The sequence below is a fragment of the Epinephelus lanceolatus genome, chromosome 10 (assembly GCF_041903045.1).
Source record: "Epinephelus lanceolatus isolate andai-2023 chromosome 10, ASM4190304v1, whole genome shotgun sequence".
NCBI classification, from domain to species: domain Eukaryota; kingdom Metazoa; phylum Chordata; class Actinopteri; order Perciformes; family Serranidae; genus Epinephelus; species Epinephelus lanceolatus.
In genome coordinates, this window is record NC_135743.1 from 5,590,028 (window position 1) to 5,722,650 (window position 132,623).

At 41.9% G+C, this 132,623-nt stretch overlaps 5 protein-coding genes and 2 long non-coding RNA genes across 14 annotated transcripts; 4 read left to right on the forward strand and 3 right to left on the reverse strand.

The window, feature by feature from the left end:
- The first annotated feature begins 1,200 nt into the window (after window positions 1–1,200).
- Window positions 1,201–9,775, forward strand: LOC144458263 (acidic leucine-rich nuclear phosphoprotein 32 family member E-like). 2 transcript variants are annotated; one of them, XM_033640606.2, is made up of 7 exons: window positions 1,201–1,418; window positions 3,244–3,393; window positions 3,575–3,697; window positions 4,452–4,611; window positions 7,277–7,410; window positions 7,496–7,562; window positions 7,946–9,775. In XM_033640606.2, exons 1-7 carry the CDS (start codon window positions 1,365–1,367, stop codon window positions 8,017–8,019), a joined length of 762 nt encoding a protein of 253 aa, XP_033496497.1. In that variant the 5' UTR covers window positions 1,201–1,364; the 3' UTR covers window positions 8,020–9,775. The 2 variants fall into 2 exon arrangements, with proteins under 2 accessions (XP_033496497.1, XP_078027494.1); XM_078171368.1 differs by having other exon boundaries at window positions 1,202–1,418; window positions 4,455–4,611.
- Window positions 9,776–16,461: 6,686 nt separating this feature from the next.
- Window positions 16,462–37,432, reverse strand: LOC117266345 (pleckstrin homology domain-containing family O member 1). The gene is made up of 6 exons (XM_033641488.2): window positions 37,134–37,432; window positions 33,885–34,031; window positions 25,722–25,862; window positions 23,675–23,779; window positions 21,267–21,365; window positions 16,462–20,518 (listed from the first exon to the last, which is right to left on the reverse strand). Exons 1-6 carry the CDS (start codon window positions 37,158–37,160, stop codon window positions 19,835–19,837), a joined length of 1,203 nt encoding a protein of 400 aa, XP_033497379.1. The 5' UTR covers window positions 37,161–37,432; the 3' UTR covers window positions 16,462–19,834.
- LOC144464463 (uncharacterized) lies at window positions 33,951–50,226 on the forward strand. Its single transcript, XR_013492157.1, has 3 exons — window positions 33,951–34,083; window positions 35,194–35,303; window positions 50,121–50,226. It is a non-coding gene; the product is annotated as an uncharacterized LOC144464463 (long non-coding RNA).
- crdhl (cone RDH-like) lies at window positions 47,185–61,238 on the reverse strand. Of its 4 annotated transcripts, XM_033641398.2 has the most exons (9): window positions 61,109–61,213; window positions 58,213–58,278; window positions 57,294–57,454; window positions 53,851–53,985; window positions 51,242–51,433; window positions 50,992–51,153; window positions 50,790–50,909; window positions 50,135–50,339; window positions 47,185–48,390 (listed from the first exon to the last, which is right to left on the reverse strand). In XM_033641398.2, the coding sequence occupies exons 3-9, from the start codon at window positions 57,433–57,435 to the stop codon at window positions 48,285–48,287; spliced, it is 1,062 nt and encodes a 353-aa protein (XP_033497289.1). In that variant the 5' UTR covers window positions 57,436–57,454; window positions 58,213–58,278; window positions 61,109–61,213; the 3' UTR covers window positions 47,185–48,284. The 4 variants fall into 4 exon arrangements, with proteins under 4 accessions (XP_033497289.1, XP_033497286.1, XP_078027495.1 ...); XM_033641395.2 differs by lacking the exon at window positions 58,213–58,278 and having other exon boundaries at window positions 61,109–61,238; XM_078171369.1 differs by having other exon boundaries at window positions 57,294–58,278.
- pogzb (pogo transposable element derived with ZNF domain b) lies at window positions 59,171–98,251 on the forward strand. 4 transcript variants are annotated; one of them, XM_033641393.2, is made up of 20 exons: window positions 59,171–59,302; window positions 61,897–62,015; window positions 62,193–62,270; window positions 64,679–64,920; window positions 66,947–67,031; window positions 67,134–67,316; window positions 67,392–67,502; window positions 68,095–68,308; window positions 68,429–68,583; window positions 68,674–68,774; window positions 68,851–68,997; window positions 70,594–70,728; window positions 70,821–71,011; window positions 71,274–71,423; window positions 71,717–71,776; window positions 73,888–74,000; window positions 79,208–80,854; window positions 80,962–80,998; window positions 86,511–87,860; window positions 87,976–90,963. In XM_033641393.2, the coding sequence occupies exons 2-20, from the start codon at window positions 61,901–61,903 to the stop codon at window positions 88,397–88,399; spliced, it is 5,538 nt and encodes a 1,845-aa protein (XP_033497284.2). In that variant the 5' UTR covers window positions 59,171–59,302; window positions 61,897–61,900; the 3' UTR covers window positions 88,400–90,963. The 4 variants fall into 4 exon arrangements, with proteins under 4 accessions (XP_033497284.2, XP_033497285.2, XP_033497282.2 ...); XM_033641394.2 differs by having other exon boundaries at window positions 86,514–87,860; XM_033641391.2 differs by lacking the exons at window positions 86,511–87,860; window positions 87,976–90,963 and adding an exon at window positions 92,254–98,251.
- Window positions 72,867–78,380, reverse strand: LOC144464462 (uncharacterized). The gene is made up of 3 exons (XR_013492156.1): window positions 78,157–78,380; window positions 73,867–74,006; window positions 72,867–73,438 (listed from the first exon to the last, which is right to left on the reverse strand). It is a non-coding gene; the product is annotated as an uncharacterized LOC144464462 (long non-coding RNA).
- Window positions 98,252–102,684: 4,433 nt separating the features above from the next.
- On the forward strand, window positions 102,685–131,108 carry selenbp1 (selenium binding protein 1). The gene is made up of 12 exons (XM_033640751.2): window positions 102,685–102,835; window positions 115,521–115,574; window positions 115,673–115,785; window positions 117,023–117,208; window positions 119,245–119,365; window positions 119,582–119,764; window positions 121,995–122,176; window positions 123,153–123,231; window positions 123,326–123,447; window positions 127,956–128,048; window positions 128,211–128,329; window positions 129,827–131,108. Exons 1-12 carry the CDS (start codon window positions 102,832–102,834, stop codon window positions 129,987–129,989), a joined length of 1,419 nt encoding a protein of 472 aa, XP_033496642.2. The 5' UTR covers window positions 102,685–102,831; the 3' UTR covers window positions 129,990–131,108.
- Window positions 131,109–132,623: the final 1,515 nt, after the last annotated feature.

Below are 132,623 nucleotides of genomic sequence, written 5' to 3' on the forward strand. Positions count from 1 at the left end.
ACATGTTGTGGAAATGTTGTATAAATGTTTGAGTATGTAGCCTATGTTTAGGTTTCTATAGGTGGCATTCCTTCATGTGTTGGTTTAGCTAACATTTTTATATATATATATAAATAATAACATATAAATTTGAATTACTACTTGTACTTCAAGATGTTAACTTGCTATGGAATATTACATTAGCTATGTTTCCATCCAAAAGTGATTCGAATCATTGGGAAATGTGTATTAAAAGAAATACGAATCCTGTGTGTTTCCATTAAATATACGGACTTTGGTGAAAACTACGAGCTCTCGCGAGTTTTCCGCAGAACCGGAAACAAAACAAGTCTCACATTCTTCTTCTTCTACGTTTTCTGGCGGTTGGCAACCAGCTTGTAAATGCATTACGGCCTTCCCAACCTGGAGTGTGGATATCACCATGCTAAAGTGAACTTATTTTAGTTTGTGCGAATCAGGGGATTTTAATTTTAATTTTGGCGTTTCCATCACAATTTTCCGACTGCGATACTTCTAGATGCACATCTAAACAGGCTGATGGAAACATGGCTACTGTCCTCTTTTATTTTACACTGTAGTATTTGTACTACAGTGACTTCAGTAGTCATGTTTCCATCAGCCTGTTTAGATGCACATCTAGAAGTATTAGTATTTCTGTTTATACTTTAGTAAGACTTTTACTTGACCGAATAGCAGTAGGTCAACATGCTACAAAAAAGGTATGGAGATAAATATATATTATGAAATAAATGTTATGAGTTATGAAATAAAAATCCCCTGAGATCACTAAAACTATTTTTCAAAAAAAAAAAACTATTTACTGAACCATAGTAACTCATTTATACATTTATATTTACATTAATTTATATTTTTTGCATCGTTTATTTATGCCAGGACTTATTTCATAGTCTTATTACCAATGTGTGTATTTATTTATTGATTATTTATTTATTTATTAAACATTCCATAAACTTGAAGGTTTCAGTAAAATATGGCGCCATTAAAGACAAAGAGTGGGTGTATGTAAAGTTTAAATGTTTCAGGTTCGCCGCCTCATTGGTTACTATGAAGTAACGCCTTTGCAATTCCAACCAATCGGAGAGAAGAGTTTGGTATAATGAGCTGCTGGGGGAGGGGCTCAGTGAGTGTATCATGATCTGACCAATAGGAGGCCACCATCTAACATATACATTCATATTCATTGTGATGGGGGCGTGGTCTAACTGTGGAGGTCGGGCGCGAGCGAACATGGAGGTTTAGTTATCGGCTGATAGTGAAGGAAGGCGCCGCAGTGACCAAACCGTGTTTTATTTTCAGTTTTCCTTTGTTACATTAGTTTTTGTGGTCTGTGTTCGGCCTCCAGCATGGAGATGAAGAAGAGGGTCATTCTGGAGCTGAGGAAAAGAAACCCAGCGGAGGTGTGTAACTACAACACTTTAATTTATTTATTTTTCCAGAAGGAACCGGTGGAGGAGGCAGACGGGATCCAAATGACGACGCTGAAAACGTTCAGCGGGAGCGGGCGTCGAGTTTTCTCCCGACATTTTGACCCAGAAAAACAACTTCACCGCAGTTCCAACATGGATGAAACTCCCTCAGCTCCTCCAGCAGCAGCCAGGGGAGTTTCATCCATGTTGGAGGGCAGCTAACACACGAGCTAACAGGCTAACCTGACGGAGCGCCCAGCCCTCGCTATAGAGCGGTGGTCGGGATGAGTTGGCGGCGGAGGGTCGGCGCTTATTCTGGGTAGTAAGGAAAAAAAAATACGCCTTTTGCATGTTTATTTGGTTTGCGTTACATTTATTTACACCCTCCTGTTTCACTGCGCGGCCGAGCTGGCTACCATTTTAACCTTCAGTGTTAAATAGGATGCTTGTAATCTGATGGCGCGTCCAACCAAACTCCATTCTGAATTCTCTAAATTATAAGTTTTACTTGGTGGTACGCCACATTTCTCTTCTAACCCAGCATGATTTAAATATTTTAAACGGTCCTTCAGACCCTGTTGATCACTTCGGCTATCACATAATCTAACAACAATCCTCCATTTCGATCAGAGCCTAAACTTTTAGGACTGGTTGTAATACGATGGCGCGTCCAACCAGGCTCCATTCTTAAATCCACAAATCATACATTTAATTAATTATATGCCAAAGTGCTTCTCTGCCCCCGGGTGATTTAAATCTTTTTACACGTCGTCAGGTCCTGTTGGTCATTTCGGCTCACATTTGATCCAACAACAGTTCTTCATTTCACTCAGAAACTAAACTTTCAGGACCTGTTCGCGCTGCTGTTCCCGCCCACTCTGGTGTGTTTTGGTGGTAAAGATCGTAGCTGTGCGTAACGATGCGTGTCTGATATACCTCAACAAATCAGGGATGTAGCGGAAATGATTAAGATCGTGCTAAAAGCTTTTTTTGTCATGAAGGGAGTGTGGCACACTGTTGTGCTCATACATGGTTAAAGTAGAATTCACGTTTTCACTGCAGCAGTTTGGTTAACAAATCGAAACTGATTTTTAGCGTTTCCCACCTTTAACCTAGTTTGCGTGTCTCAAAACGACCGATATTAAACGAGTCTTTTCAGTCGGTGGTCGTAAACCGTGAAGGGTCGTGGTGTCGTAACAGCACATGCTCATCGGTCGGTGGAGAAATAAACGTGCGCACACACACACACACACACACACACACACACGCGCGCGCACAGCAGCTGTGCGTGTGTGTCTCTGTCACTCATCCACGCCTATTGTTCACCAGAGAGTTTTTGTTCGTTGAGATAAATCACTCCATAATGTGCTGGGACGTTGAACCTGCATGTGTGGTGTTATTTCTCCTGGTCATAAAAACGTTTTTAACCCCCAGATATGATCTACATTAACAATCATTCACTAGAATTTTTTTTTTTTACGTGGAGTTATTTAAGTGGATAAAGTCGTCTGGATGAACAAAAATGAAGCCTCTCCTATATTATATCATTATATTTCTATATTATATATTAGTGTTTAACATTTTAATGATAATATTTATAATGCATTTTATTTATAGGCACCTTTCAAAGCACCCGGAGACACTTTACAAGATGCAGTGGGGATTACAAACAACCAGGAATGTGTCCTTAGATCATAAAATCAAATAATAATCAGTAATGCGCAATAAACGCTAATGAAAGTGTCCTGTGAGTGTCTCTGCTAGATGAAGATGAAGACGTGGTCACACGATATCTTGATATTGTTGTGGTAAACAGGTGGTGGAGCTGGTGGTGGATAACTGTCGCTCCAGTGACGGAGAGGTTGAAGGTTTGACAGACGAGTACACGGAGCTGGAGATCCTCAGCATGGTGAACGTCGGCATCTCTTCGCTCTCCAAACTGCCGTCACTGCCCAAACTACGCAAGGTCAGCCTCACACTTCCAGTGCCCACAATGCAACACAGTTTGGTTCAGACTTTTACTAGTGTTTTCTGTCTCAGTGAATGTTTTGCTGTTGTTCCTTCCTCTTGTATGTTTCATTTTATGCTGTATTTTCACATTGCATCATGGTGATATTCATGCAGGTGTGTGTTTCTGTGTGTTTCAGCTGGAGGTGAGCGATAACACCATCTCAGGAGGTCTGGACACACTGGCAGAGAAATGTCCCAATCTGACGTACCTGAACCTGAGTGGGAACAAGATTAAAGAGCTGAGCACCATCGAGACACTGGTGAGTTTCTTCATCGCAATGAGCTGAACCTCAGATAAACCCCCTCAGGTGAGACGCCTGTAGGTAGGGACGGGAATCAAGAGCAGGTCTCAAAGTGTCCCATCCACCAGAGTTACCTCCAGAGCTTATCAGTCCTTTTATCGATCCCGGCATGTTTCTGATGTCAGACTCATGCGGCTACTCTGTTGAAAACTTGCGACAAGAAGGAGTCATGGTGGAGCATATGGAACGGTCTACAGTGTGGCTTCATTTCACAAAGAAAGATGATGACAGTGCTGCTTGTAATATCTGTAAATAAAAATGCAAAAACACACTTGCATACTTTCAAGATCAGGCTCAACCACCAAGCAGTGATATAACTGAAACCTTAAAGCCACACAAAGAAAATGTTGGCAAACCAGAAGGGTGAAAAAAGCAAGTGAGCTCTGTAGTGCATTGTAACGCTTCTCTTCCTCAGTGTAGTGACAGTTACTGTACATGTATGTGTCAAAAGTCCTGTTAGTAGTTTTAAAGTCAGGACTATTTTAGTCACACCTGCCATTGCACAGGATGTCGCCACACAAAGGAGGTGACTGCACACTCTCATGTCTCAAGCCAAAAACTGTTCGCCCTGACGACACTGAAAACAGTTTGTGAAGACCTTCACCTTGGAGGGAGTTTTACAAAAAGTCCTTTTTAAGTAAACATTTCATCCTCCTCTTCCTCTTCATCACATGGTAAGCTGACTCTCTCTGTGCTCTATTGTGTTCTTTAGCAGAATCTAAAGAACCTTAAGAGTCTGGATCTGTACAGCTGTGAAGTGTCCACACTGGACGACTACAGAGATAGCGTCTTCGAGCTGCTGCCTCAGCTCACCTATCTGGACGGATATGACCAGGAGGACAACGAGGTGCCCGACTCAGAGGCCGAAAACGGTGAGACTCAGACCCACGGCACATTCAACTAAATGTCTTCTGTGTGAGGACGCCATCATGTTATAGACTGTCACTGCAGAGTAACATTAATTTTTTTCCCTCTGGATAATTACATTATCATATTAATAGTTCGGCAAATAAATGAAGTGTGGTGTTTATAATTTAAAGTTCTTAGCATGACATCACACCGAACTGAACTGAGCCGTACTGTGGATGAGGCTCAACAGGTCAGGACGCTGGGAAGTGCACAACTTTCAGTCCTGACACAAGCATGCAGCAACAAGAGAAAAATCCAGTTAGTGAAACAAAAAATAAGATGAATCATGGTGCTAGGAGCTGAAGTGAGAGCTGCCAGTGCACCCCAGAAAAGTCCCATAACTGCTTTTTAAATGACAGACCTTTGCAATATCCACCTGTCCTCTGGTGCACTATGGACGGTCGACAAATGTGCAGCTCCTCTGTGCAGCAACTTGCCTCTAAAACAAACAATAACGGCAGCAGGTAAATATGGCGAGTCGGTGTGTTTTGCTATTTTTAGTTTCATTTGTGTGAGATGCAGTAAATCATCAAAATATGAGCCGTATTGCTGTTTGACAAATTACTATAGCTGCAGTCTGATTGCCATGGTAGTGAATTATGTCCAACTAATAACCACACTCCCATCCTCTGAGAAAGAACGTTAGCCGTTAAACAGGAAGTAACACCTGCTGGAGGGTTGTGTTGGATGGAGCAAAAGGAGCTGATCAGTGGGCACAGCTCCAGAGAGAGTAGCTCCATTCTGCTGTGGGACTGTCTGAGTGTACTGCTCTTCATTCTAACATTTATTTTTTAGAAATGCAGCAGCAGATGCTCCAGCACTGCAGACAGAATGTCAACTGTTTCACATGCATACACATGAATACAAAAAAACAGCATTTAACCTCAAACACTACAAATCACAACAGACATTATAAAATGACACATTACTCATTATGTATTTCATTCAGTGTTTGACTCAGGCACACTGAAGACTACTTAGAAGCCACACTCTGATTTAATAAGTTGACAGAGCCCAACCTGTTCAGTCGAGCCTGTGGGACTCTAACTCTTCTGTGTGATGGCAAAAGCTGATATTCTTTAAATAACGTGAGAGGGGTCAGACGTAATGCTACCAGCCAGGGACTGAGTGTGAGTCCGTGGCTGAACCCAAATGTTCGGGCTTCACCACACTTGCAGACTTTTGGGCGTGTTCCAGGGAAGTCTGCACGTGTGTGGGGCTGTCCAAGTCCACAATTCATCCAGTCCACGAGGGGCCTAAAGCAGACATTCTGCAGTCTTCAGCAGACTTCACTGATTTAATTGCCCACAATTTATTGCAGTACAGACATGATGTGGTATTTTTTTTTTTTAATAGACAACTAAAAAGCAAAATTTATGTGTATATAAAACAGTTACCGTAGCCTATTAAAACTTTGCTTGAATTGTGTAGGCCAGAAATAATATTCAACAATATCAAGATACAGAAATTTGTAGAAATATAGGCTATTGTAATGCATTTTATTATTATTATACAGGTGCGCGCTATAACGCAAAATATATGGGCTTGAAAAGTGGCCGAAAAACAACAAAAGAAGATCATGTGATGTAACTAACAGGCCTACCTGATTTAGTCACAGCTCGGTCCTTATGTATAATCATCTCTGTATTTCAATGTGTGCAGCATATGTGTCATACATAAATTACATTTTTTCACTCACAAAAAAGCTGATACATGGGATTTATATCTTATCTGTGGGGACTGATGAGCAGACAGAATATGACAGTAGCAGTCACAGTGTACACGACTGTAGTTATCACGCTGATGTTTCCACGGCAACGAGTTAAACAGACTTAAGGCCTGTCTGTCAGCGGCTCACGGTCTCTGCCCTCTGTGTAAAACTGAAGTCCATGAGGGCTCAGTCCACAAGTCCAGAAAGAGGACGTTAGGATGCAGCCTGTGACTGAATGAACGCTGCCACCTCCTGCTTCAAATTATTGTATCAGCCTTTAAAACCCAGTATCACCTTCTTCTCTGAAGAATATGATTAATGATTTCACAAAACAGTCTCACATAAGGATAAATATATTTATGTATAAATATGACACAAGTTTATATTGATTAAAGGGCTGTTGGCCAGCAGGGGGCGCTACAGTCCGGAGGTGTGGGAGTGTTTATGGCGCTTCAGCAGGTCTGGAAAACTCATTGAGAACTTGTTTGAAAGTGGTAAAATCAGACACATGAAAAATCAAAGCAACCACAGTGTAAAGATTTAAGGTGCAGCAGTTGTCTTAACAGGAAACAGGAAGTTGTTGTGAAACACTTTAAAAGTGATTTCTGTTTTCAGCTAAAAGCTTTAAGAGCTTCTTCTGACTGAAAAGGTGTGAAAACATGAAACGTTGTGACATTAAGGTCAAATATTGAAATTACAAGATTTATTATTTATAGATGAGACAAAGATCTTCTGGACTGATGATTCACTGCCTCAATAAAACTGTGCTGCTGATAGAAAATAATAAAATGTTTCAGTCTGAAGAAAAAAATTAACTGAACTTCATAACTTTATTTCTCTGCAGCAGGTGGAACACACACACACACACTAAATATAAAAAAAAATAAAACAGTGAAAACTCTGACATCTTGTTACAGACGACGACGACGATGAAGCCGGTCCACCTGGAGGCGATGACGATGATGAGGATGAAGATGACGAGGAAGGCTCAGAGGGAGACGACGAAGAGGAGGAGGTGGGCCTGTCATACCTGATGAAAGAGGGAATCCAGGTGAGTCTGTTGTTACGCTCTGTGTCCACTGAGCGGCGCTCTTCACTCACTCAAACACAAACTGACACGTTGATCTTCTCCTCAGGATGAGGAAGATGATGGAGACTATGTTGAAGAAGAGGAGGACGAAGACGAGGAAGAGGAAGATGGAGGTTTGTGTTTAAGTTATACAGGCTTTGCTGCAAATGTAATGTGACTTATGAGGAGACACAGTCAGTGATGTGACACCACAGGTCCATTTAACAGCTGCTTTGGAGCTTTTAGTCAAATTACATGATCTTCCTCAGTAAATGGAGGAAAAACAGAACTTTTAGTATTTTGTGCAGAGGAAGATCATGTGACCTGATCAAAAGCTACTAAATGGACCTCGTGGGGAGTTTCTGTTTGTTTGGCAGATTAGATTATCTTTTTGTACATTTATTTTTCTGTACTATTGAGACCCACAGCATCACAGCTTTATTCTGAAAATCTCAGACTTTAATAATATGAGAGAGGAAGAGTTGCTTTAATGTGAAAATCCTGTTGTGTGTCTCAGATGTGGACGGTGTTCAGGGGGAGAAGAGGAAGAGAGATCCAGAGGATGAAGGTGACGACGATGATGATGAATAGTCGAATCACCTTCGCTCCCCCCCTTGTCCTCCCTCCTCCTCCTCCTCCTCCTCCTCCTCCTCCTCCTCCTCCTCCTCCAGTGACCTCTGACCCTGCCAGGTGTCACCTCAGAGCCGCAGACAGACAGGAAACAGGTTGAGGATCAGTTCTCATTATACAGCGCTGTCATGTGACTGATGATGTCACCTTTCACCTGGTAACCTGATCAGATCACAGATCAGTACTGATGAACAGGAAACTGGACCACAGTCATGTTTTCTCTTTGTCTTTATTTACAACCACTCTGACTAACAGGTTTTCATGGTGGAAAGTAACTCAATACTTTTACTGCAGTTCTGTACAGATACAGTCGGAGATACTCACACTGGTTTTAGTTACTTGTTCATCCGCAGATTTTACTTATAAAACTTTTCATCAACTTCATCATCGTAACTCTCGTGGCCACAAAGATCCAGATTGTTTCAGTTAGTAGGATGTCAATTTGTAAAACATAAAAATACAGTGACGGGCAGTTTGATGTTTTCACGTGACAGTGTGAAAACACGTTGCTAACAGATTTGCTGTTAGATATGCTGATATTAACATGTTTGTGTCTGATCTGAGATCAGTTTCTCACAAACACAAGTCGTTAGTTCATCTGTCAGCTGTGATTGGCTGCAGCCACAAAGAGCACCTTGGGTCAAAGGTCGACCTATTTTAAATTTTATAAACTCTGTTTTGTAAAGACTCGATTTCGTAAAAACTTTACACATCATGCAAAAAAAACTGTAATTAATCCATTAAATTGTATTTAATTAATTTAATGAGGTGTTGTTACACATGACATCACACACACGCACACACACACACACACCAGAGTATAAATACACAACAACATACTGCTCACGTTACGGCATAAGAAATATTATAACATGAATAATGATGATAATAATTAACTGTGGTGTTTGTACTTTTACTTCAGTAAATATTCAGAGTACGTCTCCTCTGGATCTGTTTGATCCTTTAGTTTTATTGATCTGATCAGGAGTTCACACACATAGCTTGACTTTCTGTTTACATCTGTGGTGATGACTGCAGATGATCATCAGTAATTAATAATCACACAGTTTGATTTGGTTTATCCTGAACCAGACCCAGTCTGATCTAAAGACTACAGTACCCATAATCCTCGGCTCTCTGATTGGATGATTGAGACACCAGTGCACTCTGGGATGTTTCTGTCTTTATTTTAATATGACTGTTACTGCATTAACCCCTGACCCCGCCCCCTCACCTGTCACCTCTCCATCTGCCGCTCTCTGCTCCTCCTGGACTCTGTGGGTCTTGACTCTGGTCTCTGTCGGTCCAGAATGAGGACCTCTGTGGGGCCAGACTCTGGACTCTGCGTGACCTGAATTTGGATTCTGTAGGTCCAGACCCTTGACTCTGTGGGTTCAAAGTCTGGACTCTGTGGGCTCAGACTCTGGTCTCTCTGGGTTTTGGACTTTGGTCTCTTTGGGTCCAGGCTCTGGTCTCTGTGGGTCCAGACTGTGGTCCCAGCAGGTGGGTCCAAGCTCTGTTCTCTTAGGGTCCAGACTTTGGTCTCCACAGGTGGGTCCAGTCTCTGGTCTCTGTGGGTCCAGGTCTTTGTGTAAATAGAAGTGAAGTGGTCTCTGTAGGTTTTTTGTCGTCCAGTTTGAATCATTTTATTTTTTTATTCCCGTTTTCTTCTGTGTCGCTGTAATCACCAGAGTTTTTCAATAAAAAACAGAACGGACCAACGTTTCCTCTTTGATACTGTAAATATTACTACAAATATGGGACACATATTACTGTAAATATTACTACAAATATGGGACACATTACTGTAAATATTACTACAAATATGGGACACATTACTGTAAATATTACTACAAATATGGGACACATTACTGTAAATATTACTACAAATATGGGACACATTACTACAAATGTTACTACAAATATGGGACACATTACTGTAAATATTACTACAAATATGGGACACATTACTGTAAATATTACTACAAATATGGGACACATTACTGTAAATATTACTACAAATATGGGACACATTACTGTAAATATTACTACAAATATGGGACACATTACTACAAATGTTACTACAAATATAGGACACATTACTGTAAATATTACTACAAATATGGGACACATTACTACAAATGTTACTACAAATATGGGACACATTACTACAAATGTTACTGTAAATATTACTACAAATATGGGACACATTACTGTAAATATTACTACAAATATGGGACACATATTGCTGTAAATATTACTACAAATATGGGACACATAATACTGTAAATATTACTACAAATATGGGACACATATTACTGTGAATATTACTACAAATATGGGACACATTACTGTAAATATTACTACAAATATGGTACAAATATTACTTTAAATATGGTACACATTACTACAAATATTACTGTAAATATTACTACAAATATGGGACACATTACTGTAATATTACTACAAATATGGTGCACATATTACTGTAAATATTACTACAAATATGGTACAAATATTACTGTAAATATTACTACAAATATGGGACACATTACTGTAAATATTACTACATATATGGTACAAATATTACTTTAAATATGGTACACATTACTACAAATATTTCTGTAAATATGACTACAAATATGGTACACATATTACTGTAAATATTATTATTTTTTCAGAATCTTATTGTTTCTGTTGAAGGGTAAATTTGTTATTACAGGCTGCAAGAGGTCAATTTCTGTTCACTGAAAGTGTTTGTTTTTTCCACTGACAGACTCAGATTGTTGTTCCTAGTGTCTGACATCATTATACAAGGATCCCTACAGAGATAAACCTTTTCTTAAAGAGTAAGATCCTTTTTGTTTAACCAGAAGCAGCCATAACATCACCATCGCCAGTCTCACCAGACTGCATCTAAATAAACTGTAATTTTAACACATATAGAGTCATCACATTTTCACATCTGACTGTGGGAATTCAGGGTTTATTTCAACCAAATCAGAGCTGGTGATTGTTGGAACGGTGGAAAGATGAGCCAAGAATTTTTTTGTGAGTTTTATTTGTTTCTGTCGACTTTGACTAAAGTATGTTTTATGATGATGAAATTACAGTTTGTTTTTTTTAGCCTGGTGTGTCTGGTGATGGTGACTTCAGGGCTGTCTCTGGTGAAACGAAAAGGATTTTATTCTTTAACGAAAAGGTTCATCTCTGTCAGGATCCTTTTATAATGATGTCAGACAAATCTGAGTCTGTCAGTGGCAGAACAAGCACATACAGTGGACATATACTGATGGTGCATAGTTGCCCTGGGTGGTAACGTTGCAGCCTTCTCGCGCAATACTGTCCAATTTAGAAGTCCTCAATAAAACACAAAGATATTCAGTTGATTGAGATGTAAGACAGAGGGAAAATATGGAACAAATTAAGAAATTATTTAATCCTACAAGTAACTAAATTTAGTTTTGATTTCACAGTGAACTGACAAAATTCAAAAGTAATAACTCTTAATGTAAGATTTAAAACAAACATTATAATGACATGTTCATTATTTATCAGTTTGTTTTCACCACATGGTGGCGCCAAAGGTCAACTCAGAAACACAGTCCTCAAGAGTTTTTAATTTTCTACAATTATTCATTATTCATGTTTTCTTTGTCATTAAATGTTTTAGTTCTAAAGTTTTTATAGATATATATATAAATAAATTATTTAAGCATTTAAATGTTTTAAATAACATAATTCTTTATTTTTTCTTTTGTCAATAAATTAAAATGTTTACCTGTAATATAAAGAGAATCTATGTAATATATAAATATATATAACATGTATTCTATATGTCAGTTTGTGTTTTAACTTGTTAAAAGTGATGAGGAGGGGTCTCTGCTGCTCTGACCTCTGACCCCTGATGGTGGTGTTGATGTCACACTGAGCTGCACCACAGGTTGGAGGTCATGTGATGTCATCATGTTACTTTAATTGCAGAACTTACTGATCAGTAATCAGCAGGTTCTGATATGTGTTTATGTCTGGATGAAGCCTCCTGTTTTGCTTCCAGATGTTTATATGCATTTATAAACCTCTACAGACTGAGGCACTGCTGATTATTGATTATTGACATGTTCCTCAGACATTAACATTTATATTTATTTTTCTATATATATTTTTTCTTCATGGTACTGAATGACTGTGTGACTGTAGTTCACACACACAAACACACACACACACACACACACACACACACACACACCCGGTAAGAGTGAAGCAGGTCACTCAATAAGCCAGTCAATGAGATTACATCAAACCCTGAGTGTGTGAGTGTGTGTGGTTTCCATGGCGACCTGTGAGCGCTGTGCTGTACCTGCTGACTCAGCTGACAGGTGAGCAGACAGGAAGTGTTTAAAGGATTAAAATTGAGTTTTTGTGTCTCAGCGGGAGACAAACAGTTTATCTTTTTAAATGCTTTTTGGCGAGGGCCATGATGCTTAAAAAAAGGTATCCACCTATTTAAAGATTTGCCATGAAAGTCAATGGGAAAAAAGTCTCTTTGGGTCACATGGCATCATGTGGCGGCGCAGTTACACAGTTTGGCCACTACAAAAATGAGCTTCAGGGGCCAGTGCACTTCCTCAGGCCTGGTTTAAACCTGATATTTCTGCACAGTTGCAGACAGCACAAGACTCACCTGCTAGGGCTCCATGACGGGAGCCAACAGCAGAGAGTTGACTTGTAGCGTTGGAAATGAGACTTACCTGCACAGGCTCGAAGATTTGGCCTGCTGGGATGGATCGGCCACTAGTAGGCAGATTAGGTAGGGCAGATCAGTTCCCAGGTCCTTATGGTCCACCTGGATGATGTCTCTTGTGTGTGTGTGTGTGTGTGTGTTTCAATAATTTTGCTTTGATTTGTTTGGGTGAGCAGAGCCCTCACCTGACAACCAAATCAGAGAAACACTCACTCATTCATTCACTGCAGCGCTCTGCTCAGTCCTTCAGATGTTGTTGCTCCGCCCCCTTCCACCTGTACACACCTGTCTCACATCAGAGCATTGTCTCGCTGCTCCGTCGCCATGGAAACGTGTTAAATGTAAAGCAGAGAGTTTGCATTATGTTTGCATTATGTTTGCATGAGAAGTGTCACAGTGATCTGATGAAGGTTCAGTTCTTCATACACTCACTGAAACATTAACTCTCTATAAAACTCCTGTGAAGCGGTCTGAACAACGCTGTTAAAAGTGTGGAGATGACAGAGGACTTCAGGACGAGCCCTCCAACACCTCCAACCCCTGTTGTGGAATCCTTCAGGTTTCTGGGATCCACCGTCTGTCACAACCCAGATTGGAAGTCCAGCAACGACACCATCAGGTAAAAGGCCCAGCAGAGGATGGACTTCCTGCGCCAGCTCAGCAAGTTCAACCTGCCTCAGGAGCTGCTGATTCAGTGTTACTCTGCACATCCATCACTGTGTGGACTGCTGAGAAACTCGTCCAGCCTGCAGCCAGCCTGCCCTCCCCCCAGGATTTATACACCTCCAGAGTCAGGAGGAAACAGGCAGGTAACATCACTGCAGACCCTTCACACCCTGAACCTGTAACAACCTCTCTCCTCTGGGAGGCGCTACAGAACACTGTACACCAAAACAACCGGACACAAGAACACTTTGTTTCCACAGGCCATCACGATGATGAACACTTCACACCAGTCACATCCTTTTGGCATCCAAACCCTGTGCAGAAACCCTGTGACACAGAGCGTCCAATTAACCAGTAAGGTATATATTTTATAGTCTAAATACTTCCGCATGTTCATATTATCAATATAAGAGCATCCCTGTGTACATGATGTATACTGTACGTACTGTCATATCCACCGACCTCATGTATATAAAACAACATGTTGCACTAATAATCCTGTATTTATTCCAGCACCCTTTGCACACTGCACCAATGCTCTGCTGTGTCTGTTAACAAATCCGTATCTTATCATATTGTATTGCATCTTATCTTATTTCTTATCGCATCTTACTGCATTTTATCACCTCTTATCTTATATCTTGTCTTGTTATGTTATCTTATTGTATCATATTTTATAGTATCGTATCTTGTCTTATCACATCTTATCGTATCGTATTTTATCGAATTGTATCTTGTCTTATCGCATTTTATCGCCTCTTATCTTATATCTTGTCTTATCTTATTGTAACGTATCTTACCACATCTTATCTTATATCTTATCACATCTTATCATATCGTATTTTATCGTATCGTATCTTGTCTTGTCGCATCGCCTCTTGTCTTATATCATATCTTATGTTATCTTAGTGTAAGGTGTCTTATTGCATCTTATCTTATATTTTAAAATATTGTATCATATCCCATCTTATAGTATCGTATTGTACCTTGTCGCATCGCATCTTGTCGCATCATATCATTACACCGATTACACAATTAGAAATGTGAGAAGGAGCTCAAGGTGTCGACCTGGCCTCCAAATCCCCCTGGTACCTATCTGATCGAGCATACAAGGGATGTACAGGTACACCACCTCCCACCTTGCACTCCGTCTTGTCAGGTCAGAGCTTAGTCGGATGGGGTACCGACACTTCCCACAGATGCTCAATCAGATTGGGATCTGGAGATTTTTGAGGCTAGGTCGACACTTTGAGCTCTTGCATTCCTCCGACCATTCTTTCGCAGTTTTAAGGTGGGACATGGTGGCTACTGCCATCAGGGAGTCTGCAATGGTCTCTGGGCAATTGGAGCATGTCAGGCGGTATCCACAGAGATGTCAGCAGAATGTTGCATTGTGACAACATGATCAATGTTGTTCGCTTTAGTTGTCAGCATTGTAATGTTTTGGCTGAGTTTTGAGTTCGACACATCATGTGGAGATCTCTCAGTCTTCCAAAAAAGGTCTTGTTGGTGCAAACTTCCCCTTTTGTGTTTCCTCTCTGAGCTTCCTGTGTCTAAATCAAGAGGTGACGAAGTGTCAGAAATGTGCCGATGCACAAAACATGTTCAGTTAGAGCTTCGTCAGACTGCTCAGTCATGGGTGTTCAGGTCAGCACTGAACCCAAACAGGGGGTCAGCTGTCTACTGTTGTTTCATGTTACAGCGCCCCCTAGCCACAACACTCAGACTGCAGCTTGCTTTGCCTTAAAATTAGAATTGAGCCAAGTACTGGGATGAAACAAGTATCCAGTACAGATAGAGTACTGAAGAAGCCGGTAACAACAGCAAAATATACTTCCAGAGTCATGCATCTTTGGATGCACAGTTCACACTGTGTCAGCTGAAAGAGTTAAATATTATAAAATACATGTATGGGAGGAAAACACGGAATGGCAATTGTTTGGTCCGTGATGTAATAGGTCAACTGGAAAAAGGTCCAATAGTATCAAGCTAAAAGGGGGCATATCGCCGCCTATTGTGGCAGAGTCAGACATACTTTAGTCACTAAAGAACTTGAAGCTGCAATCAAAAAGAAGGGAGGAGGAAAACACCTCAGCATCCAGACCTCTGACACAGACACAGAGTTCACTGACAGTCTGTTCAGAGAGGCTCAGACAAGGAATATCCAGGTATACAGTAGCCTAGAGAAATCAATGTTTTAGTCAAATCAGATTCTCAGCATTGGTTGATGATTGATTATTCACCTCATAAATCATGACACACCTCTTTCCCCCTTCACTAAAAAAAGCCACTTTTAATGATAAAAGTATTGGTGTCAGTATTGATATCTGTGATTCTGGCCCTGTATCACTTGGTTTCGCATCAAGACCAAATTTCATGGTAGAGCCCACCCCTTCTTCTCATTGCTCGAAGCATCTGTGGTTGTGTGGATCGTAATTCTGCCCTAAAAGCAGCTCTGTGAGGCTGCACTGAGACACAGCAGCGCTTTGAGCCTAATGTGCTAATGTGCTCACAGGGACAGTGCTAACATGCTAAAGTTAAGTAAGCACAGACTGGCTGAAATCACTTCCTGTATGACAAACACTCAGCTGTGTTCACCAACGCAGAGGTCCTCACTGGAGCACAAAATGTGGATTAATCCACCGCTGAAATTAGTCCCAGACAAAGTCAATGTTTCATCTGGTTTGTTTGATTAAAAACTACCGTGAGCAGCTGATTCAGGAAATTGGATTTACATCTTCAGTAGGAACAAACTCGGAGCTGAGAGACACAAACAGGAAGTCAGACAAACTAACAAAAAAAATATATGAAAACAGCAGACTGATCCTTTAACACAAGGCTGCGTCTCTTCTGTCTGCAGGTGTGAAGTTGTGAGGTGTTGTTCAGGACCACCGGTTGCCTAGCAACACACACACAGACACACAGTGTCAGGGGTCTAATTAAGCCCTGCAGGATACCTCGTTAACAGTTTAATGAGACGGCACTGATCCAAGTTCAGTTTGCAGGTTTTTTTTTTATTTTAGCACATGAACTGATCAGGACTCACAGCACCACCACTGCCGGACTACATCTCCCATCATCCCCTCTGGTTTTAAGGCTACAGCAGCTGCTCGGTGCCACAGAGACAAACGGAAGATCAAACAACAGAAACAGGAAGATGTGTTGAACAGCTGAACAGTGACATCATTAAAGGAACAATCCACCATTTTGACCGAAGAGCTGCTCGGTGTGACGTGACAGACAACAAATCAGATTCATTAAAGTAATGACATCATCCAGTCACATTAACAGAGTTTATATCCGTATTAATGAACTGTGTTGAAGCTGCTCTGTGGAGTTTTCTTGTAAACAAACTTTCTGTTTACATTCAGTGTTTTTTATAACTGAACAAACATCGGTCTTAAATTAGAGGTCAGAACCTCCACAGGGAGCCCTGAACTTTAATAGGAGACATGTTGTACATTACAGGCAGTGTAATAAAACCACTGTAATTTAATGTTCTGCAATTTAGAGACTATAAAAACAATTTTCTGGCCAAAATGTTGAAATATTCCTTATTTCTTTTATTGCAAACTTTATTTTTTGTGACTGAGTAGTTGATGTTCGTGGATCCAAATTTATGTAACCAGATGAAGTTTTTAACAAATCTGTTTTGTATCACTTTTTTATTGCTCCCATCACACTTCAACCTCCAACACACACACAACAGAAATCAGCTGAACTTAAGCTGTAACAGTACAAAAGCCTGAATGTTGTCTAAAAAAATAAACTTTTCTCAGTAAAACTGTGATTGTACTTAAGTCTACAGGAGGCTGAGACTCATGTGACCTGTTGAAGCGTCTCTGAGCGGGACACACGTCACTTCACTGGGAGGTAAAATAACAAATCTGGCTTTAATTCCAGTTCCAGTTCATTTTATCCAGGTAAACATTTGTGTATTTTTATGTCTACAGAGAGTTTAATTGTTCCTCTCAACAGAATCAGGACTTGAGGAAGCTGATTTCCACCACAAGAAGAAAAGTATGGATGAAATGTTAGAAATAAAAGTACACATGGTTAGAAGAATGAATCCATAGCAAGGAAAAGTTTACATTTTACCTAAAAACATCTTGAAATAGTTCGTGTAAAACATGTTTTTTTCCAGTTCTTCCCATTTTGCTGTAGCATCAGCCTGTTTGTAATTTTGATGAGTAATTTTATTTTAATTATATCAAGAAAGACATAATCTACCTGATTATGTCCAGCAAACTGTTTAGAAAAGACATTTACATGTTCATTTTTTATCATGTTCAAGCGAGCCCCAGAGTCCATAGAGATTATCGATATCTTTAAACCACACGAGACAAAGTTTTTAGGAGCTCTGTATATTGGTTCATGACTGTTTGCCTTAAGTATCCCTTGACCTCTGGTGTCTGCTAGGTAGCTAGCTGTCCAGCTAAATAAGATCCAGATGTTTTTAATAAAAAAAATAATAAGATAGCGACATTGTAGTGATTAAATATGAGGCCAAATGTAGCAATAAACCATTTTATAATTCATTATACACGAAGACATGATTCACCCTCTCTTTTAAGCTAACACTTCATAGCTAGCTAAACGCAAATTTAGCATTTTCATCACGGCCTTCACCTATGGGCCAAGGGGCGTAAGGGGGCTGATCGGGGACTGGCGTGTAGGTATGGTGGGCGTCATGTAGCTAATCCAGCTGCAGATATACATTCTCAGATAACTGGGATAATTTCATTTGCAGCAGTTAAACTTTTTGGCTTCATGCGCCACTGAGCAAATTTCATAAGAATGAACAGGCCTCTGCCTCCAACGCCATATCCAGGTCTCTTAACACATCCATGATCATAACAGTAAGATCGCATCATCCCTGTTTTCTGTAGCCAGGGAGCTACGTTAGCATCAGATAGCTAATGCCAGCTAATTAATGCTAACTTGCTAGTCTTTAGTTTACTGAACTGACCAGCTAAAGAGGTTCAGGGTGTTGAGAATGACTGAAACAGCTTTGAAGAGTTACGAATTTGTACGTGATGAGTCGGCTAAACTCATCTTTCTCAATCTATTAGCTAACATTAGCATAACTTTCCCCTGATGTTAATGACTGCACAGCTATCATGCTTGTTAGTAATTTTCATTGTTCTTGTCCTAACTTAATATTAGACGGACTTCTACAGATTTTGAATTTCTTGAGTCGTTAGCCTTGTTAGCTTTGTTAGCCGCTTGTTCAGAGTGCAGCTAGTCCTGATCTGCAGAGAAGAATAATCAAAGACTCTGACATCTGGTCTTCTTGGGACTACTCAAGTATGTTTTAGGTGTTCTGAGGAGCGTGGAGATGGATTCAAACATTGTGAAAATCAGTCCTGCTCTTGTCAAACATTGCAACTGCAGTCACTGAGTTTCCAGAGCCTCAGAGAAAATTCACATTCAGAAAAAAAGAGGAAGAAGAGTCTGAGGTCGCTTCGGACGGTTTGGTGCATAGTATCTGTTTGTCCTCATCTGGAGGTCTTCAAGGGTCCTAAAACTTGTACCTAATCCAAAAAGGCTTTTGACTTTACTCAAAGTCAGAGTGGACGTGATCAAAACCTGAACCATCAAAACCTCCCTGAAAAGCAGTGGCTCTCCTGAGTCTACAGAGAAGAGGAAGGAGGACATCTTCAAACAAAGCAGCTCGTACAAATACCAGAATTAATCCTGAAGCTTTGACTTCTGCTCATCTACCGTCACATTCAGTCCTTCACCTCTTCACTTCTGACCTCTCCTTCATACAATATTTACCCTGCATTTGTATTGTCAACTGTTTCACCTAAAACTTTACCTTTAGATTTCCCAAAAGACGTACCAATGTATCTCCAACATAAATATTCATAAAGTGAAATAAAAAGGATCCAGAGTGATGGGTTTTCCTCGTCTCTGATCTCTCGCCTTGGCACATTTTCTTTTACTTTGACGAGAGACGTCAGATAAGTCTTTTTTTAAAGGTACCTCAAGTGTTTGTGCAACCAAAGAGAGACATTAAGGGATTTTCAAAGCTTGGAAAAGTATCTAAGGATACTCCCAAAGGACACAACTTAAGTTAAATTGATGCTACACGTTGTTTTTGTAAGGAAGATATTTTGTGAAGAGGCATTGTGCACCTGAGCACTGAGCTGTATCAGTCAGCAGGCAAGTCCTGGTTCCCCCTGACAGCTGAAAATCAAAACCTGAATTTGTCCAAATAATTTAAAAGTGGTTGATCCAGTTCTCAGCAGCTTCATCTGAAGTCCAACAAAAAGAAGCAGAGGCAACGCTCAGCTTCGTGGCTTTACCTGGATTGGACCGGTCTAATCCGGTCCGTACCAGAATGAGTCCGTACCATGCGGCTCACATCAGGCTTTTGGGGTCTGGGTTTAGTTTGGAGCTGTTCGAGGGGGTGAGGGTGGAAGAGGAGTCCAGTTGTCGGTACAACGCCCTTAGTTCCTTCACCTCCTCCAGCACTTCCCGGGCCTGGCTCCAGGCTACTGACGCCTCCTTCAGGAGTCTCTCTGCCTCAGCTCTCGCTCCTTCAGTTGACTCCTTCCCTTTCATCTTCCCCCTCTCCCCGACCTCCCCATCAGCCTCCCCGCGCACCTCCTTCAGCAGCCGCTCCGTCTTTTCCAGCTTCTGGCTGATCAGCTCCTGCAGCTGGCTGATGGGCGCTGCAGTGCCGTTCATCGTCAAGGCTGGAGAGCGGGTCGCCGCCGCTGTCTTGTTCTTAGCAGCTTTAGTCTCTGAGTGCGTCAGGATCTCGTCCATGGAGGCGCAGCGGTTTTTCTCTGCTGTCGTCAGGCGTTTTCCAGGCTGGGGGGTTTGACCCGTGTGCTCCCACACCACCGCCACCTCACGGGGAAGACTCTGGGATTTCCCAGAAGCCTCTGCCGTCTTGACAGAGAGAGCGCCGTCAGTTTTGGACCTGGGACAGTCCGAGCTGAGGTGGGAGGCACAGCCTTCGGCTCCCTGAGAAGCAGGAGCGTCCTCCTCCTGGATCAGATCCAGAGTTAGCATCCCATCTGAGGAGGAGGTGGAGGCCTAACAGACAGAGAGGAGGCGGGTGAGTCTGTGACAACAACTACAACACAGAGTGATATAAACCTTCAGATTTGTATACACTCTAAGAAGAAACATTTAAAGTCATCGACACAAGTTTTTGTTGTCTAAACAATCTGTACTCAAGGTCCACTTACTCTCTTTGCTTGTTTCGGATGTTCTGACTCTATTACACGGTCATCATCAGCAATTTAAATTTGTTTAGTTGTCATAAATCCCTAGATGTTCAAACTTTTCATTACTTGGAGCAAGTCATCCAGGTTGTCTTGAAAGGACCAGGAGGACTGTGTGATTCAGTCAAAAGCTCCAGAAAAAGTAATCAAGTGGACCTTAAGCTGAGATTGTTCTGTGAGATGCTGTTTTTAGGGTTGAACTTTTGATTTCAACGTAAAAAAAGAAGTCCAAAACGCACTCAGAATAATGTAACAAGCTAACACCAGTTAGGATGTCTTTCAATTTCTCTATTGTGTATACCAGTTATACAAAATGTACAGTTTATGATTTATAAGACACATCTGAGCAGATATCATCCTGACTGGTCATTTTATACTCATAAAAATATGAAATAATCTACAAACGATTTTATACTTTTGGCAAAATGCATTCAATATTTCATATGAAATAATGGCCATTTATGTTGAAATGGCTTCTTATAGAGGAGAGTAACGAGGTGATACTGGAGGAAGAGAAGATGAAAGAAGAGGAGGAGATGATGAAGGATCAGACTGACCACAGCCAGCAGGTGACCTCTGGTTGGCAGTCGTCGGGTGTGAGGAATCTTCACTCGATCTCGGGTCAGATGAGAAAGCTGAGAGTCTTCTACGATCACCTGTAAACAGCACAAACAGTCCTTCAGGTAAAGGGTAGTTTAACATTTTACAAAGCAAAAAATACATTCAGACCGAGGGGACCCAGAATCGGCCCCTGAGGAACTCCTAACTGTACCAAGCTGCACTTCCTTTAATGTCCACTGGATGCTGCTGTGATCAGAACTCAGAACAGCTTTTACACAATAAGGTCAGCGCTCAGGAAAACTTTTACTTAATTTGAGATTTTCAGAACTGACTCATTTAAAATATATTAGAACTTTGAAGGAATAATTTACCCACAAAATGATTATTTGTATATCAGTTAGTGATGCCATGTTACCTTGAATTTGTAAAGGAAACTTTTCTTGGATTCCTCCACAGAAAACAGCAACATTAATAATTTATTAATTGATTGGGGACCATATTCAACAACAGCAAAACTATATCAAAACATCCTCTTCCAAACTTCCCAGTCCACAGAGGCATGAGAGAATACACTTTCCTTCATCAAATCAAGATTACACGGCACGAATAACTGATACACAAATGGTCATTTTGTGGGTGAAGTATTCCTTCACAGTTCATTTGCCCCCTAAGTGCAGTTCGTTTGGGCAGGTGTGAACACACCAAAACAACCGGACCGAGACCTTCTTGAAGAGGTAGTCTTTGTCCGGGTTACAAATGAACTCTGATGCGGTTCGTTTGTGGTGAGAAGGTGCTCCGACCTGGATCTGAACCAACTGCAGTCACATGACACATTGTTTGGGTTAAACATGAGCATGTTACAGTCCTGGAGGATTATTAATGTGCACCTCCTCCTGTACTGCCTTAATATGCACATTCAGCACATCCAATGCATCAAAACATTGTTTTCTAGTTGGAGCCGCGCCTCGTTTTCAAACTGTATGGTTTGACTAAAATGAACAATGACAGCAATATGAGCAGCGCTAAAATCAGCCTGCGTAGTTGTCCCTCCATTGTGACATTAGAAAGTGTCACATTTATCTTGCAAGTGTACTCTTCTTCAACGTTTGCTTTACTTCCTGGATTTTTCCCACATGGAAATTCTGACCAATCAAAAGCAGCTTTCTCAAAAACTCCTGATGATCTGCAGTTAGACTTTAAACATGTTTAATGCAAGAGCATTTTTGTGCACCAGCACAGTCTGAATAAACTCGACCAGGCCTGGAATTTACACAGATTTACATACATGCTGTTATTTAATACTTTTCCAGGAAACACTGGCTGGAACACACGACAGTAACACTATGGCATGAATGTGGTTCATGAGAGGCTTTCATTCAGCCTGGAACACGATGTGTGTGAGAGAAAGTGTATTGATCCGAGTATTGATCAGAGTATTGACTGGTGGAAAAGGCTGAAGGTTGTTGACTGAACGCTGAGCAGAGGCTGTATATGCAGACAGCTGCTCTAACATACTTCCTGTTACTGTCAGTGAGGACACTGAAATAAACACATGAAACATCAGTAACAGGAAACACTGCTTTCTAAAATCAGACATGATGACATCTCCAATATATTTCAACACCGTTTTAAACCAGAGCTCAAAGACAAAGATACTGTGTGACAAAACAGGAAGTTAGTTGTTGTTGTTTGTCAGCAGGTGAAGCTGCAGCAGAGACACACGGATCGTGGAGGAAATTAAGAGACAGACTGATGCATTGTGTCAAAAATCACATTCCTTCTTGGAGTCACAACTGAATCAAATCTGAACACACTGACATGATTCACACATTCTCTGATTCAGTGTGACTTACACTTCAAGATGATACCATTACTTAAAATCATAGAGTAGAATTCGCTCCAGAAGTTGCCTGATAATTATCACGTTTTTAAGTTTTCTTCAGTGTCAAAGTAATCCAACAATAGATGCCTGTACATCCATGGGTACGCTGCACACAGGAGCCGCTCACAGACCATTCAGCACACTTTCAGTACCAACATTATACTTCCTGTTTACCTCTACCAAAGCCTAGACTTCAGGAACTATGGAGCTCCAGGTGCGAATTAATCCGCCACTGAAAATAGTCCCCAGCAAACAACAAAATACTGTTTTCTTCCTGTTTGTTTGATAAAAACTAAGGTGATCAGCTGTTTTAGAAAATTGCTGATGAAACTGTACATTTACCTCTTCAGTAGGAACCATTGGGCTTGGAGCTGAGAGCCACAGACAGGAAGTCAGACAGTATTAAAAGACGGACTAACATATTGTTGCACTTGAGATATGTAGATGATAAATCAAATCTGTCCTCAGTGACTGATGGAGTCCACGAAGAGACAATAATGGATTCTGTGTTTGTCTTCGTACCTCATCCAGGATTTTGTTCTTGGCTCGAGTGATGGCGACATTCAGGACGTTGATCCAGGACTCTTTCTCCTCGGGACTGACAGCCAGGAAGACCAGGTTAGGAACCTACAACACACCAAAACACAAGTCCACATGAGTGTCTGTCTGTTAAACTCCACGTGAACTTGATGGATCACTGAATCGATCGGTGACCTCGTAAATTAAGTCAGCTACACAGCGAGGATTGAGCACTGTGAACAGGTTCCTAATTAGAACCAGCTCCAAATTTGGATCCCAAATGAATCATAAGGAAATTCGAATTACAGTTCTGCTTATCGGTTCCTAACAGCTACACACTGGTGCTCTCTCTGGACACAATGATGCTGAGCAAAGTGGTACATTTTGTTGTTGTTCTGTCGAGGCACCATGGGAGGATCGATAAGGGATGTGAACACGAGTCTGGCTGAGGCCATGTGCCGGACCGCAGGTTTTCTTCTCTGTTAACTGTCTCTCTCTCTCTCTCTCTCTCAACTACGGGTGTAAATCACTAGTTTCACCACAGTACGATATATCAGTTCTTTGGACAATACAATATTTGCTGATATCACCAAGTCTGCCACAATAGGGTTTTAATTTGATTCAATTCAGGAGCCTGCGATCAATGTGAGAGGTGATCAGTAAAGATCTTCATTGTCTTTTTCTAAGCTGCTTGTCACTGTCTGCCTGGTGCGAGGCCGCTACCACAGTTTGACTGTTTGTGAAGGAGGTGCACTTTAATAGAAACAGCAACACAGACGTGAGGACAGAAACAGAGGGCTCGGCGGGGACAGAACACCTGCTGCGGTCATTTTGACCTGACCAGCAGACTTCACTACAAGCTGATTGGCTGTCAAAAGAGGTGATAGGTTTTACGTACTAAAACCAGCTGCCAGCCATTTGACCAGCTGAGTTGCAGGTGACACCATCAGCTGGCTTAAGTCGAGCTCAGACCGGCCAGTTCACACCGCTGCAACAACGTTTTCTCCACAAATTCAGATGAACACGTTGTGAGTACCTGATATACAAATGGTCATTTGGGAGCTGACGTGTTCCTTTAAGAGCCAACAGAAATGAGAGTCACCTGTTTATGTTAACATACTTAATGATACATACTTCTGATTCTGATTCACGTCAGACAAAAGTTCCACTGAGAAACAATGACTGAACAAAAACGCTGACAGAACACTAGTTGACCTATCACAGCGCAGAACACCACACACACACATATAGATACACACTGTTTTAGGAGGCCTCAGTGGGAGACACATCACCAGATGGCCGAGTGTGTGTGCGTGTGTGTGTGTGTGTGTGTGTAATAGAAGCTGCCACCTGTCTGCAGGACACCTGATCCCTCCCCAGGGCATTCTGGGTATTTGTGGGATGGCCTGCAGATATCTGCTGAATGTGTGTGTCTGTGTGTCTGTGTGTGTGTAAAGCAGAGGCTCCACCTGTTTCCAGTCAGCTGCTGTCAGTCACTGACTCTGTTTTTATTAACAAACTGATGTAGATATAAAAGTGTTTTCTGTCTGAGGTGTGACAGTAGTTGTGTGGGTAAAAGACTGACTGAATAAATGATGACGTACGTGAAGCATGAAGAGCTGAAAACATGAGATGTGTGTGACGGGCAAAGAGCATACTGTGACCTTCCTCACTTTAAGACATGAAACTAACAGACAAGTTTTATCTCCATCATGTTTTCGATCGTTTGAGCTTTGACTGGAGCTCTTTTAACCACCTCTTCTTCTTCTGTGGTGGTTTAATGGCACGGACCAGCTGTTCATGTATATATATATATATATATATCATACTAATATCACAGAACAGGAGTGGATGGAAACAAGACTCAAGTCAGGTTTCATTTAGTTAACATTTGAGCTCCACGTGGGTGAAACTTGATAGTTTAATAAATTCAGTTTACTCACATTAGATGTTTAATAGTACTGACTGTAGTTATATAAAACATCCATATGTCTTCAAAGGTAGACAGACAGGTGTACAGACAGACAGACAGACGGACAGACAGGCGTACCGTGTTGCCCGGCGTGCTGCAGCGCTGCAGTCTGAATTTGCTGTGGTTCTTTTTACTGCGACTCTTGTTCTTCCTGATCTCCTCACAGCGTTCGTAGTCCGACAGGTCCAACACCTCGTCAGCCCGGCCCAGCTCCTTCACCTGCAGGACACACACAGGTAGCACGGTTAACACAGGTCAAAGGTTACAGGTCAACTGACTGAAAAATTGTTCTTTTTTTTTTAGATTATTTTTGGGGTATTTTTGCCTTTAGTGGACAGGAAAGTCTGGCATGAAATGGGGAGAGAGGATGACATGCAGCAAAGGGCTGGAATTGGAATTGAACCTGCGCCCCCCAGTTGTTCATCTTCACAGGTGTATTTTTTAACTTTAAACAGGCTAGCTGTTTCCCTCTGTTCCCAGTCTTTATGCTAAGCTAAGCTAACACATCCTGACTCCAGCTCAGTACATGAGAGTGTCAACAATCTGAATGTCTGACTCTGAGAGAGGAAGAGAAGAGGAGAGTTGGACGGCTGCAGGTTTTCTCTCAAAGAGTCAAAATAAAATGCAAACACAGTCAAATTACAGCAGAAGAAGCAGACGTGTTTACAGACATGGAAACTGTCTGAAATAAATTCAAATAGAAACACAAACTAAAGTAAACAGAACTCCCTCTGCACAGCCAGGCTCAAGGATCAGGTGCTGGTCAGCCGCAGGAACATCTCAGATGAAATCATCAACATAAACCGCTGCACACTGAACTGAGTTACTCTGATCTAATTAGGAGCGAACAGTGCGTGGCGTCTTCAGGTCCGCTCAACAGAATCACTAACGGGTGTGATAACATACATGGGTCACATGACTAATTATCACGGTTATTTCAGAGCAAGATTCATAAAGAGTACAAGAGTTACAAGAATAATATGTGATTAAACCTTATCCCATTACATAGATGCAGGTCCTACTTCTGTCCCTCGACACTGACGGAAAGGGGGAGTGACAGGGAAGTGACAAGGGACCTAGAGGCTCATCTCTCCCTTCGGACCCAAATTACCAGTGGAGGAATGTATAAGTTAATATTTATATCACACAGCATTTTAGATCCATGAATTGAATACACTGGAGCCATACGGACTTAATGAAACACAGGATTTGAGTCATTTTCTGTGACATAAATATTAACTGGTAACTCTTGTACTCTTTACTAATTAGTCATGTGACCTGTGTATGTTTATCACACCTGTGAGTGCTCAAAGATGCAGCTGATCATTCGCCATCAGAGACACACTACATGTTATATATTAGACGTTTTAAATTAATCAGACGTTTGTGTTTGTTGACTGACAGTCTGCAGGTTAACACACTCTGTAGCTCTGTAGTTAGCTCTGTTACACACACACACACACACACACACACACACACACACACACACACAGCAGGTGCTAGCATTGGTTTCTGCAGGTTAACCTCAGCTCATTAATCTCTATGGAAACAGCATCCATTATTCAGCTGTTTTAAACTGAGACTTCCTGGGAGAGAGGCCACGCCCACCGCACGCACACACACACACACACACACACACAGCTAGCAGCTAACCAAAGCTAACAGAGAGCTTCCATCAGATCAGATGTCGTGACACAACAGACACAACGGTACGGATAAAGACAGTTGAGTGTGTGTGTGTGTGTGTGTGTGTGTGAGGTCAGTCCGCCCGTCATCAGCCAAATAATCAATATTCAGTGTTATAAGTGGAGCTGCTGACATAACAAAGTCAGTGACAGTCAGTGACCTCTGACCTCTTCACAGTGTGAATGAAACATGTTGTTCTTCATCATGTCATGTCTCATGCACACTGGAGGATTTTCAAGTCGTAACTGATTTTGAAAACACGTGTGAGAGCACAGAGGTAAAGACAGATTTAATCAATTTATATTTTTTAATTGTAAGAGCGCTCACACCGGATGATTCAGTCAGGACCCTCGACCACACCCTTGATGTTTAAACAGTTTCAGACAGAAGTTTGTGCGATTAAACTTAACTCCAGATACAAAATAAACATGACGGTGGACTGTCGTCATCAGCTGGGTGCACATGTACGTGCTATGTTTGTGCTGAGCACCTATATAGATATTAAACCAGCTATGTTTCCACTGTCCGTCTGTCTCTGGAGACAAAAGACCTATTAGTGCTGTTGGCAGCCATGTTTCTGTTCTACACAAGCGCTCATCCTCTGGTCAGCTTGCTCTGATATTGCAGGTTTCTGCTCATTATTCCATCGCTGTTCATTCACACTTCACAGTCTCAGTCATAAATGTCAAACATGTTGGATATTAAGGATTCAAAACCAGGGAGACTCTGATACAGTCGCTAATGTTCAGATGATGTTTATAAGCCCCTCACGCTGCGGATAATCTGTTCAGATCAGCCTCCAATCAGGAACATCCCCCACGACTGTCGGGAGGAGCGAATCGGACACAAATCTACCCAAATATCTTCTCGTCTGAGGCCAGTATAAACATGTTATACTACTTCCTGTCTCACCTGAGCAGCAGTTTTACTTGAAATTTGTTTTGATACAAATAAATTCTTTATTATTGTTAATCGTAATAGTGTGTCTTCTAAAACACTTAGGCCCTGATCACATGGAAAGCGTTTTAGCAGCTGGAGGCGGCTTTTTGTAATTGATTTTAAATAGAATGAAGCTTTTTGCTTGCTGTTTTTGCGTTGCTACACAGTTGCGTTTCTGCCCTATAGGCGCCTGGTGTTCTTGCCAGAGCACTCTGAACTCCTCAAGTTGAGACGTCACCTGTGCTTTTTTCCAATTGTCCAACTGGATGATTTGAGAGGCGGGCCTTCTGTGGTCGTCACGACAACAAGTTTACAGTTGGTAAACAATGGAGGAGAAACTGGTGGTAGTGGTTGCTGGATACCCAGAGCTGTACGGCCTGATGATAGACAGCAGGTTGTCAAACTGCCCCTGAGTCATCCTAAAATATGCCTGTAATCGTCCATCATGGAGGAGAAGCTCCTGGACCAACTGGTGGTACTCCCCATGATCCAGCCTCTTTTTTAGGGTCTCATGTTACATGTTACATTTTTGTATATGATCTTAGATTAATTAATTTCAGGTCTACAGTGTTGGTTGGATAAAAATAAACTGTATAAAGAGGTGTTGTATAATGGTGTAACAAAATGTCACACCAACTGTCATAAACCCAACGATTAATCAAACCCTAAAGTTTATTGACAACATGATTACATCACAGACACACAGATGTTTATATATCATCATCATGTGTGACACTGATGCTGCCTGAGGATTACTGAGGCTTAACATGATGCACACACAGACACACACACACAGAGTGGATTACAGGTCTCAGAGGTTAGACTGAGTGTCACTGCAGGTACATGACATCACCATGTAACTCCTACAGTCAACAACAACCAGCAGTTTGTCTGATGGTGAGTGTTCACATTAATGTAGACAGGAGGTTATCTGTAGTTTATTAATCCGTTATCGCTCTGATCTGTATGGTCTTAACAAACAGGAACCTTTAGTTCCTGGTTGACTTCCTGTGATCAGTTCCTCTGGTACAGTTCGTCCTGTGGTATGACTGAGGTTAAACTCTGACTGTGGCCAGACTGTTAGCTCTGATAACAGACACGGTGGCTGTTACAGTGACACCTCACCTGGTTGTGAATCTATAAACTACAGTGTTCACCATGTTTGGTGACAGCAGACAGGATAAAGTATTTCATAAAGTTAAACTGAAAATACAACAAGGACACAGCAGTGATGGTGTCACTACTGCTGGAGACGTGAGTAGTACTAAGAATAGGCTTCATTCAACTACATCTCCCATCATGCCTCAGCTCATCGAGTCCCTCTCTGTGTGAACCCCCAAACTTGAGCCATGCTGGCTGGTTGCCGTCGGTTACCAGAGGAGGGGGGTCTGCCATGTGCCTTCGGAGGCTTTCTGTTGGTTGCCATGGGAACCGGCACCCCCCACCTTCTGTCAATGGCCTTATTTAGAAAAGGAGCCACACACACAGACACACACTCACACTCACTCACTCTCAGCTGTGGTCTGATATCAAAACAGAAATGAGACTTCAGCTTCTGCTTTAAAGCCACAGTTTCAACATGTTGTTCTGTTTTCTCTTTGTTACTGTTTGTTAAAAGTTCTTCTGACTCCGAGAGCTCTGCAAGGTGCAGACCATCAAAACTAAAACGTGTTGCACAGATCTCCGTCTGAAAACAGGCTGAAAAATGGCCGCAGGAAGGCAAGATACAGGACAAAACCTGGCTTGAAACAGACCAAATAAACTGGCTGAAAACAGACCCAAAATGGACAGAAAACACACTGACATAGGACAAAAACTGACTTGAAACGGAGCTAGAAACAAGCCAAGAGCGGCCCCAAAACACAGACTGGAAAAAGGCCCAAAACAGGCACGAAACTGACTGATAACTTTTGAAAAACAGATCTGAACCAAGACAGAAAATGACCCGAAACAGAGCCAAAACAGACGGCAAATAGGCTCAAAACAGACTGGAAACAGAACGAAAACAGGATGAAAACTGTCCTGAAACAGAGCTAAACCAGGCTGGAAACAAGCCTGAGAACAGGCCAGAAATCGCCAAAAAGTGGACTGGACACAGATTGAAAAAGGCCCAAAACAGACAGAAAACAGATCAAAAACTGACCAAAACAGATGATAAACAGGCTCAAAACAGACCGAAAACAGGCTAAAAACTGGCTGACAACTGACCAAAACTGTCCCTAAATAAAGCTAAAGCAAACAGGATGAAAAAACAGGCTGGAAAAAATCTGACTGATAACTGTCTGAAAACAGAACAAAAACTGGCCCAAAACAGAGCTTAACAGGCTGGAAACAAGCTGAGAACAGGCCGAAATCGAGCAAAAAGTGGACTGGACATGGACTGGGAAAAGGCCCAAAACAGGACAAAAATGGTCTGAAAACAGATCTGAAACTGGATGAAAACTAGCCCATGACAGAGCTCAAACATGCTGGAAACAAGCCGAAAAGCAAAAAAAAAAGCAACCAAAAACAGGCTTGACACAGAAAACAGGCCATTATCAGGCAGAAAATAGGCCGAAAAAGAAAACAACCGAGCTGCATTAACACAAAACAGGTGAAACATGAAATACAATCCAGGATGTCCAGTTTGAGAAACACATTTTCAGACACCAAAATGTGGAACAGTTTTATAAAACAACTGTTTAAAGTTTCATTACAGCGACCTCCAGGTAAATAAATCTGTTAAGGTCACAAAGGCATCGACCAGTAATGTCTTGGATGTGTTTAAATGAAGTCAGTGTGAACGCAGTGCTCACATCACGTTTAGTGTCGACACCAAACTCTGTTCACTTTTTATGTTTGTCACTTAAACGATTGAAACAGAGTCGACTTGCTAATTAATCTGTCCAGAAATTTAACTGCCAAATATTTTATACACTGTGTGAACGATTAATTGAGTAAGCCTCAAAAATAAAAGAATAAAACTTCAGCAGCTGTGACAAAATGTTTTGAGACCATCAGTCAATCTATCATCAGTTGATTAATGAATCTGTTAACAGCAAACAATCTGAAGGAGAAGAAATGAGCAAACTGTCGACTCTCAGAAGAAGCTATATTCTGTTAAATCTAAAGCAGATGTGGTCAGTGTGTGTGTGTGTGTGTGTGTGTGTGTGTGTGGTTTCTCTGGTGTCACGCAGGGTTCCTATTCCTGGTGAGACAGGAAGTAAAGCTGCTGACAGGAGGAGCCTCTCATGAACCAAAACCTCCACAGTCTGAACCTCATACAGACACACAGAGGTCCTAATATGGTCGTGTGAGACAGCTGATCATGTGACAGATGATGTCTGACTAGAAGTGACGAACTTCCATAAAAGTCCAAACTCTCTGTTTCCTGCTGCTGACATGAAGCTCTGACATAAAAACACCCTGAGGACAGAATCAATACCACCAATCACTTTAAATCAATCAAAGTGGATCAGATCTGATCAGACAGCTCTGTCAGTCCTCAGGTCTCCACAGTCAGCTGGGTAAATCCTCATGTTCCCTGTCTTTAATGAAGTGGGGTTCCTCAGGGGAACGACATGGGACCTTGGTTCTTTTCATTAAACATCAGAAACATTTAAAGAAACACTTTAATGTTTAAATGAAAGTTCTCTGTCTTCTCCAGAGATCAGTTTCATCTGTGTCCATACAGATGTGTTTAGCCTAGCTTAGCACAAAGAATGGTCGCAGGGGGAAACTGTTAGCTTAGCTTAGCACAAAGACTGTGGACAGAGGGGAAACTGTTGACCTAGTTTAGCAGGAAGATTAGAGGCAGGGGGAAGCTGTTAGCCTAGCTTAGTACAAAGGCTGGAAGCAGAGGGGAAACTGTTAGCCTAGCTTAGCACAAAGACAACAAGCAGGGGGAAACTGTTAGCCTACTTTGGCACAAGGGCTGGAAACAGGGGAAACTGTTAATCCAGCTTAGTGCAAAGACTAGAAGCAGGGGGAAACTGTTAGCCTAGCTTAGTATAGAGGCAGAGAGCAGGGAGAAATGGTTATCCGAGCTTAGCACGAAGTCTGGAAGAAGAGGGGAAACTGTTAGCCTATCTTAGCACAAAGAATGGTCGCAGGGGGAAACTGTTAGCTTAGCACAAAGACTGTGGACAGAGGGGAAACTGTTGACCTAGTTTAGCAGGAAGATTAGAGGTAGGGGGAAGCTGTTAGCCTAGCTTAGTACAAAGGCTGGAAGCAGAGGGGAAACTGTTAGCCTAGCTTAGCACAAAGACAACAAGCAGGGGGAAACTGTTAGCCTACTTTGGCACAAGGGCTGGAAACAGTTTAGTGCAAAGACTAGAAGCAGGTGAAAACTGTTAGGCTAGCTAAGCACAATGGATGGTAGCAGGGGAAACTGTTAGCCTAGCTTCGTACAGAGACTGGAAGCAGGGGGAAACTGTTAGCCTAGCTTGGCAGAAAGACTGGAAACAGAGGGGAAACTGTTAGCCTTGCTTAGCACAAAAAATAGAGGTCAGGGGAACTGTTATCCTGAATGTTTTAACAGGATGTCCAATGTTAAAGGAATGTTCCTTAAATTAATGTTTGACAGGGTGTAACAGATTGTTACCTGTTTTGAGGTTGTTTGCTGATTGAAGTATCTTAAAGAACATTTTCTTGTTAAAAAGGTTCTACATGGTTTGGCCTGGTTAATGACGGTTCTAACAGAACAGTAATGAAGTAAAGGCATTCTGTAATTACTAAAAGTATCTAAAAAAAATTCCTTTGTCAGCGGTTCTGACAGGCTGTTCTGCAGCACATACAGGTTCTGTGGGGATGTCCTGCAACAAATAATGCCTCTGTAAGGATGTCTGCAGCAGGTAAAGGTCTTATGAGGACGTTCTGTCGTAGATAAAGGATCTATGAAGGAGTTCTGCAGCAGACAGAGGTTCTGTGAAGACGTTCTGCCCTGTGTGTGGTGCTGCAGTGAAACCAGAGCTCTCTGTGTGTCTGCAGACTGAAACTTGACTCCTGCAGAACGACGCTGTAGAAAGTGGAGGAGAAACTTTCTGTTTCCACTCAGAACCAAAACAACAACAGAAAAATGAGGAACACGACAAATACGTCACAAAGTACTCACGAGTACTCTCATGTACTTCTGACACAATGAGACTACTGACAATTATTCTCGTTACTGACTGATTTACTGATTGTTTTTAAAATGAACCTGTTTAACACCAGATGTCTTTCTTTGGTTCTCGAGGTGATTCGAACGTTTTGAAGAAACCAGAACCAGTTCATGTTCTCAGTAGAACTCAGTAATGTTCTGTAAATGTCTACATGTAAAATCAGCAGTAAATTAAAAAGCTGCACTGTCTCTTTAAATCTGTTACAGGGACTGAGGTTAATGAGCAAAGATGACATCACAAGGGAGAACCACACCTGCAGACAGACAGTCTCACTCTAACATCTGTCTCCATGACAACGCCGTCTCTCAGCATCACCTCCGACACCTCGTTACCACGGTGATAATTAAAGAGCTTAACGAGGTGACAGCAGTCATAAATCTGTCTCTGCTACTAATCAGTGCCAGTGATGAATCTATGACCACCCCTGACAGTGTCAGGTGTGTATCACCTGTAAGCCCCGCCCCCTCTGACTCACCTCTTTCTCACAGATGAACAGCTGATCTCCCCTCAGAACCACGAACCGGTTCTTCCAGATCTCTCTGAAAATCCCTTTCCCGCAGAACTTTCGGATCCAGCCGACCTTATCGGGCTGAATGTGCTGCGGCGCCGAGTCCTGTGGACCCTGAACAGGAAACAGGAAACAGGAATCTGTCAGAGGGGCGCCATCAGAGCAGGTGAACTACTGAAGCTTCATTCTTGTGACAGACCTCTTTCACTTCTTCTTCCTCTTTAGTGTGTTTTAGCGCATTTAAAATGTATGAAAGTGAAATTTTAGTTTGTAGTTTTCACCAAATTCCATTTAAAAAAGCTGAATTTTATTATTAAAGAGAAAAACAGGAAAATTTTACGTCAGCGTTGATGCTCACACAGAAGAATTAACAAATACACTTTATCAGGTTATTATCCAGTTACTACTTCAAACATTAATTAATAAATATAACAATAAAACTGACAAATTTAATATAAATAATTACTTACTAAAATCCATTTACTACTAAAAATGATTAAATATAAATGTAAAAATAAAGTTAAATTCAATATAATGAATTAAATACTAAGATCCATTTACTACTAAAACCATTAAGTAATAAATATAAATGTAGTAATAAAATCAATAAAATAAATATAAATAAATACTAAGATCCATTTACAACAAAAAATAAATTAATATATAAATGTAACGATAAAATAGAATAAATATAAATAAATAAAAACACTGAGATCAAGTCCCCTAATGCTCTCACATTAAAAATAAATAAATTAAATAAAGTCCTTAAATGTTTATTTGGAGTTTTAATATAAAACTCATGATTAGAATCATTATTTCTGTGTATCTGCACAAACTGAGTTCATAAACTGTACATAAACATTATGTTTGTTTGTAGTTTTTTAATGTTTCTGTCCTTTCAAATAGTTTGTCAGCTGTTTTCGACCTAAAACATGAATCAATAAAGGGGATCAATAAAGTCTGATCATCTTTTATTGAACAACTGTTCACTTATATAACAGTTTTATTTTTTTACATGAAGGTTGTTGAAGGACTAAAGTAGACTTCTCTGATGTGAAGAGAGATTAGAGTTTTCTTTGTGGGTTTGTTTCAGTGTGAAAGTGACGTTCTGTTGACGTTCTGTTGACGTTCTGCTCCAGTCAAACAGATTCCTGCTGTGATTTCTGATGTAAAGCTGTTTTCTGTCCCTGAGGAGAAAAGCTCTGCTGTTGTTCTGAGACGACGTGAAGAAGAAAAGGCTGCAGAGCTTCATTCACTCTTTTCTTTTGTGATTCAGATTCAGTCACATTCTGCAGCCACAGCGTCTCCAGCCACCTGAAGGAACGTCTATACACAGGAAAACTACAAAAACCACACAGCTGTACTTCCTGAGTGTGACACAGGGAGGTAAGAATAACTGAACTGAACTGATCTCTGATCAGATGTTTTCTAAAAACGTTTTCTTAACTTTTTTTCTGTATTTTATTCATCTCACCTTCTTTAAAATCAGGTTACAGCCTGAACTTTATAATAACTATTATACTATTAATAGGATTGAATAATAATTTGACTAATAAACTATATAACTATGCACATGAAAGACAGTAACTGTGGATAAATAACCTGCAGATGAAAATGATATAACTGCATCTTCTACTGAATTACTGTGAGGAGAAGGAGTCTTAGTGGGAGTATTTGGCTCTAAACTAAAGGAGACTGTGTCTATGAGGTTGTGAACATCTTTAATAATCAGATAAGATCTTTTGTTTGGTTTATTTATTTGTTAACTGTATTTTATATATAGTCATAACAGATTAATAGATATAACAGATTATCATTCTTTAGATTTTTCTGAGTTTTATTGTGAAGAACTTTGAGACTCTAGAAAAGTAAAACAAACTTAATTACAAGACTACACTATGTTATTCATATGTTAATTAGTATATTACATTAAATTAAGATTCACATGTGGACTCTTGTCTTGTTGGTTTGTTTCTCTACTCTACTTCGCTACTGCTACAACATTTACATTTCACTTCTCGTCTCATTTTCATATATGAACTGTCTGATTTACTCTAAATAATATTCATACATATATCAGAGCACGTAGACAACATTAGGGACTGTTTGTTATTTATGAGGGGTGCAGAAAAGGGAGGCATGTCAAGTAATTTTTTAAACACTGGGAGGGACTTAAGGTTTTTTTGTTTTGGCTTGTTGGCCTGTCTGGTTGTATTTTGCTTTTATTTTACCACAGATTTTTAAAGAAAACATGCCTTCCAAATATTTTATTGTTGGATTTTCAAATTCCCGACAGACCTTGGAGACATTATGTCTGATGAAGGCCTTCATCAGACAAAAATACGTAACCATAACCGAGTTAAATAGTGATATTTCATCAAAATCACTTTATTCTGCACCTTATTTAAAATTTGACCAAAAAAAAACCCCTGCAAAAACTACCCAGCCTCCACGACAAGAGTAAAAAACCAAGGCCTCTTTCAACTCCACAATTACGCCTTTAACTTTTAACTTTCAAACACCAAAGGGTAAATTTTAAAAATCTGATAACAAGTTTATGATGGAGGGAGGGTCGTACATTGTCCCCAGGGCAATCAGTGAGGCTCCGGGAGAAATATTTGTAGCTTCGGGGAGGGTCAAAATAAAAACAAACAAACAAAAAGTCACAGCCCAGCCACCCCCCTTCATCTGATAAATAGAGAACAGTCCCTAAGGCTACATTATGAGAACAGATCCAGCTCAAATATCCATAAACTGCCTCTAATCAGTCAAACTTATGGATCTGCGTGTGTGTGTGTGTGTGTGTGTGTGTGTGTGTGTGTTTGTTATGTAAGTCCGTTAAACGGCTGTCCGGTGAGTTTAACTCCTCTGTCATTAACGGATGAAACTGGAGCTGCTCACCAGATTCACGTCACGCCGGTGAATTTTGCCTCTTTAACTCTCAGAAATTTTAAAATTTCCACTCAGGATCATAAACACATGTTTTTATCCGTTTTTATTTTAGTTTTTAATATTTTTCATCTTTAAAAATGTGTTAAACTCAACAGCGCTTTTATTCTGAAAACCGGAAAGTAATATTAAGCAGCTAACGGCCGTTTTTGCCTTCAAAATAAAGGTTTAAAACTAATCCTTGAGGCTTTTGTTCCTCGAGCTCCGCTTTAACGTGATAAAAACGGACCTCCGTTAAAGGCAGGTGTCGGTACCGGTAACACTCACCCGTTTCCCGGAGTTGTTCTTCTTCATGCTGGCGGCTGTCAGGCTGCCGGCGGCGGACCAATGTCGGTACTTCACCCACTTTCACGGTAACTCCGTTATTCCCCCACAAAGAGCAGCAGACCGGCGGGAGAAGATAAGAAAAGCGGGTTCAAATCCGTTCAAGTCCGTTCAAGTGGACCGGAGCCTCCGCCTCAGCTCCGCCGCCCCTCAGCTGATGGTCCTCGGTGTGACTCTGCTCGTCGACCTGCTGCGCTGTGCTGCTGCTGTCGGGCTCCGCTGCGCTCTGACCGGCCAGGAGCTGCTCTGTGAGTCGGTGTCCGGTTACTCCTCCTCCCCCTCCTCCTCCTCCTCCGGACTCCCTGCTGGCTCAGCGGCTCCTCGGCAGCCCCGCAGCGCCACCTACAGGCAGAGACCGACCTGAGGCAGGGGTTACATGGGGACGTCTGCTTCTCTTTTACAGGACACATGATGTAAAACATGTGTGTGTATTACCACATATTTAAATACCACTCTGTAAAAATGCTTAACTACAATTACAAGTCCTGCAAAGTGACTACAGGAGTATTGCAATAACATACACTCACTGGCCACTTTATTAGGTACACCTTGCTAGTACCAGGTTGGACCCCCTTTTTCATTCTTGGTGTCAAACATTCCTCAGAGATGTTGGTCCATATTGACATGATGACATCACACAGTTGCTGCAGATTTGTCGGCTGCACATCCATGATGAGAATCTCCCGTTCCACCACATCCCAAAGGTGCTCTATTGGACTGAGATCTGGTGACTGTGGAGGCCATTGGAGTACAGTGAACTCATTGTCATGTTTGAGATGATGTGAGCTTTGTGACATGGTGCGTTATCCTGCTGTAAACCCTAGAGATGGTTGTGCTGAAAATCCCAGTAAATACTCAGACCAGCCAGTCTGGCACCAACAACCATGCCACGTTCAGAGTCACTCAAATCACCTTTCTTCATCATTCTGATGCTCAGTTTGAACTTCAGCAGCTTGTCTTCATCACATCTACATGACTAAATGTTAATGAGCTGCTGCAATTTGATTGACTGAATAGGTATTTGCATTAACAAGCAGTTGAACAGGTGTACCTAATAAAGTGGCAGGTGAGTGTATAATACCACATATATAAATACCACTCTGTAACAATATTTAGCTACAAGTACAAATCCTGCAAAGTGACAACAGCAGTATTATCAGTAGATTATACAGTATCAAAGTTAATTGAGCAGCATATATATAAACTTATATAAACTCATCACTGGTTTTGCAGCTGTCAGATGAACGTAGTGTGGTGAAAGGAACAATATTTACCTCTGAGATGTGGAGTATGTGAAGTATAAAGTGGCAGAAAAATGGAAACAAACCTGTGGTACAGATTCCAGTGCTGAGTTTAATTGTTGTCATTTGACCATAAAATAATGATATTAATAATGTTAAGGGGGGAAAGTGCCATCTATCTGTTTTTAACTATGTGATTATTTATTTATTATGTATTTGTACAGAGACATATGTATATTTGTTGGTATCTATGTTTGTATTAATTGATAAAATACATGGAAACTGAACAATAGGATACAGACCGCGAGGCTTGACGTTGCAGGTCAGTCTGGATCAGCCCGTGATCCTCTGCTCACATCTGGATCAGTGTAATCCGGTTCAGGGCGGTCTGGATGTTGGCAGATGTTTACAGGCTGATCTGATCTGGAGTCAGTTTCACTCTGAGCACAGATCATCAAACTGGGTCAGACAGAGAGACGGAGGCTGATCTGCAGATTATCTACTGACACGCTTCATTAAAGGCACAACACGCACAAAAACACAACAACAGCAGCTGATGATGATGATGATGATGATGATGATGGTGATGATGAGTCCTGCAGGCCGACTCACAGAGCTGATCCATGGTCAGTTGTTTCATTTCATCGACACGAGTGTGATATAGCATAATAATAAATGTATTTTATTTCATGTAATTTATTATTTCAATACAAAAAGGGACTTAAAAGTAATGTTAAAGGGACAGTTCACCCCAAAATCAAAACTACATATTTTTAGTCTTACCTGTGGTGCTGTTTATCAGTCTAGATTTTTTATCATGAGTTGCAGAGTGTTGGAGATATCGGCAGCGTTGGGCAAGCCACTTGGAAAATATAGTGAGCTAAGCTACCAGTTACTCTACATCAAAATGAAATGTAAGAAAATCTTAAAAGTAACTTCCTACTTGCAAAGCTACTGTATTAAAATGTATGTCAAATCAGTGTTATTTCAACACATTCTCACTCCGACCTTGTCACATATTTACATTTTGGTCATGGACTTTCCACGTCCACATACAACATGCAAGGTAGCCTGGGTGCGCTGGTTGTTGATGTTATGGGACGTTGTGTCAAGTTCTCCTCTTTCAAGATACACTTCTGTTTTCACAGGAAATGTACAGTCTCTTTAAAAATAAGTGCACTGCTTCACAACTGATTTTTCAGTTTTTTTTCTTTCAACAACAAACACACATGGTTGGGTTTAGGCAACAGAAGCACATGGTTAGGTTTAGGAATCTTACAGGACATGAACACCGCTCTTTCAGGTGAAGGTCGGTGGTTGTTGGACCCATTCGCCACCTGAAGTTTCGTCCTTGTCCTGCTGCGTTTCCCCCTGATGCCACCAGGCACCGTTAAACTATAAGGGCATTCAGCCCTGTGTCATGCCGTCGTTAAAGGGCGCCTTTTTTCGTTGGTTTCTGACGCCACAAGCACTGGATTTTGACGACTTTGGAGTGAGACCAGGCTTGATATTTCAGTGATAAGAAAAATGTCAGGCAAACTGTTAATTATAAAATAACAGACTTAAATTAAAACTTCCTTCTGTTTGTGACAGAAGACTTTGTGACATTTGAACATTTCCTCTAATAACATGACATCATCAGTCGGGTTATTGCTCTCTGTCTCGGCCTCTTTCAGTTGGCTCTGTGGCTCTGTCACTATTTTCTATCCAACTACACTCACCAACCCTAACACCACGCAGAAGGATCTCCTTGTCTATTCATCGACAACAGATATAAACTTTAATGGCGTCCTCCTCAGCTGAGCCGGAGCAAGCTCAGTGGTGCCAGGTGAGCTAGCAGTAGATGCACACCTCCTCCTGTGCAGTGATACGGTTGGCAGGTGTAGTTCGATAGAAAGAAAATAGATCCTACAGTACAGGCCAAAAGTTTGGACACACCTTCTCATTCAATGCGTTTTCTTTATTTTCATGACTATTTACATTGTAGATTCTCACTGAAGGCATCAAAACTATGAATGAACACATGTGGAGTTATGTACTTAACAAAAAAAGGTGAAATAACTGAAAACATGTTTTATATTCTAGTTTCTTCAAAATAGCCACCCTTTGCTCTGATTACTGCTTTGCACACTCTTGGCATTCTCTCCATGAGCTTCAAGAGGTAGTCACCTGAAATGGTTTTCCAACAGTCTTGAAGGAGTTCCCAGAGGTGTTTAGCACTTGTTGGCCCCTTTGCCTTCACTCTGCGGTCCAGCTCACCCCAAACCATCTCGATTGGGTTCAGGTCCGGTGACTGTGGAGGCCAGGTCATCTGCCGCAGCACTCCATCACTCTCCTTCTTGGTCAAATAGCCCTTACACAGCCTGGAGGTGTGTTTGGGGTCATTGTCCTGTTGAAAAATAAATGATCGTCCAACTAAACACAAACCGGATGGGATGGCATGTCGCTGCAGGATGCTGTGGTAGCCATGCTGGTTCAGTGTGCCTTCAATTTTGAATAAATCCCCAACAGTGTCACCAGCAAAACACCCCCACACCATCACACCTCCTCCTCCATGCTTCACAGTGGGAACCAGGCACGTGGAATCCATCCGTTCACCTTTTCTGCGTCTCACAAAGACACGGCGGTTGGAACCAAAGATCTCAAATTTGGACTCATCAGACCAAAGCACAGATTTCCACTGGTCTAATGTCCATTCCTTGTGTTTCTTGGCCCAAACAAATCTCTTCTGCTTGTTGCCTCTCCTTAGCAGTGGTTTCCTAGCAGCTATTTGACCATGAAGGCCTGATTGGCGCAGTCTCCTCTTAACAGTTGTTCTAGAGATGGGTCTGCTGCTAGAACTCTGTGTGGCATTCATCTGGTCTCTGATCTGAGCCGCTGTTAACTTGCGATTTCTGAGGCTGGTGACTCGGATGAACTTATCCTCAGAAGCAGAGGTGACTCTTGGTCTTCCTTTCCTGGGTCGGTCCTCATGTGTGCCAGTTTCGTTGTAGCGCTTGATGGTTTTTGCGACTCCACTTGGGGACACATTTAAAGTTTTTGCAATTTTCCGGACTGACTGACCTTCATTTCTTAAAGTAATGATGGCCACTCGTTTTTCTTTAGTTAGCTGATTGGTTCTTGCCATAATATGAATTTTAACAGTTGTCCAATAGGGCTGTCGGCTGTGTATTAACCTGACTTCTGCACAACACAACTGATGGTCCCAACCCCATTGATAAAGCAAGAAATTCCACTAATTAACCCTGATAAGGCACACCTGTGAAGTGGAAACCATTTCAGGTGACTACCTCTTGAAGCTCATGGAGAGAATGCCAAGAGTGTGCAAAGCAGTAATCAGAGCAAAGGGTGGCTATTTTGAAGAAACTAGAATATAAAACATGTTTTCAGTTATTTCACCTTTTTTTGTTAAGTACATGACTCCACATGTGTTCATTCATAGTTTTGATGCCTTCAGTGAGAATCTACAATGTAAGTAGTCATGAAAATAAAGAAAACGCATTGAATGAGAAGGTGTGTCCAAACTTTTGGCCTGTACTGTACATGAAACTGCTCACAACAAGGTGTGTGGATTATCTTGAGTAACCAGGTCATGATTTCTGGAAAGAGACATTGCTGTTGAAATTTTTGGCGCTTTGAGCACCACAAGCCGAGTGCCATCTAGCTCTGATATATTAGAGAGAGGGCAGACGTCTCAGCAGCTGTGGCTCAGGAGGATCAGACGATACATGGTTTAATCCCTGGCTCCTCCAGTCTGCATGTCAAAGCATCCTTGGGCAAGATGCTGAACCCCAATTTGTCCCCGATGTGCGTTTGTGTGATATTAAAAACTGATTAGCAAATGGCATCTTGTACAGTAGCCTCAACCATCAGCGTGTGAATGTGACTCAGTTATGTGAAAGTGGTTTGAGTGGTCGACACATTAGAAAGGCAAGTCCGTTAGCCATTTACCATCTATACAGCCAATATCTCCAAAACTCAGCAACTCACACCAAAACAATAAAGATTGATAAATAGCACCACGGGTAAGAGGAACAATATGTATTTTCTATTTTGCTGTGAACTGTCCCTTTAAATGTGTCACAGATAAATCTGGTTCACAGCAGGTTCCTCCTCTGCAGCACAGATTTACACTGTCATACCAAATATAAACAGAAACAAGAAGACAACTAAGCAAACAGCTACGTGGACGTCACAGAGGACTGAAGTGGCGTGAGGTTAATGGATGATGGTTGTCATGGTGAGCGTAATAAAAACCATCTAGTGAAGGTTTTATTTTCTGTCAGTCACTTTCTCATTACTCCATCTGACCTTTGACCGGCTGCTACAGGAAGGAAAAATCACACCACTGGCGGGAAGTGAGACGTGTGAGTGTGTGACACAGCGACATTATGTCTGTGTGTGTGTTTATGGTCAGACTGTTTCTGCAGAAGTGTGACATCATCATCATCATCATCATCATGAGGAAAGCTGACTGTGTGTCTTCACAGAAATGAGTCATTTCATTTCCTTTTTTGTTTTTGATGCCATTAGAAACTCGTTGAATGGATCTTTTTATTATTTGATTTATTATCTACATCTATTGTCTATTAAAAAATTCTTATTACAGTGTTTTTATGGATCAGAATTTAAAGTCATTTATTACCTTGAAGTCTGTAACGTGCTGTAACTCAAAGACTTCAGACTCAACAAAATCAAAAAAGACACTAATGACTCATGACTTCACTCAGACTTCATCCGTTTAACTAGAAACTATTATTGTTAATATTATTTAAATTAACACCTTCCACTAAGCTCAAAAATCAAAATGTTATTTAATAAGTGTGCCACAAATCATTTCCCTTTATTTCCTGTATCAGCTAACACTAACGCTGTTCATTCCCAGCAAGTCGACACTAAAATCCCCTAATCGACTTTGTCCGAACGAATCCCACAGCATCTGGTCAAGATACAGGAGGGAACCACGAAGAACTAAAATGACGATGCTACTGAGCACCAGTTGGAAAAAATTATACCAAAGATAATTTAAAATGATTTTATTGAACATTAGAAGAACATACAAAAGCATACACATACAACATCTGGCAGAGGATGTGTGTAAAATAAATAACAAAATAAAATAAAATAGGCTAGGCAGAGGTTTAAATACATACAAACATACATCAAGCAAACAACATCAAGATGCAACACCAGGGTCATCATTCAAAACAACAAAAAAGTAGATAAATCAATACTTAACTATGTCTAAACTGTTGTTAAAGTAAACATGAGATGTTACATTACTATCAAAATATCATATAAAAGATTTATAGCTGTTACTCAAGAAGATTTTTTCAAAAATATCCATCCACTGGAATGGACGTCGAGCTGATCGTCACTGGAACATGAAATACTGTTCTGATTTAATTTTCTAATGATACACTCAGCTTATAATACATGCTATTGTCATGTACACACAATATTCATCTCAGGAGGTTTTCAGCTCTTTTCTGGACATTCATCAAAAACTAAGGATATTTTGAGTCTGATGACAAATACAATACAAAATATATATATTTAATGCGTTTTAAAGCATCACTTCATTTAATGATATGAGTTAACTATTCATTAAAAATTAATAAATTCATGTTTTATTGTCACTTTCACTATTAGGTGGTTCCTGCATTACAATTCTCTGTCCATTGGAATGGGCATGCTAAAGATTTATGAGTGTATTTAGAGAAGAAGTCCACCATTACAAATGTTTTATGTGTTTTTGGAACATAAAAAAGCATTTATGTTTTTTAACATTATTACTCTGTTGTTAAAATGGCATCACATTTGGTGGAGAGGGTATTGTCTTGTTCACGACTGGAAACTCAAAGTTTAGGATTTGGGACTCTAGACTTTTCAGTCTTGACCTTGGAATCTGTTTCTGCAGAAGTGTGACATCATCACCATCATGAGGAAAGATGACTGTGTGTCCTCAGACACATGAGTCATCTCATTTCCTTTTTTTGTTGTTAATGCCTTCATAAACTCATAGAATTTATCTTTTTATTATTATATTTAATATTAGTTATTTCTGTGTTTTTGCTGATCAGAATGCAAGGTCATGTGACACTCTGTAAGTCAAATAAAGTTTTATACATTTGTTTGCATTTACACACAATTCCATTCCACATTTCACGTAATGATAATAATAATAAAAATAATACATGTATTCATATAGAACTTTTCAAACCAGATGTTACAAAGTGCCTTATCAGATGATAAAAGCAAATAGCCTACATGATGCAATATTAAATAACTAATAAAACTGAACGTCACAAAACAGACTAATAACAATATAATAGTAAAAAAGTAAAATGGTTTAAAAAAAAAAAGTGATAACAATAGTTAGTGTTGTGAAAAGGATTATTCCCGTTCAGCAGCTCTGAGGTCAGAACAGCTGCAGCACTTGTTCCTTGATTTACTGTCACTGTGACTCTGCTGCCTCCTGCTGGAACATCAGCTCTCTGCAGCTCTTTTAAAACACTTCAGTATCAGTCCACAGCTGGACCTGAAACATTTTCAAATTCTAAATTTTTCTTACTGAAACTTTCCTCAACAACTCTTCAAAAATATTTCAGTATAATAATTTAGCTCTTATGTAACAGAAGGCAGTGAATGTTTTTTTTTATTTAAGATTCAGTGTTCAAATCTTTCATCCTGTTCAAGTTAAAGCTCTTCCTGTAGAATCTGTTGTTATAGATGAAAACTTAAAACAGAGAGTATTTATATTTATATATTTATATTTTAGTACAATAATTTTTGTCTTTTATCTGATATGAATCCTCAACAGCTTCTCTCACCATGTTACAGTTTATTTCTTTGTGCAGCAGTGATAATAATTAGGTAATGCTTTTAGGAAATGTGGATCACAACATATAATTTTTATAATTATATCATGTATGTGATATGCTAATGCTAATGTGCTCCATTCAGTTCAGATACAGGTCAGCTCTCATCACAGCACATTTACTCAAGCGCTGTGCTGAAGTTCAAATTTGAAGGATGGCTTATTTTTGTGTCTGAATCCACAAGTCACAGCCCAAGCACAGAATTTCGACGACCTCAGAGTGAGACTGGGTTGCTGGGCCAAGACCTTCTCTACTGTGCACTCATGATTTTGGCTAATCTCTATAAACAGATGGCTTATAAAAAGCTTAATCATTCAGTAGCCAGTGGGTTCCAAGATGTCATTTCAGCTAGACTGTTTACCTGCCGTTATTATTAATTACTACTACAGTGGTGTAGTGGTGGTTGATACGGTGGGTGTGCTACTGGGTAGATGGGTTGATTAACAAGGAAGAAGTGGGTCAACTTGGGGCGGCTGTGGGTCAGGAGGTAAAAGGGGTTGTTAACTAATCCTCCAGTCCACATGTCGAAATATCCTTAGGCTACTGCACCCTAAATTACCCCTGATGGCTATTCCACTGGTGTGTCAGTACGTTTAAGCGGAGTAGCAGATGGCACCTTGTGAATGAATATGACATGTAGAGTTATAAGCGCTTTGAGTGGTTGGGAGACTAGAAGGTGCTATACAAGTGCATGTCCATCTGGGAACTACTGTCTTATATATTCCAATGGCTTTTTGGCAGATAGGTAGGTATACTGCCACGGGTAGGAGGCCCTGGGGCAGGCCCAGAACACGCTGGAGGGATTACATATCTCACCTGGCCTGGGAATGCCTTGGGGTCCCCCAGGAGGAGCTGGAAAGTGTTGCTGGCGAGTGGGGGTGGGGTCTGGGGGGGTGCTTTGCTTGGCCTGCTGCCCAAGCGACCCGGCCCTGGGTAAGTGGATGAAGACGGATTGATGGATGGTAGGTATACCCTCCACTACAGCACTGCCACTCTGACTACAAATGGCAACCAAAACACTTCTGACACCAAAATCTTCCCATGTCCCATGTCCTCGATATTCTGCGTACATATGCAGATATCTGTTTATAGATAATAGAAAATAAGAGACAATCAATTCCTGTATTCAGAAAAATACAATTACGTCCTGTCATCATCATGATCATTTCATCCTTAGATTCCTCTCTGACCAAAACACAGAGAAAGCCCTGTTCTCTCTTTTTGTTTGGTGCGGCATCAGCGGTAATGCCAGCCTTGTACCGTTCTGTTGTGGTAAAGAAGGAGCTGACGGCAAAGGCAAAGCGCTGGATCTACTGGTCCATCTACACTCCAGCCCTCACCATGCTTTGGGTTGTGATCAAAAGAATGAGACTGTGGATACATGCAGCCAGAATAAGTGTCCTCTGTAGGGTGGCCGACTCGGAAAAGAAGAGGACCTTTGACATCTGGAGCTCAGAGTAAAGCTGCTGCTCCTTTGAGACTAAAGGGGCCAGTTGAGGTGGTTCAGGCATCTGATTAGGATCCTCCTGGGTGCCTTTTGTTCGAGTTGTTCCAGGCACATCCAACTAGTCAGAGGCCCCGGGCAGACCCAGAGCAAGCTGGAGGGATTATATGTCTCATCTGGTCTGGGAATGCCCCAGGGTCCTTCAGGAAGAGCCGGAAAATGTTTCTGATGGGAGGTACATCTGATATGTTTTGCCGGCTGACCACACAACTGGGCCCCAGTTATACGAATGATAATGGATGGATGGATCATCATCATCTTTACAAGACCTCATGTTACAGACAAACCTTAAAATATCAAGTTCTGTTTCATGAAACCAAAAATTCAAAGAGTTTGAAACATGAAATTTATTAAAATAAGATATCTACTTCGAGTCAACGTGAATTTTATTTATTTTGATCTAAACTCAAAAACACACCGTTAAACATGAAGCTTCTTAATCTGACTTCCTGAATATACAAAACATTGAACTGTTTTTACTCTCGTCAACCTTTAATGGAACAAACAGAGCTCCTCATATTCACACAGCTGAAGACAAACACCCTCAAATATCACCGACTCAAGTGGAGCAAACATTAAGGAAACTCAAATGGAACATTAAGACAACAAAAAGAGAACATGTCAGGAACATTAAGAAGATGAAGAGAAGGTGAGTGAATTAAAGGAACATGAAGAAAATCATCACGAAAAACAAGAGGGGAGTGTGAAGGAAACAAACAACAAAGATGAAGGAGAACTGATGGGAACATCAAGGACACAGCGAAGACACGTGAAAGAAATGTGACGAAACATAACAGCGAAAATGAAGGAAAAATTAACAGAATAGCAGATAAATTTAAAGGGAACATCGACGAACATAATGGGAACATGAAGGAAACATCAAGGAAACTTCGATGAAACATTAAGGAAACATTTTGTATTTGAAGACTGCTCTGGAGGAAACTGTATCTTGAAACCAGAAAACCATTCAGTCCAACCTTTATTTAAAAATCACCTGTGACATTACTGCAGATCGAAGGTCACAGTTAAACACCGTCCAATCAGGCACTGCGTTCTCAAGCACTCCAGTTCATACAGGCATGTGTTCTAACAACAACCATTTTCGTAACATCACAGCTGTTTAAAAACTGAGATGAGATCCATGTTTGGTTCTGAGTTTTTATGGAAAATAAGTGAACGAAAAAATACAAATTCTCAAAAATATCTTCAAATTATGACTTGATATCTAACTAACTAACCTTTGATATACTTGGTCAAATTATTACAATTATTATTTATCGTTTTTTAAATTTATTTCTCCCATCCTGCCCTCGGGAAGCCTCTGATTGGCTCCTCTCAGCTGTCAATCACAGTTTCTCACTGATGCTCGTTGTAATCCTCTGTCTGACCTGATGGGGGCACCACAGTCTGACGATGCTTAGCTTCCTTTTTTCCTGCTGCACACAGATATCAGGACCGAGGTCAGAGGTCAGCACGTGTCCTTTAGCCCGACCAATCGGGCGCTCTCCTCCCACAGCCTCTTCGCCACAAGGTCATCCCGCCCCTCTGGAGCTACTTCCTTCTCTGCACAGTCACTGACAACAAACACAGATAAACTCATTTTTATGATTTATGAGGACATCAGATTGATTTACATCAATTCCCTGAAGACTCAACAACAAAACAGAAGCTCAGAGAACTTGTGACCGTAGACTGTATATACAGATGGATGACGTATTTCCACTTCCTCCCACTGTACAAAAATGAAGCCAAAATATCCAGGATACAACCGCTGCCATCTTGCGGTGGTGACGTAATTTGGAGCCAGAGTCTGCGCAGTAGTGATTTGTGCTGTATCAAGTTCCCGCCAATAAACCCATCCATCCAATCACAAGCAGTGCCACTGATCGTGAGCACACCAATTGGCACACATAGCTGTCATCCATGACGTCAAATAATTGGACGTGTACTCTGATGTTTTAGTTTGGCCCATGTCCCATTAGCTAACATGGAGGGGGCGGGGTTTATGACCTATACTGCAGCCAGCCACCAGGGGAGCAATCGAGATGTTTTGGCTTCAGCTTTGGGGAGCTGTCGTGTCGTCCATTTTTATTATACAGTCTATGACTGAGTAGAGCTAGCATGTTTCTGGCGGGAACTGCCCATTGGTCCGACAGCCCATTGGTCCGACAGCCCATTGTTCCGACCATATTAAACCCGTTGTTCCAAAGTCCCGTTGTTCCGAAATCATCATGATGCCCTGTGGCTGGTTAGGTTTAGGCACAAAAACCACTTGGTTAGGGTTAGGGAAAGATCATGGTGTGGGTTAAAATGAAAAAGAAAGTGACAAACACATAAGCCGTGAGCCTGCTCCGCCTCAAGCCTTTCCCAGCTGACCCAGAGCCGGTCGCCTGCGCACCATCAAGGTAGCCGTTCAGCACCGCGGACAGTCGGACTAATGGGCTGTTGGACCAATGACATGGACCCGTTTCTGGCTGACTAGCATGTTAGCCATTAGCTCACCAGTGACAGTACTTCTCCACCTGATCCTGTCAGTATGTCACCAGACTTCTTACTCTACCTATTTCATGAGGACACGCAGATACATTTTACTGGTGTGGCCAAGTGTTGTCCTCAAATGTAAGTTCAGTCCCCATGATGTGACATATAGGAGAAACATACACAGAGTATACATACAAGTAGAAAACGCTAAATTAGCTGAAAAAACTTAAGTTGTCTCTCTGAAAAATTCTCTTGAGAGAGATTTCTTAATTGTTTAAATTTGCTTAAAGAAGCTGAAGTGTCAATTTAAGTAGATACACTGAGTGAAGTTGAAGAAAAACAACTGAATATTTAATAAACTGTGTATAAGCAGTGGGCGTGTGAACCTGAGAAATCATTTTGTGAAGCTGTGAAATGTCAACGGCAGTGAAACAGTGAGAAATGAAAGCAGTCTGCTAAAGTGTGAGGTAATGAGACCAGTGAATGTCTCTGCTGTTGTTTTGAGAACCAAAATGAAAAAGTATTAAGTACTGACTTAAAATGTGACACTGTGAGAGAGATGATGAGTTTGTCAACATTTTAATGCAAAAATTAGGTATGAACTGCAGATTCTGTGGGAGTAACAGACTTTTAGGGTTTTATTTTTCAGAAAAATCTGTGGTGATGTCACTCCATTACAGAATAATAACCACCCATTATATACTCTAATAAACTCTTTTAAAAAAGCATAAAACTTTAGCTGTGATTATAGAAAAACTATAGAAGTTATAAAAAAGTAAAATGAGTATAGATAAATTGAAGAGATGTGTTTTTGTATTTCCAGAACTGCCACCCTACCTGAAGTATCGTCCGGACAGGCTCTCCAGTCCCGGCATCACGGCGCAGTACACAGTAGTCTGACAGCCCTGATAGGGAGTCTTCATGAGCAGCAAGGACGGGAGGCTCAGCAGCGCCCCCAGCAGGGGGAACCAGCCGTGAACATGACGACCCAGTTCAGTCCGGATTACACCCGGGTGGAGAGAGAACGAGTACACACAAGAGCCTGGAAAGAGACACGGAGGTCAGAATCAGGATGTAGAAACAACAGGTGTTTACAGGTACTGCAGTCATCAGAACAGCCAATCAAATCTCAGGTCTGAGGTGACTACAGAGCCTTCAATTTCACTTAAGGTACAAACCATCGATGGCTTAAAAACAGGTTTAAATGATGCTCTGTTTTTGCTGACTAATCTCACAGAGCACTGACAACAACCAACACTGAGTCACCTTATTGTTTATATTGCTCTTAGTTTCTTTTTTTTAATCATAGTCAAATATTAATATTTTACTGGTGTTTAGTGTTTATGAGGACCTCGAGTGTTTGTTGTGTTAAGTGTGTGTTGGGACCTGAGTGTGTCTGTTACTGAGTGTTTTTGGGAACCTTTGAGCGTTTCTGGTGTTGTGTGTTTGTGGGGCCCTCTGAGTGCTAATGTTATTGAGTGTTTTTTGGGACCTCTGAGTCGTCGAGCGAGTTCCCTGGCGAACAGGACGTTGGCCAGTTTGCTCTGTCTGTAGCTCTCTAGAGAACTGTACTTCTTCTTGCTGAAGAACAAGTCCTCGAAGTCGATACGACCTGAAGAGAAACACAGAGACTGAGTCAACACCAACAAACATTGTTAACACCATAGAGAAACATTAAGGGTCAGAGGTCGTACCTCCTCGGTGGGCGATGGACGACACGGTGATCACGCGGCTGGGGGCGGAGCTCTTCAGCTTTGGCAGCAGCATATTGGTCAACAGGAAGTGACCCAGATGATTGACAGCCAGCTGAGTCTCAAAACCGTCCTCTGTCAGCCATCTTGGACACATCATCACTCCTGCAGACAGACAGGTGGAGGAACACACAAGTGAGCAGACAGGTGGACCGAGAGACAGGTGAGCAGACAGACAGACAGGTGAACTCACCTGCATTGTTGATGAGGATGTCCAGTCTGTCCTCAGTGTCTAAGAAGTCTTTAGCGAACTGTCTGACGGAGTAAAGAGAGGAGAGGTCCAGGTGTCTGATCACCACATTACCATTTCCTGTCGACTGACGGATCTCCTCAGCTGCCCGCTCCGCCCGGGTCAAGTCTCTGCATGCCATCACCACCCGGGCCCCTGCAATGAATCAAACACACCCATCACCACCCGAGACCCTACAATGAATCAAACACACCCATCACCACCCAAGACCCTACAATGAATCAAACACACCCATCACTGCCTTGGCTCTGCAACAAATCAAACACACCCTTTACCATCTTGGGCCCCTGCAACGAATCAAACACACTCATTACTGCCCGAGCACCTGGCACAAATCAAACACACCCATCACCACCTGCTCCCCTACAACAAATCAAACACACCCATCACCACTTGGGACCCTGCATCGAATCAAACACACCCATCACCACCTGCGCCCCTACAACACATCAAAAACACCCATCAGCACCTGGGACCCTACAGTGAATCAAACACACCCTTAACCATCTGGGCCCTTGCAACAAATCAAAAACACTCATCACCGCCTGGGCCCTTGCTACGAATCAAATATATCTTTCACCACCAGGTCCCCACAACTTCTCAAACACGCCCATCATCACCTGGGCCTCTGCAAAAAATCAAACACACCCATCACCAACCGTGCCCTTACAATGGATCAAACACACCCATAACCACCCGCCCCCCCTACTACGAATCAAACACACTCACACTCACCACCTGGGCCCTGACAATGAATCAAATACAGCCATGACTACCCTGTCCCTATATCGAATCAAACATACCCATCACCATCCAGGCCCCTTCAACCACCCAGCTGGTGATGGATGTCTTTAAGTTGCTGCAGGGGCCGGGGTGGTAAATGCTAAATCTACTGCATTTATACAGCGTTCTTCTTTCTTAGTGACCATTCAGAGCACTTTACAACACAAGCACCATTCACACATTCATACACTGATGGCAGAGTTAAACATTCACACTCACTCACACATCGAGCCATCAGGAGAGATTTAGAGTTCAGGTAGTAACTTGCGCAAGGACACTTCGTCTTATAGACTGCATCGATTAAACAACCGCCCGTCTGATTAGTGGACGCCTGCTTTACCTCCTGAGCCACAGCAACCCCAATGGTGATTGGGGTGTTTGATTAAAAACACACACACACACACAGAGGAAGTAATAATCCTTGTAATCGGCTCAGGTGGTTTCAGCCTCTCTGAGATTTACTGAATGTTACTTTGACCTCTGACCTCTGACTGTGTGTGTTCACACTGTAAATGTGCTGATGCAGCATTCGAACTTAAATTAGCACATTTTTAGGAAAGTTTGTTGGTATAAATGAAAGTGATGATGTGCTGTAGTCACTCAGAAAACAAAAACATCAACTACTAAATTATAAAATGTAGTTTTAATTTGAAGTAGTCATCATGTGATTGACACCTGTTGTTAATAAATACCATCTGTCAGCATCAACAAGTAGGAGACACTCATTAAATCAGTTCAGTTCTCCATGCTGACAGTATAGAGTGTGTATTGTATGTACGCAAGCTTCTTTGAAAACTCCTGTCACAGAGACAAAAACATATCCAGCCTACCTTTACCTTAAATCTTGAAATGAATGATGCTTATTGTGGGGACGTTAGATCCCTAGAGGGAGGTGAGTCCCCACAATATGACTGTATCAATAGGTGTCCGTCCCCATAGTGTGACTGTGTGACCAAGTGTATGTCCACACCGTGTGAACATTTAAACAAGTGTTTGTCCTTATAATGTGATTGTGTAAACAAGGGTATGTCCTCCTTATAATGTGATTGTGTAAACAAGGGTATGTCCCCACAGTGTGACCGTGTAAATAGGCATATGTCCCCACAACGCAACCAGGTAAAAAGGTGTACTTTATGTCCCCACAAGGTGATGGTAGCAGGTGTATGTCCCCACAGTGTCACCATTTAAACAAGTGTATGTCCCCACAGTGTGATCGTGTAAACAAGCATATGTCCCCACAATCTGACCAGGAAAAATAGGTGTACTGTATGTCCCCACAAGGTGATCATGTATACAGATGTATGTCTCCACAGTGTGACCATCTACACAACCGTATGTCGCCACAGTGTGACCCTCTATACAACTGTATGTCCCCACAGTATGACCCTGTAAAAGGAGTGTGCCACCAAAATGTGACTGTGTATACAGATTTATGTCCCCACAACGCGACCACATAAATAGGTGTACTTTATGTCCCCACAAGGTGATTTTAGCAGGTGTATGTCCCCACAGTGCTACCATTTAAACAAGTGCATGTCCCCACAGTGTGACCATGTAAACAAGTGCATGTCCCCACAGTGTGACCGTATAAACAAGCATATGTCCCCACAATCTGACCAGGTAAAATAGGTGTAGTGTATGTCCCCACAGTGTGACCATATAAACAAGTGTATGTCCCCACAGTGTGACCATGTCTACAGGTGAATGTTTCCATAGTTTGACCACATAAATGGGTGTATGTCCCCATAATGTAGGTAAAAAACTCTGACCTCTGCGTGCCATGTCTCTGCTGGTCTCTTTGCCGATGCCTGTGTTTGCTCCGGTGATAAGAACCGTCTTTCCATCCAATCGAACCGTAGAGCGACACACTCCACCTGCAATCCATCTCCTCAACACGGCCACACCTGTTCACACCATCACAAAACGTTTTAAATGTTTTAAGAAGAAAAACTTCACATTATTATTTTGTTCACACAAAATTAAAACAAAAACATAATATATATTATTATATTCATATCTTTAAATGAAATAAAATGATACTACCTGATTTTTTAGTTTTCTTATTCTAAAGAAATATAACTTTTATATGCATGCTGCAAACATCTGAATATGTACATACATAAACAACTGTTTGAATAAACAAACAGGCAGTCAGTCAAAGAAATAAGACTTAAAATAATGATTAATAAAGGAGTAAATTATCTGGATAGAGGAAAGAGTGAGCCCTGTAGTGAAACAGAAAATTAGCTGAGTTCCCTCAGTTGCAGTGCGAGCAGTGTGAAGAGCTGAGTCAGCAGAAAACAGGATTGTTGAGTTAATAACAACCTGATAATCAGCCGATGTAACTAACTGCTCAGTGTGCATGTGATGTCAGCATGTTTCATGTTACTGAACAGCACACTTTATACAGATTCTGTTTTCCGCTGACATTTAACTGCAGTCATTGACGTGCACACATCCTGAGTGTTGATAGATTACAGCAACAACAGTCAATCTATTTGACTAAACAAGCATTGCAACTGTCGCAAATTCACATCCCTCTCCATATGAATAGTTTTGATGCAAAATATTTGCAGGCCAGTGTTTTCACATTTTCATGTCATCTATTTGTCACATCTCCACTGACAAATAGCGAGCCAACTCTGGCAAATGGAGTGTAAAAGTTTTTAGATGTACTATGAGTGATAAAACATTCAGGGAGCCTATGGAGCCCTGAGCGAAACAGCAACAGCTTGTTGTTGCTCTGAAAATAGGTAGGAGGTGGGTGAAGCTTCCCTAAAATAGAGCCAAGGCGAGAGGTTGTTCAAACAAGCAACACGACATTTAACCTGTTCACTGACACACAGAGCAGGTTATTGAGAAACACTGAAACAATCTGATGGTCATTTGCATGCTCATTCGGACTGCGTCCAGTTAGGAAGAGGTGTCACACCTTGTGTTCAAAGACTCAGAACCAAGGAACAACCAGAATTTGAAGTCCTGGTGAAACTGAATTTTGAGAGTATCTAGCTTCAGTAACGTGACGTATGTCAGAGTGAAACAGGAGTGGGAGGGAGCCGGGATAAATGGAGGAATTGGATTTGATCACTGATAATTGGCTGTGTTAGACCAAACACAGAGAGGCAGCGACTGCGTACATCAGGAGTCATCTACTATATTTGTCCAAGGACCAGAAAATTATTACACACACTGCTGGGGCCGGACTCTCAGGAAACAAACAAACAAATAAACAATGCAAACTTTATGCATGTAGTTGCACAGAGACATGGACACAGCGATGCAGAGTGTGTAAAAAAGAGAGGGGAAGAGAAAGTGGAAGGTGGACTATTGCACACAATATTTTTGTAAGTTATTAATAACTTACTCAGGACGTCTTTTTATCGTTTGATATTTTTCTAGTAAGCCTACCGAACCCGCCACGTCTACCCCAAATAAGAAGCTGACAGATGGATTTATAACATCTTTAGTACCTGTGGGTCAAATACATATAGTCAGGGTTGGTAAGTCATTCCTAATCAACCTGGTCTCACATTAAAGTTGTCAAATCTGGTGCTTGGGCACTGACTTGCGGTATCAGACACTGATTGAAAAAGCTGTCCTTTAACGTTGGCATGATATGCGGTTGGTCGCGGTTATAGTTTAACGGTGCTCAGCGGCGTCAGGGGGAAACATGACAGGTCAAGAACAAAAATTAAGACGACAAAAGTCCAAGTAGTGCGGACAGGAGGGGTGGTGGATGAGTTCGACAAACACCGACTTTCACCCGGGAGAGCCTTGTTCATGCCCCTAAGATTATAAAGCGAAATCCTGATCTTTCCTAAACGCAACCATGTGCGTTACTCTTTGGTGGAATAAATTGACAATTTGCATTGTTGTACTGACGTAGTGCATTTATTTTGAAAGAGACTGTATGTAAACATTAAATTTCCTGTGAAAACAGAGAGGATCTTGAAAGAAGACAATGCATGTAACAGGCAGAACTTGACACGGAGGCAGAAGGTCCATGACCAAACATCGAATTGTGACGAGGTCGGAGTGAGAATGTGTTGTCCTAATAAAAGTATTTCCATGTCAATTTTCTGAGGGAGTTGCTTCAATATAAGAAGAAAAAAAACGCTGGATATGCTAAATACCATAACGCACCTTTTCCCCTCCTTACATTTTTGAATTAGCCTAATTAATATGCTAATATGGAAGGCTTTTGCAGGCCCCCAGCTGATCACGTGTGTACGCTGACAGGATAGTAGCATCCGTCAGGGAGAGAAAAGCAAAGTCTGACGAATACCCCTTGTAGCTGTTAAATTCCCTGTAAAATGCCTTGTTCATTATCTGGAACCATCACAGATACCCACTTTCCTCAGAGGGAACAAATTGGCACTGTCGCCTCACAGCAAGAGGGTTCCCGGTTTGAACCCAGGGCGGGGAAGCCCTTTCGTGCAGAGTTTGCATGTTCTCCTTGTGTCAGTGTGGGTTTCCTCCAGGTGCTCCAGCTTCCTCCCACAGTCCAAAGACATGCAGGTTAATTGGTGACTCTAAATTGTCCATAGGTGTGAATGTGAGTGTGAATGGTTGTCTGTCTCTATGTGTCAGCCCTGTGATAGTCTGGTGACCTGTCCAGGGTGAACCCTGCCTCTCAACCAGTGTCAGCTGGGATAGGCTCCAGCCCCCCCACAACCCCTAACAAGAGAAGCAGTTACGGAAAATGAATGAATGAATGAATGTTAAATGGGTGCACAATACGACTGGGGATGTGATCTGACTGCATTATACTGAGAGGTGTCTTCATAATCTGACCCTCTCAGCATGTAAATAAAGTGGACAAAATATTAGAAAACTGTGAATATAATGTCCAACACCACCTTAAACTGTGATAAACAGTAATAAACATGTAATTAAATTAATAAGTCAAACCTGATTATTATTTGTGTAAAGGAAGACTTTATAGCAGAGCTCCTTTGATGGATCAGACTGTACGGATGTACCTAATTAAGTGGCCACTGAGTGTATCTGTCAGTTTCTACACAGACACATGCACATGTTATCTGATTCTGTTTATCCACATACGTTTTAATCTGAATTTTCCGTCACAGGAAATAAGAAATGAATAAATAAATGTTTCACTTGAATCTGAATCTGAACACGTTGCAATAGAAATATAAATACTGTCTGGTTATCTCAAGTTATTAATCATGAATCAGAAGTTAAATCTTACAGATCAGAGTGAGTCCCAGCAGAGCTCCACATCTCAGCATAAACCCGCCCCGGCTCTCCTCCACGGGCTCCGGCTCCGGGTCCGAGCCGCCAAAGCCAGGCCACGGCAGCACCAGGAATCCTCCTGGAGCCGCAGCTTTCATCCCTGCAGCTCAGAACAGACTGAAGACAGAAAGAGAGCCGAGCCGAGCCAGGACACAGAGGAGGGGGGGGAGGGGACAGATTAACTCAGATTAGAGCAGATTATCCTGCACACTGAGCTGCTCTGGGATCAGTGAGAGAGCACATGGACAGTAAGGATCCCCGTCTGATGGAAACCACACATCTACAACATTAACAACAGATTAACTTTAAGATTATTATCACCATGTGTGCGTCTTTATATGTCTGTATGGAGGTCTCCAGGTTGGGTTTTGCTCAGTGTATCATGATGAATTATGGTTCATTTACAATAAACAGATGCTATGTTTGTTCTTGTAAGTAAATTATATAATTCAGCTGTACATGTTTCAGATCTTTTTGATTTATTAGTACTACTACTGAGATTCTTTAACTATACCCTTAAACTTAAAATGACTACTTGTAATAATAATAGTAAAGATAATAATGTGTTCTTTGTTTCTCAGTTGGATCCTCATTAGCTTCAAGAGAGTGTGTTTCAGTTAAAAATGGATTTATTGCCTTTATTATCTTGGTTGTTAGAGAGAAAAGAAACACAGCTATGAGGTCAGTCAGTGTGCACATTGTCATTTTACCTTTGTATACTTTTACTTACTGTTTTACTTCCTGTTTTCATTTGTATAATCACTGATTTCCAGCCAGTTATCTGTTGTAGGTTCTGTGGTAAATATTTGCAGGAGGCAGGCTAAATGTCATTTCCTGTTATTCAGATCACCAAAATAAAGTGACACAAGTCTTACTTTGTGTTGGTTTCCATTTCCTGTTATTAGGTCACCAAAATGAAGTAACCTGTGTGTCAACAGGATCTGCAAAACAACAATCCACTGCATCAGTTTAATGACTTTGTGTACAGCTGGGTAGTTAAATCAATATAATACAAATAAATTAAATTTATTATTTAATTGCGTTTTGTATTAATAATCTGAATTTGTAAAGTAACTAAAGCTGTCAGATAAATGTAGTGCAGTGAGAAGTACAATATTCCACCTCTGAGATGTAATGGACCAGAATTATAAAGTAAAATAAAATGGAAATACTCAAGTAAAGTATAAGTACCTCAACATTAAACGGAACAGTAATAGCAAATGTACTTTGTTACATTGCATCACTCATTATATAGAAATATTTTGACTAAATGTATGTTATAGTTTTGACAGTGTGTTTTATTTCTGAAATGAATTTGTTCAACTTTCATACCTAAAATTGTAGTAACAGTAGTACAATAGTAACAGTATAAAAACATAAATCACTACAGTTCTGCATCCTGTAAATCTGTTTTATTTTTGTTATATAATTTTAATTTTGTAATGTATTATTTAGTCGTAGTAGAGAGCGCAACACTTCCCCAGTGCTACAAAGTAAATAAAAAATAAATATTTCAGCCTCGCCTCTGACGTCACTCTGTTGCCCCGCCCCCGCCACAAACAATAAAAACAAAATGGCGTCCTGCCCTGAGAGTCTGTGTGGTGTTGTTTTGACGCCTCTCTCCTCCGCGCTCTCAGCTTGTTTTTGTTGTTTGTTTGTTTGACTGTTATTGTTGTTGTTTTCTGGCCAGTGCACCGGGTTACCGAAGTCCCACCGGCCGCTGCGGAGCCCGTTAAACCCTCCAGCCTGAAAAACCCGCAGCTTGCTGCAGTTGGAGGGACTCCCACCGACCAATGAGAGGCCGCGCTGCTCTGAGCAGGAAGTGACGTACAGTCGTTGTTGGCCAATCCGCAGCTGCAGCAGGAGGAAGTCCCGACCACAGCCTCCTGAACCGGAGCGCGCCCGAAGAAGAACCGTGCGAACCCGTCCTTGCTCCGCGTCCGAGCTCCGCAGCTCCCGCAGCAGGTAAGCCCCGCACAGCTGCACCCGGTCCGATCTGCGTTATCACGCAACTCCGTTACACCGTGCCGACAGGTACACGAAGGAAGCGCTTGGTGTGTTACAGCTAGCTGCCGCCGGTGGGGCGGTGCAGACAGGCTGTTGTGATCCAAACGCACCGCGGCTGACCGTGCGTGCGGCGGTGGGCTGAACCGGGTCTTCAGCCCGCTCCTGCGGTCACAGGTACCCGGGTTCAGCTTTCACTGGTGCAGCCGGCCCCCGCAGTGTGTCTTTACCCGCACGGGCTGAAAGTTTTCTCCCACCGGGACATGAACGCTCCTCCTGCGGGGAAACTAACACAAAGCCCGGAGAGGAGCAGGCGGAGCGGAGCGCCCTCTGAGGCCGCATCGAGTTACTACGAGATTACAACTTTATTTAAAACCATACAAATAAGCAGAGCTGGAATGTAACGAAGTACTTTTACTTGAGTACAAATGTAAGGTGCTTGTACTTGACACTTACCACTTTATACTTTTACTCCACTTCATTTATCTGACGGCTTTAGTTACTTTAACGTTACAAATACAGATGGTTACACACAGAGCGTATGGACATGTACAGGTTTGGCTTACACGGCTGACAAAAAATAACGTCACACTATTTTGATGGTTGAAATCATTTGTCATGTAAAACTATTTAATGGTTCCAGCTTCACAAATGTGACAATATGCTGCTTTATGATTATATAATCAATATAATCAGAGCTCCACCTCAGCTAACTACAACAGTAAAATCCTGCTATTGCTGTAATGCATCTGTAATAATAATCTAACCATACCATGTATAACAGTTTGTCAAAGGGTACACTTTTGCACTGAAATAAATCGTGATTATACTTTCAGACTTTTTCTAAAGGGTCAGTTTCAATGCAGGACTTCTACTTGTATGCTTGTGTACAGTATTTGCAGTGTGGTGTCAGTAGTTTGACGGCAGTTAAGGATCTGAATATTTCTTCCACCACTGCAAATAACAGATGCAACTAAGAGCGACAACATCAGATTTTTTTCCCAAATATTTATACCCAATAATTAACAATTTATCAATGGTGTTTATTTTTAGTGACTTTAAATCTGCAGCTCTTATTCAAAACGGTGTCAGTGTCATCAGTCTGTTTGTCATGCTAAACTTTGGTAATCAGAAAAGTTAATGTCGTAACTGGAGTTTCAGCATTAAAACAATTTCAGGGTATACTGTGTTATGAAAACTGAGGGGTCTTTGACTGTGGAACACCACCTAAATTAAGATTTCCACTATGTTTTTCCATAGTCTACTAACGTTGAGTCAACATTTGTGAACATGAGCTGCTCTCTCTCAAAGCCAGAAATCAGAGAAGTCTAAAACTTGTGATGTCACATGGTGTAAAGACTGGAGCTGCCCCATAGACAATGAATGAGAGACAAATGCACAGAATGTTTGTTCTAGTTTTTATACCAAAATGAGCTTTATCCTATGGTAGTGCTCTCAGTTCTGAAACAGAATATGTTCCCATTTGCTCCCTCAGTGTGATCTAGAACACCTTTCATTATTCATTGTGTATGGAGCAGCTCCAGTTTTTGCACCCTATGACATCGCAAATTGGGAGTTTTAGCTACATTTAATACCAGAAAAAATAAAGGATTAAGAAAGAGACCAAATAGTCCAGAGATGCACTGGAATAACTTGAGCTTAAGACAGGAGCTGTGTCTGCTGTTAGTGAGATTTTTTGGTTTTAAAAATTCCACCTTGCATGCATACAAGAAAAAAACACGTCAAAGACGACACAGCGGAGCTTACCGGTACCGTTAGCCTGCAGCTGCCCTTTTCTGGATATCAGGGCCACTGCCCGAGTCGGAGATGACAGAGATAAAACAGAACTGGAAAATCTTCCTGCCTCCGTGAAGTCAGTGGTGTGACAACATGTTGCTTTCCCTGCAGGAGTTATGTAAACAATGAAAACATCTTGACAGAAAAAGCTACAGGCTGCACAAGCTAAGTGAAAGTCAAACAGCCTTTTGCACACAAGGACACTAAAGATGGTGTTGTAAATTACCATTATGATGATGATTATCCATCATCATTTGGTTCTGGTGACTGGTGAAATAAATTATTGGTATTTATTAACAATAATAAGCATATACAGCCTGTGGTAATGGTTATGTTCGGCCAGTCTTGTTTTCAGTTTTTGTTCTGTTCTCCAAATGTAGAAACAGCCAAATGGGCACATGACTGCTGTGTGACTCTGATAGGTTTGGTTACCTTATCTTGTGGCACCATTAGATCTTTACAGGGACTTTGAAACTTAACGCCATCTTCATTGACATCTGGGCAGCTCCCTCTTGTAGTGAGGTTCATGTGATATGATTGAAAGCTCCGGAACAGAGGCTGTTAAAGGGACAGTGTGGTTTGATTCCTGTTAATGACTCTTAAATCTGAAGCTCCTGTTTGACTTCATTTCATGAGAATAATAAACAGAGTTTAGTGTTGTTTTATTATGATGATGATGATGACGATGATGACAGATGGAGGTTGTTTGAAGTTCTGCCACACGTCGTGACGCTGACAGTTTCTCTTGGTTTCCATAGCAACATGGATACGGAGTTGTTTATGGAGTGCGAGGAGGAGGAGCTGGAGCCATGGCAACAGGTGGACGACAATGTGGAGGAAGATGACATGGACTTCTTCGACAGCTACTGCGAGCCAGGTGAGAACACACACACACACACACATTCACACACGCAGTTAAACTTCACAACAGTTTATACAACTGCAATTAGTCTGTTTATCAGACAACTGACAGAAAATTAATGACCAACAGCTGATTTTCCTTTTAATAATAATAATAATGATAATAACACTATCTGTGTTTCTGTTTGTCCAGTGGAGGACTCTATGTCTCCTCTTCCAGCATCTGAGACTCCGCCCCCCAGGACTCCTCCACCTGTCACACCTCCAACAGGTATCTGTGTGTGTGTGTGTGTGTGTGTGTGTGTGTGTGTGTGTGTGTGTGTGTGTGTGTGTATGTTTGGGGTGCATGATGTAAGGAAATTGTGCTATAAAGTTAAATATCACAATAATGATATTATTTGTGATAAAATGGTGGCATACTAGATTGCAAAAAGTAAAATGTAATCATAGTAAATATGTATAAATAATACAAATGAGTATAATATCGTAGTAGATAACCCGAAGGAGTAGATGGGTGGTGGACCAAGTGTTCAAAGTATTTGAAAGGCTAATAGTTTCAATGCAAAGTGGTCCCTGTTAACACATTCCACTGAATGCACACAGTTCTGCTTGTCAACCTGATAAATGCTACGTATTCAGGAACAAACTGTCCCTGAGCAATGCAGCAAGCATCTCCCCAAACTTTCCACAACCTGTTTCTGCCGATGACACAATGTGCTATTTGAGTAAACAAACAAAGCTCCGAAAAAGAGGATCAGTTAAATGTATTTAGTTTAAAACGGCTAAGATACGGATACACTTTCAAAGAAAAATGATTCATTGTGTTAGTTTGACTGAAACCAGACTTTAAAAATACATGTGAACATGTTAGTCCGACTGAGATCGTACTACATCAAAATTCTCAAAGTCAGACTAACACACCCAGATAATGTGACTGGGAGTTGAATTCCTGCTTGTATACAGTAAATCAGACCCAAACTGACCGAGGCACTCAGAGCATGCTCCACAGTAGTGCTGCACGATTAATCTAATCGCAATCGCGATGTCAGGCTGTGCGATTACGTAACCGCATAAAAGGCTGCGATTTGCGATTTAATGCAGGCTAAATAAATGTTAACGTTTGTGCCTGTGAACGTGACTGCCTCTCCTGTAGTGTGTGGAGTTTGACATCACGCCCACAAGCTATCCTGGTGCGTGCAGCAGTGACCAACACAGACGCCGAAGAAGAGCATGAGCTCGACCATGAACAGGCTGAGTTGGTGGCGAAAAAAACATCTGTTACATGGCGATACTTTGGATTCAGGTACGACGACGTTGAACAGAAAGACGTGCTGTGTAAGTGTAAAAGTTAAAGTTGCCACGTCCCGCGGCAACATGACCAATCTATACCACTTGAGACAGGACGTGGCAACTTTAACTTTTAAACTTTTACACAGCACGTCTTTCTGTCCAACGTCGCTGTAACTGAAAGACGTGCTGTGTAAAAGTTTAAAAGTTAAAGTTGCCACGTCCCGCGGCGACACGACCAATCTATATCAACACTTGAGACAGCACAGGGAAAAGTAGGAAGAGTGCATGTGAGAGAAAGCCGAGCCGTGTAACGTTAAATACAAAGAGACAACTGAAAGCCGTCAGAACCTCATAAAACAACATCCAAGCACAGTTGAGCAAACATTTGTAAGTGTCACAGGGAAATCATGGACTCCATAACAAATGAAAAAATGAGCAATTTTGCTTGGGTTCGGCCCACTTGACATGCTGCTGTGTTGTGCTATGGCGCTGGAATTTGTCACTTACGTGACAATGCCTGAACGCAACCGTGCTGCGCTACTGTGTGAGCAGCGTGTTTGACTGTGCTCAGTCTGTTGATGGTCATTGACTCACTGTCTGTCCATAACAATAACTATGTCAGGTCAGTGCCCCCTGATATAATGTAGGGAAACACTGAATCAAGCAAAAAGACTCATGATACCATTTATTTATTATATTTTATTGTAATTATATTGTAATCGCAATCGCAAATCGCGATATTGTCCATCATAATCGCAATCGCACATTTTTACCAAATCGTGCAGCACTACTCCACAGTTTACGCCCCGGGCTTTGACCCGGAAGTCCAATAGTATTAAATGTGTAACAGAAGAAGAAGCTGGTAACGTAATGGTGAAATCTACATCCAGAGCCGTCTTTTATTGGACAGACGAGGAGACACAGTTCATGCTGCATCAGCTGCTCCAAAAAAGTGTTGGAACAGCTGGATGAGGCTCGATTGTTTGGTCTGTGATGTAATAGGTCAACTGGAAAAAGGTCCAACACTAACAAGCTGAAAGGGGGCATATCTCCACCTGTCGTAGAGGAGTCAGACATACTTCAGCAATTAAATGGATCCCCCTCCTGTGCTTGTATACTGGGACAAGGGCAGTAGTCCAGTTAAATGGCCTAGTGGAGCTGTAACCGTAGCTCGATTGAACTGTGCATGCAAACGTACTGAATGTTACAGATAGAGGTTTGAATATCCAGAAATAATTTGTATATTCACTTCTGCTCTAAACTCATTTAGAACTTCTTCACTGTGAATCATCAAAGACAGTATTTTTTTGTTTGTGAGAATTGTGCTGTCTCTTTGTTATGTGTAACACCAGAAACAGTTCACCAAGTCTCTGTTTTCTTGTTCCTCAGCTTCACCTCCTGTTCAGATCGTCTGCTCCTCTGTGAGGCCTGCTCCTCCTCCTCCCTCCGTCATCACCCCCTCTTCCTCTGTCTCACACCTCCCTGCCTCCTCCACGCCTGCAGCAGCTCAGACCCTGATGGCTCAGACCCATCAGGGGCCCCTCTTCCTGACGCAGACGCCAGGTGGGACGTTTCTCCTCCCAGCAGCCCCCGGGACACACAACGCCCAGCCCATCCTCCTCACCACACAGGTACAGAAAACAAACACACCCTCTGCTGTGTTTGAAGCTGTGTTACATATTTAAGCAGAAAACGTATGTTGGTGGATGTTTACAGAAAGATGAACATGGAGTTCTCAGGTGGTTTAATCAGTCTGTGTAAGCTGGGGTTAGTACAAGTGCAAACTAGAGGTGGATGCAGAAGTCACAGGTACAGCAGGAGAAAACAAAAACATAGGTAACAGTTTTCATTTATTTACAACAGACTGAGGTAACATTTTGCTCCACCGCCAACTTTGGTAATTGTTTTTAATATTAAAAAAAATCAGGAACATTTTAAACGTGTGTGTATTACACTGTACAAACACGCGAAAGGCGACGAGTCCCAACAGGCTGTAACCTCAACTTCAACAGCTTATTAATTCTGTTTCTTTTATCTGCCAAGAACATTAAATTATGTATTCATTTCATCCTGGTTAGATTACTGCAGTGCACTCTTCTCATGCCTCACACAACAAAACCTCCATAAACAGCGTGTAAAGCATTTTGTTACTTGGTAAATAAAGTTATTATTGTAAAACTAAGAAGTATCTCTCATTTTATGGAATTGTAAATAACACAGGTTAGTGTTTTTTTTTTGTTTCCCCCCCCCAGCACATCTTGGTGATGCCACTGAGTGTGCGTCAGCGTGTTTGATGTGTTTCAGTTCTCTCTCTGATGCTTTTGGAGCTGATTAAGAACCCACAGGGTCGTTCAGCTCTGCGGTTTCATTAACTCTCATTAATTGCAGGGATCTGCACCCTCAACTATCAAAATGAAAACAAAACACCTAGAGCTGCGCAAAACATATTTGAGCCTTGTAATGAAAGTAACACGGCCATAGCCTGGCGTGCACCTCCCCAGAAATGTAACTACACCAAATGGTGATGCAGACCTCCTGTCTATGTTTCTAAACTGAAACCATTTCCCTCAGTGGAAACAAAGCTTTGATTTACTTTAATTTCACAGATAAGAAACAATAAATTGCCAAGACAATAAAACCTCCACAAAAATAGCATTTTAAGTCTTGCGTGTGATTTATCCTGGCTTCATATGAGCAGAGGAAATCTCAGCTAGTCGCTAGGCTAATTTATACAGTGTAAAATGCCATAGGCTTGTGCTAATAACGTTAGCATGTTGTATTTGTTTGGAAAACGTGTTTAGTGTAAAACAGTTGTTTTGTCAGCTGAATTTTGTAACTTTACCTTTGTTAAATGTTGCTGTTGTCCCTGGCTTCATGTGAGTAGAGGAAAAAGTCGCTAGGCTAATTTATACAATGTAAAATGCCATAGGCTTGTGCTAATAACATTAGCATGCTGTTTGTGGAGAAAATGAGTCCAGATAAAGACAAGTGTTTGTCTGTGAATGCTGCGAGTTATAGTTTGCTATTGAGGTTTGGCAAAATTAAGAGGAAAGGGACCAGACCGTAGACTGATGAAGCACATTTTAGGTGACGAAAAGTTTATAAAAAAATGTATTCAGTGTATAGGCTACACGCTTTCACAATTGGAGAATGTAAACATCACTTTCGGCCTACGACAGTGATGAATAAAAATCATAAAAAATACCATTATTCATTTCCATATATTTTATATAAGTCACAGGGAGCCACTGGAAAGGGGCCAAAGAGAGAGTGACTGACTCACAGCCACTCAGCTTGTTGTGTGAGCCTCAGCACGTGTTGCTAACAGTGTACAGATACAAGTTTGTGGGGGGCACTCACGCTTGTGAACTTAGGTTCCACATCACACACATCAGTCTGCATACAATGTATTAGGTCCGCAGCTGTGTGCACCGGACCGTGACCTTGTACTGTTCAACACAGATACACAAACCATCGCATTTGGAGTGAAGCCATTTAATGCTTTTAGCGCAGTAGAAGTATGAAATCAATACAAAAGGCACAGCCAGTGTAAGGTGGCGAGCAGCGGCGTCATGTGGTCATATGTTAGGTTCACTCTGCTCATGCTTCTGTTCAGTGCCTGTGATGTCACTGTGATGTCATGTGTTTACTATACAGGGTTTCCCGATGATGAACCACGGCACCCCTCTGGTGTTGAACCTGCAGCCGGGGCAGACGGTCCAGCCGCTCACCTTGATCCAGTGTAGGACATCTGAACGCCACCAGACAATAATCAATCAGAAATAAGATCTGATTATCAATCGGATCACTCATCACTCCTGTTTCCTGTTTCCTGTCCTCACAGCCCCGTCGTTGGGTCAGTTGGTGCGGCCCAGCGTAGGCGTGTCTCCAGTCCTCCCTCAGGGCCAGGCAATTCAGACCAGACCAGGCCCCGCCCCCTCCAGAGGCCCCACCCAGCCTGGCTCCACCTTCACCACCATGCAGCTGCCCGCCACGTTGACCATCCGCACCAGCACGCCAGGACCTGGTTAGCCTACAGAAATCTGATTAGAACCGATTGATTGATTGACATGTACATTGATTGATTCTTTGTTTTCTCCAGTTAACCTTCAGATGACCCAGGTGGGCGGAGCCAGCTCCCTGAAGGTGGGAGGTTCCCCCGCCCTTCCCTCTGGCTCGGCCAATGGAGTCACCAGAATCACGTTCAGCCGCGGTACGGGCAGAGCAGTTATTGATAGTGGTACTACGGTTACTTTTTAAAATCTGGTTCATAATTATACGTCTATAAACATGTTTTACTTGCTTTGTGTTGCTGTAAATTTTAAATATCTAATTTGTACAACAAAGAAATTCCACAATGATTTTCATCTTTGAGAAGACAGATTATCGGTTCATTTTGGTTACGGCTCAATAAAAATAACAGATTACAGAAATAACAAGTGAAAGGAAACGCTACTGGTACAGAAGCTGCTTCGTCTCAGCCTTAAATATCTTAAAAAATTTATGAGATGTGTGGATGAATAACCTTCTCTATGAAATCTCAGGAATAAATGTCTCCTCAAAAACCCTTATTAACATAACAATGATATAAAAACAGAAGAATTTTTACAGAATTCATTACGGGCTGCAAGACTTTTATTGTGAAGGAGAGCAGGAAGTGCTCACCTGATCACAGCTGGTCCAAACTCTCACCTGTGGAACATCAGGGTCCTGTTAACAATCACCTCGTTCAAACTTGTGCAGTGCGACTTTATTGTGTTACCATGGTTACCGTGCTTCATGACTCTGTGTGTCACTTGGTTCAGCAGCTCCTGGCCCCGCCCCCTCTGTCGTCACCACCCCAGGTGTGACATCATCAGCGCCGACGTCCGACCCCACCAGAGTGGTGATGAGTGTGGAGGAGTTTTACTACGGAACTTATGAGGGCGACTTGAGTCTGAGGAAACCTCAACCACTGGGGATCAAGACCTGCACTTTCACCTGCCAGAGCTGCTCACACCTGGCCGAGAACAACCTGAGGTGGGACCAGCGAGCACCTGTACACTCCTGAGCACCTGTACACTCCTGAGCACCTGTACACTCCTGCACTGTCCTGCTGCAGCAGCCCTTATGTTTACTTTTATATGTGTGTGTGTGCAGGTTGATGCAGCACATGCTCCAGCACTCAGAGCTGATTGGAGCACGAGGAGCAGGTGATGAGAGGACGTGCTGCAGGTTCTGTTACCGACAGTTCTCATCTCGTAGTCAGCTCCAGAGCCACCAGGAGCAGGTGCATGGCCCCACCCTCTCCTCCAGTAAGAACCACACCTGGTCACACACACCTGAAAATATAAAACCAATGTGTTTTCCTGGACTGGACTTATGATACTTCTTTTCTCTCGCAGGTATGTGTCGTATTTGTGAGTGGGCGTTTGAGAACGAGCCGGCCTTCTTGAACCACATGAAGTCCAACCACAAACCAGGAGAGATGCCCTACGTCTGCCAGGTGAGTACGACCTCTGACCTCTGACCTAATTAACCCGGCTGCCCTCGGGCCTCATTAACTCAGGTGTGATTTTCAGGTGTGTTCGTTTCGCTCGTCCTTCTACTCGGACGTAGTGCAGCACTTCGCCAGCTTTCACAGAGAGTCTCGCTTCCTGTTGTGTGTTTTCTGCCTGAAAGTGACCAGAAACCCCACCAGCTACCAGCAGCACCTGCTGAAACACCAGGTAACCACACACACAGCTCATAATATATATATCACTGTACATATATGTTTTATAATATATATATATTTGGTGTAAGTTTTCAGTATTTGGTGAAAACACAAACAGAAAACAAGCTTTTTGTCATTTATTTTGAGAAACATTAACAATCAACTGACCTATTATCAATAATTCTCAGTGAAAGATAAAGCCCTGCCCGAGACTTTTGTTTAGTATCCCGCTCCTGCCCTCTCCTCATTGATATCTGACCATAACCGCCCTCTCCTGCAGAGTGTTTTATCTATTACTGCCAATTCCCACAGGATCTGTGTCAGCTTCCTGCACCCTCAAACATTAGCCACTTTTACATGGCCTGTTCAAGGCAGGAATATTGCGCCGCCATGCGGCCTGGCCATGCTGTATAGGGTACGATCACAGAAAGGGGGTGCAGAGTTGTCTCACCTCTGAGCCAGAAACGGAAGTAGTAACAGCCCCAAAATGAGGTCTGTGTAAAACATAAAGCCAGAAAGACGTGACCAGGGAGGGGGAGGTGTGACGTATTGATTACCTGTTATGCAGCGGGAGATTTAAATAGCAGCTGTTAGCAGTTAGAGGCTAACTCATAGAAGAAGAACAGTGGCTGTAAATGTCTGCAAACTGGGAAAACAATGAGATTAGGAGCTCCTTACCCTCCGAGCAGAGGATGAGATTAGTTGCCATGTAACAGAGAAGCTAAACGGTTGTGATAGACATGTTATGCCATTCTTATTGTCAATTAAGTGCTGCTGACGCGTATGTTATGTCACACCATGAGGTCGATGCTGTTGTGTTACATGTCACACCTGTCACGTCTCCTGTAATTGTGTTATGCTGGGATGCAGTTTGTTATCACACATTAGAGTGGAGTGATGCCACCGTCGATTGGTTCTGTGTAAAAATGCAAAGGAAATTTTGGTAAGATAAAAAGTTTATTATGGGTCATTCAGAAGTCACGGAAAAGTTTTCAAGCCGCTCTCCTCCTGCTCTCTGTGCCCAGTTGACATAAGCTCACACAGCGGCAACAGTAGCAGCTAACATCCGACACCGAGCCGTTCAGCATTCCCAACAATCTCACACCGACACCAAAACAGCTCCACTCAGTTGTTTCATTCTTAACTAACCGTTGGATAGCCGTGTGATGCTAACCGTTAGCCCTATCACTGTGTGTGTGACAGAGCTCGCACCCCCACAGTGGGACACAGCAAATCAGTACTCTGTGTGTAGCTCTACAGAGAAGGGCTCATTTTAAATGGTCAAATTTGTGGTTAATTTGTGGTGATTTGACGGAATTGCAAGGTCGTGCAGAACTGTTGTTGCGACATCAAGGAGGGACTGTCTGTGTGACCTGTACAGGTAAACATGCTAACCTGACTAGCATAGTTCAGCTAACAGACAACAGTTGTTACACTGAGTTTATGTTCGTTATGATAGGTGTGTTGACCTCATTAGACAGTAATTACTTTGTATGGAACCAAACATCCTGCAGTGAACAGTCGGGGATCAGTTCTGTTACATCCATAATTTATGTTTCATTTTTATAAAACGTCCTCTGTGTCTCTGTCCGTCCGTCTTCTCCCTCAGGTCAACCAGGCCTTCCACTGTAACAGGTGTCGTCTTCAGTTCGTCTTCCTGAAGGACAAAATGCAGCACAAACTGGAAAACCACCGCAGCTTCCGGCGACCTGCGAGGCTCGACGGACTGCCACCAGGGTCAAAGGTCAGCTCACTAGACTCTGAACCCCTTACAAGGCTTGTCTGGACTCAAGTCCCGTCCCCGGCTGTTCTCATTATTGATTCATGTGTCTCCAGGTGACGATCAGGACTTATGGGAAGATCAGGTCTCTGGGATCAGGAGGTAGCCGACCTTTCCAGAGCCCCGCCTCCCTCATCCAGCCAATCAACATCAAGACAGAGAAGTCTCCGACCCAGAGGAGCCCTCCCTTCCAGAAATCACCTCGATCACCAACCAAGAAACCGGTCAGCCGCAGAGTCCACAACAGGTCAGACTTTCTAAAAAACCTTAAGGTTTCTCCTGAGGGTGGCGCCAGAGGGGAGTGTCATGTCGAAATCAGTTGGTCTGAACTACATGATACATAACAGATAAAAATAGTGACTTTGCCGGGGACTATTTTCAGCGGCCGATTAATCCTCATTTGCTGCTCTATCTCTCTATCAGTGTTTAAATGTTGGATACAAGTTGTATAAAAACTCATGGTAGTATCTGTATTGAGGTTAAATATTGCCTCGTCTTGTCTCTTGCAGGTCTTCCTCATATGATGGAGACCGGTTGGTGTGTTTGGAGTGTGGAACCGACGCCTCTGACTTCTCGGCTCACTACCCAACTCACGTGACCTGTCTGCTGTGTCCCTACAGCAGCTGCTGCTCCAGGGCCTACGCTACCCACATGATCCAGTGAGAACACACTCACAGTACCGCTCACTGTACTGCAGTAATAAAATAAAATGAAACTAAAAGTTAAAGGTTATTAAGAAGCCTGAAATGAAAAGCAGGTGGTGAAAGTTAAATGGAAATATATTCAAAACGCATTAATTGAAACTCTCACATTAAATTGAATAATGAACTGAAATGTTAAAATTCTCTCTCTAAACAACAACATGAATTTATTCACCATCTTCCTTGTTTCCTTTTATGATGTTCAGTCTTTATCCTCTCTGATTCTGACTCTTGTTGTTTGTTGTTTTCAGTCACCACGTGCCGCCATCCAAAGACAAAGTTCTTCCTCTGCACCGACTGCCTCCTCCATGGTGAGACCCACTGCTCATCAATCACTGATTGTTTATCGATCACTGAGCTGCGTTCAGTTTGAGTTGTGCCACTTGTTCCCAAAGAGAAAAGCAGAGCAGAGTCAGATGAAACGGAAACAAAAAATTATATAATCAATAACTATCAGACTTTCAAACAGACACCTCCTCATGTTTCATTCATGCTCACAATTCTTACAAAACTTTATTGTCCATCACAGTGTGACCGATTTGTGTTAGTGCTGCAGTGACTCAGTCTGACCTGCAGGTGTCGCTCTTCATCACTGAAACTCCTTTGACCATCACAACAAAACAGTGTACATGAATATTAATGAATGTGAATGTTAAAAACTGCAGGTTTTACTGTCTTCATGGAGAACAGATGTTTTTACATGTGGAGCTGTTTGTGTTCAGACAGTCTGAAAATGTTCTTCTTGTATCCTGCTCTCTAACGTGAAACATCTGAGTTTAAATTTAATTCTGTTCATCTTCTTCAACTTTATTTATTGGTAAAGGTGAACACACAAACTGTACAGGACCAGAGTCTGTGAACAACATACTGTACGTATCACATCTGGTCTGAATGGTAAGAATGTTGATCAGCGTTTCACACAATCAGAGGAGTTCTGATCAGATTTAAAACTAATTCAACTCAGCTTTGATTTTAACTACTGAAGCTGTTTTCTATAAATGATATCAGGCCTTATTTAGACAACCTACAGTACATGGTGTAAAGTGAGTTTAGGGCGAGTCCAACCACTTCTGCCTGTTAAACAGAGCATAATTTGGGCATGAAGTAAAGTGCAAGGGGCAAAGGGGTTGTATTTAGTCCCTTCATTATTCATAGGTGTGTTTTGGATGTAACATGAATTCAGCCCATCAGAGTGTCACCTTCCAGTCCCTTTAAAGCACACCTGGCAGCTATTTACATGGTGGATTTAGCTAGGTGGAGCAGTGAGCGGTTTTCTGCTGAGAGTAATACAGTAACAGCAGTGATGTCCCAGCAGCAATACCGTGGGACATTTAAGCGGCAAAACAGTAAACTTGACAGAGGAAACATAACTAAACTTTTAGTGTCTGAAATAATCAAGGAATTAATTCTGCTTCTGATGCATAAATGCTCTCAGCGTCTCTCTTAATGAGGAGTCAGACAGCAGCTGTGCTCTGCTCTGCTATGTTCGTGCTTTAAATAATGTGACAGCCTCTGATAACAAACCATGGCTCTACTAGAGACCGGAACATATAAAGGATGCCACAGGTTGCAGAGATAAAAAATCAGCATATTTTATTGTTTGCACAATTGGAATCAGACTTAGAGCATAAAGAAACAAAGGGAGTTGGAGATCCCGGCCAAAAGAAATAAAAGATGTGAAAGTCGCTGTGCAGCCACTCAGCGAGCCATAGCACCCAGTTCATCCCCCTAAACTAAACTAAACTAAATGGAACCAAACAAAATCTGAGAACTGAACTACCAGCCATCTCAAACCCAAACAAATGTAACAAAACCCAACAAGGTAAATGGTGCTAGGGAACAAGGCAGGAATGACAACTATCACCCACGACATCTGCTGGGCTGTTGCGGGCATGTGTCTCTGTGTCTCCCCCAATCTGCCCCTCAGCTCCCTTTGATTCTCTCCTGCCAAATTGCTCTCAGGTCCTGCGCTCCTGGAGGAAGAGATAGGGAGAGAGAAGACACAACAAACACTCAGTAGGGTGTGCAATACAGCACAAGGTCACATGTAACAAATAATATTTTCCTCGTTAATGATGGATTATTTCACCGGCCTGCAAATCATCTGTGTGTCCCTGTGTGTGTTTCTAACAGACTGTACGTACGTTGTGAACAGGCCTCTGTAGGAGCATGTTATTATCTGAATATTGCTCCCTTCAAATAGCAGGAAAATACTGCGCCATTATGACTTTTGACCAGGTTTTTGTTGATCAATGGCACAGTCGCTTTCTGCAATACGCCTAAAATGCACCTGACCACATCTCATTTAAGACCTACATGCCCATGGGCGCACAGATGGGTGCAAGTCCATTGCTACTCACATAAAGTGTTCATTATTAAAGTGATATTAATGAAAACAAACCTTTTTTATTGTGTGTTTCAGTGTGTTCCTGCTGCAGTGCTCTAACTGTGACTATAAGCCTCACACTGCAGATCAGATGGCTGACCACCTGCTGATGAACCCAGATCACTACAGGGCCACCTGTCGAACCAGGAGTAAGACTGCAACACACACACACACACACACACACACACAAACTGTGAAATCAGAGTTTAGCTGATTCACTTCCTGTTAAGATAACACAGTAATGAGTGATTTCACAAAGGATGGATTGCGGCCGCTGATAGCACCATGAATTTCACCTTGTTTGCGACAGCTATCGGCCTCGTCTGAAGGTCTGAGTCACAAAGGATACTGTACTAATGATGTCACAGTGCAAACAGGCCCATAAAGTTTTGCATCCGTGTGCAGTTTGCACCTTTTGTTGTCTGATTACAGTTATCCATGTGCCAGAGAATAATGTTGCCTAAACGCCAAGAACACAGCGGGCAGAGAAAGGGAGAGAGAAACAGAAAAGCTACAGGTTCTGACTGACGAGCTGCAGAGGCGTTCCTCTAAACTTCAGACAGGAGTTAAAATGTGACACAGAGAAACTGTATTAGGATTTAATATCCAAATCTGTCAGTGCACTTTGTTACCACCAAATCTAATAATTTCACTGTAAACTGCATGTGGCTGTTAGCGCTGGTCATTTTAAACTGAACTGCTTAAAGTAAAGTTGCGAAATCGTTTTGTGTATTTGCTTCTAATGCTTTTAATCAGAGCACAGCAGGTCGTCTGGAAACAGCACCGAATAAAAAAACTGAATGATAAATAAAAAATGTTTTCATTGTAAATGATGCAGTTTTTTTTTTAAAGAAAATAACAAATACTCTTAAACCAGACACAACTGTTTAAACTAAGTGTCTCATTTTTCCAAATTGCATCCTTCTTTCCAAGAAATTATTGAGAAACAACAGGGCTGAAAAAAATCGTAAAAGGTTGTTTATAAACTCAGTATGTTTACATGACATTAGAGGACACTGATTTATTGTGTTACTTTTAAAGTACATGTAAACATGTCAGTCTGACTGAAATCGTACTCTCAAAGTTGGACTTACACACCCAGATAATAGCCCCTTTTACACTGCCAGATTTTCCGCGAATGCTGCGAGCGTCTAGACACACAGAGCCAGAAAGGTGAGTTGATCCAAGGCGCCCAATTTTCCGCCTCGTAGGGTAGTTATATTCTAGGGATGCACCAAAATGAAAATTTGTGGCCGAAGCCGAATAATATTAAACGCTTGGCCGAATACTGAGTACCGAATAACGTTGTTTAGTTTTTCATTAGTTTTTGCAGATGAACCCCCTCCAGATTAGTGTTGTCACGGTACCAAAATTGGATCCCACTGTACGATACCAATGAAAATATCATGGTTCTGAGTAGTATCACGATACCACAACGAAAATGAGACAGATGTGCCTTTTGTCATTTATGAAAAGATAAATCACTTTTCTATAACACATCAATGATATTTCAATGGAATAAATTACTTATTAACTTATTCATACTTCAAAAACAGCATCAATAAGTGATGAACATAGGGGGTGTCAAAATAAAATAAATAAATAAAATAAGAATCAACCAGCCACCCTCCTCCCGACAAGTCCCTTCATAAGTAAAGAACAGTCCCTAAAGTGCGGTGAGGTTTGTGGGCCGTGAACGGCTCGTTTCTCCTCTGACACATCACATACCTGTGTTCGGCTGGCTCGGCTGTTCAGGTACTTCTGGGCAGTCCACACGCCAAGAAGAGGATATCATTGGTAAGCCAATGGCCGCTGCATTTGACAGGAATACATAACTGTCTGTCTGTAACCCCCGTTCAACCCACAACCGGTGGGATTCGCCTTTCGTTTCTGCTGCTGGTTGAAATCTGTAGGCTGCTCGCACAGCGTGCTGAATGATTTAAGCCTATTTTGCTCGCTCAAAACTATTTTAGCCGCAAATGCGAGTGCAGTGAGGGACGGATCGCCACATTGCCGACATTTTACTCCGCGCGTCACAGCACGCTGTTTGATTGCGTTATCAAAACACGCCGCTATTATTCGGCCTTGCTTTTAACTTATTCCACCGAATACCGAATGTGTGGTTTTTTTTGCAATATTCGGCCGAATATATTCGGTTACCAAATATTCGGTGCATCCCTATTATATTCGCGGAACCCTTTAAGTTTAAACAGACCGAGGCGGCCTTCCGCAATGGGAGGGGCTGTTGATGATGACGCAAGTGCGAACCACTGGCGGTGGATAAACAGGAAACAGCTGATAGCAGGAATTAGCGAGCAGCTAGTAGCAAGAGGGAAACACAAACCTGACAGACACTGTAAAGATGAGCAACTGGGGAGACAAGGAATTGCGCGCCCTCCTTGTCCTCGCAAATGTAGAGGCCATTAACCGTTGGATAACAGGAATGGTAAAGAACAGGCCAATTTACAAGAGAATCGCCGCCTGACCAGCCGCGGCTTCCCTCCCACGTCACTGTTTACGTCACACGCTGAGCTACACATTGTGTTACTTGCTCACGCCCCCCATTGCCCCGAAAAAGGTGCATTCTGCATAAACAAAAGTAGGTAGGTGGCATTTTGCTGCACTCCCCGATTTTGTTTTTATACTGCCAATGCTGAAAAAAGACTGATTGGACTTTCCTGCAAATTTGCACAACTCCTATCTAAAAAGGGCTAATGTGATTGGGACTCGAATTCCTCCTGCATGTATACAGTCAATCAGACCCAAACTAGCCTAGTCACTCTCCACGTGCTCCACAGTTTCCGCCCTGAAAGCATTAAATGTGTAACAGAAGAAGAGGCTGGTAACAACATGGAGAAATCTATATCCAGAGCCGTGTATTTTTGGACGGACAAAATGTACAGAGCTGTAAAGTTGTCCACCATGATACCAGTTAACTTGTTAATCGATTGTTTGTTCTGTGACGTAATAGGTCAACAGGAAAAAGGTCCAATCATAACAAGCTGAAAGGGGGCATATCTCCACCTATCATAGAAGAGTCGGACATAGTTTGGTTATTAAAACAAATCCCCTCCCCTGCTTGTATACTGGGACAATGACAGAAGTCCAATTAAATGGCCTAGTTGAACTATAACCGTAAACATACTGAATTTTAATCATGATGTCTCTCTCACTCCAGAGTCTAACACCAAAGATCCTGCAGGCATTTGAACCTTTATTGACTTACTGATATCAGAGATAGATCCATATTTGTAATTCCTCCTGTTACAAGTTCATTTTATTATATTGTATTAAGAAGCTTCGCTTTTCTCAGATCTGCTCCTGTTTGAATTTTATTTTAACCTTGACAATCAGTCTGAGGGTCAACACCAGATTTAAGTCACTGATTTAGAGTTGTGTAAACAGGCTGTTAGAAGTCACCTAAATGTGTGTGCTCCATCTTAACTGATGGGATCACCACCACAAACTAAAACCTTGATTAGATGGGCTGCATATCTCACAATGTCTCATAATGATAACATAAGGATCTGGTTATTAGTAAATGAATGAATGAATGTTTCTGTAACATGACCTCCTGACTTAATCAGCTCTTCTACATAACACAGACTTCCAGCTGGTCACAAGTTCAGTGTTACAGTGTCCAAAGTCAATATTTCACCCAGTAACCAGTGTTCGTGTGACCTGTTGTCGCAGTTTAACTTGGACTGACAGGACCTGATTGCATTCAGGCAGTATGTATTTCATAATATTCGCTCAGATAAAAATTAAGGTCAAAAGAGGGACTGCTGCAGATCTGATAAAAGCTGTAAAACATCTACAGATTTGACATCAGCCAACTGAACTTTAGTTTTTCAGCTCTCAGCTTTTCCTCCTGCGTGCTCTGTGTCTCTTAAATCAACCCTTTCCTAGTGGGGGGGTCTGACAGTGTGCTCCTGGCTTCAGCCGGAGCCAAAGTAAATAAAACTGACCCGCGTGAAGGTTCAGTCTCGCTCCTTGACGCCATGACGCCGTAGAAATAAACAGTATTGTATCTGGAACAGTGTGTTTACACATCAAGATGGCTTCCAACATGATTTGCTGCCAGTTTAGAGAAGAATCATTGTGTTAACTTCTAAAATTTATTACCCTCAAAAACATCCAGAGAAACTTCTCTAATGACTCCTTCAGCCCGTCCACGTCTCCACAGTCAATCAGTGTGTTCTGATCAATCATCCTGTCGCAATAAATCTCTGAATACCACACTAACCCTGGTTCTTGTTTTGTTACACTGGCTTCCTGGCAAATTTAGGAATGAATTCAAAATACTTTCAGTGCCTGATGTAGTTTCCCAGTGAGCTCTGGATCCCAATCAGGTGTAGGGTTTGTTACCAAAACTGCAGGGGCTCCTATACAACCGGTGCCAAAATGACTCGCAGCCCAGATTTTGGTGGCTCACTTAAGTGCAGGATTGTTTCGAGAGAGGAAGAGAGAGAGTGTGTGTGCGTACGTGGCGGAGGACAGTGAGGCTGCAGCTCACGGAGCAGACAGTGTGAAGTATAAATAAATGCCTAAACTCAAGAGCCAAGCCAAGCTCGAGTGTGTTGTTTGCCCCTTGCTGATGAAAGTGAAGATGGTTCGCCTTGAAGTTCGTTAGCGAAGTTAGCCTCCCATTGGAACCTGACCAGACTCATTTAAGGTGGACTGTCAAGGTTGACCAGCTATATTCTCATTGTTGTGACGAGCTCAGCCGCTCTTTAACCGATAATGAAGAAATGTCCACCTGCTGAGTCTCTCCTGAGTTATGGAGACAATTATTGGTCATTAGAAGCAGTAGTAGTAGTAGTATTACTGTATTGTAACTTTCTAGTGTTATTATAGTTGGGTGAGGTTTTATTTATTAAATAAACGTGTTAATAGTGTTATATGTATTCAGAATTATATATTTAATCATACTTTAAACTGAAGAATTAAAATATTTTTATATTAATATATTTTTCAAATTTGCCTTTGCAATAAAAAAGCAACGATGGGTCGGGGTTTGAACCCTGGGGAAGCCCTTCTGTGTGGAGTTGCATGTTCTCCCCATGTCAGTGTGGGTTTTCAATACAATTATGGCGTACCTCCATCAGGCGCTGCTGCAGCACCACTCCCTGTTTGTCTCGACTAGCTGGGTAGATGTTCTGTTGTGGAGAAACCGAGAGTTCGACACTTACTGAAACCAGATCAGCAGTGAAGAAATGGATTGTGCTGCAGGAGATTTGAAAAGTCTCTACAGATCTTTGAGTTTTAAGTTAGTTATAAGGAACACTGAATTTGTTTTGATATTGATGTTACCAGAAAAATGATAAATCAAAGTTAATTTGTCTCTTCTTTTCAGCCTACATTGAACCTGATATCCAGTTCTGCCACAGTGAAGATCAGCACTCAGAAGAAAGGGAAACAGCCCAGAACAAGGACTTGCCTGATCCATCCTGGAGGTTAGCAGAGTGTTGGAAAAATCCATCAGAGAGCAACAGCTCCAAGTCCCCCATCATGTCGTTCACACAGACCAGTGGGCCTCGTCACTTCCTGTCCAAGAACACGGACGCCATCGACTTCTTTAACCTGCTCTTTCCTTCAGCACTCGTAGAGCTGATCACCAATGAGACCAACACCCATGTCAAGACCTCTCAGTTCCTGGGCGCCTGCTACCCAGACTGGGTCCCTGTCACAACCCATGAGATCAAAGGTTTCATCGGCCTGGTCATTCTGATGGGGATCCAGAATCTTCCTGACCTTTCACATTACTGGTCCTGGAATCACTACGACAATAGCTATACCTTCTACCGCGCCATGAGCTTCAAACGCTTCAAGCAGATTGCTGCCAGTATCCGCATGGGCAGCTTTGCCACAGATGAGTATCGTGGCATCAGCAACCCCAGTGACCCGCTGCACATCTTCAGGCAGATGCTGGATATTCTGGGTGGAGCTATGTGGGACGCCTACAAGCCGAATTGCTGCCTGAGCATCGACAGAGCGCTGCTGCCCAGCTTGGAGGAGGAGCGCTGCAATGCCAAAGGGAATCCAAAGACCCAACCTCAGGTGTGGCTGCTCTGTGATTCCAAGTCCGGCTACTGCCACCGCTTCTTCATCCAGGTGGGGGAGAAGGTGGGCCAGGAGCCGGGCTTCACTGTGGTGCCGGAGCTGGTGAAGGATCTGGAGGACAAACACCACCAACTTTACCTGGCTAATTCGCTTATGTCTGTCCCACTCATGCAGAAGCTTCTGGACCAGGGCATCTATGCCTCCAGCTCCTTCCCTCCACGTAATTCCATCCTGCCCAAAGAGCTGTGGGAGGAGGGCCAGCTTGAGAAACCTGGGGACTTCCTGCAGAAACAGTTTGGCCCCCTGCTGGCCACTCGCTGGAGGGACACTAAAGAGATGGGCTGCCTGTCAACTAATGCAGCTCCAGGTGAACAGGACACTGTTTGGAGGAGGTCTCAGACCAAAGCGGGTGAACTGGACCCCATTGCCCGCCCCATAGCTTTCAGCCTCCTGCAGGAGAACATGCGAGGGGTTGACATCTGCAAACAGTTGCTAGCCTGCAACCCTCTGGGAGGAATCCCTCAGGACCGACACTGGCGCAGCCTCTTTTGGTTTCTGGTCAACCTGAGCATTGTCAACGCCTTCATCGTGCTGCGGGAGAGCCGCAAAGAGAACCCACCGGCCTGGGTGCAAGACGGCCTTTTTACTCAAGTTAACTTCAGAAAGCGATTGGGAAACCAGCTCGCCAAATGTGCTCAGAAATACTTTGAGACCATGGAGATTGCCAGCTCGCGCGGGATGAGGGTGGAGGCACCAGAGGAAAAGGTTAAAGAAAGACACAGGATGGTGAAGCTTAGCGCAATCTCCAAGAGGTGCAAAAACTGCAACTTGAAGAACATCCGCCATGAGAGTGTGTACGGCTGCGTCATCTGTCAAGCAAACCTGTGCAATCAGTCCAACTGCTTCTGGGAATATCACGGCCTGTCACCTGTAAACAAAGGTCCGTATTATAAACAATTAATTTCAAAAGGTTAAGAAGTTTATTTGTAACTGTTTGACTTTGCATGATTAAAGATTCTGACAACAGATGTTTGATGTTTATAACAGGATCAGCAAAAGTTGGATTTATCAAGGACAAAATAAGGTAATCTTTTTCCTTTAATCTATCCACATACAACATTTATTCCCCTTATTTATTTAATATGCTGTTAATTTCGGAACATGCTGATGTAATAAAACTTAGGTACACAGCCATGCTGTATTTAAGTGGTAACTCAAGGTTCCAGAGTGAGACCATTTTAGTCGCACATGCAACCAAAAATCAGTGCAATTAATTATTTTTATTGGTTTCACTGGTGAGCTTTACATGTCGTGTCTGGGTGTGTATTTGTGAAACCACACTGTGCTCCCCCTCGAGCGACATTGTAACCTTAAAACATACCAGTAATTCATAATGAAGAGGATTGTTGACCTTTTTTGTCAATAAATACGCTGTGATGCTCGCTACATCAGTCTCTGGCCCAGCCCAGACCCGACATCATCAACCCTGTCCTCAGTACAATGCCCAATCCTGACCCAACATCTTCAGCATTTGCATTTACATTATGTGTTAAAAAGTTGCTGATGTATAAGGAAACTATCCTAAAAAGTAACTTAAAATGTATTATTGCAGCGCAGAAAGGCCCAGTGAAAGTTCTTGGGTGCACCCAAATGAAAGCGTTGGGTGTATCTGTGCAATCGATGTAAAAAGTTAGTCTGGAGCCCTGTAACTCATCTGACGTGTCTGGAAAACTTCGAATTTTCGAATGATGCAAACCATTTCAAGACACAGTCACAACAGCAGGTACAATCCACAGCTCAGACCACCATCAAATAAACAAATTCACCCATGAAGCCTCATTATGATCCACTGAACAATAACATTCCAACAGAAAGGATCCTGATACATTAGCAAAGGTCCAGATATCCAATCCAGCAAAACATTATTAGATCAACAATACCTACAGACTGCTGTTGGATTACTTCAATTTAGCCGGCAGATGTACCTAATTTTCCACATATTCTCCATCATATCTCCTGTTTGCAATAACATTACCAATATCTTGGTATGAGAACGGCGACTGCGCTCTGACCTTTGGATTGACACCTCGCTTGACTCAATAGGAGCTTCCAAGTCCTGTCCATAGTCTACAATAGCCAACAAGAGCTGTCGAAAGGAAGTGCCTGACCCTCTTCATTAATGTTAACACCAAGCCAATATTAACTGATGTGCTAATGACTGACACTTTATATAGCCAATGACATTCCGAAAATGAAGATATGCAGTATCAGTGGGTTGATTTAAAGCCACAACAAGGAAGTCTGCGCGTAAAGGGAGAACTACCTGCTGCCAGTGCCATTTGTGTTCGTTTGTAAAAGGCAAAAAGTGTGGGTTCTGAGAGTTTTGGAGACTTTGGAGAGGAATAATGGTGAAAAGTACAGGGAAAATGAATTATACACTCCAAGCAGCGCTGGAAGAATATACTCCTTGTGAAAGCATCGAAATATCTGACGAAGAGAGCAAAATGCTGTCTGTTGACTCCAAGGCATTGGCAATGTTTCTGCAGGAAGGAGACATTACTCTTGACAAGTAAGTATTTTATTATTATAATTATAACAATATAGTGTATATATTACTGTACATTTCAATGTAACTAAGCTTTAGTTTAAGTTATGGATACACATATTGTAGACTGTCTTTCCCCGTGTCCTTCACACTGAGCCTGCTGACCTCTTGGGGCAGGGCTCCAGACTAACTTTTCACCACCATACCAAAACCGTTCTGAAGAACAATTTAAACCATCCCTAAGTCAATGTTAGCCATTCAAAAATCAAAATATTGTTTCTTCACTTTTGTTATCTTTAGGGATGCCCAGAATATATTTGACCAGTTACACATGCCGTTCTGTAAGTTAATTTTGCTACCCTTCAGTTTACTGCACTGTACGCCACCTGGGTCTGGTGGGAGCTAGCTAGCGCCAGTCATTCAGCAATTACCACTAGTAACAGCGGTCCAACCTAACAGCGCTGCTGGAGAAACGTTGCGCCCACCCTCAGGTCTCCCCACAGGTCTCACTGTAAGTAAGCAATTTCATTTCTAGCTGCAAAATCCCCTTTTATTGTTAATCATGTTATCACTGTTAGCACCGTTAGCATTGTAAGCAGGCTAGTGGTGCAAGTTAACAATGTTACTGGGTTTTGCGGCTCAAAATGAAGCAGCTTGCTCACCAGAGCTACCTGGGGGGAGACTTAATGATGGCCAAATTGTTTCCACAGCAATGCAGTCCAGCCACCACAACGGTGTTTCTAGCAGCAATAGTGAATGAGTTAGTTTTCCATTAGTGCATGAAATGTTCAGATGGTCTTTCGGTTTTTATTTTCAGTTCTCATCACACAGGTATATCATATTATTCTGAGCTGCAGTGATGGAATCAGAGTGTAAAATCAGCCACCTCGGTAGCTAACGTTATCTCTCCAGGAATGAAAATAAACTTTGCAAAATGAAAATGCATTCAAAATCAAAGGCAGCCAAATAATCCGCAGAGGTCTCCTCTTCTCCAAAACAATCAGACCCAGACTGGGATATGGCCAAGATGGGCTTCTCTGACACTCTTCGGTTGACAGAAGACCTCCAAGCGGGGGGGGGGACGGACTGGAGCTACCGCTAACGTTAACTCAACTTGTCTCTCTGATAACTTAAGAGTTGACTAGAATCTTTTTTCTGGTTAAAACTTAGCTAAGAGCGACCAAAATCAATAAAAAGGTGACAATGACGTGATTTGAAACAGAAAGATAGTAGTTGGCTGGAAATGTCTCAATGTCTGGCTATCCTGCTGACAGTCGATGCTTGTGGAAAACTCTGTAATGAGCAATGCTGCCAGCCAGCTAACTCCCAGATGTTGCGCAGAGCGGCTAAGGCCAGCTAACCAGTGGAGACCAGAGGGTGGACAATGGGTACTATGTTTCCGCATGCTAATGCAGCTAGTTGGTTGTTTGTCAGCAAAGCCAGCAGAAAATAAAATAAAAGACAAACATAACATTAAAACTTCACCTCTGAGGACACAGCCCCACTCAGGCTGAGTAAGGTACCCGAGACGTCCCTCTTCTCAACAACGTTTTCCAGCTACTCCTGGGGATCCCGAGGCATTCCAAGGTCAGATGAGATATATATAAAAAAAAAATCATATTCTGGGTCTGCCTAGGAGCCTCCTACCAGTTGGACTGAGGGCTAACTGAGGGCGCCCAGTAGGCAACCCAATCACAACTACCCCAAGATACTTTAATTCCTTTGCGTGGGGCATTAACTCTACCAACCCAGCATGGGCAATCCATCATTTTCCAGAAGAAAACCATGGCCTCAGACTTGGAGATGCTGACTCTCATCCCGACTGCTTCACACCCGGCTGCAAACCGCCCCAGTGCATGCTGGAGGTCATGGTGTGATGACGCCTACAGAACTACATCATCTGCAAAGAGCAGAGATGCAATCCAGCCCATCCAGACACTGTTCCACTGGCTGTGCCTTGAGATCCTGTCCATGAATATCACAACGAGGATCAATGGTAAGGACAACCCTAGCAGAGGCCAGCACCCACTGCAAAAGTGTTTGACTTGGAAAGTATACAAACACAGCTCTTACTTTGGTTATACAAGGACTGGATGGGTCGTAGCAGCAACCACGACACCCTGTATTCCAGCAATACCCCCCACAGGACTTCAAGGTGGATGCAGTTGTAAGCTTTCTCCAAGTCCAAAACGCACAAGTAGACTGGATGAGCAAACTCCCACGACCCCTCCAGCAGCCCTGCAAGAGTAAAGAGCTGGTCCACTGTTCCACAGCCAGCATGGACTAAAGAGCTGGTCCACTGTTCCACAGCCAGCATGGACTCTATACTGCTCCTCCTGAACCTGAGGCTCGACAGTCGGTCAAAGCCTCCTTTCCAGCGCACTGGAATAAACTATCCCAGTGAGGCTGAGCAGTGTGATTCCCCGGTAATTAGAGCACTCCCGCTAGTCCCTTTTTTTAAAAATGGGAACCATCATCCCAGTCTGCCTCTCCACAGGCACTGTTCCCGACCTCTGTGCAACACTGAAAAGGCATTTCAACCAAGATGGCCCAGTATTTTTAACCGTTAATGGGTGTCAGGCTTCGGAAAGCAAAATTAAATTAAACTGATATCCCTAGTTTAAGTGGAGCAGTTTGTAATCTATAACAGCTACGTACACCTTTTGTTAAGAAAGTACAAGGACCTCTGCAGTGTACTTCAGTGCAGAGCATGAGTAAATGTATGTGGTTATTTCCATCTCTGACAGAGGTGTCTGTAACTCCAAATTCAAAGTCCTTTTACCACCTAACTGTACTCAGCTGAAGTACTTCAGCACATTTTAGTGTAAACTTGTCTTTTCAAATTAAACTGCAGTCCACTATTTAACACTTCAGTGTCCTCTGTACAGAAACTCTCAGTTCTGCTGTGTGTAGCTTAGTCAGCTGTTAGCTTTGATAGTATGTTATTTACTATAGCTCTACCAGCCGTTAGCTCCTTCAGCTAAACACAACACAGGACTTTGCTGCTTACCGGTTGCTAACAGCTAACTTGCTCTCCTGATGATTTTAACATGGCTTTGCTGTTCACAGTATAATGTTATCAGGGGAATAGCAGGGTGCATACCCTGGACACGTCAGTAGTGAGTTAAGTGGATCCTTCTGTATTTTAACGCGTTAGAGATGCAGGACTGGTCCTGCCAACAAGCTCTTTGTGACTGAGGAGATAGATGGGCTGGTACTGCTGGAACATTTGAGAATCTTCATGTTTTCATAGGTCTTGCACTGAATAGCAAGTCACTTAAAGTAACATCATCAAGATGTGCTTTGTTTTGGTTACCCCTCAGTTCAGTTCATCATCTGCTGAGCAATTGTTTCATACACGTATGGGAATCTCTTTTGTCCTGGCTAGCCAGCTAACTGCGTAAGCGTGCAGAAATATCATGCCCACAACACACCCTCTGAAAGCATAGTGTCCACTGCCAGCCCTCCAGTCTCCACTTGTCAGCTAACGTTAGCCTTAGCTGCTCAGCTCTGTGCACCAACTGGATCTGATGGGAGCTAGCTAGAGGCGCCACTCATTTGTGATCACCACTGGAAACGCTATCCTGGTGGCAGGATGCCATTGCTGTGGGGTTGCTGCCACCTTCCGGTCTCCCCCAGGTAACTCCAGAGAGTGAGCAGCTTCATTTTGAGCCGCAAAACTCCTTTAGCACTGTTTAACTATATTAGCACTGCTAGCCATGCTAACGGTGCTACAAGTGATAATTAACAATACTAAACAGTGTTTGTGGCTCAGAATAGAGGTGCTTGCACACTCGATTGCTGGTTAGCTCTCAACAGACCTGATTGGTGCAGTAAATTGAAGAGAAGCAAAATCAACCTATAGACTGGTCTACATAACAGTCAGAAATATTCTTAGCAGTTAACCGATCAACTTTTACTGTGTGCACAGCTGACGTGTGAGGCACCAAGTGGATCAAGTAGAATGTAGAGAAGATGGTAAAGTTTTAATGATGGAATTTTTTGTCTAGTTTGGCAAATGACTAAGTGTTGTTTCTTTATTTCCACATAGTAGAAAATCATCTGATGAAGATTCAGATACAAGTTGGGAACCGGATACTTCTCCAGTTAGCAAGCGGCCACGTACAGAGGAGCAGCAGGACAGTACCTCATCAGGAGAGGAGTCCTATTCCCCAAATCGCTCAAGAAGTAGTGCCAGCAGGAGACCAAGAGGCAGAGGACGGGGCAGAGGACGAGGACGAGGACGAGGGAGAGGGAGATGGAGAGGCAGCCACAGTCAAACTAGGTTGTCAACCAGTACATCTGGAGAGAAATGGAATGATGCTGACGACCTAGACATAACACCACCACAGCCCACCTTCAAACCCTCCCGTCCACCAGGACCCCAGCTCAAATGTTCATACCCATACACGGCCCTGCAGCTTTTCCAGCTCTTTTTTACTAACTCTATTTTAAAGACAATAATTCAAAACACCAATGACTTTGGCTTGAGGCACCACTCAACACGCGCCGACCCATGGATCGATCTGACATTACAGGACATGTTTTCATTCATGTCCTTGGTCATCTTCATGGGTGTAGTAGTATGCCCCACATATACTGATTATTGGCGAGGGGGTAACCTCTATAGCTTGAAGTTCCCAAGAGGGGTAATGACCAGTAAGATGTTTGAGAGGATCTGCAAGTCCCTTCACCTCAGTAGCTCAGTGAAGGAGGCTGCTAACAGGAGGAGGAGAGGCACAGCAGCCTTTGATCATCTTTGCAAAATAAAGCCCCTCTATAAGGAGATGAGGGAAGCCTGCAAAAAGAGCTATCATCCTAACCAGGAAATTGCCATTGATGAGCGAATGGTTGCCCCCAGCTCCCACACTGGGCTAAAACAGTATGTGAAAGATAAGCCTGTTTGCAGGGGATATAAACTCTTTATTTTGGTGGACTCCAAGAGTGGTTATACGTGGGACTTCCTTGTCCACAAGGGAAACATCCAGGGCAACAGTGGCAAGGGACTCAGTTATGAGTCAGTGATGGAGCTAATGGACACACAAAGGCTGGGCACCGGCTACAAGCTCTTTGTCGACAGTTTTTTCACAAGTTCCACCCTTTTCCGTGACCTCCTTCATAAGAGGATCTGGGCGTGTGGAACCATCCGCAGAAACAGAATTGAATACCCCAAAACAAACGACAACAGTCTGGACTCAAAGTCTCCCTGCGGAAGTATACGGTGGATCAGGAAGGACTCCGTCCTCTTTGTCCATTGGCGAAACCAGAGGGACATCTTCATTTGTTCAACACTCCACACAGCTCATGAGGAGGACATAGTGCAAAGGAGAGTCCAAGGTGCTGATGGGCACTCTGTGCTGAAGAACATCCCTGTTCCACTAGCAGTGAAGGATTACAGCCGGTACGTAGTGTGCATTCAACTGTGTTTCATGCCCTTTGCAATGTAGTGATTTGTGTGCTTGATATTTATGTTTTGATTTATTTTTCTCAATGTTATGTTTTTTCTGTTCATCCAGGTGCACGAGTAGAGTGGATCTCAATGACAGCCTGGATAGGTACTACACAATCCTCCACAAGACCAGGAAGTGGTATAAGTGGTTCTTTTATCATTTCCTGGACATTGCAATCGTGAATGCCTTTCTCCTCCACAAAGAAATTGCAAAGGTTCAAGGATGGCTACCTAAGACTCAAAAGGTGTTCAGAGAAACCCTCGCTCAGGAGCTGGCAGAGGCAGGGTCTACCGCTGATGAACCACCACCACCTCCTGACGCACCACATCACAGGCCAGTGCACATCAGTGGGCACAGCACCACCGGTCGGCTGAAGTGCAGGCACTGCCAAATGAAGACACCCGTGAAGTGCTCCTCCTGTGATGTGCCGTTGTGCTTAATTCCCGGTCGTGACTGCTACAATACCTGGCATGATGCGCAAAAACTGTAAAAAGTATCATTGTGAAACCTGTGAATGAAAATGAATTGTTTTGTGTTAATTTCTGTAAAAACTGCTTTTTAACCACAAACACTTTGTGACTCTTTTATATGCACAAAGTGTAGTTTGCTTTTGCTTCAGCTGCGGTGTGTCAGCAATACTGACAGTGAATCTGAACATGAGATGGGATATTTCTAAGTGTTATCTTTAATTAAAGCCCAAAATTACGAATGTGCGTTTTAGACTAGTCGCCTTTTTATTCTAGGTATACAACCATGGTTACCAAGGGTTCTATGGAGTCTCCAATTTTTATTTTATTTTGAAAACTCCAAGACACAGCTATTTATAATTTCCCTTTGGCTGGGCAGATCACCACTGGGACCTTTCTCGGTCTTTGGCTGGAACGAGATCCCCCGTGGTGATGGAGTGAACGTGGGACTGACTCGTAATGCCCCCAAGTACCATGTGTGGAAACCAGCTGCAAGAATTATTCTGTCCACCAGGAGGAGCGGTGATGAAAGAAGCAGTTTACTGCACCTGATATCAGTTGTTCTTAAATTTGATGTATATGAGGTAGTCTGCTTCCCACACTGAGCACACTTCTAATGATTGTTTTCATTATTCATTTACTTCACTGTATATTAAAGATGGGCAACATTTGCCCAGAAGTGAGGCCATAACTGATCGATCACCCCCGGGTAGCTGGCTGGTTGTATAGGTCATTAACCCTGCTCCGTCCATGTTAATGGGCCAAATTAAAAGATCAAAGTGCACGTCAGATGTTTTGGTTATTAATGGCACTGCTTGCGATTGGTCGCACAGTGGAAACTCAATACTGCAGTAAGATTACTACACTATTACTATACTACTATCACTTTCTCAGGAGAGGGTATGATAAGATGCAGTCTGCCCTAGTCCTTTGTGGTGGCAGCAGCGTACCAGATGATGATGGAGGAGATGAGGATGGATCTGGTGATGGCAGTGTAGAAATGCACTATCATTGTCTTTGGAAGGTTGAACTTCTTCAGCTGCCAAAGGAAGTACATCCTGAGCTGTGCCTTTTTGAGTGAGCTAATGTTCAGCTCCCACCTAAGGGGGTTATCACACAGAAATGAGACACTAGAGACGCGGACACTTCAAAGACGCTTGAAACGCTGGAAGCGCTTATTCAATGCGCGCTAGCTACTGGCGTCTGATGCTCAAAAAGTTGAAAATATTTTAACTTTTCAGCGTCTACGTGCGTCTAAAAAGAAGCGTTTACAAAAATGCGTCTAAAAAGATGCCAGAAAAACACCTGTCTAAAAAGACTCTTGAATGCCGGTCAGACGCGCCGTATCATAGGAAAACAATGGTTTTACTGGCGTCGCGTTTCTAGCATTTCATCTCGGTGTGATCACCCCCTAAGGTTCCTGAGTGATGAAGGAGCCCAGAAAGTGGAAGAACTCCAAATGGTTGACTGGGGAGTCACACAGAGTGATGAGGGCAGGTGGGGCTGTGTTCTGACAGAAATCAGCAATCATCTCCACTGTCTTGCGGGCATTTAGTTCTGAATTGTTGTCACTAAGATGTCAATTTCACAATGGTGCGCAGACTCATCCCTACTAGAGATGAGCTGACTGAGAGCTAGCAGGCTGGTGACTGGAGTTGCAGCCGTCGGTATACAGAGGAAAGAAGATGTGTTTGCCCAGCTTCATGTGCTGCTTCCTATCAGACAGAAAGTCTAATAGGAAGTCCACAAACAGGATCCTGGCGTAGGTTCCTGGGGAGTTCAGGTGCTGGAGGATGAAAAGGAGGGCCATGTTGACTGCACTGTCTACATACCTGTTGGCTCTATAGGTGATATGTATTGGATCCAGGAGTGGGTTGTTTTTGAAATTAGACAGAACAAGGTGCTTAAAGAACTAAAGAACCACTGAGGACAGGGAGATATGTCTGTAGTCGTGAAGTCCTGTGATCCTTGTTTCTTTTGGGGGATAGGGATGATGGTGAAGGTTTTGAAGCAGCCTGGTACATGGTATTGCTCCAGTGAGGTAAGATGTGGAAACATGCCACGCACCAGCCTGCTTCAAAAAATGAACCTGAAATGAGCAAACACACTCTGGAAACCAACTGAAACTAAACTGAAAAATAGAAATAAAAACTTGTGAAAATACTGAACTATAATAACTCTACTGCAGAGAATGCTACTGCACAGACTCGTTAACACAAGATGGCAGTGTCCGAATCTTTGATATTTTGGCTTCATTTTTGTACAGTGAGACAAGGTGGAGACACGATCTTTATATACAGTTATTGGTTAATGTCATGATCAGATCATGAAAATATCCTGAAGTGGTTTGTGAAACCCTGATATGGATTGTTTTGGGGTTTTTTTAGAAAAAAGTGGTGGTGAGATGGCTGACTGAGTTACTATTTATATCTTCTGTTCTTCCCATGAAAGCTTCTTAAACAGGTCGGCAACCTATGGCTCCGGGAGTGGTTCTTACATTCCCCAATTGTAAAAATGTGTAGCCTATACACTGAAATGTTGTATTATTTTGTATACACTGAATAAAAATGTTTTAACATCTTGTCAACTAAAATGTGCGTCATCTGTGGCCCGCAGCTTTTCCTCCCAATGGGTTAAGTCGTGAGTCTCCCTCATAGACTGTATAATTACGATGGACGACATATCAGCTCCCAACAAGTGAAGCCATAACTTCTCAATTGCCCCCTGGTGGCTGACGACAGTATGGGGTCATAAAACCCTGCCCTCTTCATGTTAGCGGAGGAGCATGGGCCACACTAAAAGAAAAAAAAGATACTAGTGATACCAAAGGTTGCAAACTGCTGCTCAAAGAGATGTATGCAGAGGTTTTTTTCTTTGCATTTTTTATTTCTCTGGGCCAATAATAACAAAAGTCAAATGTTTTTTCTCCTGACAGACCCCATAGTTTATAAAAGATAGGCCTCTACCAAATGGTTGAGAAGTCACTTCATGGTATTTGTAAAACAGAAACACAAAATCCAAATTACATTATATTGATGTAGTTTCTTTCATCAAACATATAATGGAATAACAATAGATATATGGTATTAGCAACAATGAATATTCACCCTTTTTTTTTTCACATAATTACAACCTCCACCATCGCCTCATTTGTGTTGTGTGAAACTTGGGATTCTGCCCTCTCGTAAATGGTAAATGGTAAATGGACCTGCATTTGTATAGCGCCTTTCTAGTCATCTAGTGACCACTCAAAGCTTTTTACACTACGAGTCACATTCACCCATTCACACACACATTCATACACTGGTGGCCGAGGCTACCATACAAGGTGCCACCTGCTACTCAGTTTTAACACACTCGCACACCGATGGAACAGCCATTGGGAGCAATTTGGGGTTCAGCATCTTGCTCAAGGATACTTAGACATGCAGCCTGGAGGAGCCCAGGATCAAACCGCTGATCTTTCAGTTGGTGGATGACCCGCTCTACCTCTGAGCCACAGCTTATCGGTTGTATCTATGTCATAACAGACACAGAAGAATGAGGGCTGTGACATTGAAAACATTTGAAATGGATGTATCAATTTTGTACATAAAGGGAGTATAAACTATCCCCATTCCTCAATGTCAGTAGCACATACAGTGATTCTGACTCTTTGGGGGAGCCTTGAATGTGTTACCCCTCAAAAGAGACAAACAGTGCATGTACTCCATATGGTTCAAGAACAGCTTTCATGAACAATGTTGAGTTGAAGAGTTTAATGAAACAAAAGTGCTTTGTCTTCTTGTGTGATTTTTTTTTTTTTTTTTTTTTTGCTGTGCTCTCACCTTGGACAATTTATATACTGATCAATGTTCATTTTATTCTCTGTCTTCAGTGGAGCAATCGAGGTGAGGGAGGTGGTGAAGGACAAAATGGACGATGCGATGGCCCCTGTGGAGGACCTGGACTTTGATGACGAGAGATTCGATGATGACGATGACATTGATGAAGAAACTGAAGATGATAAAAAAGAATTTATCAAAGAAGTAAAACATCCTATGTCTAACCTGATATCAACAACTAACGGCCATGCCCAATCATCTACCATCTCGTCTGCCTCTAAAGAGCGTGATGATTTCCTCACCGCCCGTCAGCTCAGGATCGCCCTGTTCGCTTTGTGTGATGGACTCCGGCAAGCATCGAGGGTCTTTTCAACCGAAACGCAGCTCATCCACTCCTGGCTGAAGGAGGCAAGGAAGCGTTTAAAGCAAACTGAACAGGAGCAGAAGGTGGATGCCAACGGCGGCGACCGTATGGTGGCCTGGGTGCTGTCCATGCGTGAGCAGCAGCTTCCAATCACTGAAAGCAACCTCTTCCACAAAGCCTCCACGCTGAAGAAGAAGGGAGGTTTCAGTGACTCATTCCGCATTTCCTATGACTGGGCAGTGAGCTTCATGCTGCAGCATCGGCTAGGTGTACGGAGCATTGGCAGGGAGGCCACGCTGGCACGCACTCTGCCGCTTTCCCTGGAGGCTAAGATCAAGACCTTTAGGGAATTCACCAAGAAGATCATCCAGGTCAACAAGCTGTCAGAAAACACTGTAGCTGTGATGGATGAGTTGTGTCTCTTTGTTGATTTGAGGCTAGTTCAGGACAAGTCTCGCTGCTCTGAGGCCCTGGAACTCACTGGGTCTGTACCTCTGGTCACTGTTTATCTGACAGCGCTGGCAGATGGTACCATGTTGCCGTCCCTGGTGGTGGCAAACAGGCAATTGTCTGAAAAAGCGCTGCCAGAGTTCATCCTGCTTGAGGCGGGCCCAGAGACTCTGTTAGTAGAAGAAGCCTTGGAGGTCTGGACTAACAAGGTTTGGCTACAGCATGTTACTAGCTCAATTCAGCCCAGTAAATCAATGCTGGTCCTGGACCGACACCGGGAACACATGGGAGATTCATTCCTCACCACCATCAGCGGATCGGGTACCCTTCCAGCGGTGATTCCTGGAGGCTGCTCCTTCCATCTTCAGCCCCTGGAGATGTGCATGAAGCCAGTCCTCCAGCGCTTTCTGCTGTCACGCTGGGCAGAGTTTGCGGCTGGAAACCCGAAGGAGTTAGAGGAGGCGTCTCCCCACCAGCTTCAAGCAAATGTCGCCCAGCTACTGGTGGACTGGTCAGTCGAAGCCCTGACACACCTGAACAAACTCCCACAGCTTTGGAAGAAGTCGTTTGAATTGACGGGTCTTCTGTCAGGGCAGAAAGAGGAGGACAAGGAGGGGGAGGGAGAGGAGGACAAGACAATGAGTCAGAAACCAGAGGAGATTCAGTTGGACCTCCTCAAGACCCTGACAGAGACCCTTCTAGGGACTGAAGCTTTTGGGGTATATTCTCCTGAGCTGATGGAGCTGCAAGACAAAGAGGAACAAGAGCAAGGAGAAGGGCTGGAGACCTCAGGGGAGAAACAGGAGGACAAAGAAGAAGAAGGGGAGGAGGTTGAAGAGGGGACGGAGAACGGGAAGGAGTTAGAGGAGGAAGGGAAGGAAACAAAGAAAGAGGGTCGGCCGGAGGAGGAAGGGAAGGAAACAAAGGAACAAGGTCGGCCAGAGGAGGAAGGGAAGGAGACAAATCAAGAGGGTCAGCCAGAGGAAACAGTAGAGGAAGGGAAAGACTCAATCAAAGGTGTGGAAGACAGGAAGGAGACAGAGGAGAACAAGAAAGAGGAGACTAAGAAACTAGAGGACAGTGTGGAGGAAGGAAAGCAGACAGAGGAGGACAGGAAAGAGGATGTTCAAAAACTAGAGGAGGACAGCGAGGAGGAAGGAAAGGAGACAGAGGAGGATAGGAAGGAGGTGAGCAAGGAGAGACGAGAGACCAGGATAGTGATAGGAGAGGAAGTCGGTGATGAGTGGAAGATAACAGTAAAGAGCAGGACTGAAGGCGTAGAGGCCGACAGAGAGGAGGACGACAGGATGGACGAAAGCTGAACAGGAGATGAAGACATGGATAAAGATCCGTGGACTGGGAACACCTGACCGAGTTGTCCCCGACAGGTGTCTGGTGGGACGTTTACCGCCGGATATCCTCCCTGTAATTTACTGAAACCAGGAAGAAGAGGTGGAGTCAAAGTCGAGCTAAGATGGGACCAGCAAGGAGCAACCAGCCCGGCTGAGCGTGAAAGACTGTAACACCTGTCCCCTGCCAACATACCTGTCTTGGTGAACACTTAAAGCTCCAGGTGTGCTGTTGAGTTTTCCCCAGTTTTGACAATTTGTGTTTAAATACAGACCCAAATAAGTTGTACTATATAATCCAGTTCAGAAGTGAAACTATGGACATCCACTTCAATACAGCAGCATCTAGTGGACATTAGAGGAACTGCTGCTGTGTTGGTTGCTAATTGTTTGGGACTTTAATCATGTTGAGCTGTCGTTGGGTTTTCCTGATTTTCCAGACAAAGCCATGAACGCACCACATTTATACGTTTAACCCTGATTTGGTCACAACAGGCGATTTTTGGAGTCAACAAGTGTTTTGTTATGTTTTCAAGTTTTTGTTCAGTCGAACATGTTTTATTTTTAAAAATGAAAGCTAGACAAAAGCTGTAGATTTCATGATTTTATAAGTCTTGTTGCGTGATCATGACTCACAACCTTGTAAACCTACAAGTTTAGAGATTGGCTCCAGACCAGCCAGTCAGCTAATATTCATATGGAGTTATGAATGAAGCTAATTAGAGATGCAGCATCCAGTTACAAAGAACATCTTCTCCAGGGCTTCCCACACATTCATTTCTTTGTGGCGGTCCGCCACTATGAAAACATCTGCTGCCACTAATAGATTTTCTATTTTTGGAGCTGGACCTTTCATTAGGAGCACTGTTGGAATATATAAAATGTTCAGTTATGTATAGCCCCGCACTGTTGGAGCGCAGAGCACACTTGTGGCAGAGACGGAGAAGCAGAACATCAGTGAGTGATGACACTTAAGTTTCACTTAAGTGTCATTCTTTGAACCCATTGACTGTATTTGCCGTCTGACTTCCGGCAGACGGCAATACAGCCTCTGGGGGCAGACCCCCGATTTTTTGGCATTCTGGTTTGATTTGGGCGGAGGAGGCGAATTTCCGTTTCCAACTTCCGTTTATATATAAGTAAACCATTGCGATGGATTCAGAGTTTGCAGTAACAACAATTATGTTCCGCCTCATTAGTTCACCGCACGGACCGTTTAACCTGGCAACAGCTGCAGCCGGCTCAAACGCGATTGGTCAATATCACGTGGACTACAAACAGCCTACAACCGGAAACCAGGGCTCTTCCGCTCTTCTTCCGGAGGCAAGATCTCCAGGGTTTGCCTACAGGCTCTACATTCACTGAATGTAGAGTCTGTATATAGAGACTACTTAAGCGTTCACTCTGCCCGGTCTAAAGGTTTGAATCTGCAGCAGCCACTTCCAAGCAGAAGAGAGAAGATAATTTTATCTTGTCGCCTTACAATGCAGAGCCTCTCTTTCTCTGTGCCGCTGCATCACATCCCCAGTTGCCTGTCCCAAAGGGTAACATTAATGTTGAGAGCGCTCACTCTGCAGCAAAATGCGAGGACCAAAACGTCCCCCAAGGTACACTGCACAGCACTCGGACTAGAAAAAAAACGACTGCTGGACTTGAAGCAATCTCAGTCAACTGATGATTCGAATTTCTGACTTTTAAGGGGCATCCCTAAAAAATATATTTATTCATACATCGATCAGCCAAAACATTAAAACCACTGACAAGTGACGTGAACAACATTGATCATCTTGTTACAATACAGTGTTCTGTTGGGAAACTTAAGGTTCTGGCTTTCATGTGGTTCCACCAGACATGCTCCACCCACCTAAACACCAGTGCAGACCAGGTACCTCCCCTTTATGGCAGCGGCACTCCCCAGTAGCTGTGGCTCCCAAGCAGGACGATGTACCATGCTACACAAACAAAACGGCTCTCAAACATCTGTGGGATGTGCTGGTATATATATATATATATATAATATATATATATATATGTACTTTATTAATCCCCGAGGGGAAATTCAATTTTTCACTCTGTTGTCAATTACACACAGGTCCGAACACACACATGCACAAACTGGACCTATACATGCACTAAGTGGAGAGATGTCAGAGTGGGCTGCCCATGACAGGCGCTCTGAGCAGTTGGGGGGTTCGGTGCCTTGCTCAGGGGCACCTCGGCAGTGCCCAGGAGGTGAACTGGCACCTCTCCAGCTACCAGTCCACGCTCCATATTTTTGGTCCGGACAGGGACTTGAACAGGCGACTCTCCGGTTCCCAACCCAAGTCCCTATGGACTGAGCTACTGCCGCCCCCGTACCCCACCTCACAACCCACAGGACCCAAAAGCATTGGTGTCAGACACTGTAGGACACCCTCCAGAGATCCTGTGTCCATGCTTTGACAAGTCAGAGCCAAGTCCGGTCCAAGGAGGACCCACCGTGGATCGGGGATACCTCTCGAGTACCAGCACGTCCCTCAAATGTTCATTCAGATTGAGATCTGGGGTATTTGGAGGCCAGGTCGATGCCTTGAGCTCTTTGTCCCATTCCTTGGGTCATTCCTGAGCAGCTTTTGTGATGTGGCATGGTGCATTGTCCTGCTGGTGGGGGGCACTGCCATTGACAAGTGCCATTGCCATAAGGGGGTTTACTTGGTCTGCAATGGTGGTCGGGTGGGTGGAGCGCGTCGAGTAGCATTTACATGAATATCAGGACCCAAGGTTTCCCAGCAGAATATTGCACTGTAACAAGATGATCAATGTTATTCAAGCAAGTAATAATGGACAGTAGACTACTTGAGTGTTCACTATGGTTTGCTGCGTAGACAGAGGGGGCAGTTCGATCTTACTGAATCACGAGAAAGCAATTTTTTGTTTAATATTGAAATCATCAGCTGCAATAGAAGAATCTAGGGATCTTAAATTGTCAAAAGTTTAAGTACTCATATGTAATATTTGTGCACAGTGCTCACTAAAGCTGCAGCAGTGTCTTTTAAATAATCGATAAATGTGCCAAATTATTTTTTTAATTGTTTGATCAAAGAGATGTTGTAAAACTAAATTTTAAAAAAAGAATGTCATGGCAGTGTCCTGTAACCTGAGACACAACACAAACAGATTCAGTTCACAAAGATATGAAACGGTTGGGTTTTAAAACTGTCTGATAAATGTTCTTCGACGCAGACTGATGTGGCGACAATGCCGAACACCGACTGTTGTCTTGTAGCTGCGGCAGCTTCCTGTAAATGTTTGTATGATGATGTTCTGTAAGCTGATTGGCCAGTCTGGAACATGTGGGGTTAATGTTTGTACTGCATCATGTGATCAGAACCTGGACCTGAACAGACGGTGAATGTTGGAGATATTTTTATGAATATTTTCCTGCAGATCGTGTTTGATTAGAAGATGTTTGACGTAATTCCATCATGACTCCTACAGAACAGATGTTGTTGTCTTGGTGCTGATGTACAGAAGACTTCTCATTGACACTGTTGATGAAGGTCATGTCTGTAATGCATCATAAGCACATTCTTAAGACATAATGCATACACAAGTCTTTATAAAAGTCTTTATAAGTGTTTATAATCATGCATAAAAACTTAGAACAAGGTTTATAAAGTGTCGTAATTTTGAAATGGAGGTATAGCACATTATACTTTTAACACTTTATGTCCACTGCTGATAATAAAAAGTTTTCATGCATGTTTATAAATATTTATAAATAGTTTTATGAAGCCTTATGTGTTTATTATAATGTCCTCTGAATGTGCGTGTACTGCATTAGAGACGTGACCTTCACAGAAAGTGTTGCAGACTTTTCTTTTAATCGTTAATAAAATATAAAACATCTTCAGATTTGGATTCTTTTCTTCAGATTTCAGTTTTATTACATTAGATATTTTAGAAATTATACAAAATCCATTTATCTCATACAGACAGACGACCACACGACACAAACACTGATCCTGCTGATGCAACAAACCCCAGTGCTTGTTCACAGTACCATAAGTACAAAACTAAATAGATACTTGGTTTGTATATCGACATGTTTTCAGTGAGTTTGTTCCTTTTCTTTACACAAAGATTAAAAGCGTCTTTCACAGTTTCAGCTTCGTTAAACAGTTGTGATTTATACGGCCCACCTTGGGTTTCTGGTGATCTGTCCAAAACGGAGGGAGGCCAGGCGCATCTGCCAGAGCAAATAAAACACAAGCTCGCAGACTCATCTGGCTCCCAGGCGAACCAGGCAAAAGTGTTCTCAGTGATGTTTCCAGACGGCTCTGAGCTTTGACTGCTTCACAGCTTTAAAAGAAGAAGAAAAAAACACTTCTGATGCAGTTTTAAGGATGGTTCACAGACTTCAACCAGTCGCTGGTTCTCCATTGGGATCTCCAGAGAGTGTCTTGCAGGCTTCTTAAGATCTGGTGAGATTGATGGGTGTTGTGCATAGATTGTATAAAACAGCAAACGTAGCTGCCCTGACATCTCACATTGGTTTGTGGACTCAGGTTTTGAAGCCTTGAGTTTGGCATTTTGGATGTCATCATCTTTTGGAGCCATAAGTGACCATATTTGGACAAGAGGGTGGAGCTGTGAAGGAGCGACAGTTAAACAGGTGAGCCCTCATAAAGTTGTCACTAATGTTTAAATTACTTGTAGAAACCAGAACTTTTTTTGTACCAGGCTGTAAAAAGGTTTATTTCCAATGTGTTTTCATCCTAACTCATTAAATATCACCACTTAGCCAGTGCCGGTCACGTCTACAGATTTCGCATTGGGTATCCTCCTGTGTCTTTCTTGATGTTTCAGGACGGTGTGTCAGTTTGTTTTTCTGTTTTCACAGGAAGTGTACACTTAACAGCTCCTCAGACACACAATCTTTTTCCAAATAAACTTATATTTACACTGCATATTTACATTTATTTCTTTGTGCAGGCCAAGCACGTGGTCTGGTTTAGAAAAAACATAATGGTTCAGCTCTACATTCATACGGGAAGCGAACACTGGGTGAAAGTTGGGAGTTTGTTGGACCCATCCACGACCCCTCCTACCGCCTGCCCTATAGGGTCTTTCCAGCTCCCTGAGTGTGGTCTCACTCTGAAGTCTTCGAAATCCGGCGCTTGGGCATTGACTTTCAGCATCAGAAACCAACGAAAAAAGGCATCCTGTAATGTCGGCATGATACGTGGCCGGTTGCCTTTATAGTTTAACGCCGTCCGGCGGCATCAAGGGGAAATGCAGCATGACAAGGACAAAAGTTAAAGTAGCGAAAGTCCGATTGGGACAGGCGGGAGGAGTGGGGCAGGTTCAGCAAACACTGAGCTTCAGTTTTGTGTTTGCGTCCCGTAAGATTGTAAAGCCAAACCCTGTTCTTTTTTCCTAAACCCAACCATGTGTGTTTGTTGTTGAAGGGAAAAAAAACGTCAATTTGCAGTGTTGTACCGTTGTAGTGCTTTTATTTTGAAAGAGACTGTATGTAAACTGAACATTTCCTGTGAAAACAGAAATGTATTTTGAAAGAAGACAATGCATGTAACAGGCAGAACTGGACACGGTGTCCCAGAACGTCAACAACCAACGCACCCAGGGTACCTTGCACATCATATGTTGACGTGGAAAGTCCATGACCAAACGTCGATATGTGACAAGGTCAGAGTGAGAATGTGTTGGCTCCTTCTATTACATCGTTACCATGTATCATACCGTCCAGCCATGTTATTAACTGACGCTGTCCGTCCGCATATCTGCAATGCGTACTGCTGCGCCATGTGCCGTCTGGTCACGTCACAAACTGATGCTGCCCGGCAGTTTATCATACCACTGCAAAAGTTGGCTTTTAGCATCAGGTGTCTGATCCCAAAATCACTGACCAAACGGTGGTATTTGACGAGTTTGGGATGAAAACAGTTTGATACTTCTGCTGTAAAGACGGACATTTAAACATCGGGGTCTGTAGGGATTGACTCATTTCTGGAGCCGGCCTCAAGTGGCCATTCAAGGAACTGCAGTTTTTGGCACTTCTGTGTTGTCTTAATTTATGCTGCTCGGTTCTGTGTCCTGCTACACAGCCCTCTGACGGCCTGCAGGAGATCTCTGCTTGTATGTCAGTGAGGGCAGGGGGTTGATGAGTTCGGGACTTAAAATCAAAGATCTTTACATTTGCCTTCAGGCAGGGGTGGACTGGGACTAAAAAACAGCCCTGGACTTTGACTCGGCCCAGCCCACAACAACCGGTGTGCATACGGTATGCGCTTCCTTCTTTTTCAATTTGATTGGGCGGCTGGCCGGCTCATAGATATCTATGGGCCAGCTGGCATCCAATTTAAAGGCTGCCACCTAGCGGACTGGACGTGGAACAGTAGATTATCAAGGAGAAAAAGGGAAAAAAAAAGAAAAAAAAAAACGGTGATGACTGCGTGGCGGCCGCCGGCCGTCCTGGAGTACCGGCCGTTCTGTGATTCTCCAGAACCTCCAGATGGCCAGTCCTCCCTTGCCTTCAGGTCCTTCGAGTCCAGGTTCGTTCACCTGGGAACATTTTTCCGTCTCACTCTTGTGAGTCATTTCAGCTGATGTCATTGTGACACTGTCCTGGGTCGTGTTCCTCAGGTGGGACCAGGAGCAACGATCTCTACAGGGGCCTTGTAGAGGGACAATACCTCACTGCTGCGTGTCTCCTATCTCCACCATTGTGCCCTCAAATCTCAGGCGTGGGACATCACTCTGTGTTTGGTGCAAGGCCTCCATCAGGTTCAGATTTACACACCAAGGTGACGTTTGGCGTGCAGTGAGGCTGTTTGACCCCCTGGCAGGCGGCGCTCAGGGGCCACTTAACTTATTTTCATCTTGTCAGCAGTTTGGTTCTTAGGTCCTGTTTGCACGATTTCGGGCTCAGCTGGGAGAACATCACATCCCTCACAGCCTGCGGTGGGTGCTAATAACCAGGCTCGTTAGAAAGCGGAGCTCGTCCTCATAGAATCATAAACAAAACAAACACAGATTCAGTCCAACAACAAACAAACAATAAACAAACAAAATGTTCTGCATTTAAAAGATAACTTCATTTTAAATGATTTGTGTAGTGTAAAAATTATGACTCGATAAAGAGTTTTCAGAGCACAAAGTTAAAAAGCTTTTAACATTATTATTATTGTTATTATTATTATTATTGTTGTTTTTATTATCATTATAAAAGGAAAGCAGCATGTAACACACCTCAGGGTTGAACAATAATGAACACGCACAGGTGATTTACCGGTAACACACACATCTGTGTCAAAAATAATGGTCATAAAAATATATTTACATATGAAACAAAACCAGGAAAAAAGGAGAAACAATGAATAACATTAAAAAGGCAATTTCTAGAAAACTAAATTTGAAATTAAGGAAAGTTAAATGAGAAAATTAAAAAAGGGAAAAGGCAGGAAAAAATAAAAAAAAAAGCACATTGAACAAAAAAAGTTGAATTAAGTAAAAAAAGAGAAAAAGGGAACTGCAGAAAAAAAGCACATTTAAAAATGAATAAAGCTACATAAGAAAAGAAAAAGGGGACGAGGCAAAGATAAACGAAGAACAATTAAATACATTTCAAAAATTGAATGAATTAAAATCAATTAAGAAAGAAAAAATGGACAAGGCAGCAAAAAAAACGGTAAATAACTAAAATTACTTATTTAAATTAAAAGTTACATTGAATAAGACAAGGAAAAAATGACAAGGCAGGATAAATATTGAGTATTTTTTCAAAATTGTGTGAAGTTAAATCAAATGAAAACAGAAAAAGGGGGAAAGGCAGAAAAAATTACAGTAAAATAGTGAAATAAAAAAATATAAAAGAATGAAGTTTAATTAAATAAGAAAAGAAAAGGAGAAAAGGCAAAAATAATTGAAGACTATGTTAATTTTTACACATTTTAAAAACATTCATAGTGTTAAATTAAATGGGAAAATAATAAAAGGGAAAGGCCAAAAACAATACAATAAATAAATAATACAGATAAAAATGCTGAATGAAGTTAAACAGAAAAGAAAAATCACCTTCTTATTCACTTCAGACACAGGTGATAAAATGTTAAATGGACTGAACTCATGATGCCTACCTTAGTGAACACACGCACACACACACACACACACACTGGGCTGTGTGCTATGAAAGAAGGAAAATTAAAGTTCAGTCAGATTCTCATGAAGAATTTGTGTAATTATATTATTTTATATTTGAGTAAACCTCTCTGGGCTTTGGAGGGTTAATATGTTGATTGTTTTTGGTCAGTGTTTAAGCCCCGCCCCCTCCTCTGATTGGCTGTGCCCTGATATGAAAGCAGTTAAACTCCACCCTCCCAGTTTTGTTCACAGTGGACCTGGTCTGAGTGAGTCCAGACCAGCTTACAGCAGGACCTGCAGGATCTGATCAGACCAGGCGCTCAAACATGGGTGAGTTCACTTCTCTGTTATCACTGTCACCATCCCTCCATCACACCTGTCACTCCTCCACTGCTCTGGAGCTTCTGTCTGTCTCAGCTGCTCCAATCACATGTTTTTCTCAGGGAGTCTGGTTGGAGCAGGGCTGCAGCTCTCACGCTGTGTTGGTGACCTTTGTTCTGTTTCCTACTGTGCACTCTGAAAAGCTCTGCAGAGTCTCGCTGCAGCTCAGGAGGGAAAACTGAAGCTGCAGTCCAAGACTGTACAAACTTAACAGAAAGTCTCAGCAGCTTTAAACTCTGATGCATCACACTGTTTGAAACACAGACTTTATTTCACAGGTCTGTGCATCTCCTGCAAAGCACTCGCAAATGTAATATTAGCTAAAATAAAAATCTGAATTTCTTTGCAGGAAAGGTTTCATATGAACCAAATGAACTAAATATTTATAGTTTAGTCACAGATCAGTGACAGCTTTGATAAGATAAGATAAGATAAGATAAGATAAGATAAGATACACCTTTATTGATCCCACAGTTGAGAAATTCCAGTTTCTGTTCCAATGTTCATACATGTTGAATTGTTTGTCTGCATACATGTCACAGCCTGAGCAGGCTCAGGCCTGCCCAAAGACTGTTTAGTTATGCATTTGTTATGAACATCTATGTGTCAGAGGCTTGATTTATTATAGGATCATCCTTTTATCTTTTTTGAATCTGGGCTGTGATTTCAGTAGTTAAATTGATTTTGGACTTAATGTTAAAGTGCAGGTGGGCTCTGTGTATTTCCTGGAACAGCCTCTGAGCTGCAGCAACATTATGTTGCAGTTCAGGTCACTTAAATAAAATGAAACTATCCTCACTGTTAAAAATATATAAAATGTTCAACCGATCTTAAACCTCTCAGACACTTTGACATGACACATTTTATATGAGACACTTTATGAATCTGCCAGGTTAAAATATAATTCAATAATAAAGTCAGTTACAGAGTTACAGGACACTTTACAGTCAAATAAAGATGAAACATTTCATGAGAACAGACAATAAAAAGTACAAGACAGTAAAATAAAGACAACATGTCAGAACTGAGGTTATAATGTGTGTAAAAAAAACATTTTAGTTACAGAAATAGAAATAAAAAAGCAGATTTTGAAACTTTTGTGTACTTATAACCAAAGTAAAATAAAAATATTCAGGAAACCTCTCTAGTTTTGTCAATTTGGTCAAATTAGTCAACACAAAAACTATTAGGAGACTAATGTGTTTATTGAGACTGCGATGTCTAAATGTGTGTTGTATTTGTGTTGTGATATCTATTGTGAACATCTAAAATTTTGCCTGACACAAAAAACCTAAAATTAATAATGAAAAAGACGAAGAAAGTCTTTATTGTCACTGCAGAGGAACACAATGAAATTAAATGTGACACTCAGGCGTTGCATTCTAGCTAGCAGCTGTTGACTCTCAGATATCCTACATCGGACGAGGGTCCTTGAACACAGCTTCAGAGAGTTTTCAAAAAGTTCCTCTGCAGGAAAATTTGTAGAAATGAACAAAAGCCAAAAAGAAGGAAATCAAACTAGAGATGAGTTTGATTATTGGAAACCACATTGTTTTATTTAATTATTATCTATTAAATGTAAAAAAAAAAAAAAAATGTTAATCTCAGTTTGACACATTCAGACGTCTTCAATTCAGTTTCCATGTGACAGGAAATCAAAATAGTTCCTGATTTATTGTCTTTAATTTAGCCGACAGATTATTGTAGGTCAGAAAGCTGCAGGAAAACAGCAGTCTGTTCGTTTAACTGGCACTCAGAGGTTTTGTGTGTGTGTGTGTGTGTGTGTGTGTGTGTGTGTGTGTGTGTGTGTGTGCGTGCGTGCGTGCGTGCGTGCGTGCGTGCGTGCGTGCGTGCATGTGTGTGTGTGCGTGTGAGTGTGTGTTACATAACACAGACAGAGGTCACATTAGCTCACACAGATCAACAGTTTGGGATGTGGACTCGTCGTGATGTGAACACTGCACGCCTGAGTGCTCATCTACAGATTTATTGTTTCTTGTTTGTTTAGCTGTTCACATGATTTAAAGATGTGGCTGTTATCAGATTTCTATGTGAACTGGTCCTGAACCGACCCATATGCATAGAGGAACAATAAGAAAGACTTGTACAGGAGGAAACATGGACGCCACTGAAGTCAGAGATCACAGTTCATTAATAAAGCAGTGGAGGAAAAAGGATGAGGAGAAAGGCGGGCACAGTTGTAATTCTGGCTGCTCCCAGGGGCGTCTCCTGGATTTGAGGACGGTCAGGGCTCTGTAGGGAGGGTCCAGGGGGGGTCCTCCTGCAGGAAAATATTTTGATAAACAAGAACACCTTATTTACATTCAGAGTTCACAAATTAATCACTGCAAAAATTTAATGCGTGCCTCAAAAACTGTCGTTGATTTCCAGATGAACTGTGAAAATATGACACATTTTTAGTGTTTAATTTTACGGAATACAACTGCTATTGTTTAACATTTATGACTAAAGTTGTATTTATGTAACAGTGGCAGATTGTAACTAAGTACATTTACTCAAGAACTGCACTAAAATACAGTTTTGAGGTACTTGTATTTGAGTATTTTCATTTTCTGCTACTTTATACTTCTGCTCCACCACATCTCAGGGAAATATTAACTCTAAAAAAAAAAATCATGTTTTTAATAATAATAATAATAATAACTTTATTTATATAGCACCTTTAAAAACAAGAGTTTACAAAGTGCTTTGACAAACAAAGCAAACGCAGGAATATCTATAGCAAGAGAGTCAAAACAGTGTGGGCAAGCAAAAGCAGGACAAAATTAAGCTCAAATTGAAGTAAACTAAGCAAAACACAGACAGAATGAAAAGACAGAATGTTAAAAGAGATAAGAACAAAAAAGGCAATAAAACTATTATTTGTAAATACTAGAAACAAACGAATAGAAGGATAAAAAGACAACATTGCATAATGACAATAGCATAACAAAGAATAAACAATTAAAAGGAATAGAATAAAATAAATAAAAAGAGTAAACAAAAAGAATAAATAAAAAGATAAAAAGACGACATCACATGAAGGCAAGTCTATAAAAATGGGTTTTAAGAAGAGATTTAAAAGATGTTACCGATTCTGCAAGCTTTATCTCCTCAGGCAGGTCGTTCCAAAGTCGAGGGGCCCTGGTGGAAAAAGCGCGGTCGCCTCTAGTTTTAAGTCTCGACTTTGGAACGGCCAGGAGGGCCCCGCCTGAGGATCTTAGGCTGCGTACTGGCTCATATGGGGTCAACATTTCTGATATGTAACTTGGGGCCAGACCCAGACGGGCTTTAAAAGTGATCAGTAAAATCTTAAAATCAATTCTAAAACGCACAGGGAGCCAATGGAGGGAAGCCAGGATTGGGGTGATGTGATGTCGTCTGTTAAAACCAGTAAGAAGCCTAGCTGCTGCGTTCTGAACCAGTTGGAGGCGGGAGAGTGATTTATGGTTTATGCCAGAGAGGAGTGAGTTACAGTAATCGAGTCTGGAGAAGATGAATGCGTGGATTATTTTTTCTAAGTCAGAATGTGGGAGCATGGGTTTGATTTTGGAGATTGTTCTTAACTGATGGAAGCAGGACTGGACAACTTTATTGATATGAGGCTGGAAGTTGAGGTCTGAATCGAATATTACTCCTAAGTTTCTGGCTGCGGATTTGACGTTAACGGACAGGGGACCAAGGCTATTTTCAATTGGACTGGTGGAGGTTGGCGGAGTGAACAGTATGATTTCGGATTTGGAGGTATTGACTTGAAGAAAGTTTTGGGCCATCCAACAGTTGATATCCTTGAGACAATCTAACACAGCAGCTAGGCTTCTCGGGTCATCTGGTCTCAGCGGGAGGTATATCTGTGTGTCGTCCGCATAGCAATGGAAAGACACGTTGTGGCGGCGGATGATCTGACCGAGCGGAAGCATATAAATAGAAAATAAAATTGGACCTAAAATTGAGCCTTGCGGTACACCACAAGTAATCTGAGATTTCGAGGATGTGTAATTACCTATGGTGACCGCAAAAGTTCTATCTAAAAGGTAGGAATAAAACCAGCTAAGTGCAGTGTCCTTGATACCAACCCAGGTTTCCATACGGTCAATTAAAATGGCATGATCAACCGTGTCGAAGGCTGCACTTAGGTCTAAAAGGATTAAAATTGCGCTCTCTCCCCTGTCCGCAGCTAAAAGAAGATCATTGGTTACTTTGAGGAGGGCAGTTTCTGTACTGTGTAGGGCTCTAAAACCTGATTGAAATCTTTCAAAGAGATTGTTATGACACATAAAAGTTAAAAGCTGGGTTGAAACCACTTTTTCTAAAATTTTTGATAAAAACGGGAGTTTAGAAATTGGCCTAAAATTGTTCAAATCAGAAGGATCAAGGCTGGGTTTCTTTAAAAGAGGTTGGACCACAGCATGTTTAAAAGAAGATGGAAAAATGCCTTTTGTTAATGAGCTATTAATAATCAATAAAATACTTGGTCCAACTGTGTCAATAACCTCTTTAAGAAATTTTGTTGGAATGACATCAAGACTGCAGGTAGCTGGTTTCATGCGGGTTAAGATTTCGGATAAAAACGGTAGTGAAACTGGTTCAAAATTACTAAAATAACTGTATATGTCCCTACTGGCATGTAAAACGCGGTCTGGGGGGGTGATTTGTTGTCTTACAACCTTAATTTTGTTGGTAAAAAAATTTAAAAAATCTTCGCACATCTCATGAGAGGCATCAGTAAAATGACAGGGGGAGGGGGTGGTGACTGAGTCTATTACTTTAAATAAAATTCTGGGGTTGGATTGATTTACTAAAATTAAATTAGAGAAAAATGATGCTCTTGCTTCTTTAACTGTTTCCTGAAATTTCATCACTGATTCTTTCCAAATTTCATAAAATACATGTAAACCTGTCTTCTCCCATTTTCGTTCCTTTTTCCTACAGTCTCTCTTTAATTCATGGATTGAATTGTTCAACCAAGGCTGTGGTGCACTATTTAGTTTTTTGACTTTGTAGGGGGCAACAGAGTCCAGAACAGTGTGACAGTGTCAGTATCTCTATTTTTTTGGTTATTTAGGGACTGTTCTCTACTTGTCAGAGGAGGTGGCGTGGCTGGGATGTGACTTCTTTTCATAATTATTTATTTATTTATTGACCCTCCCCAAAGCCATACATATTTTTTCTTGAGCCTCCCTGGGTGACTGGTGGAAAATGCACGACCCATGCTCCACCATAAATTAGTTATTAGATTTATAAAACTTCCCCTTTGATGTTTAAAAGTTAAAAGTTGAAGACAAATTTGTAGAATTAAAAAAGACCTCTGTGTTTTACTCTTGTCGCGCTGCTGGTTAGTTTGTTCAAACAGTTGTTTTTTGATGATTTTTTTTCTGACAAAAACAGTTGTCACACATGATGTGTTCAAAGACTGTCAGAAATTTTAAAACCCAACAATAATTTCTGTTCTCTCAGTTTCTGGCTGTGATAAACAGTGTAATTTTGGTGACTTTTAAAGAAAACATGCCATATTTTCTTTAAAAATTGGTGTTAAAATAAATACAAAATATGATCAATTCAAATTTGTATTCCCCTCACAGTAGCCAAAATAAAAAAAAACTTGAGTCTCTCCCTGGTGCAATTATCATCATCATCATCATCATCATGAAAAAATGATAATAGAAAACTACCGTTATTATAATTACATGAGCTGAGCTGTGCAGCTGTTTGATATCATGGGAAACTAAATTAAACAAACCTAAACATGAGAAACAACTCGTGTCTGTTCATGTCAACATGAAGCCACAAACCACAACCTGACTGTGCGTGTGTGTGTGTGTGTGTGTGTGTGTGTGTGTGTGTGCGTGCGCGCGCGTGTGTGTGCGTGCGCAGCAGGTTTGCAACTCGTCGATCCACCTTTAATGTGTAATAAATAACTGTTTCAATAGATAATAAACATGAGTCCTTGTTACGACTGGCTCTCAAGCCGCAACAAAAAAAAGGAGATGCGCACGCACTGATCAAAATTTAACAAAAGTATTTATTAAATAAAGACTGAATGGGGAATGGGGTGTCAGTATCAGTATCAGTAGTGTGTGTAAGGGTGTGAGTGCTGTGAACAATGTATGGTGTGTGTTGTATGTGCGACAACAAAAGCTAACAAAAGCAAAAAGAGGAACAAAGGTCTGCTGTGGTGGAAAGTCAAAAAGAGAGAGTGGCGCCCGGGTAGGTGGGTCCATTTATCCTGCAGGTGCACCAGCCAGGTGCACCTGGTTGGCAATCAGTCACCAGTTAGTCCTGCAACAGAGAGCACAACCAGTACACAGGAAACAGGGCCACAAGGCCACAAGGCCGTAACAGTCCTCACAGTCAGATTTACTTTTTAAAAGTGTAAAATATAGCCATATTATTGATTTTTCATCATTCTGCTTCGATAAATCAGCTCCGAAATAGAAGTCCTTTTTACTCTTGTATCCGTCAGTAATAGTATTTCTATAATATATTGTATATGTTTATGATAAGTACTTCCATATTAAAAAATCCGAGTATTTATTTCACCTGTGGTGGGTGGAGTCTGCAGGTGAGCAGGCCTCCAGCGCAGCAGCTTTTATGTTAAATCTGTAAATCAGTCAGCAGCTCAAACAGATACCTCACTGCGGTAAAGTTCAACTGAAGCCAAAAAAAAAGAATCTGTTTCAGGTTGTTATGGAGTCGCTGGTAAACAGTGTTGGGTAATACCTAATTTAAAGGGGTGTATATAAACTGTCATAATGGATGTTTATGACTGATGTCCTTCAGTGTCATTTGGTCAAGTGGGACATTTTCTGTTCTGACAACTTTAACCAAATATAAGTAGTCACAACCGTCAGTCATGTCAATCCCCACTTGTGAGCTGCTGTCAAATTGTCAAATGAGCAGCGCTGATCAAATATGAATCAAGATTGTGTTACAGCATCGCCTGTTTCTAACCTTGAATGTTTTCAATGCCAGATTTTGCCGCTAACACACATATTACCCAGCATCATGTTTGTTTCTGTACCAAGCAGAAAAATGAAGCCAAAGCTGAAGTGCCATAAACTGCAGTTCCTCTAATGGCCACTTGAGGCTGGCTCCAAGAGCGAGTCAGTCCCTACAGACCTCCACGTTAAAACTTTACCGAAGAAATAAACATGTTTACAGCCTGGTACAAAAAACAGTTTTGGTATCTAAAGCTAATTGCCCCGTTCGTGATGACTGCACCGGACCTGAGTTTGTAGATATAACTCACTGGTTTTTCACTCATTTTTTTAAAGTCTTAAAGTTTAATAATTTAAATAAGGGCGGGCTGCTTTGAGTGACAGACTGTCTCTAGATAGTGTCCTCCAGCAGCCAAAATGTTGAACTTGAGGCTTCAAAACAGAGTCCACAAATCAATGGGTGACATCATGGTAGTTTTGTCCATTATTTTTACAGTCTTTTATCTGTTCATGACAAAAATACCAATCGAAAATAAGAAATTATTTGTTTGATTGGAGTTTTTTATAGTTAATTTATAGGTTTTACAGTTCATGTAGAATAAGCATATATTTTTGGTAGGAATGTTCCTGTCGACTAAATGAAAATTTTAATCAAGACTAGTCGACTAGTCTAAAAAAGGAAAACACTCAGAAAACAGTCAAAACTTAGCACAATTTATTGTTAAGTATTTGAAACATTGTCCCAAAAATGTTGTGTGCATTCAGAGCCCTTTGAAGCCTTTAATCACAATCTTCAACAACCATGTCAGATTTTAAATGCCGCTGAAGTACGAGACACTTTGTGCCGTGCGGTATCAATGTGAACGTGACGCAACTCAACTTAATCACTAAAATAACATCTAAAATAATTAAATTGCCTCTGAAATGTGGGGCACATTGAACCCTACAGATTATCTGACAGAAATGATAACAATTCACTTTAAAGTTAATAAAAATGTAAATTATGATTAGATTTCAGCTGAAATGAGGCATTTTGCTCCGTGCAGTATGAATGTAAACCTGCACATTGTCTAAAAAACAATTCACTTAAAGTTAAAAAATAATATAACATCTCAAAAAAGATAAATTGCTGCAAAAAAGAAAAAGAAAACCATGACGGAGATGAGTTTGCCTTTTTAAGACATAAATTACAAATGTCACTACTGTCAATTTACTTTGAGTTCTTTTCTGATCACAGTTGTATTTCTGAGGTGGCAAATCTGAATCAACTCCAAGTGCCTGTTCTTCTCTCAACTTTCGACAGTTCCCCCACCCCATAGGCCCCAGTGCACCCACACTGTCCTTACCCACGGCCCTGCACTCCCTCAAATAAAGTGTTACCCAGTATGGTAGTATTTGTGTGTACTGTGTGTACATCACATACTGCACACAGGATTATTATTAGTGGTTAATATGTGTAGCTGAGTGAGGTGGAGATGATGGGAACTACGCTGTAAAATATTTCACTATACATTTACAGTAAATTACATGCTACTAGTTCATTACTTTGACAGTAAATTGCTGTGAACTGACGGCTGTTAACTGTGATCTCACAGCAGTTGTGCCTACATATTACTGTGATTTAGCAGTATGCTTCTGTAAAATTACTGTATTCAACTGTAACCTCACAGTTTAAGCACATTACATTACGTAAGGGATAATGTATAATGAGCCGGTGAATACTGGGAAAATAACTCCCGACAGGGGAATAGAACCCCGACGCGCAACGGAGGGGCTCTGTTCCCCTGTCGGGAGTTGTTTTCCCAGTATTCACCGGCTCATTATACATTATCCTGCTTATTACACGGCTAATTATCAGTTAAATAAATAATTTGAGACAGAATATTGATTAATTATACGATTTTTATTGATTTATAAATTAAATAGGGAGGAGAGAAAAAAAAAACTGCCGGCAACGACTGAATCTGCGCTACAATAGCTACAGGGAATCAAGAGAAAATGAAAAGCAGCGTCCCTAGCAACACTGGGCTACATAGCAACGGTCATTACACAGTAATATCAGACCTCTGAATGCCACGACTGACCAGTCAGAATACAGCATTTAATAGAGCCGTGTAATAATGTGATATAACAGTATGTTCCTGTAAATTATTGAATTGAACTGTGACTTCACAGTTTATGCACATCTTATTTCTGTGATTTAGCAGTATGCTCCTGTAGAATTTCTGTGTTTCACTGTTACTTCACAGATATTTCTGTGATTTAACAGTATGCTTCTGTAAAATTACTGTATGTACCTACATGAATTTCCCAATAAATCGTGGTTAAATATCACAGTAAGAGCCTGTGAGGTGATAATAATGTAATTTATTGTGGAATATTACAGATACATGTTGTAACTTTCTGGAAATAGTACTTCACAGGACTGATGTCAGGAGACTAACTATCAATCAGATGTGATCGATCCACTTTAAATACGGTTTCTTCATCAAGTGTTAATACTTTTAGTATTGTAGTATTTATCCGACATGGTGAGGTGGTTATTACTGATGTCAGCTTACACCTGCGACACATTGCCATTGTTAGCATGTAGCTCCAAACACCGCTGTGTTGAATTACGAGGCTGCTAGCGTGACTGTAGACTTGTTTTTTTTGTTTGTTTGTTTTTTTGGTTATTAAAAACCTTCCTGCTTCATGTTGTGTTGCTGCACAGTGAGAGTTGTTTTCATGATGGGGTGTAAACAATTTAATTACAGGTGTGTCCAATTACGAGCCTCCCAACTCAGGATGACGGATGATTGAAATTATTCCTGCTGTGTATAAAATTCACCTGCTGGGTATAAAAACACTCCCGCTGTGTATAAAACAAACAGGAGCTCAGCAAATTTGCATCCCAGAATGCATCATTCTGACCGCTGTGACGTAAGGTAGTCACAACGGGCCCCAGTGTATGGTATTGTGACGGGCCCTAAGGCACACTAGTTGCTTGTTATGCACCTAAACTAGCCCCCATATAATCGTATCATCCCATAATCAAGTAGAGACTTGACACTGGATAACACCAACATACATATCACCCAAAAATCATCTCCACATATATGTATAGGACAAAAATACCAAAGAAAATAAGGAGTTATTTGTTTAATTGATTTTTTTATATATATATACATTATCTATAGTTGATGTAGAGGAAGCATATTTTTTATATTTTACAACATATCTCGTTATAGATTACCAAGAAATTAAGAAAAGAAAACCATGATGGAGATAGTTTTACTTTCTCAAAGGCATATAAAGCATATCGCACCATTTTCAATTGAATGTGAGTCTTTCTTTTAACACAGACATATTTCTAAGGTGGAGCCCATTTTCTGCTGAACCTATAGTTGGAGGGCCCACTCTCTACGGGCCCCCTCACCTCATGGGCCCCAGTGCAACTGCCCTGCCTGCACTGTTTATATTTGCCCCCCTGGTCTGATCTCTGTGACATCTTCTGCAGTAATGATAGTGTTGAGGTGGTTTTGTGACTTTTAGCATGTTGTTGTATTTTTGTAGGATGTGGACTGGGATACCACAGATCACTGGACACCATAAAGGGTCTGTCTCTATGTGTGTGTGTGTATATATGTGTGTGTAGATAGAAATATACCTTTACCGGGTCCCGGAGGCAGCCGGCTTAACAAGGTGGTCCAGATGTCCTTCTTCCCAGCAACATTTTCCACCTCCTCCTGTGGAATTCCTGGCATTCACAGCCCAGATAAGACCTGTAGTTAATCTTGTGTTTTGGGTCTACCCCAGGGCCTCCTACCTGTTGGATGTGCCCATAAAACCTCTATCTGGAGGTGTCCAGGAAGCACACTAAGGCTGAGCCCAGCCACCCTACAGAGGAAACTCATTTGGGCCTCTTGTATCAGCGATCTCACTCTTTTGATCACTGTTCAAAGCAGATGACCAGAGGTGAGGGTTGCACTGATAAATCAGGAGCACCCCCTCCAGCTCAGCTCCCTCTGAACCACAATGCTGGAAACACTGCTGACCCAGCACCAAACCGCCTGCCCATCTTGCACTCTATTTTACCCTCACTCTTGTGAACAAGACTAGGAGATACCTGAACTCCTTCGCCTGGGGCAGTAACTCTCCCCCAACCCAGAGAGAGCAATCCACTGTTTTCCAGCAGAGAACCATGGCCTCAGACTTGGAGGTGTTGACTCTCAGCCTGACTGCTTCACACTCGGCTGCAAACCGTCCCAGTGCATGCTGGAGGTCACGGTGTGATGAAGCCAACAGAACCACATCATCTGCAAAGAGCAGAGATGCAACTCTGAGGTCCCTGAACTGGAATACTTCCTCCCCACAGCTGGGCCTCGAGATCCTGTCCATGACTCAGAGTCCTTCACGGGTCCAATTTTTAAAACCCACACCCACCTATACCTGTAGAGTTCAGTACCAGACCTGACCAGTTACCCGTAATTATGTATAAGTCAAAGCCACACCCACCTGCACCTGTTAATGAAAGTCCCACGACCCGACCTACACCTACACCCGTGATTATACAACACTTGCTACAGTCACTCACGTTAAACTTGGTTCTCTGTTCTTGAATTACAAATCCAGCTGTCTCTTTCCCCGGCTGCACTCGATGGCGGGATGTTGAAAACATTCAATCGCTGCCAGATTAGGAGACATTTTAGTATGTTCCTTCCACTACCATAAAAACCTCCGAAGGATCCTCCCTGCGTGTCTTGAACTCGATGTAGGCTGCCACCTCGAGTCCTCCACGTTGGTGACAAATGTGACGACAGAGTCAAAGTTTTGACTTTTCCATTTGTTTTATACGAAAAATTACTTGTTTTTTTTTTTTTGTTCTCACCTGCTGCCCCCTCGTGTAGTTCATTTTTACCCATGCCCGTGCCCATGAATTTATATATATATATATCTATATATACATATTTTACCCGTCACACAGCTTTCTCTGGGTTACCCACTGGTACCCCACCTGGTGCAGGACTCTGCCATGAATATCACAAACAGAATGGCATGAGACAACCCTGGCAGAGGCCAACACCCACTGATAATGTGTTTTGACTTTGTGCTGAGTACGCAGACACAGCTCTCACTTTGGTCAGAAAAGGACCGGTACTCTCCTTCTTTAGCTTGACGGCCTCTTTCACCACTACACCGTCACAACCTAAGAACCCACTGACCACCAGTGAGTTCTTAGGTTGCCGCCATGTTAGCATGTCATTGTGAGCATTGTAGCATGCTGAATTTAGCATCTAGCTCAAAGCACCACTGTGTTTAAGTACCGAGCTGTTAGCATGACTGCAAACTAATTTGTTTTGATTATTAAAAAGCTTCATGCTTCATGTTGTGTTGTTGCTGTGGAGTGACTAATGAAACGCAGCCAAATACTCCTGTATATAAAACAGTCCTGTGGAGCACTGAAGAACTGTTTCCCAGAATGCATCAGTCTGAGACATAAGAGGTGAACTGTGGACAGAGGGCTGAAGGGCTGCTGACCCAGTTTATATGATATTTAGATTTACTGTGTTTGTTTTTATTATTTAGAGGAAGAAAATTCATCCAGCAGAGAAACATCCAGCTGCCTGGAAACAGTTCAGTTTTCAGTGACGTCCCCTGTGATTGTAACAGTGTTGAAGAGGTTTAATGACCTTTCACATGTTTTGTTTTCTCAGCCAAGTGCTCAGGATGTGGACCGGGATACCGCAGCCCGTTGGACGCCATGAAGGGTGAGTCTGTCTGTCTGTCTGTCTGTCTGTCTGACCGACTGACTACTGCTCACCTCTCCCCGAAACAGCATGAGCTGTAATTGTTTTTCTTGTTGTAGGTCCCCGGGAGGAGATCGTCTACCTGCCCTGCATCTACCGCAACACCAACACCCTAAAACCCGACTACCTTGCCACCGTCGATGTCGACCCAAAATCCCCCACCTTCTGCCAGGTAAAAGGAGTCATCCAATCCCCTGCTTGGTCCGTCTGGTCAACTTTCTTCTCCTGCTCAAAGTCTTCGTTAAAACTGTCAGTGAAGCTTTTTGATTTGTAGCATCAGTAAATTTCTTGTCTTTGTTCTCTCATCAGCTCTCTACTCCTGCTGGAGTAGTTTTCCACTCAGATGTCTTGCTGTCGTTTCCTCTTCTCCTTCTTGCTCCAGGTTTTTGTTTTTCTGTCTCTAACCTTCAGGATCTTTGCATCACTTTTGTTCTTAAAAGTCTTAAACTATCTTATGAGTAAAAATGCATAAATAAATGAGATCCACAGGGCATTTTAAACTCTTAACTTTAACCAGCAGTGACTGTTTTACTGGACAATGTGTCCTCTTTGTCTGCGACCATCTCCTGTGGCGTACCATAAGGAAATATATCAGGCCCCATTTTATTTTTCTTATACTGTATATGCTTCTCTTGGGGTCTATTTTTAGCAAATGAAATATCTTTTACCATTTTTACATTGATGACACTCAGCTATATCTGCCACTCAAACCTTGTGATCCGTGCAGTGTAAACGTCCTCTTAAACTGCATCAAGGCTGTAAACTCCTGGATAGTGAAAACCGTTCTTCAACTTAACCAGGATAAGACAGAGGCTTTAATCTTTGGCCCAGCTGTCAAGTCTGCTTCCACAATCAATGCCCTCAGGTCTCTGTTATTTAATGTAAAATAAAATGTGAAAAGTCCTCTTGCATTCTTTGACTCTGGTTTAAAATTTGATACACAAATCAACTCTTTCATTGGCACCAGCTTTTACCAATCACTGCTCTCCATTCCATGTACCCAGTTAATAACTGAAGGTGATGGAGCATTTTCAGTTGTTGGTCCTAAACTGTGGAACAGTCTCCCACTTACAGTCCGATCTTCCCCCTCTATTGATACATTTAAATCCAGTCTTTAGACCCATCTCTTTTCTTTAGCCTTTAAATTATCATTAGGATGAGACACCTGACAACACTGCTCAATATTTTTCATTTTGTTGTGTGTGCATCCTATTTTTGTGTTATGATTTCGTCAAAATATTGCATGCTCTTATTAATTTCACTTACATTTTCCTATGTATAACTGTTTTTATCTGAGCATTCCTTTTTATTTCTTTGTGAAGCACTTTCGTCAACAATTGTTGTTTTTAAATGTGCTCTATAAATAAATCTGACTTGACTTGACTTGACTTTGACCTCTGCCCCTGCAGGTCATCCACCGTCTGCCAATGCCGAACCTTCGTGACGAGCTGCATCACTCTGGCTGGAATGCTTGCAGCAGCTGCTTCGGCGACGCCTCCAAGAAAAGAAACCGTCTGATTCTCCCATCACTCATCTCCTCCAGAGTCTACGTAGTTGACGTCGGGACGAATCCCAGAGCACCGCAGATCCACAAAGTACGAACAGCACACTGAAATGCTAAGGAGCTTGAGGAGGCTCCCATACAGGGGGCCTGGTTACATAGAAAGTTGGGAGAATGGGAGGTTCAATGGGGCCTCTTAGTGGGTTAATTCAGTTCGACCCTGACTTATGAAAACAGCAGCTGTTTTCTTTAAATTCAGAGAAATAACTGTAATAACAGACCCTCTGTCAGAGAAAGCGGAGACGCTCAAGCTAAACTAAAGAAGTGAAAGAACAGCAGAGACTGTTGTTCTGAGAAGGAGGAAGAGGAGGAAGGTTCATCCTGAGTTCAGACTGGATGATAAACGCTCTCACAGCTGTTCTTTAACATACTTAAAATATTTGGAAGTCATTGGACTGGGCTGATGATGTGGGAAAATAAAAAAAATGTTGCTCTGCTGGCTTTAGTCCACCTGATAAAATAATCAGAATGCAAATACGTCTGTCAGTCTGCTGAGTCATGGTGTAATCATTAAACAGTTCCCCTCAGAGACTTTAATATACCACTAAAAGGTGATACTGGAGGGCTGCTGGTGCAAACTGGGACAGTTTGCAGCTGAGTGTGAAGCAGCAGGATGTGAGTCAGCACCTCCCAGTTTGAGGTCATTGTGCTGGAGTAACAAAATTGATAGATTACTCCCTTCGGGTTGGAGTGTGTTCCTGCCTTAAGTGATGTAGTTAAAGTTTCTCTGAGTTGCACTCATATGTGAAGGTAAAATGGAGTGTGGGATCAACAGGTCAATCTGTGCCAGCAGTAATTTGGATGTTGTTCAGTGCAGTTGACACACAAAGGGATTTAATCCTGAAGGTAAAGCTGTGGATTCCCTGGTCGATCTCTGTTCCAGTCCTCAGCTGTGGTCCTGGTCTCTGAGTACTCTGAGTTCTTTGGCAAAGTGTCTGGGCTCAGCCTTAGGAACAGGGTAAGGGGCTCTGATGTCCATCCTCCTGGACGCCTCCTTGTGGACATATGCTGGACAGGCCCAAATCAGAGGAAATCCAGGGTCGGACCCACAACAAACTGGAGGAATTATATTCCCTATCAGACCGGGAATACCTCAGGGTCCTCCAGAAAGAGGAGAGGGGCATCTGGGCTACCTTGCTTTCCTTGCTGCCACCTTGACCCAGTCCTTAGTTAGTACCTCAGAGTCCTAGGTTCTGATACCAATAAGACTCCAGTCACAAACACAAAGTTCTAGGTTCCTATCCAAGGACAACTTGAGTCAGTAACAGAGCTCTAGGTTTCGATTTTAGTAAGCTTTTAGTCAGTGTTAGAGAATTCTGGGTCACTATCCCAATAAGACTTCAGTCACTAACACAAAGTTCTAGGTTCCTATCCAAGGACAACTTGAGTCATTAACAGAGCTCAGGGTTTCGAATTTAGTAATCCTTTAGCCAGTATTACCAAATTCTTGGTCACTATCCCAGTAAGACTCCAGTCAGCACAACAGGCTTCTAGGTTTTGATCTTAATAAAACAGCGGTGGCTGTGACTCAGAGGTAGAGCGGGGCGTCCACCAATCAGAGGTTCAGCAGTTCAATCCCCAGCTCCTCCAGTCTGCATGTCAAAGTATCCTTTGGCAAGATACTGAACCATACAGTTGTCCAAAGCAGGAGCTCACTCTGTGTCCCTCTTGGTCAAAGTGACAGCTGTGACGGAAAGAGTCGTGAAACACAAAAATAAAACAAACATGCTAGACTTTAAGGTGTGAGGCGTCCCAGACGTGGCGTCAGTTGTCGTCTACTATGACACACTACACATTATAAAACAATCGATTACCGCACATGACTGTCATCGTCATTCATGATCCAAACAGACACCGTTGAATGGCCAGGTCGCGCTATAATCAGGCTGATAGCATATAGTCTGAACGTGGCATCAGCGACAGAAGATGGATGGATGCTTTTATTGTGAAGAACTTTGTAGCCTTTGTTTTGAAAAGTGTTGTATAAATAATTCATCCTTAATGTGTTGAGGTGAAAATTTGAAACCAGATTTACCGAGTTGTGTTTATGTTATATTGTTGTGTCTTCAGATGGTGGAGCCTGTCGACCTGTACTGGAAGTGCGGCCTGGCAAACCCTCACACCACACACTGTCTGGGCAGCGGTCAGATCATGATCAGCTGTATAGGAGATCCATCTGGCAACGGCAAAGGTGAGACATCAGCAGACTGGATTATAAATTCTAAGAAATAATATGTATTAATAACACCTAGAAGTAAAGGAATGTCAAAGGGACACTGAGCCATTTTGTAAAACCCTCTTGTTTAACCAGCTCTGTCCTCTCCCAGTGACAAACCCTCCCTGTTGATTACTGCTGTAGCGGCCTCTAATGGACAGTATCAGTGTTACACCTGATGTCTCCCTTCAGGTGGTTTCGTCCTGCTGGATGGTGAGACGTTCGAGGTGATTGGTAACTGGGAGCAGCCAGGTGAAGCAGTACCCTTTGGATATGACTTCTGGTATCAACCTCGACACAATGTGATGATCAGCACTGAATGGGGTGCACCCAAAGCTCTGGTTAATGGTTTTAATCCTGCCCATGTCAAAGAGGGTGAGTCAGAAGGAAACATTTCCTCCCTGAGTCTTTCTTGCCTTTAAATCTTTTTAATGTCATGACCACTATCATGACAAAGAAATGCCTTCTATGGACTGTTATCCCTGATCCTCTTTGATTTAGATTCTGATCTAAGTAAGACTCAAATTGGTATCAGTTGGGTTTAGGTTCTTATCCCAATAAGTCTTTCGTCAGCACCTCAGTACTTGTGTTTCCTATTCTACCACAGGGTAAGCCTTTGGTCGGTAACAAAGGGTTCTTGGATTTGATCCCAGTAAGACCCCAATCAGTGCAACTGGGTTGTAGATTTCTATGCTAGTATGAATCCAGCTATGGGGTGCCGTTTGTAAAGTGGCTCACGCTGAAAATAACATCAACATTTTGCCACATTTAGCTTCAAACAATGTTTAAAAAAGTATTGTGAATTTTTTAACGTCACCTTTTACCACATTTACAGCAATATTTGTTAACTTAGAAATATATTAAATAGTTAAATCTAAATATTAAATGTGGCACCTAAATGTTAAATGTTAACTCTAAATATTAAATCTAAATGTTAAATCTAAATGCTAAATCTAAATCTAAATATTAAATCTAAATCTAAATGCTAAATCTAAATCTAAATATTAAATCTAAATATTAAATCTAAATCTAAATATTAAATCTAAATCTAAATCTAAATGCTAAATCTAAATCTAAATATTAAATCTAAATATTAAATCTTAATCTAAATGTTAAATCTAAATATTAAATCTAAATGTTAAATCTAAATCTAAATGTTAAATCTAAATGCTAAATCTAAATCTAAATATTAAATCTAAATCTAAATGTTAAATCTAAATATTAAATCTAAATCTAAATCTAAATGTTAAATCTAAATGCTAAATATAAATCTAAATGTTAAATGTTAAATCTAAATGTTCTGGGTGAAACTAAATATTTAGCTAATATGCAAATTCACACTGCCGGTCACCGGAAGTACCAAAATAAAAGCTCGAGATGGTCAGACTGTGTTTATAGACTCAAATAACGAATTAAAACCACCTTATAGGGGGAAATGAACACTTGAACATACATTAGCGTGATAATAACTACCTAAAATAACAAGAAACATGTTTGGAGAAATTTTATTTGACGTGTACTTTGAGTTGTTAGTGTCCCTTCGGAGGGATTAACAACCTAAGCTAAGCTAACAACCGTTAGCTTAGCTTAGGTTATTTTAGGTAGTTATTGTCACGCTAATGTATGTTCAAGTGTTCATTTCCCCCGATAAGTTGGTTTTAATTCATTATTTGTTTCTATAAACACAGTCTGACCATCTCGAGCTTTTATTTTGGTACTTCCGGTGACCGGCAGTGTGAATTTGCATATTAGCTAAATATTTAGTTTCCCCCAGAACATTTAGATTTAACATTTATATTTAGATTTATATTTAATATTTAGATTTAACATTTAACATTTAGATTTATATTTAGCATTTAGATTTATATTTATATTTAACATTTAGATTTAACATTTAGATTTATATTTATATTTAGCATTTAGATTTAACATTTATATTTAGATTTATATTTAATATTTAGATTTAACATTTAGATTTATATTTAGATTTAGATTTAGTATTTAGATTTAGATTTAATATTTAGATTTAACATTTAACATTTAGGTGCCACATTTAATATTTAGATTTAACTATTTAATATATTTCTAAGTTAACAAATATTGCTGTAAATGTGGTAAAAGGTGACGTTAAAAAATTCACAACACTTTTTTAAACATTGCTTGAAGCTAAATGTGGCAAAATGTTGATGTTATTTTCAGCGTGAGACACTTTACAAATGGCACCCCATATCCAGCAAGTCCCACAGAGTGCTAGGTTCAGCTGCCAGTAAGTAAGTAGAATTTATTTGTACAGTGTTTTCACAGGCATAGGTGACGAAGTGCTTTACAATTTACTACATACGATAAAGAAAACATAGAAGATGAAAACACCACCTGAGCCATGTATTTAAAAGTGCAAAACTAAGAGCACAATAACTTTAACAAAAGTAAGATTCCAGTTGGTATCACAGAGTTCTTGATCCCAGTAAGACCTGTGTCTGTAACACAGGGTTTTATATTCAAATTCCAGTAAGACAGCAGGGTATCCATTAACTAAGACAAGGGTTGAGAACTTTGTGTGAGGATTGAGACAGTACTGAGTTAACTGTTGTTTTTTGTGTCCCAGGACTCTACGGCAGCTCCATCCATGTTTGGGACTGGACCACCCACAAGAAGCTGCAGACACTCGATCTGGGTGAGGAGGGTGCTATTCCCCTCGAGGTCCGATTCCTCCATGACCCTGATGCCACGGAGGGCTACGTGGGATGCGCTCTGCGGGGAACAGTCTTCAGATTCTACAAAACAAAAGTCAGCACCACATGATTTTAATATCACAGGGTTCTAGATCCGTATAGTTCATATCCAGGGTTCTTGAACCCAGAGGGACACCAGTCAGTACCACAGGTCCTAGATCCAAGTAGGATTCCAGTCAGTACAGGGTTCATACTGGATTGTCTGTTGAATTTAGAATGTGAATCTGTTCAGTGTTCTGGTTGGTTAATGATGGCCACTTGTGATAAAGAGCTATAAAACTAAACTACAGTGAACTTTAGACTGTTTTCAGTCGGGAGGCTAGTGAGCTACCTCACTACAGGTGCAGCCCAGAGATTTTATTTTATATAGAAAATATTTTGTCAGAATGACACCCTACCTGACCTCAGATTCTTGACAGAGCCTAAACTAGCAACCACATATCGTATCATCTCATGACATGATCAAATGGACACTTGGCATTGGACAACATCAATATACATATTACATAACATATCTGTGTATGACAAAAATACAATAAAGGAAATCATTTATTTCTTGAATAGTTTTTTCTTGTTTATTTTTTGTTTATTTTTTTAGTTTGTGTAGCGTAAGCATCTAATTTTCTTATAGATAGTTACTGACTTTTTTACCCCTAAAAATTGAAACCATGACAGAGATGTGTTTGCCTTTTCGAGGGCACCATTTTTGATTGAAATTCTCCGTTGAATTTTTACGAGGTGTCAATCTGAATCTCTGTCAAAGGCCCGTCCTCTGCCTGATACATTTTTGGAGGGCCCACCCTCTCTACGGCCCCCCCACCCAACAGGCCCCAGGGCAACCTCACTCACTGTACTGCCTATATTTACACCCCTGATCCTAACCTTTGATACTAAGGGTAGCTTCCACCCCTCAATCAGGCAAACAACATTGTGAATGAGAGCATGTTAGCATCCTGATATTAGCATTTAGCTCTAAGTACAAAGTTGCCAGCATGCCTGCAGACTCTCAGTCTGTCTTTTTGTGTCTTCAGAAAGGTGACTGGGCTGCAGAGAAGGTAATCAGTGTTCCCAGTAAGAAGGTCGAGGGATGGGCACTGCCTGAGATGCCTGGTGAGGCTGTCTGTCTGTCTGTCTGTCTGTCTGTCTTACTGGTATGTGGTCTGATATCTTTTCGTTCTGACTGGTTTCCTGTCTCTCTGTGCAGGTTTGATCACAGACATCTTGATCTCATTGGATGACCGTTATCTCTACTTCAGTAATTGGCTCCACGGTGACATCAGACAGTATGACATCACAGACAGGAGGAACCCAAGACTGGTCGGCCAGGTATGAATGTTATTTCAGGGCCCAGTTGTTCCGAAGTAATCTGATCATATTTCAGATACTGGATTTTATCAGATCTTGGAAACTGGTTGTTAAAAAAAATTTAATCAGATGTGATCACATTAATCAGTCTTGGTTCTGATCTGGATCAAACCTAAAGTATGTGTTGTTCAAAACATTTTAGTAGCAGTGGCATACCTTTGATTTAAAAATATATGAGATTATCTTGATCCCAGCAGAGGGCTGTGTCCGGGGTGGATTTCAGGAACAAAATGTAATAAAAGTTTTAAACTGGTCAAATAAATATACTTTCATTTATATTTTGCCCTGGATTTGTTCAGCCATTTCAGGGATAAAGTAGATAAAGAGGACATTAGACTCCCTCTTAAAGGGACACTTTGCGATTTTCAGCCAGCTCCATATCTAAACAATGTGGATAGTATGTGTACATGAACTATGTAAGCTTTCCTCCATCTTACCAAGACCCAGATCTCCCTCCTCCTTTTTTTCAAAACAATGACAATGAAATATTGTGCCTCTGCTTTTTTCGTTTGTCCGCCACCACGAATGCAAAGATTGTAAATGTTCAAGAGGGAGGCCCGCTCCTCTCTCTCAATCTCAATCCAAACTCAGGTCAAACAATAAAACAAGGCAGCACTGATTAAATATTAACCAAGTATCTGATACTGTATTGCCCATTTCTCATCTAAGATGTCTTCAGAAACATATTTTAGTGCACTGTTTGAATGTATTACAAGAATTTACAAACAGGAAGTGGGCACTATACCTCCCTGATTAAGCTATCAAACTGAGAAACTTGAGGTAGCAACATTAAAGCCCCTTGTGGTACAAGCTGTACCCTATGAATCAGGCTTCAGGGTGAGTGTTAGGGCCCAGACACACTAAACTGACTTCAGAGAACTAGCAGCGATGAAGGCCCTCTGCTGCATCGCCTGATGTCGCAGTGCCTCAGCCAAAAGGTTGCACATGAACACAATAAGGACTACAGCCAATGGCCAACCAACGTACGTTCTAATCCTGCATGAGAGGAAATAACTCTCCACACCAGCAGACAGCGGTTGTCTGCATCAGTGAAAGACAACACAATAATAATAACAATAATAATGAATTTTATTTATAGAAGGCTTTTCATGGTACTCAATGACACTTTCCATTAGTTGAAAACAATCATGAAATAGAACACATTAAAAGCCATTTTGAAAAGATGAGTTTTGATGAGTGATTTGAATCAGGAGAGGACGGTGCAGTCTCGAATGTGTTTTTGGCGGAGAGTTCCGGTCGCTATGGAGAAGGCTCTGTTGCCCCAGGTCCAGAGCTTGGTCCTGAGTAGTGGCGGAGTGGCGGCTGCAGGAAGGAGTGTGGTGGTGGAGCAGGTCAGTGAGGTAGAAGGGGGCCTGGTTATGGAGGGCTTTGTAAGTGAGGAGCAGGGCTTTGAACTGGATGCATTGTGGGACAGGGAGCCAGTGGAGGTTCTGAAGAACAGGGGTGATGTGATCGTGGTAGCAGGCAATACTGGTGATTTGATTGACATGTTTTTCAAAGGAGAGGTTGTTGAAAGTAACTCAGAGGTTGCAGATGTGTGGGCAGGAATGCAGAGTGGAATTATCAATGGTGAACCATCAGCAAATGTTTCTGCTAAAGAACTCAGTGGCTAAGTAAAACAATCTTACCTTGACTTTAGATCTTTGTTTACTTTCCTCACTTCCATGTCTCTTCTCATGTGCTGAGCTGAACTGCCAATCAAAATGATTTCATTGCCAACACTGATTCAGCTAGTTGCCACACCAGCAAGGGCATCAGATGCTCATCAGTGGCCCAACATTAGGCCCGTTTCCGCTGAAGTAGTTCCTGGTACTATTTGGGGGGCAGGAACTTTACAAGAACGTCCTCTCGCTTGGCCCTCTCAACCGCTGTGTCTCCACTGAGAGGGCGGAGTAGGAGGAAGGTTCCTGTAAAGTTACCGGGCTCTGGATGTGATGTAATCGTTGCGCGACCATTTTGACCGGGGCGACGCGGCTCCTCGTCTGCTGAGTTTTAAAAATGCCGGCTATTTTGTCGCTTTCTGTTGACGTCACATCTCGCCTTGAGTATATCCAATCAGCACCAAGTAAACCCCAAGCCCCAGCCAGGAGTTTTTCGGGCCGTTCTGAGTACCTACTCCGAGGCAGGGACTTGTTTAGCCCCTGTAAAAGTTCCGGAACTCCATCCTTCAGGGGTGGTTCCTGCGGTGGAGACACGCACCAATGGTCCCGGCTCCGTGAAATTACCCCGAAGTTCCTGCGGTGGAAACGGGCCTATTGACCAACAGCCAACCATTGCCTTGCTGTGTCAGAGCCTTTACAGGTGCATGGCCACTTATTATGATTGGGCTAGTTTTGGTGCTTTCATTAGGATCATTATTGTTGGAGCCACAGAGGTTTGCAATTGTAAATGGTTTGTTGTTGACTGAGGCACTGATTATAGCGTATCTTCCTTTTGGGTCTATTACTGAGTTATTGTGAGTGAGTGAATTTTTTATGGATCAGAATGGAGACATCTCTTTGGTTATCATTGTAGGTAGCTGAATATACTAGATTAAATTGTGTGCCTGTTGTTGTTCTGGATTGTTTAGATGATTATCTTGCAGTACGCATATGTCTGCTCTCAATTTAAATGGATGATTTATGACTTTTATTCTTTCGCCTGTAAGCGAATGCCACAGAGATTACAGAAAATAAGTTACGGTTGCATAGAAAACAGAAATAAGAGAAAGACAATGTTATTAGGTATTCTTCCGGGTATGTGGGGATTAGATGCAGTTTGTCTGCATGGTGAGTGTGTGTTGTATGTCTTTGGATGTGTGTGTGTGTGTGTGATTATGGTAGGTATTTGAGTGGGTATTATTGGACGTGGAGATACAGAAAACAAGGAGACAAAACAAGCAAACTAGTAACAGAGAGTCACACCAGGAGACAAAACACAAAGAAATATCATCAGCGGAGCCTGTTCATAGGATAACATGGGGTGTTGGTTCGATTGTGTGTTTGCAGGGTTCTAATAGAGTTCTGTGTTGTTTCTGAAGGAGGGTCAGTCAGAGAGTCTTTATATTGTTCTGTTCAGTATAGCCCTGGTGTGGTTGTAGAGGTGCAGTACAGTACAGTTTGTCCAACACTTGGTTAACTAAAATTCTGCCTACTCTTCAACCAATCCAGTGGTCGAAGGGGGAAAAAGTTCGTAACACATTTTTTCTGTTTCCACTGTGAAAAGTTGTGGATGGTACCAATAGAACCGTTCTGTACCGTCCCCATGTTTGGTCCCCCCTCTGTTGGGGTACCTAGCACACAGATGTGGTACTAAAAGGTGGAGCTGTGAACACTGCAGTCTGATTGGTCAGTAGAGGACAGTCACTCTGCTCAGGGCTGAGTTGTGTCTTTTTTTGAGGCTCATGTAACCACTGTTCATACTGTGGAGAGTTTTATTAGTAAACTGTAACTATAAAATGAAAGGATGTTTTGCTGCCTCTCACAGCAGCTGGAGTCTGAGAAAAAATAACTTCATTCACTGGGCCGACTGCCGGTGACTTTTAAGGTGGAACGTTAACTTGTAATGTTACTCAGTGCATGAGTTGATGACGTGAATCCATCAGCACACCTTAAATTTCACTGTGACAACTTTGACCATCACTTTAGTTTTTATTGTCTTGAAGTGGATCTTCAAGCGTTTAAAAAGATATATTAATTCCGACCAGATTATGTGAACTGCATATATTCTGATCCTCACTTGAAGAAAAAATGTGGCAGAGCATCGCTGCAGTGCCAATGAGACGGACCAACCAACCAGAAGGTGACAGCTCTATGAATTTCCCTCTCTTGCTTTGTTTTTATGAGTTCCTTGTGTTTGTAGTGTTCCAGTTTAGCAGTGATGGGTCGGGGGTCTTTATCAGTGTGGGTACCAACTGTGAACGCATTGGAAGGTTTTGTTGTTTGCAGTATCAGAGGGAATTTTGAGCTGAGTGTATGAAGGTTTTGAGCAGAGCTTCTGGGCTGGGTCAGATGTGTGGTTTTCCAGTAAATCAGGAAATATTAGGGTGTCGTGCAAAACTCTGTGTGTGAATGTCCAGTGTGGTTTCTTTTATAAACCACCTCCACGGTGGTTTGGAGGGATCTGTTTTCTCTCAGGGTGTGTTCTATATGGTTGTTAGCAAAATCTAAACAAGACTGCATGTCTTTTATTTTGGAGGGAAGTGTAACGAGCAGATGGAGGTTACGGTTGATGGATTGGTAAACACTCACTACTATTTCAGTTGTGAGCAGATCTTCCGTAATCTTGAAAAGTTTGTATCTGGATCAGAGTGATTCGATCCAGTGTTGCTTAGAAAAAGCAATGCAAAAGTAAAATGGATTCCATGGGATTTCCAGGTCTTCATCATTCTGATCCAAATTGAATTATTTGAACAGCTGGGCCTTGGTGACAGCTCAGAGTGAGACAGCTAACCTGTCTGTTTGTTCCAGGTGTTTCTGGGAGGATGTATCGTCAGTGATGGTCCAGTTAAAGTCCTCGAAGATCCCGAGAAACAGCCGCAGCCCCACCCCTGCTTCATCAAGGTAAAACAGACAGGACGCAGTGAGACTGGAGGCAGGACAGGATGGACTCGTCTGTCTATCCAGCATCCTTTCGTCTCTCCTCTGCTGGAGTTTATTTTTATTTATTTCTTGATCTTTCTGATTCGTCATTGATCTGTCTCTGTCCACCTGTCTGTCTCTCAGGGGAAGCGTGTCCCTGGAGGTCCTCAGATGCTGCAGCTGAGTTTAGACGGTCGGAGACTTTACGTGACGACGTCTCTCTACAGCGGCTGGGACAAACAGTTCTACCCCGACATGATCAAGTGAGCTCTCACAGTACCGCTGCTGCTGCTGACAATACAAATACACTACATGTCACTTGGTCAAAGTCAAAGTACACTATATGGCCAAAAGTATGTGGACAGATGAACATAACCATGTTGAAACAGGGGGCATCGGTGGCTTAGTGGATAGAGAGGCACCCCATGTACAAGGCTGTTGCCGCAGCGGCCCGGGTTTGACTCCAGCCTGTGGCCCTTTGCTGCATGTCATTCCCTCTCTCTCTCCCCCCCTTCACGCTTAGCTGTCAATTAAAGGCAAAAACGGCCATAAAAATATCTAAAAAATAAAATAAAAATCATGTTGAAACAGGCAGTGTTGTGCAAGTTACTCTCAGGATTCTCCACCACTGAATCAGGCTTTCAGCATTTTAAGGGACGTGCACACACCCCGTTCATTTCAAGTTGCTCAGTGGCGCATGGAGCCGAAACGTCTCTTTTTCTGTGTTATGAAATTCTCTGGATGATGATTCGATATCACTGGGCCCATAAAGCAGCCACACTGGATACTTACGGCAGCCAGCACAGCTAGCGTTCTGCTAATTTGATCGTAGGGCTGCCTCCTAATAGTCGACCAAACCTTAGTTGACCAGACAGGTCATTAGTCGGCAAGATTTCATCGGTTGCTTAGTTGGGGGAAAAAACAACAGCGGTGAAACTCTATTAGCTGCGCCTTTTCAAAATAAATCAGAGCCTATATGACTGGACCATGTGGGACAGACACAGGAAGTGGCCACACTCAGCCGTCAGACAGGAGTCACGTTACAAACCAATCACAGCTGACAGATATCTTTCCCTTCTTCTGTAAATATTCAGTCTGATAAACACGGAAAAGTTGATCATGTTAGTGCAGGGCTACCCAGAGCTTTACATCTGTCCCACAGACGATAGGCCTACACACTTATAAACAGCTCCTAGAAGAAGATCAGCTCTGCACTCAGGATTTCAGGTAAACAGGCTATATGGTGCTTGTTAAGGTTGCTTAGCAACTTCAGACGCAACCTGCCAGTGATGCCAAAATTAAACTGCCTCCCTCATCTTTAACATGGTCACACTGTTGCTGAAACACCAGCAGCTGCGTTGTCTGAATTCCCAGTTACAGTAACTACGTGTTGTGTTGAATAGTATTTACCTCGTGTTAAAATGCGTAGCGTCCTCTCCGTGGTTGGGTAAAGGAACAGATTTGGTTCAGACTTCATGTGCCATAAAACACAGTGTGTGTTCATTAATTCACGTCCATAAGTGGAAACGGATATGTTCAGTTCACCTTTCACTAAAACCATGTGAACATGTTCTTTAAGTACATTCATGCATGACACTGCTCAGGTTCATCCAGACCCAGGCCAAAACGCACAGGTCAAAGGTCACAGCCCTGTGACCTTTGACCTGTGACCCAGAACAAAAGGTCACAGGGTCGTCTACACTTTTGGCCTGTATTGAATAAAACTGTCTGAATGTACATTCTTTGTGTCTGTGTGTCAGAGAGGGCTCGGTGATTATGCAGATCGATGTGGACACCGCTAATGGAGGTCTGACCCTGAATGAAAACTTCCTGGTGGATTTCGGTAAAGAACCCGACGGTCCAGTTCTCGCCCATGAGGTTCGATATCCCGGAGGAGACTGTACGTCCGACATCTGGCTGTAGGATCATCAAGAGGGGAAATGTAAATACTCTCAGTCAACATCTGAAGTACAGTCATCATTCTAGACCGATCAATCAATGCAGCCTCAGAAATCACATTTAATCACTTCTAAAGGACGAAGTCAGAAAATGATGTTTCTGTATTTAATTTCATATTCAGACAATATTACACAATCAAACTGTCTTTGTGGTTGAAGTGCTTTATAGATGATTAGTACTCTGTTATTAACTAGTCAAATATAAACTACAGGACACTACTGCACACAATTAAACACAAATTTGATTAAAAAAAAAAACACATAAAACACGAGTCGACATCCTGCGTCTCTTCAGCTCCTCTCCAGTGACCCCCTGTGGCTCTGACGAGAAATCACATGCATACGTCTACAACCTGATGCCTTCTCCTCTTAATTTTGCAGAACCTCATTAGCGATGGCAAATTTTTAGTCTCTCTATAGACTCATGAACTGATTCATGTGCTTTAACTGCTGCAAAGTTAAAGTACCAAATAATCATAATCAGCCCACTGCAGAGTGACCGTCGTGTCGTTAAACATAAACCTAGTTTAGACTTAATTTGATGAGTTCCCTTCATCATGAGGCTCAGACATGTTTTTCAGCTCCAGACTCCAAAAAAAGCTGAGAATCTTTAATTATTATGTTAATTTCAACTATAACAACAGTTCCCCCTCATTTATCAAACCCCAAACCTTTAGTGTGATATTAATATCAGTAATATAGTGTCATAATATTCTTGACTCTGTAGTGTCATCCTGTTATCATTCATTCAGTGTCATATTACTAAAGTTGTGGCTTGCCAACTTTCCTCCTGCTGTGTGTGAAGTTTCTATGGATACAGGTGACACAGGTGAAGTGAGCGTGACGAGATAACAAACGGACCAATCAGTTATCAGCCTGAGACTCAGGGTGTTTCCTGTCAGTTGGTAATGATCCATATACATATATATGTATGTATACTCATATATTTACAGTTAATCCATGAACCGACCAGTTTGACTGTAACTGACCTGCTGTGACCTCAGTCATGTTCCTGTCCGCTGCAGCGCCCCCTGCTGCTCACTGTTAACTCATGATGGTTTAATAAAGTTCTCTTTGAACAGTCGTCTGTCTCATACTTTCATATGCAGATTGAAATAATAAATTATATAGTCACGATTTAATATTGAGTGGTACATCTGAAAATATAACAAATATTTATTAATTTATTTGTTTATTTATGTATATATGTATCTTAGAATTTGAGAAATACAAAAACAGTCAACAAACATCAAAATTTTAATTTACTACTGAACAACTGATGATGTTTTTGTTTTGTTTTTTCATTTAATTTTGGTGTAAATTTTCCACTATTTCTTTATTCTGTCTTTTCTTTTCTTTTCTTTTCTTTTATTGTATTTTATTTTATTTATTCTGTCTAAAGAACCTTTTGAAAATGAGAAGATGCATTTAATGGAGTTTATCCGTCAAACCACCGAGAACTCTGATTCACTGATGAAGACAATGAGATGAAACTGAAAGCCCCACAAAAAGCCAGTAAGTGGTCCTTGTGTTAAACATGCACAGTTTCCCATATTTTAAGTTTTTGCAGTTTTTTCCATATTCAGCTTCAATGCCTCATCAGCACCTAATTAATTTACTATAAAATAATTAATCCACCATGCAATTAATCATATGTCATGGATGCATTACTCCTAATGAAAAATGATTTTTTAAAAATTATATACACAAGTCTATGTAATATTAAAAATATTTCAGCTGAAACTCTTGTTTTTTTTTTTAACCCTTTAACTTTTTCCTGAAATTATTAAAGAGGAAAAACTGATCTGAATTTAAATTGTTATAAAAGCGTGTCAATAAGGTAAACGTATTAATACTTAGGTGAAATTTTGTGCATTAAACACTTAATTTCCTGCATTCTGGTGATTTTTTCTGTCAATTTATGGTGGAAATGTTTATTTGTATAAAGGAAAACACAAAATTCAGGTGACAGGTTTTTATTTATTTCTGCTGAATCAACACTTTTTTTTTTACTGTGTATAAATGAGAGACCATGTTCTGTAGAGAGGTTAAATAGTTCTGGATGCACAGAGGACATGTAGACACTGCTCTGACACAGGCATACTATGAGGCTGATTTCTACCTCAAACTTCAATTAGATCCAAAAATTCACAGAGTGCTAGAGATTTTTTTTAAAAAGTTGTCTGGTTTATTTACATATATATAAAAATATAAATTCATTCCTACAAACATGTTCCTTTTCTACATGCCTTAGATGCAACGTTGTTACTTTCCCACTGGAATCCTCTAATTTAACCTGTGATACATGTTTGCTTTATTTCCTGCCTTAGCTGGTTAAGAAGTGAAATTAAATTCACATTTTTTTAAACTATTTTTTAGTATTACATTGCATAAAAAAAAACAAAATAATTCATTAAAAATTAAAGATGTGACATAAAAACATATTTTAGTGTAATAAGTAAAATCTAAGAAAAGATGATCAACCTTTATTGATCCCTTAAGTGGATATTCAAGTGTAGCTGCAGCAGCACAAAGGCAGAAACAATTGCAGATACATAGAGAAGTTATTGTTATTATTATTATTATTATTATTATTATT

Coding starts and splice junctions, on each gene's coding strand:
- LOC144458263 (XM_033640606.2), top strand. CDS start 1,365: ATGGAGATGAAGAAGAGGGTCATTCTGGAGCTGAGGAAAAGAAACCCA. Junction 3,698..4,451: donor TGAGCACCATCGAGACACTG/GTGAGTTTCTTC, acceptor TGTGTTCTTTAG/CAGAATCTAAAGAACCTTAA. Junction 7,563..7,945: donor CGAGGAAGAGGAAGATGGAG/GTTTGTGTTTAA, acceptor TGTGTGTCTCAG/ATGTGGACGGTGTTCAGGGG.
- LOC117266345 (XM_033641488.2), bottom strand. CDS start 37,160: ATGAAGAAGAACAACTCCGGGAAACGG. Junction 25,863..33,884: donor TGTTCATCTGTGAGAAAGAG/GTGAGTCAGAGG, acceptor TGTGTCCTGCAG/GTGAAGGAGCTGGGCCGGGC. Junction 20,519..21,266: donor GAGGTCACCTGCTGGCTGTG/GTCAGTCTGATC, acceptor TCTGTCTGTTAG/GCCTCCACCTCCTCCTCAGA.
- crdhl (XM_033641395.2), bottom strand. CDS start 57,435: ATGAAAGCTGCGGCTCCAGGAGGATTCCTGGTGCTGCCGTGGCCTGGC. Junction 51,434..53,850: donor CAGAGACATGGCACGCAGAG/GTCAGAGTTTTT, acceptor GATTCATTGCAG/GGGCCCGGGTGGTGATGGCA. Junction 50,340..50,789: donor ACTCGCTCGACGACTCAGAG/GTCCCAAAAAAC, acceptor GTCTCTTTCCAG/GCTCTTGTGTGTACTCGTTC.
- pogzb (XM_033641391.2), top strand. CDS start 61,901: ATGGATACGGAGTTGTTTATGGAGTGCGAGGAGGAGGAGCTGGAGCCA. Junction 62,271..64,678: donor ACCTGTCACACCTCCAACAG/GTATCTGTGTGT, acceptor CTTGTTCCTCAG/CTTCACCTCCTGTTCAGATC. Junction 70,729..70,820: donor GACTGCCACCAGGGTCAAAG/GTCAGCTCACTA, acceptor ATGTGTCTCCAG/GTGACGATCAGGACTTATGG.
- selenbp1 (XM_033640751.2), top strand. Junction 117,209..119,244: donor GAGCACCGCAGATCCACAAA/GTACGAACAGCA, acceptor TTGTGTCTTCAG/ATGGTGGAGCCTGTCGACCT. Junction 123,232..123,325: donor GGCACTGCCTGAGATGCCTG/GTGAGGCTGTCT, acceptor CTCTCTGTGCAG/GTTTGATCACAGACATCTTG.